General features: G+C 45.6%; 2 protein-coding genes across 10 annotated transcripts; both read left to right on the forward strand.

The window, feature by feature from the left end:
- The first annotated feature begins 11,702 nt into the window (after positions 1-11,702).
- On the forward strand, positions 11,703-74,138 carry UBR5 (ubiquitin protein ligase E3 component n-recognin 5). Of its 9 annotated transcripts, none has more exons than XM_075270165.1 (58): positions 11,703-12,067; positions 23,656-23,700; positions 25,134-25,215; positions 25,302-25,378; positions 28,165-28,284; positions 28,633-28,822; positions 28,912-29,071; positions 29,299-29,448; positions 30,956-31,167; positions 31,597-31,713; positions 31,863-31,973; positions 33,248-33,402; positions 33,867-33,984; positions 35,663-35,847; positions 36,697-36,806; positions 37,529-37,641; positions 37,728-37,871; positions 41,751-41,862; positions 43,188-43,342; positions 43,476-43,673; positions 45,223-45,439; positions 45,531-45,657; positions 46,830-46,978; positions 47,494-47,589; positions 48,072-48,195; positions 49,276-49,373; positions 49,455-49,603; positions 49,892-49,983; positions 50,087-50,233; positions 50,912-51,030; positions 51,349-51,475; positions 51,868-51,997; positions 52,145-52,305; positions 52,463-52,702; positions 53,319-53,442; positions 54,699-54,810; positions 54,895-55,026; positions 55,875-56,132; positions 56,248-56,510; positions 56,588-56,799; positions 57,499-57,726; positions 58,203-58,276; positions 58,846-59,018; positions 60,696-60,809; positions 61,420-61,637; positions 64,293-64,413; positions 65,815-65,913; positions 66,008-66,257; positions 68,684-68,789; positions 68,882-69,026; positions 69,118-69,248; positions 69,353-69,589; positions 69,671-69,755; positions 69,860-70,015; positions 70,187-70,300; positions 71,143-71,287; positions 72,836-72,921; positions 73,050-74,138. In XM_075270165.1, exons 1-58 carry the CDS (start codon positions 12,006-12,008, stop codon positions 73,260-73,262), a joined length of 8,388 nt encoding a protein of 2,795 aa, XP_075126266.1. In that variant the 5' UTR covers positions 11,703-12,005; the 3' UTR covers positions 73,263-74,138. The 9 variants fall into 9 exon arrangements, with proteins under 9 accessions (XP_075126266.1, XP_075126270.1, XP_075126269.1 ...); XM_075270169.1 differs by having other exon boundaries at positions 66,014-66,257; XM_075270168.1 differs by having other exon boundaries at positions 51,874-51,997.
- Positions 74,139-78,287: 4,149 nt separating this feature from the next.
- RRM2B (ribonucleotide reductase regulatory TP53 inducible subunit M2B) lies at positions 78,288-96,801 on the forward strand. The gene is made up of 9 exons (XM_075270149.1): positions 78,288-78,415; positions 80,263-80,412; positions 83,383-83,499; positions 84,671-84,804; positions 87,528-87,622; positions 88,339-88,472; positions 89,979-90,083; positions 90,421-90,534; positions 93,424-96,801. The coding sequence occupies exons 1-9, from the start codon at positions 78,359-78,361 to the stop codon at positions 93,574-93,576; spliced, it is 1,059 nt and encodes a 352-aa protein (XP_075126250.1). The 5' UTR covers positions 78,288-78,358; the 3' UTR covers positions 93,577-96,801.
- Positions 96,802-144,179: the final 47,378 nt, after the last annotated feature.

The following is a 144,179-nucleotide window of genomic DNA, read 5'->3' on the forward strand; positions in this document are numbered from 1 at the left end:
GCTATCTCCAGTGGTCCCACTAAAGTGTATAAGAGCAGGGGCACATCTCCATCCTCCAGGGGTCTATCTGCTTTTCCTGTAATTTTTGTATCCACAATCCTTCGTTTGTTTTGCATGGACTAGGCCTTTAGTTTTGATTTCTGGGTTTAGGTGTTTGCCTTCTCTATGTTCTCCTTATAGTGTTGTGTCCCTACAGCTGGGATTGTTTCTCCAGTCTCTTCTCGTAAGGGTTTCGTCTTCCCCTCTCTATAAAGGCTTTTCGGATAGGTATGTCATCACTTACTGTATGTGTCTAGTCTCTCATGTTTCTCTACATGTGTCCTCCCTGCCTCTCATGTTCCCAGTGGGTATGCCCAGACTGCATACATATCGTCCCTGTCTATTCTTGCTCTGTGTCCTCACAACTTATTTCTAGAATACAGATCCACTGGCTAGTTCTACCTTTCCCTCGCTCATCAGATATCTCTGGCCGACACTGTGGATATCTTTTTAAAAGAGTTTTCTGATATTGACCTGTACTTAGGACGCCCAGCACCCCACCGACCAGTGGTTTGAAGAGGCCACAAGGTTGTGGCCTTTTTACTGCCCATCGAGCACAATGCCATACATTGGATATCAGTCCTATACAACTGAATGGGATTGCGCTAGAAACAGATGAACGTGATGTCACCGGACTGTGAAGCAGCACTTGCCAATGTGATGGATGGCTGTGTAACCCCAGCTGATCTAACATTAGTCCCAAAAAGCTGATTTAAGAGCTCCACTGACTATATAAAGGACTGTATATGTTTCTTTTAATTTTACAGTTCATAAAAAAATGGAACATGAAAGTAAAAAGACGGACATGTAAATAAGGAGTTGCTTTAGATATTTGTAATGTGTCCTAAGAGCAGGGTTTTAATATCTTCAACCCAGAAAACCACTTTAGGTTAAGGCCCCATGGGCAGTATTCGCAGCCGTTCTTTCTGCAGCGCTTTTAAGAGAACGTTTACGGAGTTTTCCCCTGCGAACTTTCTCTTAACATTATATCTACGGGAAAGCCACTGGTGCTACGATTTTCAAAGCCGTTGCGTGTCCGCGCTGCGATTTCTTCCGCAAAGTGGGCATGGGATTAGCATGAATCCCATCCCCTTTGCTTGCACTGTAAAATGCTGCAGTTTTTCCCACAGCGAAATCGCGGCGTTTACGTCCTGTGGGGCCCCGGCCTTATGGAGTTCCTCTTCATTTTCCACCACAGTATATTTGTCCACGGTCTAGCGACGCTGGGACGCCAATGAAGGGTATCGGTAATCCATTGCAACTTTCTACTTCTGATTAGGCCCAGATGTATGGGATTTCAAGGATTTGCTGCTAGTGTCTTGGTGCTACAGGCCACCATCAGAGATCTTGAGGAATTTATTAAATATATTAAAGGGATTCAATCATTGAAATTATATTTTTTGTCCCTAACACATAGGAATAGCCTTAGGAAAGGCTATTCCTCTCCTACCTTTAGATGTCTTCTTTGCGCCACTGTTCGGTAGAAATCCTGTTTTTCTTCTGTATGCAAATGAACAGCAGTGCGGAGAAGACATCTAAAGATAGGAGACAAATAGCCTTTCTTAAGGCTATTCCTAAGTGTTAGGGACAAAAAATTGCTTTTTAATGATTGAATCCCTTTAAAGCTGTTTTGGCAATACAATGGGAACCTACACAGATCTATGTAGGTGGTATTAACATTATGGCTGACTGCAGCAGTATACTGAGCTTGCAGGGCTGTTCTTGTACCACGAGGTCTAATCTCCACTGATCGGTTAGTCACAGTCACAGGTTCCCTTTGGTCACAAACTTTCACCTACTTTTACTGTGCCAAGACACAGGTCACCCTGCTCCGATAGCTTCATATGAAGTGACCCTCTTAGGTTAGGTGAGGTGATGTTTTTTTCTAAATTGTATTTCACAGAAAATGACAAAAATCTTCATCAAATATTCACCAACTGGTTGAGGCTACGTTCACATCTGTGTTACAGTCTCCATTACAATTTTCTTCCAAAATTGACAGATGCAAAATTCCACTTTTTTGTCTTATGGTGTCAGTTTTAAAGAGCGGACACTCGGGAAATCCCATTATAGTTAATGGGGCCTGTAGGTGATCGCTGTTATAATTAGAGATGAGCAAACACTGTTCGGATCAGCCGATCTGAACAGCACGCTCCCATAGAAATGAATGGAAGCACCTGTGACGCTGACTTTGCCGGAGGCCGGCCGGCGTCACAGGTTCTTCCATTCATTTCTATGGGAGCGTGCTGTTCGGATCGGCTGATCCGAACAGTGTTCGCTCATCTCTAGTTATAATGGGTCGCCTGTCTGTTGTTCTGGTCCTGAACAAGGGAAAGGCCGATGCTAGTGCGAACCTAGCGTAATAAAATAAGCTCCACTCCTGAGCCCGGTTTTAGGAGGCTTAGCACTTATTTGTCCTGCCCTACATTCGAGTCCTTTGTTGGTCAATAAGAATTTTTGGACAAGTTCTCCCCTGCTAACATTATAGGTTTAGCCTATAATGTCATACATATAGTTACAGAGGCCTGTAGACTATGGTTGTCTTCACACTGTGTAGTATGTGTATGTTAACATAAATGTCAGGAAAGCTCCTGGCACATATGTTGGACCCTTACAGGATACTAGATTTCGAGTTTCTGATTTTTGGTTTCTCTCAATCCAACGACGAGCCCCCTCTCAATGTAAGTCAAGTGGGCAAAATATCTTTGAGTGCATTTTAGAGTCACGTCTAGTAGTCAAGGATCTCTCACCAAGAGGTACACTACCCAAAAGTAGCCCCTTTTGGGGAGCATTTTTATGACCTCTTGTGGCAAGACCCAGTGTCTAATGACACCACGCCTGTAATCATTTACATATCTCCTTAGGCCGGGGCCCCACGGGACGGAAACGCCCGTGGGGAAAATCGCAGCGTTTTACAGTACTTGCAAAGTGGATGGGATTCATGCGAATCCCATCCCCACTTTGCGGAAAAAAATCGCACTACGATTTCCAAAACCGTTGCGGTTTTGAAAATCGCAGCATGTCAATTATATCTACGTGAACACCGGCGGCTTCTCTGTATATATAAATGGAACAGAAAGTCTGCGGAGGAAAACTCTGTGAACTTTCTGTTCAAAGCGCTGCGGGAAGAACCGCGATATGTTCATGCAGCAGTTGTTCCTGCAGCGCTTTAGCACTCCGTTTCTGGCCCGTGGGGTCTTAGACATAACCGCGTGTTTAGTTTTGCAGCAATCCAATATTTTATCTGAGTGGGTTTTTGTAATTTTTGCTCCTCTTTAAAAAGAGCTAAACTGGGTTACAAGGCCAGAAATATCTCCTTTCACTTGAATCTCATATTGCTGTACACTTTGCACTTATCTTTCACTGTGTGTCTTCACCCCTCGGGAATTGTTCAGTAATTCAGGTGTAATTTGGGAAGCTCAGCCATTTGCCTACTTGGTGTAGGAGTGCTGTGAATTTCTCCGCTGCAGACGTGTGAATAGTAATTTAAGGTAGGTGGAAATGATTTAAAGGGAAAGAAAAAGTAATAGACTGAATAGTGTACAAGAAAGAGATAAGAATGTGATGAGATAGGACCAAGCAACTGCAGCGTCTGCACATAGAGCAATGGGACACTGACACCTAGTGGAGGCAAGAGAGATTGCTTTAAGATAATTATCTATGTACAGTACTTTATACTTGTGTATGGCCTGATTCATATCTGCATTCGGTATTCTGTTCGGGGAGTCCGCTTGGGGAACACATTAAAAAGCAGTGAGCAATGAACACACACGGGCTCCATAGGCTATAATGGGGTCTGTGTGTTTACCGCGCGCTGCCTGCATAAATCATTCGGAGAGAAAAGCACTTACTCTCTGCATATTTCATGTGGCTAGGTGAACAGAATAACCCAAACATAGATATGAACCGGGCCTAATAATGCATCATAGTAATGCAATAAATTATTAACCCCTTCACGGAAAATCACGTACATGTATGTGCTTATGGTGAGGGCTCAAGAGCTGAGTCCTGTCCATACAAGGTGGATGCCGGCTGTGTAATACAGCCAACACCTGCCACTAACAGTTAACACTTTAGATGCTGTGGATAAACCCGACCACTGTATCTAAAGTGCACAGGCGCCATCTTTATCCGGAAAATAATTAGAGGGCGTTGATTGGTTGCCGCAACAGTCGGAAGGCTTTCAGGCTTATCATTACTATAGTTCTATTACATGCTGCCATAGATTATAAGCAGCATGTAATAGAGGTCAATGTATTTTACAATATTGCAGTGTATAGTATTGCAGTGTATAGTATGATGGATCAGATCTCTAAGGCTGGTCTTACACGACAGTACGTTTAGTCTGCAAATGGTCCGCAATTGTGGGTTCTCACACATTGTATTCAGTGCGGCCTCTTACACCACTGGATATTTTGGCACGGACTGTCCCATAGAAATCTATGAGCACATGTGGCTGGACATGGACGTCTGCGGAATGACTTTTTGGAGTATAATAAAGTGTTGCTGATCAGCAAATTGCGGAAAACAAAAGTAAAAAAAATAAATACATTTAAAGTATAAAAATAACACAAAAAATCTAAATGTTCAAATCCCCCCCTTTCCCTAGGTCACATATAAAAATAAATGAACAAAAATAAACATAAACACATTAGGTATTGCAGCACTGAAAAATCTATTATAATATAAAAATATTTACCCCATACAGTGAAAAAACCAAAATAGCTAAATGGCAGTTTTTTTCAACACTTTTCCTCCTATGTAAAATGGAATAAAAAGAGATCAAACCAACAGAACTTTTGCAAATTGGTAACAATATAAACGTCATCTTGTCCCGCATAAAAAGACGTCACCCCCTGCTCCATACACATAAATCTAAAAAACTTACAGGTGTCACAACATGGCGATACAAAAAAAATCTATTTTGCAAAGTTTTTAATTTTTGAAAAGGTATCAAAACATTACAAATACTATATAAGGCTGAGGCCCCACGTTGTGGAAACGCAGCTTTTTTTGTTGCAGATTTTGTTGCCGTTTTTTGAGCCAAAGTCAAGAATGGCTACAAAAGGAATGAGAAATGTATAGCAAGTTCTTATACTTCTCCCTTTTGCTCATCCACTCCTGGGTTTTGCTCAAAAAACCGCAACAAAATCTGCAACAAAAAAAGCTTTGTTTCCGCAATGTGGGGCCCCAGCCTTAATCTGGTATCGGCGTGATCGTACTGACCCATAGAATACAGGTAACGTGTCATGTTATTACATAGTGAATGCCATAAAATTGAAACCGATGGGAAATTGGCGCAAATGCATTTTTTTTCCAATTCCACCTCATTCTGACTTTTTTTTTCCAGCTTCCGAGTACATTATACAAGATATTGTCCAGTTTAAAAAAAAACGGTTTCGCTGCGGAGAGCACAAAACGCTCACCGGTGCTCACGGCCGGACACGGTCTGACAGGTTTCCGTCTTCTGTCAGTAGAAGACGGAAACCTGGAAACGGAAATTATATGCTGGTGTAAACCCAGCGTAATAAAAAATCAATGCAAATAAGAGTAAATATATGCCAATAAAACATTCAATAGAAAAAAACATAAACACAAAAGGGAAAGGAAAATATAACAAATATCTAACCAGTCATAGATATAAGTGCCCACGACTACGCTGTGCAGCACCCCTACCCACTACTATGACATCACCCATGCTACCTGAGCAGTAAGTGCAGTGCTCCTGGAGCTGAAGGCCCGCCCCCAGTGCACCTACTGCCTCTTTTGCATAAGATTTGAAAGTAGTTTTTTTTTCAAACCTATAATAGTAACATATATATAACACAAAGTTATGATATTTATCACTGCAATGTGCTCTGTATCGCAGGGTGACAGTTAAATATGCGTATAGGAGGTGATAGTCTCCCTTCAAGGTATAAAATACACAGTATTTATGACATAAGCTGGGGTCTTATAGGCACCTAGGGACCTGCACAGTAACGGCTAGTTCACACGGCTAAAATGGTCAGGATTTTGACGTGGAATCCGCCTCAAAACAATAGAGTCCTATGTAATCCGCTAGCGATTTTTTTTTCCTGCTAGCGTTTTTTTTTTTTCCGTTAGCGGAAAAAAGAATCAACATGAGCTTTCTTCAGGCCAATTCCGCCAGAAAAAAAAGAATTGCGATCCCACTACCCCTATTATTATACTCAGGGGTCTTTTCAGACCCCGAGCATAATAATCGGAGCCCCAGGGGAGGTGAGCGAACATAATAAACAGCGTTACTCACCTCTACGGGATCCAATGTCAATCCTAGCAGGCTTCGGGCCTGTATGGTAATGTCTGAGACATCACGTGGTCTGGAACATTACCATATAGGCCTGAAGCCTGTGCTAATAGTAACAACCTGTTACTGCTAGCACAGGCTTCGGGCCTGTATAGTAACAAGCTGCTCCTGCTAGCAGAGACTTTGGGCCTGTATGATAATACCCCAGACGTCTGGGACATTATCATACAGGCCCAAAGCCTGTGCTAGCAGTACCATACAGGCCCAAAGCCTGTGCTAATAGTAACAACCTATTACTGCTAGAACAGGCTTCGGGCCTGTATAGTAACAAGCTGCTACTGCTAGCACAGTCTTTGGGCCTGTATGATAATGACCCAGACGTCTAAGTATTATACTTGGGGGTCTGAAAAGACCCCTGAGTATAATAATAGTTCATGGGTGGGCCACTGTGGGGCATAATAGTTGGGTGGGCAACTGTGAAGCACAATAGAGGTTGCAGGTCCACTGTGGCCCCTGTAACCTCTATTATGCCCCACAGCGACCCCCCTGCAACCTCTATTATGCCGCACAGTCTATTGTGTCACTATGAGGCATAATATAGGCTGCAGAGGCCGCTGTGGAGAAGTGAGGAGTCAAACATGTCTGTGTTGTAAACTTTACAGAGTCAAGTCACAGCTAGAAGAAGTGGTCATGGCGGTCCAAAGGGAAGACATTGGGTTTGCGAGTCATGCATAGTACAGATAGCACTCCATCTCTACTGTGCAGACCTCACAGGTACTTCTGGTCTGTGCGCAGTAACTCCAGCCTGCGCACAGTGAAGGAGAAAGAAGGAACCATATCCCAAAACCGGAAGATAGGTAAGTATAATGTGATGGAGCTGGAGTGGAGGTCGGTGATGGGGATGAGGGGATCTTAGTAATGGGTGGGATAGCTAGCTTAGCTAATGAGACAAGAAGGGGCGAACATTAGTAGTGGGTGGGATAGCTTAGCTAAGGAGACAGGGAGGGGGTGTAATGGAGTGAGAGAGAAGGGGGAGCAGTGACAGGGAGGTAGTGTGGAACATACACAGAAAGCTACATAGCAGGAAGCTGCAACCAGTAAATAAATGCAGAAAATACCAGGAGCTCCCAAAGACACCCAGAAATCACTCAAAACACTGCTAAAAATATATGGGTGTACTTTTAACCCACTAATTGCGCTAACAGACCTTTTGTTAAAAAAAATTAAAAAATTGCCAGGCGAACCCCTTTAACGATGTAATTCTATAGAAGATTACCATCAGGGGGTTCCTCACTACCCTGCGATCATGTTTGCTGGGTCCCTCTGACAGTACAGTGATATCAGTAGTCAAAATGAATGCGCCGATATCTCTTCAATATGGAGAGATACCGGCAAAGCTGAAAGTGTGTCGTATTCAGTGCACCATCAGCTTAGTTATGGTATATAATTCTCTCTACCTTAGAGGACATGGATGCCCGTCTTTAAAGAAGCACTCTAGTGATTTTTTCCCCCATTCATATGTCCCTAATATATGTAATTCTGCTAGTATTACCTTATTTAGTTATTCCCTTCTATCTGAAGATTACTGTGAACCATCTCTAATTTTCATATTACATAAGATCATCAATTTTATTTTAACGACCATTTCCTCTTCTGTTGTTTCTGTCACTCTTTCTCTGTAGGTGTCCCTCAATGCTCTGTCTTGGGATCCTTGCATTTTCCATCTATACCTTTGTCCTTAAAGGGGTATTCCCATGTCGCATACTCACCAATCTTCACTGCTGTAAAATCTTTCTTCCTGGTTTCTTGCATCATTTGGTGGGCGGGGTTTCACAGGCAACCTGCCGTTTAGCTCCGCCCCCAAATTAGCATGTAGCTCCGCCCACCCATATTGGACTATGAAGTACAGGCAGCAGCAACTCCATTCTGTGTTACATACAGAGACTGCCTGTCTCTGCCATAATGAACACAACTGAATTAGCTAGCCTGATAACTGGGAGAACAGAAGAAATGAAAGCAGCTCCTCTCCCCTATCTGAGAGCAGGGAGCTAGGTCACGTGGTGCAGACACAGGAATAGCTAGATACACAGGCTCGCTCCCTGCACTTAGTCCCTCCTCCCTCCCCCCTGAGAGCAGCAGATACATCACTTGACTTTTGAGCAGATAAGTCAGGGCTGTGGCCACAAAGAATTGAATAAAGTAAGATAGTAGACAAACAAAGAAGTTTTACTGAAGCAGTGTATTTAGGAAAAGTCTTACATCCACATTATCAAGCAGTATAGATAGGATCCTTGTGATGGGACAACCCCTTTAAAACACAATTTTTTCTGGGTACCACTTGGAATAGCCTTAAGAAAGACTATTCTTCTCCTATCTTTAGATGTCTTCTCCGTGCCGCCGTTCGGTAGAAATCCCGGTTTTCATCGGTGTGCAAATGAGCCCAAATAGCACTGGGGGCGGTCCTCAGTACTCAAACAGCACTCACTGGGGGCATCTCCAATACTGTGAGAGAACTCTCCAGTGCCACCTCCATGTTCTTCTGGAATGGGTCTTCTTTGCATCTTCTCTGGAATCGTACTGAAACATAGCATACAGGTGCCATTATAAAGAACAATTTCTCCTTCAAACATTAAGCTCTGATATGGCTCTGAGAATGGAAAAATAAAAAAGTTATGGGGCTTGGGAGGCAAGAAATCAAAAACGGAAATTGAAAAATGTCACCAGCGGGAAGGGGTTGTCCAGAATATACAATTTTGCGCAAGGATGCAAGGAAGGTGAATAAAAAACCAAACATTGTTACCTGTCTCCATGCTCTGGTGACCCCCGCTGCTGTCTGCTCCAGTGGCAACACAGTACTTCTTCTAGCGCATGTACTCGTCTCCAATCTGTGGCCTCAGCAGTCTAAGGGTAAGTGCACATGTAGTTTTTTGGATTGGAACCTGATGCGGCCTCCGATCCAAAAGCCGGGTCGCCACGACTGAAAGCCAGTGCACTGCAGTGACATCCAGCCTTGCGCTACGATGAGGATGGAGTTACTTCGGGCCAAATCGCTTTTTCTGGAAGAAACGGCTCCCGGAAAAAGCTCCTGCGCGGCTCCCATAAATTTCAATGGTAGCCGTCTTTTTGGTCAGGGTTTTGAGGTGATTATGGCCTCAAAACCCTGACCAAAAAAACCCATGTGAACTTACCCTAAGGAAAGGAATAAGGACATCACTTACATAAGTCACCTGTGATGTCTCGTGACTCAGGCCGCTGCTTGGCCTCAGTAGTCATGTGCAGAAAGGACTTCCACCGGCACAAGACCCTGGGGGCATCAGGAGTGGACAGCGGTGGGAGAGCACTGGGGACAGTTGAGAATGAGTTTTTTTTCACCTTCCCTGGCCTCCTTTTGAAAATCTGTATATCCTGGACAACCCCTTTAAGGACAGCTGAACTGTTACTTATTCAATATGATCTGTATATTGGCCATATTTCCTGGACGGCACACTGTCCTGAAATGCGGACAGACAGCTTCATAGTCATGTATGCTGCTGTGAGTCACTTCCACTCGGTGACTCACAGCTTCATTGATGACTAGAATAGCATCAGCCTTGGACTCCCAACACTGTTCAGACCAGAAATACACCCGATATATGGAATATATTTTCTTGAAGCAAAAGGTGTGCGTGCCGTTGGCCTAAGGGGGCAGTACTGCTTCTGAGCTAAGGAGAAGTGGCCTGTTAAAATGAGGTGCGAAAAACGGGAACAGACCTCTTAGAAAGCACAGAGTTCCTACAAAGTTCTCTCTAAAAGTTGTCAATCATTATCATAAAGCATCATCTCTGCTATGTGCTGCAAAGTAATGACTATGTTGTACAGATATGTGCCGCAAAATTCTCCCAATGTAAATGTCAAAGATGTGCAAAGTTTATAATAGGTCCCTTCTGGCATGTATTTGGGCCATATAGGCTGGTTTACTGATACATGTGATACTGAAAAGAAATGTGAGACCGGAACGTTTACCAAAAAAATAAATCAATAGGTGACTCCAGGGGTGAACCTACCTTTTTTGCCGCCTGAGGCCGATGAAACAAAGCTGCCCCTTCCCCTGGAGGAGGGGGCGGAACGGGAAGAGCAAAGGGGGCAGGGCGAAGGGGGTGTGGCGGAGCGGCGTTAGCAGGCAGGGAGAGGACCTGCTCTCTGCTTGAGCATGAGGGGAGGCCGCTGGAGCAGCGCTGCTCCAGCGGACTCCCCAATCCACCGCTCGGTGACGGTGACGCTAAGCCAGTCCAGGACAGCTTGTCGTGGACTGGCTTAGGTAAGCAAAAATGCCGCCCTCCCTGGGGCCCTGGCATAGCACCACCTGAAGCGGTCGCTTCAGGTTGCCTCATGGGAGGTGCGGCACTGCACTATGCCATTCCTCCTCAAGTCTGCCTCCTGGAGATAATGGCATGGTAGTGCATTACGTCCTGACACTGACGTGACATCTTGAAGTGGTTCAGTGTCCGGACGTACAGCAGTGTCTTTGGGGGCATTATACTATTTAGTTCTTTAGAATCCGTCTCCAAAGAACGCCTCCCGTGGCTGGCCGCGACTGGATGCTGATGCAGTGCAAATGAATAGGCCTAGTCGGGAGGGAGGGTTGTGCCGCGAACGCCACGGCAAGATAGTGGAATAAAGAAGTGAACAGCTCCCATTGAAGTCAATGGGAGGTGTTTTTTGGAGCCGGATTCTGAGTCAAAATCCGGACCAAAAAACTCGGCTTAAGGGAGCATTCCACTATGTGGGACAACTATGAGGACATTATATATATTGCATAGCGTTGGAGCCTTAGGCTACATTCACATCTGCACTGGAGTCTCCGTCGCAATGTCCGTTTTTTTTTGTTCGCTGCTTTCAGATTAAAAACAAGGACACCCGATGGACCCCATTATAGTCAATGGGGTTTGTCGTGTTCTGTAAGAATCCCTACTTTAGCAGTGCACCTGTTTCCTGTTATGGTCCTCCGACAGACCAGAATAACGGACAGTCTGGCGCAAATGTGAACATGGCCTTAGACTGATATATTCCTATAGACCTCAGTGGAGGAATCAGGCACAGGGGTGACCACTGATCTTCTTCACCTCACTACATGTCACAAACAGTGCGCACAATGTACCCTATAGTCCTAGTCTTACATGCAGTTGCCACTTCGTACTGCGCATGCGTCTACTTCCGTGCGATTTCACCTCTGCTACCCTCCTCCCACGGGTTAAAGGGTTAACGCAGAATCCGCGCTTGCGCATAACCAACCCAGAGCTCATTTTTAGTTCTGACCAATAGCAGAAGGCGTTACATGACCCTCCCAGCCGGCCGGGCTGTCTATAATTTTAACCAATCAGCATCGAGTTGACATCTAAGGCTGAGGCCCCCGGAGAGAGGAGGGAGACAAACTGCTGGGAGTCTGCAAGATGGCGGCGGAGTGTTAGAGGTGCCGCCGATTCTCTGCCGTTATCTCCTGTCAGCCCGCTGTGTTTGTCGCGGAGAGACTTTCGGGGACGTCGCGGGGGGACGCTGTGGAGGAGACGTCCTGGTTGTGTTTGTGGTGAAGGAGCAGAAGGCGCAGCTCCGCCTCGCACGGCAGTCAGCAGACATTTTCTTTTTTTTTTTTTTTTCCTACTCGTCTTAATTTCATCCAAGGAGCGGGATTCGTTGTCGGGGCTCCTGGGCTGTCAACGCCATGACGTCCATACACTTCGTGGTACACCCGCTGCCTGGCACCGAGGACCAGCTCAATGACCGGTAATGGCTCCATCACACGGCGGGGGAGGGGGGCGCTGTGCTAGGCCGAGGCTTGAGGCCCGAGCAGCCTCACATCCCGCCGTCATCTCCGCCAGGACCGGGGACAGATGTGACAGGGGGGAGGTCTGATCCCGGCACATGATGTAATAGTAGTGGCAGCATGTGGCCCTGCCTGCCTGTGATACTGAGGGGAAGTGTAACCAGGAGCCATTATAGTGTGTGTGCATAATATATATATATATATATATATATATATATATATATATATATATATAGTAGTGCTTCCTGCCATGTGTCTGGCGTCACATGCTCTGCCCCTTATATTATGCTCCTCTGATTATCCATAGAAGACAATGTACTTGTAACCTACATATGGCGGCCACATGTAACCTCCATTGACTTCTATGCATTGGCCTGTGTTTTTATGTAGTGGGATCACTCAGGTTACAGAGTTTTGGCGACTTCCACTTGGATATTATGAATTGTCTCGTCAGAATTTGGCCCACATGTTGGTCTGGCCTTAGACTCCTGATGGGGACCTGGCTGAATGTCTATGGGCCTTACACATGTGGCTCTAAAGAGGTTGTGCCAAGGTTTGCAGTTGATGATTGAAGAGGGTCTGATGCCTGGGACCCCCGCTCCTGAGTATAGGGGTCTAGGTTTAGTATCCTGAGCATGCACCCTGCCGAGCCATTCATTTACTGTGGGAGCACCAGAGATGGTAGAGTACAGCACTTGGCTGTCTCTGGATTTCCTATAGAGAATGAAAAGGGTGAGCCTGTCGCTTCATCTGGATGGAAGAGTCAGACCCCTGTTTTTGAAAGCAGTCAAATCTCCATCGATCGTGAAGATTTCATGTCTATAAGGGGAGAACGTAAAAACGTAAAACTTAGTATTTTATTTATCTTTTAACATAAAGGGTTTCTCTTCTCTTCTGGAATATGAACCCCAGATCATCTGTGGTCCTTCTTCTGGTGCCCCCAGCAGATCTCTAACTTTGCATGAGGAAATTGTGGCCAGCCATGAGTTTTTGCTGCATTGGCCAACTACATACTAGTGTCAGGTTGAGTTATATATTTAAGAAAAAAATCTCATATATATATATATATATATATATATATATTTATACATTATAAATAAATATAATGTATAATTAAAAAAAAATAAAAATAATATATATATATATATATATATATATATATAATAATTTTTTTTATATTATCAGTTACTATGTTTCTTTCTTTTCACTCCATCTGTATTGGTGACCTATCCACAGGACTCTTCACTGGTTATTAGAAGCTGCTAGAGGACGGTCAGCGGTTGCTGCGCTGCTATTATGCAGAGGCTACTGCAGCAGCTGATCTGTGTGGGCTCTGGATGTTGAACAGTCACAGATCATACTGCTGACCTATCCTGTGGCTAGGTCATCATTATGAAAAATCAATTTGAGGTTAGAAAATCTCTTTGCCCTTGGTTCTCGGACTACCCTTTTAATGGAAACAGATGACCGGTCGACAGGCGTCAATCACCTGGGCCCCACACAGATCAGTTGATTAGGCTGCTCGAAGCTATGTACAAGGTATGTTACTGGAAGCAGCATCCCTGCACCTATTCAAGTGAATGGGAGCTGAGCTGTAGTTCCCTGGTGTACGGAGCCAGAAGCTGTATACGGTGTATGGAGATGCATGTGTAGTGCGGCCCTGGGGACCTGGAGCTCTGTTCCCATGCACTTCAATAGAACCAGATGCTTCCTGCCATAAACTCCATGTATCGCTTCTGGCAGCCAAATCAGTGGATCGATGCTGAGTGTTGGTGTTGGACCCCCACTGATCACATACAGATGACCTATCGATTGGCTCTTAGAAAACTCCTATAAAGGGCTTTTCTGGGAGTTACATATTGATGACCTGTCCATAGGCTCACACACCCAGGATTCCTACAGATCCACTACTGCTCAGGTCAGCACCCCTCTGACTTCATAGCTGCAATACCAAGAACAACCACTATTCAATGGTGGTGCTAATCAGTGCTTGGTATTCAATGCATTTTTATATTTTTTTTTAGCGTTTAAGATGGATGTGTCATCGAATTCTGTAAATCTCAGGAGGTTTCCCTGACACCTACGTCAGATAGAGGCCATCACTGCGATGTGAACAGAGCCGTAACCGTACTGCAATGTCTTCAGAACCTGGAGACTACTTCATGCTGGCGGTTGTCCCTACCTGTTTATGACGAGGTGACAATGATGTCAGGTTGGAGGATTCTGACTTGCTAGCCTGTTTGTCAGGTTGATGCTTCATAGGTCACGTGCCTCAGGCACACGGATCGCATCCATTGTCATGTAAAATCTCACCCGCTTCCTGGGTAGTGACATATCTTTGGCCTAGTTGTAGCATCTTATGTTATGCTTTGACGTCTTCAGGTCTGGGTGTCAGATAACAGCAGTACTACTAGTTTGTCTTACTAGTAGTTTAGGCCGCTAGTTGGCGATGCTATGGGCACAGGCGAGGGTTTGGTTATTTGGTAGCCTATTATGTATTTGTGGCACATGGATTGTAGATGAGGCAGCAGTAGTCTATGGTACGGGATTTCTCCATACTTTCTGCTTTTAGGAAGTAAAGATGGTAATCTGACATCTAGGGTGTCCTCCTGCTAGGACCCCAGAAATCAGCCGCTTGGCCCTCTAGCGCCACCACAGGAGAGATGAAGCATTAGGCCGTTCTCCTTTATAACCCTGCAATCGGTTACCTACTAACCACTGGGACCAGGACTTTTGAGGACCTGCAAATACAGTTGATGAAATATGGGCATGATTTTTTTTGCACAATACAGATAATTTTTGCAGACTGTAATAACCACTACATTCGGGGACCCATGGTGGCTCCGTGGTTAGCACTGCAGCCTTGCAGCACTGGGGTCCTGGGTTCGAATCCTGCCAAGAACAACATCTACAAGGAGTTTTCATGGTCTCCCAGTGTTTGTGTGGATTTCCTCCCATACTACAAAGACATACTGATGGGGAAAAAAAAAATACATTGTGATCGCTATATGGGTCTCACAATCTGCATAAAAAACTGTATGTAGCCTAATATCTCAGTGCGATATCTACCTACTTCCTGGGATTTGTTCAGACAGACAACTGGTGACGCCCTGGGTTATAGTTGTGCGTTGTACTAATTCTTTATAGTACATTATACTGTCTGCAGGCTGTGCAGTGTCTGCATTAATATTTTATTCCCACTGTTAGTAAATGAATGGAGGTTGTATCAGTGGTTCGCTGCTAAACCTCAGGCCTTGAAATATTTTTTTTTTCTGTGCTCTGACCTGGTGACACATTTTCACGCTGCCTTGTCACGTGCTTGCTGGAAGCGGCTCAGCCTCATGGATGCAATTCTCCTCGGTGTCTGCAGGGTCCTAAGTCACTGCGGTTGCATCATACAAGGAACTAGAGCACAATATTTAGTATTTTTGGGTTGTCTTGGCACGATCACTGCAGATTTTTTTTTTTTTCTTCTCCCTTTTGGTTTTGAGCGTATATCACATTTACTTGGAGTGATGCAGATTTTTCTTTTATCTTTGGAAGATATTAGGTATGTGAATGTTTGTTACATATTATCAAGTCATAGTGATATGTTGCAATGTAACTCCTCAGAATTATGTCCCTCCCCCCGCCTTCCTTATACGTACATTATGCTCAGTTTGTATCTGCACCATTTTGTCTGGGGGACACAAATAATGGAAAAACGGGTTGTGGATTCGCAATGAGCCCCAGTGACCCCTTTGACTATTCTGGGGTCACCCGGTGTGTGTGGTGTCTTTTTTTTTTTTTTTTTTTTTTTTTTTTTTTTTTTTTTTAAATTTGTGAACCAATAGGTGAAAGTCAGGCTTGTGGCCTACCCTTGATCTATGAATCCTAAAGTTACATTTTGGAATTTGACATAGAGTAAGGCTTGGTTCACATCTGTGTTTTGGGGGGCACCTCAAACGGAAGCCTAATCCACATAAAAAAAAAAAAGTGGTTACCTTAGGAAACCCATGGACCCCATAGACTATAATGGGGTCTGTGTGGGTTCAGTTTGGTTTCCGCACGACAAGGGCGGAAAATGTGTAGCGAAAAGTGCTGCTTGCTGAGCTTTTCTTTCCGCGTTTTTCGTATGGAGAGGTGAACTGGTTTTAAGGCTAATGTCCATGAGGCTTGTTCTGATGCAGGTTTCGCACAGTCACTCTACATTTGTCTGAATTCATTATAATGTTAGGTCTACACTAGCATTCATTGACCATTCATGGACCCAGAAAACGGAAAGCCTATCTGATTATATGGGATCCACTGGTTACTCGTTGAAACTCATGGATTCCATATACTATAATGGGGTCTGCCCAGATTGCTCTGAATATGGTGGAGAAGATGGTCCCCCTTACAGGACGTTTCGCTCAGTCTATTTTAAGCAGAAGGTGGAACGGAATCTGTTTCTTCTGTCATGTTTTAGTTTTGTAACAGATGATAAAGCCCTGCTGGTACCACCATCTTATGCCAGGGCCATGGTAACATTGGCCTTCCCATTGTTATGCGTCGGAGGCCCATATGCTACGGTGCGCCTGCTTGTGGTATATTTGAGGAAGTCCTTCAGGCTTATACCTTCATTGGAAGATCCAGATGTGATGTGACCACAACATTAGATACTTATTAAGGGTTTGTGGTTTTAGCAATCCTTTTTTGTTAGCAGAAGCTTTACATGGACATGGCGGTATCGCTACTGGGACATGTAGTAGTCGCCTGTCGTTTTCTGGAAAGTTCTTTCTGCTTTGCATGCCAGCTTATAGAGGATGAACCACCTTCATTCGAGAACTCTTCAGGCTTATTCTCATGATAAGTCATCAGTTGTAGAACGTCAGGGGTCTGACACCAAGCTCAGCTGGTTTTTCAGAGATTCCAGTTACTGGGCTGGATTTTTAGGAAAGACAGGTAGGATTGGTAGTGGGACCTGTCATTCCACCCCCCTCCAGTCCACACTTTGGGGATGTTCTGGCAGCGACTCAGCTGCAGAGAGGAGTCTGCTCGTCAAGGAGGCTTAAGAAGCCAGCTCCAGCAGCAGACTGTGGGCAGAGCTTGGCTGGAGAGCTGACAGAGAGAGGTCATATTTTTGGAGCTGTGTCCTGAATGATTCTACTGGCTTTTGGATTTCTGTTATTCTATGTGAGGTAACCTATTCTATGTTTAGTTAGCGCTTAGCCGGGCAGGGATTTATTTTTGTATTCTTTCCTTTGTTGCTGCACTGCCTTTTTTTGAGTGAAAATACTCTACTTTTGTTTTGGACTAAAAAGAAACTGGACTTGTGTGTCTGTGCAACCCCAGACCCTGACAATACATAAATATAATAATTTATTTTTCTTTATCTCAAGCACAGAGCCATACATTGCATAACAGCTGTGGAGCTTGGTATTGCAGCTCAGCTCCTATCACTTGAATGGGACTGAAATGAAAACTGCCGACAAGATGTCAATGACCCATGAAGCGGGGGCAATGCTCATAGGACACCACTGCCGATCTGTGGGAGTCCTGAGTTGACCCTGCTGAGCTTCAGTTAATAAGCCTAGAAAACCAGTTTATACCGCGTAGTGGAAATGCAGCTTTTTTGTTATAGGTTTTATTGTGTTTTTTTTTTTTTTTTTTTTTTTTTCCCCTCTTCAGGAGTGGATCAAGCAGAAGGGAGAAGTGTAAGAACTTCCTTTATATTTCCCATTCCTTCTGTAGCCGTTCTTGGCTTTGGCTGAAAAAACTGCAGCAAAATCTGCAACATAAAAAGCTGTATTGTCCAGTGACTTTTTTTTTTTTTTTAAATTGGGGTGGGGGAGGTGAAAAAAACCCAAAACAGAAACCCCACACACTCCTGTCCCGTGTGGTCCTGCTGCTCTGATGTTGTCTTGCAGTGGAAGTCCTTGCTGACTGTGGTGTCCCAAGTTCCCTTCCCTTAGGCTTCTGTTTGGCCTTGACTGTCACATTCAGTGGGGACTTCCAAAATCGGAGCACCAGGGACAGGTAAGTGTGAGTGTAAATATGAGTAAGATCAGGAGGCAGGGCTTTATCTACACAAGCAGTTTTATGGTGGAGAGGACCCTAAAGAGTGTTTGCTTCAGCTAAACCCCTCCTCCAAAACTCGCCTGTTACTCTAAGCCTGTAAATCCCCCCCCCCCCCTGTTATGTTGTAATATTTGTCAGTATGTAGACCTCATGTAGATTAAAACTGACCAAACACTTCTAATAGCAGTCAGTCCTATATCCTGTAATTGTGGTGGCAGTCGGGAGGAGGGAGTGTCTTCAGGCCAAATCGTGAGGCGAAACATCCTGAAGAATGAGCACCTTGCTGCTTTTTCAGGGAGCCGGAACAAGCTGCTCCCGGGAAAAACACCTGAGCGGCTCCCACTGATTTCAATGGGAGCCTTCTTTTTGGTCAGGATTTTGAGGCGACTACGGCCTTAAAATCCTGACCAAAAAACTCTGTGTGCACTTACCCTAAGTGAGAATTGTCCTCGGGCACATGCGGTTTTATATACCGCTAGAAAGCTGACGGCCCTGAGTTCAGCACACAGTTGTCTTTGTAGCGGTATATAAAACCGCATGTTCCTGAGGACATGAAAGCTCCTCTTTAAAGGTGGACAAATGCTTTATACCCCTGAAAGTTACCCGCTTATGTGGCTATAATATTTTATTGCTCACCTTTGCCCTGGTATACTTTGTACAATACATAACGCCATTTACTTCCTATAGATTTGGATCTGCGGAGCCTGTGCAGTCTGTTGTGCTGGTCTGATCATTGCCGGGGTTTGTTTTGGCTGTCACAGTTTGTTCGCTGGCAGATGGGAGGTTGGAGCCGGCAGATATTTCTGTAACTGGCTTCTTCTAATATCTTAAAATGGCAAATGTAAAACAGTCTGCCTGGCGTTCTTCGTGTCCCATTCTTGTGATGCCGCCTGTATTGTTACGGATCACATGTTGTTGCATCTTTGACCAGGACAGGTTGAAATAACAGGTGATGTAGGAACAAAAGTACTTTGAAGGGATTCGCGTACATATATTCGGTGTTCTCGCATACTCCACACTATAATAGTAATGGCTGTATTATCAGGGGTCTGGGGTATAACTCGGCCTACAGGTATCATTTATGGGCCGTCCATGCCAATCTGGCACATGCATGTATCCTTGGGTTGCATTGCTCTGGGCACCTATTGCTGCAAAAGAGTATGGCCGCCTCCCAAGAAACATGACACACTAGCAATCTGAATTACAGAAGCCAGGTAGCCTTTACACCAAAATTTCCTGCAGGCAACAATGATTTTGGGTCCTTTCCATAGATCCTCCTAGCAGCTGCATAGCTGGAAACTGATGTGTGCCGCCAGAAGTCTGGAGCTTGGAGGCCGCCGCTTCCTGGGCTTGGCTGCTGTCCTCATAGGAACTCTGCTATGGGGGCTAATATGCATAAAGTCTGTATTCTCCAGATACAGAGGTGTAAGAGGCAGGGGTATCTCCTGCTGTATACCTCAGGCAGGGTTTAGTGCTTAACATGGTGGTAACACTCCAACATGAAAAGACTGGAAGTGACTGCTAGGGATCAACGTTGTAATCTTTGGTACAGCGGAGCGACTGCTTTCATTAAGAACTTCTATTGATCTTGTGCAGGATGTTTGTCAATGACTCAGACTGTTGTCCTAATAGTAATAAAGCAAAGAAATAAATCTGTGGTCCGACGGTCGTGTGAGCGAATGTTGTACAAACGCTTCTGCTGACCATTGCCCCGGGTAAATGGGGCATGTGCCTATTAATGAATTGGACACATCCTTCAGGAACCTGTGCCCACTATTGTGTATGTGACAAGAGAATGACTGCTCATTCGGGTGATTGTCTCCCATACATCCATTGAAGAGGACCTTTCATGGTTTTGGCACAGGCAGTTCTATATACTGCTGCACTGTCTGCTTTCTGGATCTGTGCCCCGGTTAAAGAGCTTTCGGTGCCGGTACCGTAGCTCTTTAGAGTCAGAAGGGCGTTCCTGACAGTCAGTCAGGTACGTCCTTCTCCACAGCAGCGCCTATCGCGCTGTACAGTGTGAGCGGAGAGGAACGCCCCCTCCCTCTGCTCTCAGTGCTCGTCCATAGACAAGTATTATTAGGAGTATTATCACACTGTACAGTGCGATAGGCGCTGCTCTGGAGAAGGAGGTAACTGACTGACTGTCAGGAACGCCCTTCTGACTGTAAAGAGCTATAGGAACCCTTGGGTATGTGCACTCGATGGACTTTTCAGCCGATTTGAGGGAGGGGATACCAGACTACATGGATGTTCTGGCCATACATACTGAATGGCAGAGGGGAGGGAGCTGCTGCCAGTGCTGACTGCTCTCATTGTCAGCCATATTTAGTCTCATGGGCTTTTTTCTGTATGGCAGCCATTGTCAAAACCCCCCTCCCCTCCATCTGTCTGTGTGCAGTGGTATGCTGTATATAGACTTTCTACACCGTGTGACACGTGATCACATATTTAGATAGCAGAGCCTCCATCCTTATGTATTTGCTGGGATGGGCGGTTTAGTTTCCCGGTTTTTGTCAGTGGTGAATTTTTGTAGATTGAACAGACTTGACTAGCTGTAGGCCTGGTTCACACAGTGCGTTTTGGGGATAATATCACTCCTTATGGAGACAGCACCTTTACAGGCGTATGGAGACTTACAAAGCCATTTTTTCTCCACTGGGGGATTATGGGAATATTTGCATATTATTTCCCACAGTGCGTTTTATAAACCAGAGGAGAAGTGATGTCTCATTGGGTGAGGCTGGATTCACATCCGCATAGGAGACTCTGTCGCAGTTGCAGCCTAAAATCCGTAAAGAAGTCCTGCAAGGAAACGGGCGGGTGTCCAGATGAAGGTTCTCCATCTTTTGTTTCCCCATGTAGACCCATGTGAACCTAGTGTTAACAAATAAAATACAGAACTGGACCTAATCCACATTACTTCAGCACGGCTTGGAGTAGGCTGGATGAGATTTGGTCATTTTAAAGGGGTCCTATCATTCAATCACCTTTTTTTTTTTTTTTTTTTCTTCTAACACGTCGGAATAGCTTTAAGAAAGGCTATTTGTCTTCTACCATTTGTTGTCTTCTCCGCGCCACCGTTCACCTAAAATCCTGTTTTTTTTTCTTGGTATGTAAATGAGTTCTTTTGCAGCACTGGGGGCGGGCCCCAGCGCTCAAACAGCACTGGGGGGGGGGGTGCATCCCCAATGCTGCGAGAGAACTGTCTCCAGCGCCGCCTCCTCTTCTTCTGCAGCGAGGTCTTCACCGTGTCTTCTTCCGGTGGCGGCTTGTAACTTCTAGGGCAAGCCGACTGTGCATGCTCGCTGGCCACGAGAAAATGGCCGCTTACAATACTATGTAAACAGCCATTTTTCTCGTGACCTGTGGGCATGCGCAGTCGGCTTGCCCGAGGCCTACAAGTTACAACCGGAAGAAGACACGGTGAAGACCTCGCTGCAGAAGAAGAGGCGGCGGCGCTGGAGAGAGTTCTCTGGCAGCATTGGGTCTGCCCTCAGTGCTGTGAAGGAACTCCTTTACATACTGAGAAAAAAAATGGGATTTTAGGCAAACGGCGGTGCGGAGAAGACGACGAAAGGTAGGAGATGAATAGCCTTTCTTAGGGCCATTGATAGGATCCCTTTAATAGGATGCCCTTGAAAATTCTGGTTTCTTTCAATAAACCCCTTTGCCATGGGCCGCAGGTTGTATGAGTGTTGTGGTGTCATAGCTTCACTAAGGAGCTGTTCAGACATTGAACAAAGCAGGTTACTTATTTTGTACTTTTGATGCTACATTCACACCTACGTCTGGCAGACCCAAAGAATAGAAACCTAATCCACTGAAAAAGTGGTTACCTGCCGACCCCGTAGATTATAATGGGGGTCTGCCCAGTTTCCACAGGCCTTTTCTCTCTGTATTTTTTTTTTTTTTAAGCTGATTTAGGGATAGAAACCCGGAACGTGAAACATGTGTGAACCTAGCCTTAGGCTTCATTCACATCTGTGGTGTTATGCCTGTTCTTCTGTTATAGTGAAAATAATAGTGCTGCGTCCTTACATGGAACCCAGTGGCTGTATTGTATAGAGTCTGGCATTTTACTGGATAAAATAATGCCGCATGCTGTGCTATTCTGTCTGGCATTTTAATGAAGTTTGATTGAGGCTTGTAAAACTTCCAGCATAGGTGAGACGGAAGCCAGAAACCTTAAGGGGAGTCTTGACTACTTATTCTGCTGTAGGGATGGTTGGTGTCTGTGTCAAAGTATAATTTTACTGCTAAGGAAATCTACTTTAAAGGGATCCTATCATTCAATCACTTTTTTTTTTTTCCTAACACAGTGGAATAGCCTTAAGAAAGGCTATTCTTCTCCTACCTTTAGATGTCTTCTCCATGTTGCCGTTCGGTAGAAATCCCGATTTTTGTCTGTATGCAAATGAGCTCTCTTGCAGCACTGGGGGCGGTCCTCAGCGCTCAAACAGCACTGGGGGCAATCACAATGCTGCAAGAAAAATCTCCAGCGACGCCTCAATCTTCTTCAGGAACGTCCTCCTTGCATCATCTTCTGGCAGTGACTTCAAACATCTAGGCCTCGGGCAGAGCCATCTGCGCATGCCCGCCTTTTGTACGCGGCCACAAGAAATTGGCCATATGCAGTCAGCTCTGCTCTAGACCTGATGGCAGATCTGACTGCGCATGCGTAAAAGTTTGACCCTGGCGCCGGAAGAAGATCGAAGCAGCACTGGAGAGTTCTCTCGCAGCATTGGAGACTCCCCAGTGCTGTTTGAGTGCTGCGGCCCACCCCAGTGCTGCGAGAGAACTTTCGCATACCGAAGAACTGGGATTTCTACCGAATGGCGGCGCAGAGAAGAAATCTAAAGGTAGGAGAAGAATAGCCTTTCTTAAGGCTATTTCTACGTATTAGTGAAAAAAAAAAAAACCATTTTAATGATGGGATACCTTTAAGTTCTTATGCATATGACTGTGTGCAGGCCAATGCTCCTCCCAAGGAGGTTCTGATGGACCGTGAGCAGGTTCTATCCTACTCCATGTCATTGTAACAGAATGGATTGGAAGATGAGTAATCATGGAATAAGCTTTATCACCCGAATGAATTACACTGCAAACTGCCCCACACTGGAAGCACACCGTGTCATGTTCATGGGGGACTCAACTTGTATGCAAACTAGCTCACCGCCAGATCATTACATTTGTTTGTGGTCCCCACATCCTGGTGTGTGCTTTCCACAGATGAAGGTGAGTGATCTACTAGACAAGGACTGGGTGCACTGAATAGCTCTCTTGTGTATGGGGTTAAAACTTGATTTTTCTCAGCACCGAGACAAGATTGTTCTGGTGCTTTGAAGGTGTCTTCACAGTCACTAACTGCCCCTGAAATTTTTGTGGCGGTAAACTCCCCTTTTCTAACCAGTTAAGAAAATAACTTGCTTTCTTAAATGTCTTCAAGATTATTACCAGAACTTCTTAGCAAAAATAACTTTTTTTTTTTTCCTTTCATTTTTAGGCTAAGAGAAGTTTCTGAAAAACTGAATAAATACAACTTAAGCAGGTAAGTGCCGGCTGCCTCTATATTCTGAGAAATATGAACTGTCATTTGATTATATTCTCACAGATTCCAGGTATTCCCAGAATGTTTGGTAGGGCGTCTCTGTGACCCTGGTTTGGGCGCCCCTTGCTCCTCCTGTACCTGACTTCTCACTCAGTCCCATATTGGGGCCACAGGACCTCTAGTAGTCGGTGTGTGATGGGTATTTTGTTACAATTCTCAAATAGGAGTCATGAGAATTATTGAATGTCATAGGGGCTGATTCTCATTCTGCTTTTAGAAGTGTGTATTGCTTTAGGCTGAGGTCCTACATTGCAGAATCGCAGCTTTTTTTTTTTTTTTTTTTTTTTTTTTTTTTTGTTTTGAGCCAAAGCCAGGAGTAGATTGAGCAGAAGGTAAAGAAGTATAAGAACTTACTATATATTTCCCATTCCTTTTGTGGCCATTCAAGGCTTTGGCTCAAAAAAAAAAAGCAACAAAAGCTGCATTTCCGCAACATGGGGCCTCAGCCTTAATGTATGTTCATGGCAGGCAGATTTGTTGCAGAGTTTACTGTAACCGAATGTCTTTGGTACACTTGAGTGTGTCATGAATTTCAAACCCTATTCAGATGAATGGGACAAGTCACAATTTTTTTGCAACACATCTGCATAACCAGACCTATCAAGGGACAGAGTTCTGCTTCCCCCATTTCAGCAGTTCAAATCCAAATTTTGTGAGGTTTAGTCAGTACTTCAATATTTCCTATTTTATTCTCTGGTAGAGTACCAAATGTGAGGACGGAGTTGGTTCCAAACCTCATCTGATGAAACTAGGCCTCCTCAATCTGGTCTGAGTATTCAATCCTTTGTTGCCTTAGAGGGGGGAAAAAATGGCTAATATCTGTGAGGTTGAGGCCACACATTGCGTGTGTGTGTGTTATTTTGCAATAGAATTGCTACAAAATCTGCAACAAATACAACTTTTCTACAGAGTTTTTTTTTTTTTTTTTTTTTGTGCCCTCACTGCTTTCTTGAATGGGGATGCGGTGAGGCTATTGACCCCGTCATATCTATAACTTACATCAATCTTTCAGTGTAAGTGATTCCTAAAATCATCGCCAGCAAGGATCTGGTCTAGATTTCAGTATGAGCACAGGTCCCAGTGTAGGATGTGCCTGATCTTCTATACTGAGACCTACGTCCTCTGCTGGAGGGAAGATGATCCAAACCAGCATGGAGACTGTTCTCAATAAATCCTTCCCCATCGTGAGGAAACTTTATTTATTATGCTTACTTGTAGCACCATCATATTCGGCAGCGCTTTACAGACCTTGATATGTAGGGAAAACAATTGTCATTATTGGTAGTTTCCAAATGTGGTGTTTCTAATCATTCTAAGTAAAGCAAAAATGACCATAAAGCAAAAGTCTAATATCGTTTCTGTTTTCTGCACAGTCACCCCCCTCTGAATGTACTGGAACAAACCACAATAAAACAGTGCGTGGTTGGACCGAACCATGCGGCTTTTCTCCTGGAGGTAACGCTGTATTCCCCCCTCTAGTAGGATTGGTTGCTGCGGTCATTGCTTGCGTATCAATTAATGATCTTTTTGTTTCTCATTAGGATGGCAGAATCTGCAGAATTGGATTTTTAGTCCAACCAGACAGATTAGAATTAAGTAAACCAGAAAACAATGATGGGTAAGACACACACATGCACACGTACACACGTACACACACCAGATTATCCAGGTCTTTAAAACTGGTGGTCTCTATTATATTGGTGGGGGTCTGACTCCTAATACTCACAGCGATCAGCTCTGAGACTGCTGTGGTTGTTCGTTGTTGACTGGGCTCAGATCCATACTTTTGGCGGTAGCTGTGCCTAATATTACAGTTTTGAGCTGAGCAGTCCCATTCAGCCAGAAAAAATGAAGGGTTTGGGCTCTCTTCAGACAGAACATATAGCTCGCAGCAAGAAATTGATCAGATGTGGATCAAAACACACAGCTGAAGACACTTGGCCCTCTTTTTTTTTTTTTTTTTTTTCCAGCAGCATGCGGGTGGGTTTAAGAGGGTTTGTCCCAGAGCCTACGACTTACTACAGGCAGCAGTGGAAGACTAAAATATGCACGAATACTGTCCTGCATCCGTCCCCTCCGTTTCTACACTGGGCTGGCTTTTTGTATACAAGGGTGACTTCACATTGCTGGGACCATTGCAGCCAGTGCAGTAATTGACTACAGCCGTCCTGTTGCCATAACCTCACTGGTCCAGCTCCTCAATATTCAAATAGGTGGAGGAAGGAAAACTAGTAATAAAAAGTAATATCCAATAACCCCCTGCTTCCTGTATTAAAATATGACCAGGAGCAATCCCTTTTATAGGGGTTGTCCAAATCCAAATTTTTTTGCCTCGTTGATGACTTAACATCAGCCCTGATCCACTGCATGGCTGTAATTCCGGGGAATTGAAGTGTTGCTTCTATCACTTCAATACTTGTCTACTGCAAGCTGCCAGGAAAGCTGATCTGTTTAGGTGTCCTGTGGATAGGTTGTCTACCATTAAAATCACATTCTTTGTCGATCACACGTAGGAATAGCCTTAAGAAAGGCTATGCTTCTCCCACCTTTAGATGCCTTCTCGGCGCCGCCGTTCGGTAGAAATCCCAGTTTTGTTTGTATGCAAATGAGGTCTCTTGCACACTGGGGGCGGTCCCCAGAGCTCAAACAGCACTGGGGGTGTCCCCAATGCTGCGAGAGAACTCTCCAACGCAACCTCCATCTTCTTCAGGAATGTCCTCTCTGCACGTTTTCTTACGGAGCTGGGTTCAAACTTCTAGGCATTGGGCCTCAGGCAGAGCCGACTGCGCATGCCCGCTGCCACAAGAAAAATGTCTGCTTGCACAGTAAGTAAGCAGCCATTTTCTTGTGACCTCTGGGCATGCGCAGTTGCTTCTGCCCGAGGCCTAGAAGTTTGAAGCCAGCTCTGTAGGGAGGCTGTTCCTGAAGATTATGGAGGTGGCACTGGAGAGTTCTCTCGCAGCATTGGACACCCCCCCCCCCCCAGTGCTGTTTGAGCTCTTGGGACCGCCCCTAGTGCTGCGAGAGACCTCATTTGCATACAGACAGAAAAATGGGATTTCTACCGAACGGCGGCCCAGAGAAGACCTCTAAAGGTAGGAGAAGAATAGCCTTTCTTAAGGTTATTCCTACGTGTGATCTCACAAAAAAAGTGTGATTTTAATGTTAGAATCCCTTTAAAAGTGTTGTCTGGCTAAAAATCCCATCAGTACTTTATATTGTAGCAGGTTGGCCAACAGCGATTTCTGCTGGGACCTAATCTGCTGCAACTAGGCCACTTGTAGCCTGACCTTAATCTGAGAAAGTGTCATCAACACTGGAAATTGGGATGAAACAAAAGTATCTGTAGATAGTTTAGGATGTTCCTCCATCTTGTTCTAGGTCTTCCTGAAAATTCCTTTTGTCTCCGAGGTTCTTCACTAATATGCGTTAGTCCTCTGAACCACAAGAGAAGTGTCTGCTCGCTGGTACAAGCTCCTGCATTACACATCGAGTCTCTAAAGCCCCTTGTAGACGATCCTGTGACAGGTCAGTTTGCTATTTGGTTTATTTCCCCAGATAGCATACTGACCCGTTCATTTCTATGGACTCGTACACATGACCATGAATTACTTGGTCAGGTGTGGGCCAACAGTCCAGACCACAAAATATGGAACAGGTCCTATTTTGCGGCTTCCATGGCTCCTACTCATTGACTGAATGGGGCAGCACAGGGATGACATCAGTGTGCTGGCCGTGCCATTCGTTCACCGTTGGCAATAAGCACACGGTCATGTGTAACCAGGCTCAGTGACTGGTCTGCAGTAGAGACCGCATGTACTTGTACAGTGGAGCAGCCTCAGTCCTTTAGTCAGTACACTTGTTTTCAGATGTCTTGAGATTTGCTCTGTTTTGTGTGTATTCCGTTCCATCTGCAACTATTTTACTACCAGCTTGATGATATTCTTATGTAGAATCTTTATGCTTGACTTTGCCTCTTGTGTAAAGCATGCCATGGTGATGTAAATGCTCATATAGTAGGACGGTAGGTGTATGGCAAAAGACCACACTCGTGCATCTAAAGCAGTCATGATTTCAGATAAGTGACGTTGTATAAACGCTGCTATAAATGCACAACACATTAATATTTGCAAACTTTACATTATAGGTAACAAAAGCATAGACAACCCACCTCTAAGTGGGGCTGCATGCATGTGTGGTTAGTGAATAGCAGTTCCTACTCCGTGCCACATGAGGGAGCCTCCTCCCGCCAAGATCCCAAGGGTGTTGCTTAGGCTTGTTTCTTGCCAGACCAAGTCCTCGAGCATTTATTTATACCTGGGGCTCCAGGCTCTTACAAGCCGGCTGGTGGTGGTTTTTACGTCTTCCTTCTTTTTTGACTGATTTGCCCTCTTTTGTTTTCAGTTCAAAGTTGAACAGTGGCTCAGGGGCAGGAAGGACCTCCAGGCCAGGCAGGACTAGTGACTCTCCCTGGTTTTTGTCTGGCTCTGAGACTCTGGGCAGACTGGCAGGCAACACCCTTGGGTAAGTTTTTTAATAGGGTTAAGGCTGAAAATATCAACTTTTTTTTTTTTTTTATTAATGTTTTTTTCCTAGAAACTAAACGCCCATTTCCAGTGTGTGGACGAAAACCTGTGACCCCTGTGGACAAGTATAGCTTTTACCAGCGTGGCTTGTTTCAATGTAGTCCAGTTTATAGATGCATTGCTATGTAAATGGATGGCGTATATAGTCTGTTTTAGCTTTGAGTATTGGAGGCCATAGGATAACATATTTGCTTGTCACCCTAGGATACTGGAACCTGCCGTTTAGGTTCCACCTATAGAAGGTAATCTTCATTTCTGATATTTTGCCTTGTTTTTATTGTTATAGCAGCCGCTGGAGCTCTGGTGTGGGAGGAAGTGGCGGAGGATCTTCAGGGCGGTCTTCTGCAGGCGCTCGAGACTCTCGTAGACAGACCAGAGTCATTCGCACTGGAAGGGACCGAGGCTCCGGACTTCTGGGAAGTCAGCCGCAACCAGTGATTCCAGCTTCTGTAATACCTGAAGAACTTATATCACAGGTCATCACCATTGTTTGTTCACACTGCTCGTGCACCACACATACGAGTATCTTGTAGTGTAACAACCTTGCTCTCCTATCCCTTTATAGGCACAGGTTGTCCTTCAAGGAAAGTCCCGAAGCGTCATCATAAGAGAACTACAAAGGACAAATCTTGACGTCAATTTGGCAGTGAACAATCTTTTAAGCAGGGATGATGAAGACGGTGACGATGGAGACGACACGGCCAGCGAATCCTATTTACCTGGAGGTTAGTGTTCCTTGACCTGTCAGTTAGTCACAGCTAGAGGCGGCCTTATTTCCTAAAAAACAGAATCTTAATAGGCGATGAAGTGCCACCGGAAATGTGGTCACAGTCCGTGTTTGTCCTGGGACGTGTGACCTTGTTTCTGGGTGTTAGTGACTGTAGTGAAATGTCTCATGGCATTCTGTTTTCATATTTTGCTTAATGACGGCTTGTGATCCTTGTGTTTATAGAGGATCTTATGTCACTGCTGGATGCTGACATTCATTCTGCTCACCCAAGTGTCATAATTGATGCTGATGCTATGTTTTCAGAAGATATTAGCTACTTTGGTTATCCATCCTTTCGGCGCTCTTCACTTTCCAGGATAGGCTCATCTAGAGGTAATTCTGTGCCTTTGTCTTCTTAGAAATTAGCAGTGTTATGTCCTAGTTTTTAGCTTTCCCTTGTAACTTTGGTTTTTAGCTATTTATCTAAGGAAAAACTAAAACAAACAAACAAAAAATCCTGTAGGCCAATGGTAGACCCTCAAAGTCATCATCAAGCACCCTTGGTGGCCCAGTTACACCAAAAACAGGAAAGATCACATGGCCATGCTTCAGCTTAGTTCCATTCAAATAAATGGGGCTGAACTGCAATGCCAGGCTTGGCCACTGTACCATGTGCTGCGCTGTACTTGGTAAGTAGTGGGGACCATTATAGTCAATGATATCCCCTTTAAAGAGGACCTTTCATTGATTCGGGCACAGGCAGTTCTATATACTGCTGGAAACCCGACAGTGCGCTGAATTCAGCGCACTGTCGGCTTTCCCGATCTGTGCCCCGGGTAAAGAGCTGTCAGTCCCGGTACCATAGCGGTTTACAGTCAGAAGGGCGTTCCTGACAGTCAGTCAGGTACATCCTTCTCCACAGCAGCGCCTATCGCGCTGTACAGTGTGAGCGGGGAGGAACGTCCCCTCCCTCTGCTTACAGTGCTCGTCCATAGACGAATATTATCAGGCCTTCTGACTGTAAAGAGCTACCGTTAGCTCTTTACCTGGGGCACAGTTCGGGAAAGCCGTCAGTGCGCTAAATTTAGGGCACTGTCTGCTTTCCAGCAGTATATAGAACTGCCTGTGCCCAAACCCATGAAAGGTCCTCTTTAACCCTATGGAACTTGCTGTCCGTGGCTGTCTGATAGTAAGAATTGAATTCACTCTGGCTTCACCGCTGCTTTATTTAAATATTACCCACAAGACCTTGTTCATATGATCGTGGGGGTTCGTGTTTGGAGACCGCACCAAATGGATTCTTACTACCCATTCAAAGGCAGAGCTTATATGTTGAAATTTTGGGATCCCCCCCCCCCCCCCCCGAAAAAAATAAAAAATTAAATTAAATAAAAATAAAAAACAAAAAAATGGCCACGTATGAAAACAAACATGGAAGGTTTATTCCTGGCGGTGCTATCCTAATTTTCTTTTTGGCATGGCTGGTCCATTAAGGTGCTTCACTGACAAGATCCCAGCCCCATGAGCCTGTGCTATGGTTTCTATGCCCAATGACCCTCTTAGTGAGTAGTCCTGCATTAAACATCCCATTTAGGCCTAAACCATGCTTCTTGTCCAAGCTCTTTTATCATTGTTTTTTTTTTGTTTTTTTTTTTCCTCCTCCAATTTACCAAGTTTAATGTTGTTCCTCCTGAGCAGAGAAGCATGTCGAGCTCACACAGACCACCTTATTTTGTGTCGGAAGTAGAACTAGTCCTATGACCCTAAATGCCAAGAAATGGTAGTAATGGAGATCATTTCTTTGAAGCCTACATAAGCTTAAGTTGCTGCTAGATAAGAAGGGTCTTAAATAGAGATTGGCTTACTTTTATCCCACTGGTGTGACCCAATTGCATACCAGTTCTCCTTCTTCCCTTAGAAAGAGACTCTGAGCTGTTGCGCGAACGTGAGTCAGTTTTACGCTTGCGTGAGAGGCGGTGGCTTGATGGGGCCTCATTCGATAATGAAAGAGGCTCCACAAGTAAAGAAGGGGAGCCCAGTTTGGACAAGAAGAACACTCCTATACTGAGTCCAGTCTCGCTAGGAGAAGATCTGCAGTGGTGGCCAGAAAAGGTATCATTATTATATATAATTTTTTTATATAATTGCTTTCCTTGTTTTTTTTTTTTTTTCAGCAACCATTTTACATACTGATTTATAAATGGGTTTTCCTGTGCTTAAGTACTAAAGTATCTATCTAGCTATCTAAGGTGCCATACTAGGTTGATCAAATTACAAGTATTCCCACCAATTATCTGAGTGCTGGGTGAGCACTGTGGCCTCTTCTCTACCTGATCTGTTTTGTAGTGACGTTCTGGTACTACACTTAACTCTGTCCTTTCCTTTGAATGGGTCGGCTGTAGTACCATGCACAGCTTTTACAAAATGGATGGCATTGGTAGACCATGAAGAGGCTGCAGTGCATTACATATTTCACACTGCTGGTTGTATTTGATACATTTGTCAAGACTGCTTTAATAGTAGGTTTTGTTTTGTACACAGGATGGAACGAAATTCATTGCCATTGGAGCTCTATATTCAGAACTAGTGGCAGTGAGCAGTAAAGGGGAGCTGTATCAGTGGAAATGGCTGGAATCTGAGCCATATAGAAACCCACAGGTATGTCACTGGCTTGGCTCCTAGGGACAAGTTTGTGTTGGATGAGTGAATGGCATGAATGCCCCGAGGGGTAAGGAGTTGGTTTACACTGTGCAATGTCATTTGTTGCCATCTTATCACGTTATTTATTTTTTTAAAACTTCTTCCAGAATCCATTGCTTCATCATCCAAGAACCGCTTTCTTGGGGCTGACAAACGAGAAAATTGTCCTTCTTTCTGCTAATAGTATTCGAGCAACGGTTGCTACAGAAAGCAATAAGGTTTGGACTTAATTCAGGTTTTTCTTCCTTTCCTTCCTCATGGTCTCAAAACAACCTAAAATTGTGTGTGTGTTTTTCCTCTCCTCCCCCTATCAGTATGTCTTTGCAGAATGGGAGGAAATCCACGCAAACATGGGGAGAACATACAAACTCCTTGCAGATGTCGTACCTGGTGGGATTCGAACCCAGGACTTTAGCGCTGCAGTGCTAACCACTGAGCCACCGTGTTGCCCCATAATCCAAGTGTTTTGTCTCAAATTTTAAAATTTTTTGATGGATCTCTGCAAGGACACGTAAATTATTTAGAATGGAAAACCCTTTTAAAGGGATCCTATCATTGGATACCCTTTTTCTGACTAACACGTAGGAATAGCCTTAAAGGCTATTCTTCTCCTACCCTTAGGTGTCTCTCTGTGCTGCTGTTCGGTAGATATCCCTGTTTTCTTTGGTATGCAAATGAGTTCTCTTGCAGCACTGGGGGCGGGCCTCAGTGCTCAAACAGCACTAGGGGTGTCCCCAATGCTGCAAGAGAACTCTCCAGCGCCGCCTCAATCTTCTTCTGGAATGCCCTCCCCTGCAATGTCTTCTCCTGTCCTGGGTTTTAATCATTTAGGCATGTGCAGTCAGCTCTGCCCAAGGCCTAGAAGATTGAAACCCAGGATGGAAGAAGACACAGGGAGAGGGCGTTCCAGAAGAAGATGGAGGCGACGCTGGAGATTTCTCTCGCAGCATTTGGGACGCCCCCAGTGCTGTGAGAGTACTCATTTGCATACCGACGAAAACCGGGATTTCTATGGAATGGCAGCACGGAGAAGACATCTAAAGGTAGAAGAATAGCCCTTCAAAAAGGGTATGCAATGATGGGATCCCTTTTTAAGTCTGTGATCTTGACTGGCAGACTCGCTGTTCGTTTTAGGGTTACCGTAGCTGGATGTATTATACCAATCTCAACCCGTTGTTTTCTACAGATAACCTACAGCTTATCCCACATTTACCTCCGAAATAAGATCCTGGTCATCCCCAGTAATAGACATGTTTATGGTGGCACCAAGTAATATAGCTGTTCACAAAATGATCGTCTCACTTGCTTACCATTCCAATTTAGCAAGAAGTTGACGGAGCTAGCCCAAAAGGGTCCAGGGTCTCAGACCTAACAGTTCTTTTATTGATGACCTATCCTTAAGTCCCCAAAATCCCTTTAAAATCAATACAATAAGTGGCATTTCTGTGGCTGTTAATGTATAACCTAGTTCTTATTCTCTCCCTTGTATTAGGTGGCTACATGGGTAGATGAGACACTAAGTTCGGTTGCTTCAAAGCTAGAACACACGGCCCAAGTGTTTCCAGAGCTGCAGGGAGAGAAGATCGTGTCACTACACTGCTGTGCACTTTACACTTGTGCCCAACTGGAAAACAATCTTTACTGGTGGTGAGTAGATCTCTATTGGATTGTATTGTTTGGCAATTTTGTATGGGAATCCAGACGCGCCCTAATATTCTCACAATGTATTTGCATAGTTACAGGAATGTCAATATCCATTTAGAAGTTAGAATATCATGGCTGTATCTACAGTCTGTAGTCTTGCCCCAATGTATATGGGTTAACTGGGGGGGAGGGGGGGGGGGTCAAAAGGAGTTGTCTCGGTATGGACGACAGGTTGCCACTAATGTCTGATCAGCGCAGGTCTGCCAACTGTGACCCCTGCCGGTCATTACAATGAAGTGACAGCATTTCTTGTGTAATGTGCTTCAAATTTGTAAGACCATACAATAATATGGGATATATATATATATATATATATATATATATATATATATATATATATATATATATATATATATATAGTAGTAAACTTCAGTCATGTGTAAGACCTTCCTTTATCTATCTCCTAGGGGCGTTGTTCCTTTTAGCCAGCGGAAGAAAATGCTTGAGAAAGCCAGAGCGAAAAACAAAAAACCCAAATCCAGTGCCGGAATTTCTTCAATACCAAATATTACGGTCGGTACACAGGTGAGAGTTCTCGTTTCTTTGCTTAATCATTGTGATTGATTCAGTCATTGAGACATTTAAAGTGATATACCCGTGCCATAAAATGATGGCATGTTGCAAAGATATGCGATCTCTCTGATTGGTGGGAGTCTATCCTATGGGGGTTCCCACTGCTACTGAAGTGGTGTCCTTGACAGTGATTGGCACAGCACCCACTTTTTTTTTTTTTTTTTTTTAATGCACAGCGTTGCCCTGGCTATCGCTTGTATAGGGAAAAGCAGCGCAGCTCTGTTCAAGTGATTGGTGCTGTTTACAGGACGCTGCACAGCCAGGAGTATCACAGGGAGAAAGTGATCCTACGAGTCCTGCAGACTCCAATCCTAAAGTGATGGCATATCTAAGCAATATTCCCTCACTTTACATGATAGGGCAGCACCTTAAAGAGGACCTTTCATATCTTCAGGCACATGCAGCTTTATGCACTGCTAGAAAGCCAACCTTGGCTTTCCCATTATGTTCGCTGGGGAAAGGGAGATCGGTGCAGTTACTGGTATCTCTTCACTGTCAGAAGCGTGTTTCTGACAGTCTAGCTGGGCTGTGAGAAACGCTCCCCCCTGACAGTGCTGTCCATAGCTGTATACTGTCAGATGGGGTGTTCATTATTGTCCAGCCACGATGTTGAGTGGTGAAGAAAATGCGCCCCCCCCCCCCCCCCTTCAGTACTAGTCTATGGACAAGTACTGTCAGGAGGGAGGAAGGGTTTGGGCCTTCCTCATAGCTGAACGTTAAGGAACGCCCCTTCTGACAGCATGGGGCTATTGACCGTACTGTCAGAAGGGGCTCGGTTAGACTGTCAGAAACGCCCTTCTGACAGTGAAGAGACACCGGGGACTGCACAGATCTCTTGCCCCGGGGCACATATTGGGAAAGCTGATACTGCGCTGAATTCTGTTCACTGTTGGCTTTCTAGCAGTATAGAAAACCGCATGTTCCTGAGGACATGAAAAGTCTTCTAAGTCTCAACCCTGGTATATCTTCCTGTTACCGCCATACAAATCCATTATCTAGACATGCATATAATTATCGCATGACTGACTGCCAGCCATACACATTATTTCTCCAATTGTCTGTCGGTTGACAAAGACTTTGCAAATGTTGGACCACCCTGAATAGTGAAAGTGAAGAATGCGATTAACTGTTTAATGGCCGGTGATACTTGACTCTAGTCCAGGTTCTAGCAATGCTGTGGCTACACTGATGCCACTAGTTCTGTTACAAGGGATACGTTCATAGGAACCTATCACGTAAAACATGCAGTCCAGCCTGTGGGCAAATGTGGGCATCATATTGTAATGCAGGAGCTGAGCTGATGGATTTAAGAAAGTTTTGAGCATAACTTCATACTTAGTAATTTATCGAGTCACTTTGGGGCTCCTACTTGGCGACAGCCTTCCCTCAGTGAGCATGTACGATAGTGGTCACTTGCTTGGTGGGACACCACTGGACTCCTACGCCCAGAATGGGCAGAGTTACTAATGGCAAAAAATGGTCAGTATTGCCTAATAAAGCAGCTTATAAAACTGAGGTTGATCTTTACAGTTGTGCGCACATGTTGTAGTTTGGATTAGGTGCAAAATGTCTCTAGACATCACTTCTCTGTTCAGTTTTGACCACCAGTTAATATCTGTTTTTCTGACAGGTTTGCTTAAGGAATAACCCTCTTTATCACGCGGGGGCAGTGGCCTTTTCTGTTAGTGCTGGAATCCCAAAAGTGGGGGTTTTGATGGAGTCTGTCTGGAATATGAATGACAGCTGCAGGTTCCAACTGCGTTCACCTGAGAGCCTGAAAAACCTGGAGAAAACCAGCAAGACAACAGAGACAAAGTGCGTGCAAACTCCTACTATTGTGTTCTTTTGGGGTAAAATATCCTGTCTGTGCATGAAGCGAACCTGTCTCGTGTATTCGTAGATATGACATGACTGCCAGGCCATTCAGATTAGACAGCTGTCGGCTGAATTTTTGTTCAGCTGACAGCTGTTATACTTCACCTCCCTCACTGTGAAAGTGAATTCTTTGCCAAGTGTTCATATGTTCTGTATGGGTAATGGGGTGGTAAAGGATGGCTGGACTTCTGAAAAATGGCTCCACAAGTCTTGAAATGCAAGTGCCCAACTCACTCCCCTGAAACTTTTTTTTTAGACAGTGCCCTGATACACAATAGATGGTCAAACCTTATTCTGTATGGCCAAGTTAATGGGGTGATCAAATTAACACCCCAACCCCCCTGCCCCAAGTATCCCATATAAAGGATGAACCTTTGGTCACGCATTCCTGTTCTCATGGATGTCTGGTCAGTAAGCTCCCCCATCTCCCCCCCCCCCCCCCAAATCAAATATTGCTTTTCCTCTAGTTTAGTCTGGTAACTCCTTTTAAGGTTCTGTTCACATATTTGGGCTTTCTGTCAAGGTTTAGGGCATGTTTCTATCAGTCTGCAGCATACTGCTTGTATCATATATGCTGAAGCCCTGACTGGCCCCATGTGTCAATGGGTTCTGTCACAAGTCTTCAGTGTCCGAGAACAGATGTGTCTTAAGGTTATAAACTGGGCAATGACACTATAGGGAACAGAACCGGTGTCTGGTTAGCTTGGTGTATGCTTATTGTGGGGCTCAGGTTAATATTTGTTGTCTTTTTAGAAGTATATGTAATCCTTGTCTATTATATATTACCAGACCTGAAAGTAAGCAGGAACCTGTGAAAACAGAGATGGGACCTCCTCCTTCTCCTGCATCCACCTGTAGTGACGCATCTTCAATTGCCAGCAGTGCTTCTATGCCATATAGTAAGTCAATGATGGTTTTTATAATCTATTTTTAGGGAGGGTTGAGCTAAAAGTCAACTTAAAGGTCCATTAACCCCTTCCTGACATCCGCCGTGCTAGTTTCATACAGCAGACACCATGCGCTAATGCCCACGGTCAGTGCCTGCACTGATCACTGGCATTAACCCAAAGCTGAACAAGTTGCCGTTTTGCTAGCGCCACCATTTTGCTGGTGATCACCGGCCTCTGGAATTAGCTCCAGAGCCAATGTCAGGTTGGCATGATAGCTGGGAGCTATGTAAAGGCTCCCTGGCCTGTCTGCAATTCTTTTCTTTTGCAGGCTACTCTGTCAAAAAAAAAAATGAAAATCGGAAAAATGCACATGGCGGGAAGGGATTAAACCTTAAGGGGGAAAAAAACTAAAGTTGGCCATACACTAGATGGCTGTAGGCCAAGAGCGTTCTCAATGATTCTTTCCCTCCCAACCCTTCCAATACATATGCATGCTCGCTCAGCTTATAGCAAATGAAGCTCTACAAGGTGTTGTAGGGGTATTTCTTTCCATTAATGGGCTTTACGATCTGTTGCTGCTCAGCTCTGCCCCCACTAGTTGACTGACTTCAGTCAGCAGATGGTAAGATCGTTGTGCCAATGGCTCGCTTCATGCTGTATGTTGTCAATGTTAAATTAAAAAAAAAAACAACAAACTCTAAAATGAGTAATTGCTTTATTTTCTTTCCAAGAACGGAGAAGATCCACTCCAGCTCCAAAAGAGGAAGAGAAGGTGAATGAGGAGCAATGGTCACTAAGAGAAGTTGTGTTTGTGGAAGATGTCAAGAATGTCCCTGTGGGCAAGGTTAATAACATTACTGACACGTCTGCTATGATGTCTTCATGTGCATTTAGACATTATTATGAATTTTTATTTTTTGGCCTGTTTAGGTACTCAAAGTTGATGGAGCTTATGTTGCTGTGAAGTTCCCTGGCACATCGAATAATTCAAATAACCAGTGTACTCCCGGCTGCGATCCTGACCCATCATCTCTTCTCCAAGACTGCAGACTTCTAAGAATTGATGAGCTACAGGTACAACATACGGTTCCTATCGATTGTCCCATTTCTCTTGTTTCTTTACAATGTCATTCTGCCAGGAGTAACTGTAAAATAGTAAAACGTATGGATGAGGAAATCCCAAGGGAACATAATAGATTCAGGAACAATGGACTGCAAAAACAGGTTATGATGCAGTTTAAAAGATTTCTGACTCCTAGCACAATAAGGAAAACTACTTGGTGTCTGAGTCTAGCTCCTCATTTCTGCATAGAGGTCATCTATGAAACATAACCCCTGCCCCATGTATGCCACGTTACTGGCAATGCTCTCATGAACGACCTGTTACAGGGGGTAAGCCAAGTTTACGAATCAAGTTGCTGTTGCAAAATGAGATGATCTTGGTAAATGAAAGTTGTTGTTAAAGGGAGTCTGTCACCAGGATGAACATATGAAATCAGCCACACAGGTCACCCTCACCTGATTGTAACGCTTTTTTTCCCCCCATGAAAATTCGTGCCTCCGTTGCAGGGACTCATTTATTTCTCAATATGCAAATGAGCAGTCTGGCGCACTGAGAGCAGGTGTGGAGAGATGCCGATGTATACTGGAGCGAGACAAGGTAACTGTCTGGCCAGGCAGTGGCCTTTCACCCAGCCGGTAAAATTTGTAGGGACACAAGCCTTTCAATTTTCGGAAAACTTGGATACTTCTATTAACTTTGTGTTTTGTCGCTGAAGTACTGTGATTTAAAGGGGTTCTCCATATAAACTTTTATTTATTTTGGTCTTCGTCAAAAGACACTCATGTCACTTTCTGCCCTATGCTACTTCCATTTTGACTCCACTGGGGTCCATGCTAGTTCCTAATAACTGGTTTTCGTCGCATTGGTGGCGCAGGCGTTTCCAGTCACTAGCAGAGCTTGGCTACCACTGTGGCCATCTGTTGGCTCAGTGGGCATTTCCTGTATGCTAAGCTGTGACCAGACGTTAGAAACCAGCGAGAAACTGGATGGTGTCAAAATGAAACGTGGGAACAGTGACGTGAGTACCGGTTATTTTTCGCTTATTTTATTGGAGGACACTGCACCATGGGTACAGATCTGGCCATTAGGAGACACACTAGGGAACAGAAAACTGCTCTGTTTCCTAGCCCCGATACCTTTCCAGGCCTCCATCGGGCCTTCCGGTGTTTCCGACAGGGCTTCACTGCTGCAGGTGCATTGATGCCGGTCACGCTTGTGTCTGAGGCCTGGCTGGGTACTAGGCCACAACTAGATCCGCCCCTTTCCCGGGCTTTCCTGGTCTCCAGACTCCGACTGGGGCCATCCGTTGGCCAAGGGGTTGTTCTAGCAAGCCATCCAGCCTACCCAATAGCCACTGAGCCCTATATTTCTAGGGGGAAGGGCTTTTGCTCTCCTTGTAACTTTGTATTTATTTCTTGCCTTGTTTTTGCTTACGGGGATGCCTCTGACTCTCTTTGGGGACGTTGCACCCGTGGAGCCCTCTATGGAGCCCTTTCTGCAGCAGTTGGCAAGTGGCCATCTCCTGCGGTCTAGTAGGCAACCCCCCCACCCTGTCTGGCCCCTCTACTGTTCATTCCCCGTATTGGATGGCCTCCCTCACTGTTGCTATGTTGTCCTTACCAGACTTAACCAGTCAGTGCTGGACACTTGGAATGGCTGCTTTCTCAGATTGCCACTGTTGGCAGATTCTCGGGATTTCCTTAGACATCCCTCATAGTTCCCCTCCCTACTACAGGACCAAGAAGTGCTCCTACAGTTCTCGATCCTCCGCTCCTTCCTCTGGGCACTCCCCAGATAGGCTCTCTTCTCGCGGCTCTACTCCGATAGGTGGCTCTCTGCCTCCCCCTGCTCGGGCTGCTTCTCTGGGGATGCCTCTTGACTCTGACCTGGATCATCAGCTAGGCTCCTCTGTATCTGCTGCTATGCGGGAACTCATTCATGCTGTAGAGAGAACCTACAGATTTCTGAGGTCCCAGACTCGTCCTCTTAGGTGGACATCTCCTTCTGCTATTGGGTTTTTGATAACATCTTGAGGGCACAGTGGCTCCTCCCTGGACCATCCTTTCTTCTGGAAGTCTGTTGTATCTTCCTTTCACTGACTGGTGTGTCTCCAAGCAGAAGGTGAGCTCAGGGGCAGTTCTGCCAGGCTATGCTGTGACACGGCTGTAGCTCCCCTTGGCTGACACTGAGGAACCTCCAAGGTAAAGAAGCAAATTGCTCCAGTGGCGCAGTTGGTGAGCGCCCGGTACTTGTATATCAGTATCTAGTGGGCGCTAGCCAGGCTGTCCCGAGATAGGAAGGGAAACATGGAGCGCCTGGGTGACTATCACTTAGAGACCCCTGCGGTGAATCCTGTATCCAGTGGACGCCGCCTCCCTCAATGATCCCTCTGTGTGAGAACGGATTGCTTCCCCCCTCCAGAGCAGTGGGATCTTACCTTGTCTTTTAGGTGCTTCAGGCTCCCTCTTCCAGCCTTTGATTAAATCCATCTTTGCCTTTTGTACTGGAAGATCAAGTTCCTGGTGGCCATTACTCCCATCCGCAGGGGTCCCGAGCTGGCTGCCCTTTTTCAGCAATCTATCCTCTCCCAAACTTCTAGGCCTGTAAGGCTCCCCCTGACCCGCAATCTACTTTCTCTAAGGTTCACCAGATCCATTGTTGTCTCTGCTGCTGCCAGTTTGTGCTGTAAGTTTTTGCAGCGGCTGAGCGCTAAGGGTTCGTTCACACGGGCACAGAGGGAGCGGATTATGGCGCGGCATCCACGTCATAATCCCCCCCCCCCCCCCTCCCCCTCACAATTGTGGTCTATGGAGACCGCTAACGTTCTTTATTTTCTGCTAGCGGTGCCATGTGGCAAAAGAAGCGACATGACCTTTCTTGAGGCGGATTCCGCTTCAGGAAGGCAATAGAAGTGAATGGGAAGCAGAAACTGCGTGGCAGTTTTTTTTTTTTTTTTTGCCAAAAAAACGTGTCCTTTGTTTTTGGTGTGGCTCTTTAAAAAAAAAAGCCCAAAAACCATGACTCGTTTTTACTGTCCATTCACTGGCCGACAGGGAGAAACCACCTGGCGTTTTCTGAAGCGCATATATATATATATATATATATATATTTTTTATATTTTTTTTTTTACTAAAAAAAACGCTCCAGAAAGTGCCTCACGGTCAAAAAATAAAACACAAGCTTCCTAATTAGGAAGTGTGTGGTTTTTTTTTTTTTTTTTTTTCCGGATCAAAATTCGACACAGTTTTCACCTAAGGGCTCATTCACATGGGGCCAGTGGGGCGGAATCCGCCTTCATACAATAGTGGTCTATGTAGACCATTAGCGTTCGTTTTTCCACTAGCATTTTTTTGCCGCTTGTTAGTGGTTGTTGGTTCCTACAGCTACGGTACAAACTGAATTCATGCACAGTGCTGTGGCCAGGTATAGCCTGGAGTTGGAACCAACAGCTTTTCTATTCCCTGGTGTCTCTCCTAGTGGCCAGGTCTTTACCTATGGCTCCGTGTCCCCCAGTGAATACAACAAGAAAAGGCTTTTACGGTGAGTACAAAAAAATCCCATTTTTAGAAGACCATCGAACAGAAGCGGCATTTGTGAGCCAGCTATAAAAAATTGACTGCTGCAGGAAAACGCCATTTGTAATGTAATTCTAAAAGTGCTCTGCGGTGTGTAACAGATGCAATGTTACGTCCACAGTCCTGCAGCTGATCAGACCACTGGTGATCGTATAGTGGCTTCAGGCAAAGGTTGTCGTTTTGATGACATGGAAAAGAGTAAGGCAGAATGCAGCACTACATTTCGGAACCCTCCTCTGATGCTCTTAGCACAAAGATGACCAAAGTTCTCCATGTATTTTAACGTTGCATCTTTTTCTGATTGGTAACTTGTAGGTGGTGAAGACTGGTGGAACGCCGAAAGTCCCTGACTGTTTCCAAAGGACTCCTAAAAAGTTGTGCATTCCTGAAAAAACTGAAATACTTGCAGTCAACGTAGACTCCAAAGGTAATGCCTTTTCATATGTAATCTTCGTTAAAGGGATCTTATCATTAAAACTCAATTTTTTTTATTGTCCCTAACATGTAGGAATAGCCTACATCTAGATGTCTTCTCCGTGCTGCCGTTCGGTTGAAATCCCGGTTTTCGTTGGTATGAAAATGATTTCTCTCGCAGCACTGGGGGTGGACACCAGCTCTCAGACAGCACTGGGGGCTTTCCTAATGCTGCAAGAGAACTCTCTAGCACTGCCTCAATCTTCAGGAATGGGCTCTCTTCGTGTCTTCTTCCGGTGGTGGCTTCAAACTTCTAGGCCTCGGGCAGAATTGTGTAAGCGGCCATTTTCTTGTGGTCGGTGGGTATGTGCAGTCGGCTTTGCCGTAGGCCCGAGGTATAAAAGTTTAAATCCACCGCCGGAAGAAGATGCGAAGAGAGCCCATTCCTGAAGAAGATGGAGGCGGTGCTGAAGAGCTCTCTCGCAGCATTGAGGACACCCCCAGTGCGGTTTGAACGCTGGCACCCGCCCCCAGTGCTGCGAGAGAACTCATGTGCATACTGATGAAAACTGGGATTTCTACCGAACGGTGGAGAAGACATCTAAAGGTAAGAGAAGAATAGCCTTTCTTAAGGCTATTCCTACGTGTTGGGAACAAAAAATTGAGTATTAATGATAGGATCCCTTTTTAATTCTGCCATTTTAAGGGCTGACTTATGGAATTCGGGAAGATTAGTTGGCTTGACAGTCAAATGGCTTGGAGATTCTCATTAATAGGGCAGGTTACTGTGGCTGACTTGCGAAAACCCCATTAGGACTAAAGTCTTACTGTCTCTACCTATGGCCACATCACCCTGAACACGTCTGATCTAGAACTATAGTCCTAGAGTTGAATCACTCGACTTGGGTCCTGTCCCTCCATGAGTCTGAACAGAACAGTTCCTGTTTGCGCAAACTTAACTGCATTTGTATTACATGAATAACTATTGAGCTGAAGGAAAACTTCAGAGGAAGCTGTAAAGGAAATCCCTGGCAAAGTTAGCTGGTGGTGGGAACTGGGATCAGGGGGTTTCATGCTAACTCTTATGTAAGCCGTAAGTGTCTGGTCTCTTGTGGTCCTAGTGTCCCCTGTGTGAATAGAGCTATGGTCACACACATGCATTGAAGCTCCATTTATAAAGGGGGCTCGGGGACGTTTAGTTCAGCAGTGCAATCCCAATTGATCAGACAGTGTATCCTGTGAATTTGGGATACTTTTAATGGCCTGTAAATTTGCCCCATAAACTCTGTAGACTGTTTTGTGGAGGTCTGTGCATAATCAGATTTCTTCCGTTTCTAGGAGTTCATGCCGTATTAAAGACCGGCACATGGGTGCGCTATTGCATTTTTGATCTTGCTACTGGGAAAGCCGAACAGGAAAATAACTTCCCTACCAGCAGCATTGCTTTCCTAGGTCAGAATGAGAGAAACGTGGCCATCTTCACAGCCGGACAGGTCTGTACAATTCTTCTTGCTTTTGTAATTCAGGGGTTGCTTCTGCTTATTGAGATCTCTGCCTCTGTACTAAAGAGCTTTCAGTATGAAGTATTAGGAATATGTTAGTGTGGATGTTCTTTTGTTGTTGCAGGAATCTCCTATTATTCTTAGAGATGGGAATGGTACGATTTATCCCATGGCTAAAGACTGCATGGGTGGCATCAGAGATCCCGACTGGTTGGATCTTCCTCCGATCAGCAGTTTGGGAATGGGGGTCCACTCCTTGGCTAATTTACCTGCTAACTCGACCATCAAGAAGAAGGCTGCCATCATTATAATGGCTGTTGAGGTATGGATGGCTCTTACAACTACCTGAATGGCATACATTGTGTATTTGTGGTGCAAACTCTGTACTCTTAGGCAAGGATGACGTGTGGACAGGTTAAAGCAGTTGTGCCGTTGAGTGCAATCTGCTCTAAGTATATCTGTAATGAAGTCCAAATTGGTACCATTGGTGTATGAGCCGGCTCAGAGAATCACAGTTAGATGGTGTGAACAATGGATTGTGCTTTAATGAAGGAAAGGGTGAAGTTTATATACATTGCTGGTGTGGTTATCCCCTCCATAGCCAAGGCATAGGTGTCATTAGTATAATATTGTTCACAACTCCTTATAGCTAACAGTTTTCTTCTAGGAGGATTAATCTCTGGGCAGCTCACTAAAAAAAAAAAAAAAAATTAAGATGGCTACAGGCACAAGGTGGCATCCTTCACACTGTTATGGACATTTATATCTATCCACAGGACAAGGGATAAGTGTCCAATTTCTGTGGACCCGGTCCTCCTAAAGCCTCTTTACATGACTGCGCTCCATTCACTTCTGTCAGTCTGTGATCACTGGGACCTCCTGCAGCCCCATAAAAGTGAATCGGGCAGAAGTCTCACAAGCACACTGGTGCTCCATTCACAAGGAGTCTAAGGGCTATTTCACACGGGGCACGGAATGGCGGATTTTGGTCCTGATTGTGATGCAGGAAGCTGTGTCAGAATAGGACTAAAATGCGCCTGTCGCGGCTTCCCTCTCCAAGTAGGCCCAAATGAATGGGTCTAGTCTGGAGGGTGCGAATCAGCCACGGAATCCGCCTGAAGAAACAACAGCTAGCTTTTTTTTTTTTTTTTTTTTTTTTTTTTTCATGAGCAGGATCATACAGTTCATGGAAAAAAGTAAGCTAGTGGTTTACATAGACCTGTATTCTGAGGGGGCGGATTCTGATATGGAGTCAGTGTCAAAATCCGCCCCCTCTTACCCCGCGTGAACAAGCCCTAAGGGGCCCTTTTGGTCCTCCATCGTCCTGATCACTGCAGTTCCACGCAACCAGGCTCCAAAGATTGGACACTACTCCTCTCTCCACAGGGCAGGGCCTGAGTGTCTATAACTGGACGACCTCTTTAAAGTGTGTGCAGCAATATGATGATCAGATTTGTTTCCGGTCGAAAGGGTTATTCCGATCTAGTACATTTTGACATACTCTAATATAGATATAGATAATGCGAGTGCCAGAGGGGAAGCCGATTCTTGCTCCAGATCCAGGGGTCCATACTCCTGACTGGTGAGGGCACTGGATCCAGACACCGTGAAGAGGTGGCATGATTGTTTAGTTTCTGTAATTCTGCATGTGATTAAGTGATACAAGAATCAGCAAGTAGAATAAAGCCAAGCAAAGGGTGCACAAGGGAACATGGAGTATTTATTGGAGATTATTTTTGCAACACAGCATTGTGTAATCTGGACGCATGGACTTCATCTACACAGGAAAAGATTTAGAACTGGCTGCCATGATGCATTACAGCTTTGTGTTTCTAGCCCCCGTTTTGATTATAAATTTTGCTTCATTCTAGAAACAAACACTGATGCAGCACATCCTGCGCTGTGACTACGAGGCCTGCCGACAGTATCTGATGAACCTGGAGCAAGGCGTCGTCCTGGATCAGAACACCCAGATGCTGCAGACGTTTCTCAGCCACCGATGTGACGGCAATCGCAACATCTTACATGCCTGCGTGTCCGTGTGCTTTCCGACCACCAACAAGGAGACTAAAGAGGAGGAGGGTAAGGGTAATGTCATAACCTTTTACTTTTTCAATTATTATGCCTCCATCACATGTTTTATACCACACCCCTGACATCATTGTTGTCAATGTTTCAGAAGCGGAGCGCTCTGAGAGGAATACCTTTGCTGAGAGACTTTCTGCAGTTGAAGCCATCGCCAATGCTATCTCTGTGGTGTCTAGTAATGGGTCTGGAAACCGGGCTGGATCCTCCAGCAGCCGAAGGTAAAACATATACTTGATTTCTCTTGAAGAGTAAAACTGACTAATACTTAGACTTTCACAGGAATGTTCTTGACCATTTATTTAGAAAGTTGCCAAAAAATTCAGCTCAGCAGTGTCCGTTTATCTTGCTTGTAAAGCATCAATATATTCTTCAGTGCATTACAAACTCTGTGACTGTCCCCAATATAGCTTACAATCTCAGTTCCCTGGGCAGTCTGTTCTGACTGTATAAGCTGTCATATATAATGTCCTATCAGTGTTTCTGCTGCTGATCTCCCTATTATGTCTGCAGCAGACTTTACACTTGTCTCAGGTAAGAAGCATGCACAATGAGAAATCTGTCTCTCCTATCCATTATTGATTCATTTCTGCCAGGAATAACTGTATAATAGCAAAGACTGAGTTGAGAAAAGCTAAAATGAACAAGGATATTGGAGATCCAGGAGCACTTATCTTCAAATACATAAAACACAATAAAAGAGAAGGCATACTCATGAAAGCTGCTTGCTGTCTGTGAATAGTATACCATCTGTTAATCTTTCAAGCTGTCAGAAATACATACAAGAACATCAAGATTTTTCTTATGTTGTAGGGTGTGAGATATGCAGAATGTACACACACTTGCTCAGGGCAACAATTTGCAGGTGTGGGGAGGCTGTGAAGGAGAATCCACCTCTCATATACTGTCTGAAGACACAGAACCTCCTCCTCCAGTGACTTATTACCTGTGATATTATTGCAGGGGAGGGTTACACGGTGAGAGCAGGCAGGTAAATCATGGGAAATGTAGTTTGTCCACAGATTTTCATGTACTTAACTGATACAAGGATCAGCAAGTAGAATAAAGCCAAGCAAAGGCCGGGTTCACATGGGGGTTTTTTGGTCTGCCTCAGGTTCTGGACCAAAAAAAAAAACCAGGTAGCTGTGACTGAATGCTGGTGCAATGCATCCGCATCCAGTCGCACACTTCTCTCCGGATTAGGCCCAATGAATGGGCCTAGTTGGGAGTGTCTTCAGGCCGAATCGCGAGGCGAATCGGCCTGAAGAATGAGCATGTCCGTTCTTTTTTCCGGGAGCCAGAACAAACTGCTCCCAGAAAAAACATCTGACACTCCCATTGATTTCATGCCTTTTACTTGTATTTCTTGTAATGTAATTGTGGATTTTGTTAGCTTAAGGCTTAGGGAGATGATGAGGAGATCCCTTCGAGCAGCAGGATTGGGGAGACATGAAGCTGGAGCCTCGGGTGATCATCAGGATCCGGTTTCTCCTCCCATTGCTCCCCCTAGCTGGGTGCCAGATCCACCAGCTATGGATCCGGGTGAGTGAAGCAAAGTGTGGCTATAGAGGGCTGCTTATATTAAACCTGTAGGTAAAGGGGAATCAGTCACGAGGTTTGTGGCCCCTAAACCACATGTACTTAAGCTTGGTTTTTGAGTTTCGGGACTTGTAATATGTCAGAGATGAGCTGTGGTTTAATCTGCATTGTGTAAGACAGGGTGCACTCCTGTTCACATGCAGTCTGGGACTTCTCTCTGGCAAATTATAACTTCCTAAAACTCAAAAACCAGGTGGTTTGTTGACTGTTTTGTGACCATAAACCCCCCAGCTTCTGCTGGTGTGGAGGCTGCAACCTTGTGACTGGTTTCTATTTTTGTATAAAGTAAATCAGATGTTACTTAACCTCTTTATTTCACTGACTGGATAAAGTTATGCAGTCATTGAGCATCAGTAGGTTCAGATTCTCTCTCCAAGCATGGCGACTCCCAGGACTCTAAACTGCTGGAACTTCTTATTGCGTGTTGGTAAACATCATGCTGTTCTTCTTTCTGAAAGATGGTGACATAGATTTTATCCTGGCCCCTGCAGTCGGATCCCTTACTACAACATCCACTGGCACTGGTCAAGGGCCTAGTACGTCAACCATTCCAGGTGAAACTGCTTTTACTTTTGATCTCTGCTTTTACTTCAAATCCCATAGAACAGTCTTAAAGGGGTTGTGCCATTAGACACCTACTCCCTATGTACGAGACAGGAAATGTAATGGCGCTGGTGGTCAGATCACTGTTACCCCCAGCAGTCAGTAGAATGGGGGACAAACTCTCCCTGTATCCTCTCTGAATGGTGCACCGGTATGTGACCAGTGCTCCATTCACCGATATGTATATTCACATGGGGGATGCAGGGCGACTTCCGTTCCTCAGCTCTCCTCAGTGCTGTGGGTCCCAGTGGTTGGACTTTTGGCAGTCTGACTCTTAATCTATATCCTATGGATACGGGAAGAAGTGGAATGACACAACCCATTAAGCTAGTCTAAGTCTAGATTTAAAGATTTAGTTCTCTTACTTTTTTTTTTTTTTTTTTTTTTTTTTTTTTTTTAAAAAGCCATTTTTAACAACTTCTTTCCCTTTTAGGTCCCTCTTCAGAACCTTCAGTGGTGGAGTCTAAAGATCGGAAAGCAAATGCTCATTTTATCCTGAAGTTACTATGTGACAGCATCGTTTTGCAGCCGTACCTCCGAGACCTCCTTTCTGCCAAGTATGTCTGCTGCTCTCAAAGGGGTTTTTGTAATGCTTAAAAACAGCCTATCTGGAGTTAGGTAGCTGAAACGCCTCTGTAAGCTGGTCAGACATGCAGTCACATGACTATATACCTGATTATCTTTTGCCTGTGTGACATCACATACATTAAAGGGGTTCTATCATTAAAATCACTTTTTTTTTCCCTCTCGATCACATGTAGGAATAGCCTTAAGAAAGGCTATTCTTCTCCCTTTTAGATGTCTCCTCCGTGCCACGATTCGGTAGAAATCCCGGTTTTTGTGTATGCAAATGAGTTTTCTTGCAGCACTGGGGGTGTCCCCGATGCTGTGAGAGAACTCTCCAGCACTGCCTCCATCTTCAGGAACAGCCTCTGTGCGCGTCTTCTTGTGGAGCTGGGTTCAAACTTCTACGCATTCGTAGTCGGCTCTGCATCAGGACTTGGGCAAAGCAGACTGAACTTGCACGCGGCCATTTTTTTTTTTGCGGCCGCTTACCCCAGCCACAAGAAAATGGCAGCTTACACCGGCGTACATGCGCAGTTGGATTTGCATGAGGCCCGACGGCAGAGCTGACTGCACATGCGTAGAACTTTGAACCCAGCTCTGGAAGAAGACGAGCAGAGAGGCTGTTCCTGAAGAAGATGGAGGCGGCGCTGGAGAGTTCTCTTGCAGCATTGGGGACTTGATTGAGTGTTGGGGACTTCCGTCAGTGCTGTGAGTGAACTTGTTTGTATACTGACGAAAACCGGGATTTCTACTGAATGGTGGTGCGGAGAAGACATCTAAAGGTAGGAGAAGAATAGCCTTTCTTAAGGCTATTCCTACGTGTGATCGAGGGAAAAAATGTTTTTTGGTTTTTTTTTTTTGTTTTTTTTATGATGGAATCCATTTTAACAATTTGGATTTCTCCCTTTGCACTAATGTACACAGTTCCCCATACTGCCCCTTTACACTAACATGGTCATATGGTCAGGTCCTTTTTAAAAAGAGCGAAATAAGTCACTACCAGAAATTTCTAGGACCACTTGTTTTCCTGGTAAATACAGAATTGATGCCACGTTTTATGTTCTTCTCAGGGATGCGAGAGGAATGACTCCTTTCATGTCTGCTGTTAGTGGAAGAGCTTATCCAGCTGCTATAACTATTCTGGAAACTGCACAGAAAATCGCCAAAGGTTAGTGAAGGTGTCTGCTGGATCTATCCGGCTTTGATGTATTTAACATTGACTTTCTCACCTAATACCTGCTTCTTTTAGCCGAAGCAAACGCAAATGAAAAGGAGGAGGATGTCTTCAAGGCAATGATTTGCCCACCTGGAACCAATGCAGATGATTCACCCCTGTATGTTCTTTGTTGTAATGATACATGCAGCTTTACGTGGACTGGAGCGGAGCACATCAACCAGGTACAAAAACGTGTTTATGTAGGGCTTTCGTAGTATATAGTGCTCTTTTATTGTTGTTCCATTTAGACTGGGCTAACAAACTTGACAGTTGTAAGCCAAATGAGAGACTCTTTCCCATAACGCCATTCCTATGCATCCTTAGCTTGACAACATCTTCTCTCCTGTGAGAACAAAGCATAATATTGGAAAGACTCTTAATTCTCCCCACTGTTCCTTCTGACTCAGGAGCCATATTGTCATTGTGACTCTACACCTCAATACACCTTGTGACATGGTCTCTATTTTTAGGACATCTTTGAATGCCGAACATGTGGCCTATTGGAATCTCTCTGCTGTTGCACGGAGTGTGCTAGGGTCTGCCACAAAGGACACGACTGCAAGTTAGTATTTCCAGGTTTTCTCCCCCCTAAATGATTGCCCTAGTGAATAGGAATGTACAGTCACATATGTGAATGTTTAAAAATACATCTGCTTGATTCATAGATTAAAGCGAACCTCACCTACAGCCTATTGTGACTGCTGGGAGAAGTGCAAGTGTAAGACTTTAATCGCAGGCCAGAAGTCGGCTCGTCTTGACCTGCTCTACAGACTGCTGACCATCACTAATCTAGTCACCATGCCAAATAGCAGGTAATCTTTATATCCTTATTTCAGAACGTGTCTCTATGTATCTACTAGTGTTGAGCGAGTAGTATTCGATCGAATACCTCGCCGACATAAGAACACCAAGGGGTTAAACGCTTCGACTATTTGCGTTTAATCTCTTGGTGTTTGGCCGATTACACGCATTCCTATGCCAGTGAGGTATTCGTTCGAGTACTACTCGCTCAACACTAATATCTACCTGTTATCAACTTCATTTACAGTATAATTTTAAAGGGGTGTTGTGTGTGTGTGTGGTTTTTTTTTTTTTTTTTTTTTTTTTTGCTTTAATTGATTAATAACTGCACCTATTTACCTTTTCTACCATGCCTTGAGTGATTTCTGGGTGTCTCTGCGAGCTCTCGGTATCTCCTGCATTAGTTTACATAGCAGGAAGCTGAAACATGTAACTTCCTCACTCCTCTTCCTCGCTACCCCCCCCCCCCTTCTATCTTCATCACATACATAAGCTGCAGTCAGACTCCCCTAGTGTTGGCATATCTGATGTGTATAGAGAAATCAGGTGGCCAACTAGCCCTACGCACAATATCAACTTCAGACAACCTTAGTCCATGTATATGTCCAGCTTCTGCAATTTGTCTACCTTTCCTTGTGAATTGTGTGGAACCATTTTGTTCACCTGTTGATATCCTTTTATTGTTCCAGAGGGGAGCACCTACTTCTGTTCTTGGTACAGACAGTGGCCAGACAAACCGTTGAGCACTGCCAATACAGACCACCACGTATCCGTGAGGACAGAAATCGCAAAGCAGCCAATCCAGAAGGTGCGACTTCAATTTCTTTTCTTTGTTGGAAGGCTAGGTCCACATCTAGGCATGGAGAGCTGTCATTTGGGAATCCTCCAGAGTAGCCAGACCGCTAAAATAGGGTTTCCACCCTTTTTATTCTAAAACCGGCCAGGAGACAAGTCCTCTGTGCAGGAATTAACTCTCTGACGATTGGCACTTTCTACAGCGGAGTCTCCAACAGATGTGAACTTAGCCTAAGAATATATTCATACGGACCAGTCTTGTACTGTGAAATCTATGTTGGCGTACAGATGTTTTGAAAATTGATCCTTCTAGTTAATATTTCTGTCGTAGATTCTGACATGCCAGACCATGATTTGGAGCCCCCAAGATTTGCACAACTTGCACTGGAACGCGTCTTACAAGACTGGAATGCACTTAAATCCATGATCATGTTTGGCTCGCAAGAAAACAAAGATCCGTGAGTTATTTCCTTTAATGTTAAGTAGTCAACTGAGGAGTCTGCATTCAATTTGCCGCTGACTCTGTATTCAATTTAGCTTTGACCCACTTTGTCCCTAGCGGTCACGTGACCAGGTTAGCGCAGTAGTTGTGGCAAGACTGGTCTATACTGATCATGTGATCTCCCCTGCGGATTGTCTGGCTGAACACAATTACTACAGCTTACCTCCCATTGCTTTTATAGGATGCACTCCTCCAATATTTTGATAATTGAGCATGAGGGGCTCAAAGCCAACCCCCAACTCTTCCCTGCTCATGAAATCCATATGCTCTAAATGGGAACATGTTCCATGCAAATAATCTTTTCATCGTCAAAACACTTTAATTAATATACAATCTCTTTTTTTCAAGTCTTAGTGCAAGCAGTCGAATCGGTCATCTTCTTCCAGAGGAACAAGTTTATCTAAACCAACAGAGCGGCACCATCCGCCTGGACTGTTTCACTCACTGTCTTATTGTCAAATGCACAGCGGACATCTTGGTAAGTGTCAGCGCTCGCAGTATTGCTGGCTTGCAGCAGTGTTTTACGTTGCGGCTTCTGCTTTGATAAATACGGGGAGTGTGGTATTCCAGCGAGGATCGCACAATTGATGTTGCTGACTCTTATTAGACTCTCTCTCCTTTTAAGCTTTTGGACACATTGCTCGGAACGCTGGTGAAAGAACTTCAGAACAAATACACTCCAGGGCGCAGAGAGGAGGCCGTGGCCGTCACCATGCGATTTCTGCGTTCCGTGGCTCGCGTCTTTGTTATTCTCAGTGTTGAAATGGCTTCCTCCAAAAAGAAAAAGTAAGCTGCTATGACTTTGTACACTTTGTGCAGATAGTTGACGTTTCCTGGATATTCATTCTGGGAATCTATGTACAGTAATGTTCAGACTAGCTGGTTATTTTCATATTAGGTTTTTCATATCGCCTTCCTAAGCCAATTCTGTTTTGCTTTACAGTAATTTTATTCCACAACCTATTGGCAAATGTAAAAGGGTTTTCCAGGCCTTGCTTCCTTATGCAGTAGAGGAGCTGTGTAATGTTGCAGAGTCACTTATTGTTCCTGTGAGAATGGGAATTGCACGTCCGACCGCCCCATTCACACTGGCCAGCACAAGTATTGATGCCATGCAAGGAAGTGAAGAACTCTTCTCAGTGGAACCTCTTCCTCCAAGACCATCTTCTGATCAGTCCAGCAAGTAAGGAGATAACACGGGGGGGCAGATTTATCAATCCTGTCTATTAGTAAGCGCAGCCCTAGATTAGACAGTGTCATATTCTTACGGTCTAGTCTCACTTTGCATGTCCTATTAGGGCTAGTTCACACGGGGCATGGGATGGCGTATTTTGGTCCTGACTTTGACTCTGGAAGTCACGTCAGAATAGGACCAAAATGTGACTGTCGCGGCTTCCTGCTCCAGAGTAGGCCCAAATGAATGAGCCTAGTCCAGAGGGTGCTGTCGCGAGGCAGACGCCGAGGCTGACTTAGCCGCGGAATCTTCCTGAAGAAAGGACAGCTCGCTTTTTTCTGTGAGTGGGAACATACCACTCATGGGGGGGAAAAAAGGAAGCTTGTGGTCTACATGGACTTCTATTGTGAGAGGGCGGATTCAGCGTCAAAATCCGCCCCGTGTGAACGAGCCCTTAGTTGACTTAATTTATGGCAGAAAAATGCACCAAAATTTTGTTCCACGGTGTCTCATTAGGCCGTGCCCATTTTGTCTTGCATGTTGTAGGGGTCATGATAGATGTGGTTCACAGCACTTTGGACAAATGTCTTCATTTCCTACATTGAACTACTTTTTCCCTATTCAGCTCCAATCAGTCCCAGTCATCTTACATCATTAGAAATCCACAGCAACGGAGGATCAGTCAGTCCCAACCTGTGCGGAGCAGAGATGAAGAACAGGATGACATAGTGTCTGCTGATGTAGAAGAGGTAATATTTTTCGGACTATAAGACGCACCCAGGTTTTAGAGGAGGAAAATAGGGGAAAAAAATTTAGAAGCAAAAACTGGCAAAATATTTAATATATGGGAGTTGTAGTTTTGCAACAGCTGCAAGGCCACATTGACAGGTGACCCTGCAGCTGTACGGGGACGCATAGAGTTTTTTTTTTTTTGGGGGGGGGGGGGGGCCAGAAGTACTTTTTAGTTTACCATTTTGGGGAATGTCTATTGCTTAGATCACCTTTTATTGAAAAAAAAAACCGGTGGTTTATGACATATGATCTTCTACTTTTATATATATAGATATAGATATAGATATAGAGAGAGAGAGAGAGAGAGAGAGATTCTAGGGACAGGAGGTGATTTAGAACTTTTATTTATTTCATATTTTTATTATATATTTTTAAAGCTTTTTTTTTTTTTTTTTTTTTTTTTTACTATTTTATTCCCCCCCGGGGGCTTGAACCTGCGGACGCTTGATTGCAAGTCCCATAGACGGCAATACAACTGTATTGCCGTCTATGGGACATTCTGTCTATTAGTATTACGGCTGGTCATAGAGACCAGCCGCAATACTAATACAGCAGTGACAGGCCTGGGAGCCTCATTAGGCTCCCGGCTCTCACCCGAACAGGTCGGCTCCTGCGATATCGCCGCGCAGGAGCCGGCCTGCATCTTTACAGGTACGGGGGAGGCACAGGTTCGGGGGAGAAGGGGCCGCTGATACTGACCCGGCATCTGCTGTACTAGAGAGGCGGATGCCGGTGAGGGATAGACGCCGGGGCCTGAGACATCGCTGCCCTGCCCTGCATGAAGCCAGCTCCCGCTCCCGATGTCGCAGGCCCCGGCACCTGTAATGGTGTCTATCACTTGCCGGCTTCCGCCTCTCTATTACAGCGGATGCCAGGCGCCACATTCGGCCTATAAGACGCACCCTTCTTTTCCCCCCAAATTTGGGGGAAAAAAAGTGCGTCTTATAGTCCGAAAAATACGGTATATTGTGTGGATGTTTTATGTAAAACTTTGGCCTAAATGCACCGTCACAAGGGTGGATTTCTGTCACCCACATGTTGTCTGGTTGCCTTGTGCAGTAGACCTAGTGAATGGATGTAATTCTCCTATGTGATTACCCTTTATTAGCCTCTTTATTGTGGGGTGACAGCAGATTGTATGGGCGGAAAGTGTGAGTTGAATGGTCAGCCAATACCGCCTATCGTTTTAACCAATGCTATGGCTTGTTTTCAGGTGGAGGTGGTGGAGGGAGTAGCTGGCGAGGAAGACCACCATGATGAGCAGGAGGAACATGGGGAGGAAAATGCAGAGGCTGAAGGACAACATGACGAACACGATGAAGATGGTAACTTTGTGCTGCTTAAATTGTCAAAACGTATTCCATAGACAGTCCAAGTGCTTTGAGAGTAATCTGTGAGGTCTGTCTTAGGGAGTGACATGGAGTTAGATCTCCTGGCTGCTGCAGAGACCGAAAGTGACAGCGAAAGCAATCACAGTAACCAGGACAACGCCAGCGGCCGCCGAAGTGTGGTGACGGCAGCAACTGCGGGCTCAGAAGCAGGTATGTTTGAGGCTAGGTTCATACCTGCGCTTGTTTACATTCCTCTGGTCCACCAGAACAGAAAAACAATCTGATCAGACACAAATAGAGGCCGAGGGACCCCTATTGGTACACTGTTACCAATAAGTGTTTGGACACCCATGCAAATGAAGAGATCTGCAATCGTGATGTACATCACACCGTCCTCCGTTACATACGAAACCACATTGGCATTAGTGCATTGGCATTAATCACATGCAAGATGCCACAAGGTGCAGAGTTGTCCTATTTCGAGAGAGGGGTAATTGTCGGGCACCACAGGAATGGTTGATCCTTAAGGGACATAGCAAGCGAACTGAATTACCCAAATTCGACAGTGTCCTATGTGATTACGAAGTGGAAGGTGAACGGTGCCCTGCGTCGGCAGACCCCCGAAACTGGGAGATGGAGACCGACGAGTGCTGGCTAGAGAAACCGCACCCAACCAATGGCTCACATACACCAGGAGTGTCACCAGGCATCCGGGAGTATTGTCACTCAAACCCATCCATAAGGAAGCATCTGCTGGGCTCTACCTACTATTGGATAGGAAGAAATGTTGTGTTTCTATTCTACCGCAGGTGTCCAAATACTTATTGGTAGACCGTGCATTATGGAGTGTAATGGCGCGCCTGTTTTTACAACTGAGATTGTCAGTCTAGGTGTGCCTCCCCCCCCCCCCCCCCCCCCTCTTTCCCAACGTCCCCACCTTTCTCCTGTCTGGTGCTTTCCAACGGATACTCTGGAGTTCCAGCACAGATGTGTTTCCAGCCTTAACGCTTTAGTTTCTCTAAAATCAGTGTGGTAAATATTGTATGCTTCCTATGCAGGTGCAAGCAGTGTCCCAGCTTTCTTCTCTGAAGATGACTCTCAGTCCAATGACTCCAGTGATTCTGACAGCAGTAGTAGTCAAAGCGATGATCTGGATCAGGAGACTTTCATGATCGATGAGCCATTGGAGAGATCGACGAACAGCACACATGCAAATGGTGCTGCACAGGCTCCTCGATCCATGCAATGGGCTGTAAGGAACACACAAAATCAAAGGGCTCCCAATGCAACCCCGTCTAGCACCTCCACCCCAGCAGGTAAGTCTAAACAATATTGTATGTGATTCCTTGTGGTTTGTAACCTTTACATTTATAACCCCGCACTCCCATGGTGAGATCTATGCAAGGTAATAAGTCTCACTTTATTCTACAGCCAGCTCAGGAGCACTGATTTACATCGAACCATCCAGCTTGCGCAGAAGTGGGAATATGAGCTCCAGTGCAGCAGCCGCCGCCCTAGAAGCGAGCAACTCCAGCAGCTACCTGACATCTGCAAGCAGCCTAGCAAGGGCATACAGCATAGTCATTCGGCAGATCTCAGACCTAATGGGTTTAATCCCCAAGTATAACCATCTGGTGTATTCCCAGATTCCTGCCGCTGTGAAGCTGACTTACCAAGATGCGGTTAACTTGCAGGTACGTCTCTAAACCTTGTGTACCAGAGGTGATCACTATTCATGTATGGCTAATAACGTTAACTATTTCAATTTCAGAACTATGTAGAAGAAAAACTCATTCCAACCTGGAACTGGATGGTCAGCATTATGGACTCTACTGAAGCGCAGCTCCGTTATGGGTCTGCATTGTCATCTGCTGGAGATCCTGGTCATCCAAACCACCCTCTCCACGCATCCCAGAATCCTACCCGGAGGGAGAGGATGACTGCTCGGGAAGAAGCTAGTTTAAGGACACTAGAGGGTAGAAGGTAATGTAGACTTTAGTCACAAGATACTATTAGAGGATTCTTCATGTTAATGTTTCTTGCTCATATCCTTACACGGGAAAAACCTTGCAGGTAGACACTAAGCCAGTAGTGCTAGCTCCTCATACATACACTATACACTTCCTTTAGTCACTGACTGAATCAGTTTAGGGACCATGTATAGGATCATATCGGTGTGCTGGTCAGTGGAAAACAATATGGTCTTTATTGATGGAATAAATTAGTCTGTGCTGCAGGAACAGACAGGAATAGGACCTGCACCATATTATGCAGCGGAGTTATACGACCACACATGCGTAAGTAATATCTACCCATTGTCACCACTAATCCATGGGAGTTCTGTCAGTCATATGCTATTGCCCTCTTCTCAGAGACAAGTACTAGAGCTTGTCTGTCAGCAAAATTCCAGCCGCCTCCTCATCTGTGGTCCGTTTAGTAGCCAGTCGCCAATGATTCTATAGTCTTACATTGCCCAGTCTTTGCCACTGGAAAAATCAGGTAATTCCCTACCTCCCTCCTGATATTAGCAGGGTTCTTAGTACTTTCCTGGTCAGTTGTTAGTGAGACCCACAATGTGAAGAGATGTCCAATAACAGAACTTCATTATTGATGACAGATCAGTCATCATTAAGACTTGTAAGACTGTCCTAATCTTCGTATTTCAATGTTATCTCTTTGTAGAAGAGCCACCCTACTGAGTGCCCGCCAAGGGATGTCTGCACGAGGGGACTTCCTAAATTACGCACTTTCTCTCATGCGCTCCCACAACGATGAACACTCAGATGTTCTCCCAGTGCTGGACGTTTGCTCTCTAAAACACGTGGCTTATGTTTTCCAAGCTCTTATTTATTGGATTAAAGCGATGAATCAGCAGACGACATTGGACACCCCACAGATGGAGCGAAAAAGGTACAAGGCTTACTCCTCTGCTTACGCTGGGTTCACACCTGCGTTTGGGGTCTCCGTTCTATGGTTTCAGTCTTCTGCATGCCAGAAGACGGAAACCATAGACCGGGTCCAGCCGTGCGCGGCGGTGAGCGTTTTAGGCTCTCCGCCGCGAAACCGGATTTTTTTTTATCCGGACACAGAGTACTGCATGTCCGACTCTGTGTCCGGATTATAAAACCCGGTTTCGCGGCGGAGAGCCTAAAACGCTCACCGCCGCGCACGGCCGGACATCTCTCTCACCCATTCAAATGAATGGGTGAGAGAGACTCCTGCAGGTTTCCGTATCCTGCCTGTGTTTTAGGCAGGAAACGGAAACCTAAGTACGGACACCTGGGCGCAGATGTGAACGAGCCCTTACCGATTACGATGGGTGCATTATATTGAATGGCTTTAAACTTTGTACGCCTCTCTGACCTACTCCCCCTCTCTCTCCTTAGGACAAGAGAACTATTGGATCTGGGTCTTGATAATGAAGACTCTGAGCATGAAAATGACGACGACACCAATCAGAGTTAGTATAGCTGACTCTCCATAGCTTCATATCTGTCAATTTTTAGTTATATCTGAGATCATTTAGGAGAAGTAGCCTTGTGTGATGTAAAGTGCCGCACCTCCCTGCAGGTAGTGTATGGTATTGCAGTGCGGCTTCTTTCACTTTGTTGGGGTTGCACCAAATACAACCTGTAGACGTGCGAGGATTCTGGAACAGAGCAGCCATGACTTTCTAATCCTGTACAGCTTATTAAGTATGAATGTTATAATGTGCCCTGCATCATCCTGATATTTGGAACAAATGTTTTTTTTGCACTGGGTGTGTAAAAGTTAAATGCAACTCGGTGAATCTGAGAGATTATTATTCACTTGCTCCAGATATCTGGTTTTAGTTGCAAACTTTGGTTTGTGTTTTTTTTTTTTTTTTTTTTTTTTTTTGGGGTCTTAATGGGGAAAACCATGTTATTATAGGTCCTCAATCATTGTAACAGTAACTCGCTACACTGTAGGTCATCCAGCTTCTGTCTTGCTGTGTTTTCCATCCATTCCAGCAGTGTTTCATTGCCTATAATGGATTGTATGTTTTAGGTTCGACATTAAATGACAAGGACGATGACGCTCTGCCTGCAGAAACCGGCCAGAATCACCCATTTTTCCGTCGGTCTGATTCCATGACGTTCCTCGGTTGCATTCCACCAAATCCCTTTGAGGTTCCTCTTGCAGAAGCGATTCCTCTGGCTGACCAGCCCCATCTCTTACAGGTAAGATATAGTATATCAGAACTCGTCATGTTAATGTATTTAGCTATAAGATTGTGTAAGGTAACATCAGACTCCAAAAGCCACTTACTGTAAATCGACCAGCGCCTTTCTGGTTTAATGTCTGGTGTTTCGTTTACCCTGCAGGAAAGCCACAAATACACAACCTATGTAAATCACATAGTAACTGTATCCGGTGTCACATCTGTCTGGTCACAGTCCAGTGGAGATGTATTTTCCTCTGCAGTTACATATTGCATTTGTGCACTTGATTTAGTGAATTTAGGTCTTGCTCCTTTAATTCATGCTTCAGGTTTCCATTTTTAGAAGGGAATGTGTCAGTCAGCCTGTGTGAGCTGCCTTTGGGCATGCAGAGTTTTCGGCCATGTTACTTCTGTGAATATGCTGTGCTTCTTTTATGAATTGCAGCATGGTGTCTCCCCCTAGTGCTGATTTGATAGCTTTATCTCTATCCACAGCAATAGGCCATCTGCAAGGGATACCCTTAAAGGAATTCTACCATTAAAATCAAGTGTTTTTTTTTTTTTCCTCCATGACACGTAGGAATAGCCTTAAAGGCTATTCTTCTCCTACCTTTAGATGTCTTCTCTGCGCCGCCATTTGGTATAAATCCCGGGTTTTTGTCAGTATGCAAATGAGTTCTCTTGCAGCACTTGGGGCGGGCCCCAGCACTCAAACAACACTGGGGGTGTCTCCAATGCTGCAAGAGAACTCTCCAGTGCCGCCTCCATCTTCTTCAGGATCAGCCTCTTCACGCGTCTTCTGGTGCGGGCGGTCAAACTTCTAGGCATCAGGCCTAGGGCAGAGCTTCTAGGCCTGATGCACATGCCCACAGGCCACAAGAAAATGTTGCTTACTTACTGTGTAAGCGGCCATATTTCTTGTGGCCGCAGGCATGCATAGTCTGCTCTGCCTGAGGCCTAGAAGTTTGACCGCCAGCGAAGGAAGATGTGTCAAGAGGCCGTTCCTGAAGAAGATGGTGGCGGTGCTGGAGAGTTTTGTATACCAATGAAAACCAGGATTTCTACCAAATGGTGGCGCGGAAAAGACATCTAAAGGTAGGAGAAGAATAGCCTTTCTTAAGGCTATTCTGTCGTGTCAACAAGAAAAAAAAATTCGATTTTAATGGTAGAATTCCTTTAAATGTATTAGACACCTGCCTTATTGTGGAAGAACCTGCACGTTCTGCAAAATTACAACATACTGTGCAAGTGACACACTGCTGCCATTGGAGAACAATTTGTTGGCTCAAAGGTTTCCTTAACCAGTTCTGGACCACTCTTAACCCTGCAAGGGCTAATCTGTACGTCCTTGCAATGTTAAACAGCTGCACAAAATTGTGCAGCTGCAGAACTGGAGAGCCAGCTGCAACTACAGCTGGACCTCCTGTAGGCAAGGCAGGAATGGTTTACAATGTAATCTGTGTCACTGACAAGATGCAAAAACGATCTGAATAACCCAAATGAAAATAAAAACAACTATAGCTCTCAAAGCCGCATGTATGAAAACACCAAAAATAGCTGATCCTGGCCCAGGGAAATTGGAAGTAGTTAATCCATACACACAGGGCAGATATGTCTTGGTAAATCCATTGTAAATGATAAGTTGACACGTTCTGCTGAATGTCCCTGGTTTAATGGTAAGTGTTTTTATTTGTAGCCTAATGCTCGGAAAGAAGACTTGTTTGGCCGCCCAAGTCAGGGTCTCTATTCCTCTACAGCTAATAGTGGCAAATGTTTAATAGAAGTGACAGTAGACAGAAACTGCCTGGAGGTAAGAGAACAGGCGCCAGACATCACCGCACATCAGCCATCTAAGCAGGCATGTTCTTCATTATGCACATAATATATATCTCATGATTTTTGTATGTCTTCTGTCCTTCTTCACCTCTATGCTGAACTTTTTACACTCTGGAGATGGTTTTAGAATGGGGAAAATGTAACGTTCTCCAAAATGAAAGCGGCGGTTTTTATATATATTGGAATGGGGTTTATCACCCTCTGTTATATATATGCCTGTCTAAGGAATGCCAGGGATGCCCGGGCCTAGTCAGCTTTTTCACTAACATGACTCCATGTCTTAGCATTGTGGCGGATTTGCAGCAGAGCGTGACTCACTTGCATGCGATTACGGTATATTGCTATTGCACAACAGAGGGTGGCATTTAAGAGACCTTTAGCAAATCTAAGTAATGTGCACGTTACGGGGAACCGTTTTTTTTTGCCTACCAGACGGTTCAAGTAAATACTGCAGTCTCCTGTTATCGGGAACACGTTTTTGTTTTTTTTTCCCCCCCATATACATTATCCATAATTTGTTGTAGAGCTCATGTTAAGGCACTTGTCATGTTTATATACCTATATGTATCTTGTGTGCTCTGCAGGTTCTGCCAACTAAAATGTCCTATGCTGCAAACTTGAAAAATGTAATGAGTATGCAGAATCGGCAGAAGGAAACCATGGAAGAAAATGTACCTACGGAGGAAGCGGAAAGCTCCAAACCCGGACCTTCCGCTCATGATCTAGCAGCGCAGTTGAAGAGCAGCTTGTTGGCAGAAATTGGTCTGACGGAGAGTGAGGGTCCTCCTCTGACATCGTTCAGGTAATCTTAAATTTGTCATCTTATTGACTTGCACATCATTTAGTTAAAGGGGGTTAAGCCACGAAAAGTGTTTATCCTATGGCAATAGGATAGAGGATAAAAATACTGCTGGGAATCTGACTTAGGCTGGGGCCCCACTTGCCGGAAATGCCGCTGTAAAAATCACGGTGTTTTCACAGTACTGGCAAAGTGGATGGAATTCATGCGAATCCCATGCCAGCTTTGTGGAAAAAAAATTGTAGCGCGGACACGTTGTGATTTCCAAAACCTTCACGGTTTTGAAAATTGCAGCATGTCAATTATATCTACGGAAACGCCGGCGGCTTCCTCGTAGATATAATTGTAACAAAGTCCGCAGAGGAAAAAAATAAAAAATAAAAATCTGTGAACGTTCTGTTGAAAGCGCTGCGAGAAGAACCGCAATGCGTTCACACTGCGGTTCTTCCTGCAGCGCTTTAGTGCTGTGTTTCTGCCCAGTGGGGCCTTCGCCTCAAGACTCATTTCTCCTGAGAACGTTTCTCCCCCCTTGATGGCACACCGCCTGATCTCAGCCAGACTGTGCTGCTATTCAATTCAATGGGAGAGCCAGACATAGCAGCGCTCTGTACTTTGGCTGTCTCCAGAGCTCCCATTTATCCCACATCACATATATATGTCTAGTATGTATTGCCACCCTTCCTCACACTTTTTTTTTTTTTTTTTTTTTTTAATGCAAACTTCAGAATTCCTTAACTTTGCAACAAGTGGCTTAACCCCTTTAAGAAATACTTATAAATGCACTCATTGATTGAAAAAAAAAGAAAAAAAAAATCTCACCCAGATAGAAACATTGGATTCCTTCAAAACTGGGCATGCATTTTTATGACATTTGACATTATGATTTGACACTGGGTTTTGCCACAAGAGGGGATTGCATGTGTTTCCCTTGCTGCCTCATTGAAAGTATTGGAGTCTACTATTTGGGTAATGAAGCTCAGAGGATCAATGACTGCTAGACTTACCTCTACGATGCCCTGGAAGGCATTATATGCCCATTTGACAAATGGAGAAGTGGCCCTAGAATTAGATGAAGTAGGACAAATTGCCCATTGTCTAGACCCGTGATGGCGAACCTATAGCATGTGAGCCGGAGAAGGCATGTAGAGCCCTGTCTGTCTGCTGGCAAGCGCACAATCTCCCAGATGGCTCACTAACAGGGAATCCGGTCCAGGATTCTGTTAGTAAGTGCACATAATGCTGTTGGTGTAGGCTGCTTGTGTAGGCCTACACGGACTGCAGACTGTGACCTCTGCCCTGATGCTTGGTGGGTGTGGTGGGGTGCGCGCTACTGTGGAGCATATAATACTGTATGAGGGAGGCCTACTGTGGTGAATATAATACTGCGGGGCAGATTGTACTATGTGGAGTCCCCTCACTATTTGTCACACAGTATCGGTTTTATAGCAGACGTGATAATCGTATAGGCTGTAATATTTCCACGGTCACTATAAAACAGATCCTGTGCGAAAATAGTGAACATTAATTGTTAAAAAGTACAAAATGCAGAGACCTTCACCTGTCAGTATAAAGTTCTTTACATTGTAAGTTCTGTAAAGCCCCATTCACATGACTGTAATTTGTGGAGCCACACAGTTTTAAGGTTAATTTGCTGTGTTGGCACTTTGCCCAAACTGTAACCCAAAACCCACCGATTCACTCCATCTCTAAAAGGTTCGCCATCACTGGTCTAGACCATCTTGACCAAGCTGTTAGGATGTTGACAGTCCAACGATGGTGGTTGACAGATCAAATGACAATGAGCAGATACAGCAGTTTCCTTGATCAGCATCCAGATCCGGGCAGCGCTTTCATTACACACCCCTGGCTGTCTAGACCACTCCCAGGTGTTTGGCAGAAGCACATTTGATGTCTGTTCTGTGCTTGACAACCACCCACCGCTGCATTTGCTTTGTCGAGCTGTCATGTTTGAGAAACCTGGACTGCTGTGTACATTAACCATATTGTCTTCAGCAATGAATCCAGGTTCTGTTTGGGATCTGATTGATTCATGGCCTCATAGAGTGTTTTAGTCCTGCCTTTACTTTGGAGCTGCTCAATCTGCTGGTGTAATGTTCTGGGAAGTCATCGCATATGACAGTCAGTCACCCTTAGTGACACGAGGTGCACTAACAGCTCCACAGGACGTCCTGCACCCCATGTGTTACCTCTCATGGCAGGGCAGACAACTGGCATAATGCCCCCCTTCACAGCAAGAGTTTCTTAGGAGTCTCTATTGGATTACCACACTTCCTTGGCCTGCTTGGCTGTCAGACTTATCACTAATGGAGCATTTAAGACCAGTTGTGGTTTTAGTGCAAAATCAACAGGCCCAGTTACAACATCCAGGGGCGAATGTGATGCAGGATACCATAGAGAACCAGTATGCCTGCATTTCATCTTGTATCTAGGCTACATTTGGCCCAACAACGTCCTAGAGCCTCTTTTCATTTGTACGGTTTTCCCAATTAATGTTCTTTTTCAAGTCTAATATTGTAATTGCTTATAAATATCATCATTTGCAGTCGGTTCCATTCCAGTACAACAACTTCTTGGCACATGTGGTGGTTTTTTTCGTCTCCTTGATTGACACCCATTTTTCACCCTAATACATTTCAGGCCGCAGTGCAGTTTTATGGGCATGGTAATATCTCATGATATGCTGTTGGGGAGATGGAGATTATCCCTTGAACTTTTTGGCAGAGTGTTTATGGAAGATGTGGGAGCAGAGCCTGGATCTGTAAGTAACCGAAATAAAAACCTCCGATTTTTATTTTTTATTACATTACATTTCTGTGTAATGTCCTATTGAGTCGGTGTCATATGATCTACATCAGTTTTGTGACCTGAACAGGAATTGGAAATAACACCGTTCATACATTTGAAGGGAATTCAATTTCATCAGTGTTGTGGTAGAATTTGCTCATCTCAAACTAGAGATTTTGTTGACTGCGATCTTCCAATTCTTAATTTCCTTGCTTGGGTTGGAAAGAAATAGGTTAAAAGTCCTGTGTGTATTCTTGTCTTGTTGGCTGATATTTCTGTGAGGGCTTTACAGCAATCTGTTTTAGGGCTAGTTCACACGGGGGCAATGAGGCAGTTTCGGCTCAAAATCTGGTCTGAGACTGCTAGCTTTTTTTTTTTTTTTTTTTTTTCTCTCTCTCTAATAGTATCAGGTCTTATGATTCAGCTAGGTTCCATTTAGTGGGAATGAGGCTGTTAAAGGGATCCTAACACTTAGGAATAGGAATAGCCTTAAGGCTATTCTTCTCCTACCTTTAGATGTCTTCTCTGTGCCGCCGTTCGATAGAAATCCCATTTTCTTCGATATACAAATGAGTTCTCTCGCAGCACTGGGGGCGTCCCCAATGCTGCGAGAGAAATCTTCAGTGCCGCCTCCATCTTCGTCTGGAATGGCCTCTTCCAGCGCTGGGGTCAAACTTCTACGCATGCGCAGTCTGGTCTGCCATCGGGTCTCGGGCAGAACCGACTGTACATGCCTGCAGCCATTTTTTTTTTTTTTTTTTTTAATTTTTTTTTTTTGTGGCTGCTTACGCTCTGTACTCCATTGAACTCCAGGAGCGTATTGCGCATGCGCAGTATGCTCACCTAAGCGGCCACAAAAAAATGGCCGCGGGCATGTGCAGTTGGCTCTGCCCGATGCCAGAGCCGACTGCGCATGCGTAGAAGTTTGAACCCAGCGCCGGAAGAAGATGCGCAGAGAGGCCGTTCCAGATGAAGATGGAGGCAGCGCTCGAGACTTATCTCGCAGCATTGGGGATGCCTCCAGTGCTGCGAGAGAACTCATTTGCATACTAAAGAAAACTGGATTTCTACCGAACAGTGGCGCAGAGAAGAATAGCCTTTCTTTAAAGCTATGCCTACACATTAGTCAGAAGAAAATTGCATTTTACTGATGGAATCCCTTTAAATTTTGCGTTTAATGCGTATTACCATACGAGATATGCATACATTTTATTAAAAAAAAGTAGAACCCAGAGCTCACAAAGACTATCAGCAAACCTCTATAAACGCTTAGTTCTACCATTTTTCTATAAGTAGTAGAAGCATCAGAGTCCCACTGCTGTGTTGGGGGAGATTTGTGTGTATTTAACTTTTATACAATAATTTTCTTCACTAGATTTTGACCGAGTTGGGTGGCTTTGAAGTAAAAGAATCCAAGTTCAGAAGAGAGATGGAGAAGCTCAGGAACCAACAGTCTAGAGACCTTACGCTAGAGGTAGATATCTAGTTTATGAACGGATCTGTTGGTATAGGTGATGTGTGTCTGCGACAATAAGGAGTTAACGTTCTTTTGTGGTTTGCACTTTGAGCTGCAGGTAGACCGTGAGAGAGAGCTCCTCATTCAGCAAACCATGAGACAGCTGAACAATCATTTTGGTAGAAGATGTGCCACCACACCAATGGCCGTCCACCGAGTCAAGGTGACCTTCAAGGATGAGCCTGGTGAAGGCAGCGGAGTGGCCCGAAGCTTCTATACAGCTATTGCACAAGCCTTTCTATCCAATGAAAAACTGCCTAGTCTGGACTGCATTCAGAATGCCAACAAAGGGACTCACACAAGTAAGAGTATTGGGTTGGCTTTAACCTTGTGGTTTTCGGCATTGTTCAGACTTTCTATTATTCTGTTTTACAGATCCTGTACAGACCTGTGTATCTCTGACTACAAACTGCCATGAGTAGTCAAATTCTGCAGTCGTACGGCCACATATCTCGCCCTTGCTATTTGCTAACCTACCAAATGTTAGGGTATGTTCACACGGTGGAAAATAAAGAGGAATTCCTCTTTATTTTCCACCGCTGGAATTTTTGCTGCGGCCGAGACGGGATGCCGATGAAGTGAATCTGCGTTCCGTTGCAACATCCTGCTGCTGGTTAGGCCTAATCTGCAGGGAGTCTCAAGATGGATCGAGCAGGACGCTTATTTTTTCCACGTTCTGTTGCAATCTCTGTTTTCAGGAGGAATCCACCCACAAATCCACAGCAGATTCCTCCGTGTGAACACGGCCTAAGTGAGAATTGGGGGACTCTTAGACAAGGGAGTCTGGTTGTAGAATGGGCCTACGTGTTAGACTGGGAGACACACAGGTCTGCAGATCAAAATTATTTTTAATAGACTACTTGAAAAGATGATTGTAAGGTGTACATGAATATGTGAACATATGTGATCCATGATAACCTTTCCTGAGACCACAAACTTCCCAAGTTAAATGGATATTGTCCTCTTAAAGGGATTCTAATGATAGAACTAAGACCACATCGGAATAGCCTTTAAGAAACTCCTACCTTTATTATTCTGATCTGTGCCGCCGTTCTGGTGTTTTTTCTGGAGTTCCCTGAGCTGTCCGAAGACTCTCCAGCGACACCTCCATCTTCTCCTGACCACGACTTCAGCCGAAAGCGCTGACTGCACACATCCGTTGGCCATTTTCCTGTGGACTTTTCCACTAGTGTCCATTTGGCCACAGGAAAATGTCTGACGGACATGCACAGTCAGCTCTTTGGGCTGACAAGAAGATGGAGGCGTTGCTGGAGAGCCTTTGGACCGCACCAAGGAATGCCCACTGTGCTAAGGCTCATTTGCATATGGCGAAAAACACCAGAACGGCGGCGCGGATCAGAATAATAAAGGTAGAGGAATAGCCTTTAAGGTTATTCCATCATGGTCTTATTTCAAAAAAAGGGATTCTATCGAAGACATTTATGAGCAATTTCCAGAATTGAGGCTCTCTGACCTCCAAGGCAGATATTGGCTGGAGAGGTGCTCTTATGGAAGGTGCCGTAAGAGAGAACTGGTTACAAAACACACATGGTACCTCCAATAATCACAAACTGACTATACATTGCATCAAAATGCAATAAATCTAACAGGTGCTGGCACAGATGGTAGCAATATTACTCAGTAACCAAAAGGTATGTGATATCATATATCAATTGTGAACCAGAATGGGTTAATACAAAGGTAAGTGGATATGAATGGATATAAATTCCAACTAGTCCAAAGAACCAGACAATGGGGGAGAAATTATCAAAGTATAATACTTATCTATCTATGCACAGATAAACAAACCCCCCATATATCTCCTCATGGACTATTCACCTAAATAGCTTCCACCCTCCAGTTAATAACTAGTCACATATTTCTGGTCCAAACAAAATCAACAAGAGTTTAGATAGGGTTACCTGAAGTCATATTGAGCAGCACAGCAGACCTGAATGGATCCAAGGAATATATAAAACGCACTCCAACGCGTTTCGCCGTAGAAGGATTCCTGACGAAGCCTTCTTGGTTACTGAGTAATATTGCTACCATCTGTGCCAGCACCTGTTAGATTTATCTGTTTTTTTCTCCTAAGTGTCTTATTGTGTCTCTGGCATATATTCCATCTATTTGCCCTGCTAATTTATTGGATTGTGATTTTATATTTATGACAAATCTTATTGTTTTATATATTGGTGACTTTTTGTGGTTTTCTGACAGTTGCTTTTTCCTATATTTTGTAAGAGAGAACTGGGCCTCCCTCCCCTACTGATGGTCCTCGTCCATAGACGAGGGGGGAGGGGAGCTTCTACACCGCTCTCACAGTACAGCGCTATAGGTGCTACTGTGAGGAAGGGTGTTCCTGACTGTCAGAAACACCCTTCTGACGTTGAGGAGCTACTGTACCGGCACCAATAGCTCTTCACCGGGGGCACAGAACGTGGTAGCTGAATTCAGCGCACTGTCTGCTTTCTAGCGGTATATAAAACCGCATGTGCCCCAAGTGGTGAAAAGGTCATCTTTAAGTGCCATAGAAGGGAATGAAGACCCTGCAGTCACCCCTCCATTCATCCAGTGGTGACCTCCAGAATTTGGACTCCCATCTGTTAGACATGCATAACAAGATTTTTATTTTATTTATTTTTTATACCAATTGGAGCTACCATTAATAGTTTCCAAGGCATTTTTTTTTTCTGTTTTAACATTAATTTTATGTCTAATCTTAAAGGTTTAATGCAGAGACTGCGGAACAGAGGGGAGCGAGATCGGGAAAGGGAAAGGGACATGAGGCGCAGCAGTGGTTTGCGAGCTGGATCTCGTCGGGATAGAGACAGGTTTGTTCTTCTAGTATTTTAATTTGCAAAGAATTCTGACTGTCATATTTTGGGGAATTATTTATTAATTTTTATTTTAATTTTTTTATTAGGGACTTCAGAAGACAGCTGTCTATTGACACCAGGCCATTCAGGCCAGCATCTGAAGGGAATCCAAGTGATGACCCTGACCCATTACCTGCTCACAGGCAGGCCCTTGGCGAGAGGCTGTATCCAAGAGTACAAGCCATGCAGCCGGTAAGATTTCATTTATTTTTTTAATTGTATTTTTAAATAAAATACAAATGAACATTTGATATGTAAAACTGATGGTATCTATCCTCTGTAGGCATTTGCAAGTAAAATTACTGGTATGCTGCTAGAATTGTCTCCTGCACAGCTCCTACTGCTGCTGGCCAGCGAGGACTCTCTAAGAGCCAGGGTAGATGAGGCTATGGAGCTAATAATAGCTCACGGAAGGTACAGTGCACCCGCCATGTGCTCTGCTAAATCCGTACAGGATTAAATAACCCATACACTGAACTTTATCATTAAATTAAACTTGTGCGTATTTATTTATGTAGGGAAAACGGAGCAGACAGTATTCTAGACCTTGGCTTGTTAGATTCATCTGAAAAGGTGCAGGAAAACCGGAAGCGTCACGGCTCCAGCCGCAGTGTGGTCGATATGGAATTGACGGACACAGATGATGGAGACGATAACGCGCCCCTATTTTATCAGCCTGGTAAAAGAGGGTTCTATAGCCCCCGGCCTGGCAAAAACACGGAGGCACGGCTCAACTGCTTCCGGAATATTGGCAGGTAATGGCGGATCCATGTTTTCTGTCCGGATGACGCTACAATGTGGACTTGTCGCTCATCCTGCTGTGTCTTGTTTTTCAGGATTCTCGGCCTGTGTCTATTGCAGAATGAATTGTGTCCCATCACCTTAAGCAGACAGGTCATCAAAGTTCTTCTGGGAAGAAAAGTAAGTCTGATGGTAACAACATTTCTGTCCATCTGCAGCCACCACTATGGCACTTCACTGTTCCCGTTTAGTCTTTCACTACAATAGTCTTCATTATTCTCTAGGTGAACTGGCACGATTTTGCCTTTTTTGATCACGTGATGTACGAGAGCTTGCGACAGCTTATCCTCGCCTCTCAGAGTCCTGACGCAGATGCCGTCTTTGCATCGATGGATCTAGCCTTTGCAATAGACCTGTGCAAAGAAGAAAGTGGTGGACAGGTACAAGGCTTTAAGAATTTCTTTTCATACTGACACTTCAGACTGTTCTTTGGAGCATGTAACCTTTTTAATGCTTAATACCTATAACTTTTGGGCATTGCTCTCTTATATTGAGACAAAAACTTTGAGCTTTTTCCAGTGCACTTTTTCTAATTTTTTGCTTCTCTTCAGGTTGAACTTATCCCCAATGGTGTAAATATCCCTGTAACTCCGCAGAATGTCTACGAATATGTAAGGAAATATGCCGAGCACAGGATGCTGGTGGTAGCGGAGCAGCCTCTTCATGTAAGCTGCCATTATTTATTTTATTTTTTTTCTTGCTATAGTGTATCGGTTAGGCACGCTCTTGCACAGATTTAGCGGCTTGTCATAACTAGTTCTGTACATATCCAAAGTCTGTAACTGTTGCAGTGGCTTTAGGAAACTGCAATGTTTTATAGGGAATGTATGACTGGATAGCGACAGCGCACAGCTTGTCTTCTGAGCTTCATTGACTTAAACTAGGGAATTATGAATTAGAGGATCTTTCATGAGTTGGGGCACAGGCGGTTTTATATACCGCTGGAAAGCCGACAGTGTGCTGAATTCAGCGCACTGTCAGCTTTCCCGATCTGTGTCCCGGGTGAAGAGCTATCTGTGCCGGTACCATAGCTCTTCACAGTCAGAAGGATGTTCCTGACAGTCAGTCAGGTACGTCCTTCTCCACAGCAATGCCTATAGCGCTGTACTGTGTGAGTGGGGAGGAACACCCCCTCCCCTCCTGATAGCGCTCTCCTATGGACGAGTACTGGAGGGAGGCAGAATCAGGGGGGGGGGGTGGAGAAGGACGTACCTGACTGACTGTCAGGAACGCCCTTCTGACTGTGAAGAGCTACAGTACCAGCACCGATAGCTCTTCACCCGGGGCACAGATCGGGAAAGCTGACAGTGCGCTGAATTCAGTGCACGTTCTGATTTCCAGCGGTATATAAAACCACATGTGCCCCAAACCATGAAAGGTCCTCTAAGCTTTGGATGTGACTAGAGAAGAAAACTGTAAATGATAAATCTTGCAGCTAAAGTTAGATATTGAACAGAAATGTTTGGCCTGTTGCTTTTGCCTATAGCAGCTACTGTATGTCTTGCAGGCAATGAGGAAAGGCATGCTGGATGTGCTTCCAAAGTCTGCCTTGGAGGATCTTACAGCCGAGGACTTCAGGCTCCTTGTTAATGGCTGCGGTGAAGTGAACGTTCAGATGCTGATCAGCTTCACATCATTCAACGATGAATCAGGTAACAGGAACATGTAAAACTGCTTCATAGTAGAAAGAAGGAGCCATACAGTAAGTTTTTATATTGCAAAATCTTAGAGAATTCTACTGTGTACCAGGTTCTCCAAGACTAGATATAGTTGACCTGTCCGTCTGACCAAATCTGTGGGGATCAGACACCCAGCACCATATCGATCAGCTGTTTGATGAGACCATGGCGTTCAGACGAGCTCTGCAACATCCTCAGTACTCTACAAACGCAGCATCATACGTGTTCAGTAGCTGTGCTTGGTATAGCCACTTGCCACCATCCATTTGATTGGGACTGAGCTGCAAAAAGGCCATATGACCAATTAACTTGGCATCACTTGGCCTGTAAAGTGGCATTTACTGGAGTGCTGCTGATCTGTGTGGGTCCTGGTTGTCAGACCGTCACCAATTTAATATTGATGACCTAGCTTAAGAATTGTTTTCAGTGGGAAGCAGAAAGTGCAGCTGAACATGGGGGGGGGGGGGGAGTCTCCTGCTCATCTTACCACAGATTTTGCCACGGCTCGAGACGTTGCTGATTTAGACCAATTCATCTGGTTCTAATCAGTGGCAAAATGCCAATGCAATCCGAGGCCAATGCAATTTGAGGTAGAGGTCTGCCTCAAATTCTTTATTTTCTGCCATGTGAACATACCCATGCATGTCAGCCAGCTATCTAATGTTTATAGGGCTCTTCTGTTCCCTGTTAGGAGGCTTGGGCATGCTGGAGCTCAACATACTCCTGCTTTTTGTCCTTAGGGTGATGGACATCTCTGGGTGAGGTGCCTGTCAGCAGCTTTCTGCTCTTCCCATTTGAGGACATACGCACCCGAGCTGAGTGTGCACGGGAGTCTTAAGAAATATAGCTGTTGGCTAATAAAGGCTTGGCCGACGGCTATCCACTTGGTACAGCCCTTGTACACGACACCAGTCCCATCCATTGAAAGCAGTCCGTGTGTGTGCTGTATTTCCCAGACTGAATGTGACCCTGTGCATAGGAGTCCCTGCACAGTCTATGATGCCGTGAGCTCCCGATTGTTACAGTACCGAGATGACGTAACGTTATCAGTTTATTACTTAGTGATTGGGCCGTACAGGAGCTCACTGAATGATAACCAAGTAATAAACTGATAACATTGTGACATTTCACTTCCGTAACCATCGGGTCTTTCGGCATTGTAATAGACTATCATGCAATGACTCCTCTGCACACAGTACGGTGGCCCACACTGGACAGTCTTCTACGGACTGCACTTGGTTGTGTGCCAGGGTCCTTACACTCCTTTCTATTACAAACCTATATCCTCAGCTGGGCATAGTGAACATGTATATGGGAGGGGGGATTCAGCCATTTTAAGGATTCTCAGACGTTAGATCTGACAAAGGACATCCCCCTATTACTGGTTTGCTTTAGTCCATATGGATGGGAGTGTTCATAAACTACCATTACATCGGAGGGGGTAGGATGCAACCTTTCAAGTGTTTGCTATGAGATAACAGGATTTGTTTTTTTCTACTATTAAAGGGGTTTCTTTTATAGGAGAAAACGCAGAAAAGCTCTTGCAGTTCAAGCGTTGGTTCTGGTCCATAGTCGAAAAGATGAGTATGACAGAGCGACAAGATTTAGTAAGTAACTCCTTGTATCCCACATGCCCTCCATTTTCTGTGGCTTTTTAGAAACTTGGCATGTCATAAAAGAAAGCAGAACGGTGACGTTCAGAGAACCGCGTTGTAATCATCGTTCCTTTCTGTAGGTCTATTTCTGGACGTCAAGCCCATCTTTACCCGCAAGCGAAGAGGGATTTCAGCCCATGCCATCCATCACCATCCGCCCGCCAGACGACCAACATCTCCCAACCGCTAACACCTGCATCTCCCGCCTCTACGTTCCCCTATACTCCTCCAAACAGATCCTCAAGCAGAAGTTACTACTTGCTATTAAAACCAAGAACTTTGGTTTTGTGTAGATGAAATTTAAAGTGTGCTCCTCTGTAATATACCTAGTAAAAAAAAAATAATGGGTTTTGTAGATCTTTTTCCATTTGTCAATTTAAAACCAGATATGAAGGCTAATGCTGTCATGCCCCCTGGTGGTCTGTGAAGGGCTTTGCTACGTTTGGGGCTTATATCCTGGGTACAGCTAACTCCTATTGGGTTAAGACATTCCTGAGTTAGCTGAAGGTACAGACCTAGCCCTAGCACAGTCTGTATAACGGTTTAGCAGCCGTGCCCGATCCCCAGGAATAGGACGGCAGAAAATGACACACTGTGACGACTTAGCGAGAAGACCAGGTTAATATGTTTGACTCTTCACCTACTGCCTTTGTGGAAACCGATTCATGGCTGTCTCTTGGAAAGGAGGGAGTTGGTAATTGCAATGTAAAAAAAACCACAAAACTGTTCCCCTAACTTTTTTATGTGTGGGAATGTTTGGGTACATTTTTTTTTTTTTTTTCTTTTCCCCTCTCCCATGCTATTTAATTTGTAGTTTGGCTACTGTGATGTACATGATGTATATTAAACTTGTAAAAGTGATATCCAGATATGAAATATCGAGCTTATGTTGCACTATTTTGTTTTGACGTGTCACTTGCCTAGATCTTGGTCTGACCAAGGCTTTATCCATAGACTGGAACGATTGTTAACGATGGGTTCGATCACTTGCATGTATGAATACATCTGTCATTTTATGTTTTATATGCGCTCAAAATCACTTTTTTTTTCTTTTTTTTTTTTGTCATCCTTCACTTTATTATGCTCTGTCAATTCCTAAGCAAACGGGAAAATACAACTCTCAGCCGATCTCTACTGTTTTTACTTTCAATGGAAGCTTTTAGTAAAAATTGACAACTACAAACTGAAAGAAGCCTATAGTAAGTCTCTGCGTTATTTCTGAATTTAGCATGTAAGGTTTGGGGTTATGGGTTCTTTACATTACATCTGCTATGGTAGAGGTCAGCAACCTGTAGCATTGCAGCTGCTGTGAAACTACAACTCCCAGCATGCTCTATTCACGTCTATTGGAGTAAAAGATCAAACATCGACCTATTAAGGGAGCGATCTGTACAAGATGACACTAGTGAGAGAGTTCGCCATAACTGTAAGGGTCGACTACTGGGTGCTCGTGCACGGATTAGATAGTCCTGCTGGCATCATGCCATTCCCAAATGTTATGGTTGCTTCTAGTCACCAGGGTGGGCGAAAAACAAGAGCCAAGGGTCCATGGTAGGGGGAAGATCCGTGCTCGCTGTTGTGGAAGATCAGTATGTGTGGACTACTGTGTGATCTTCCACAACAGCAAGCGCAGATCTTCCTCCTACCACGGACCTTTGGTTCTTGTTTTTCGCCTATTCCTCCGCCGGTCACCTGGTACGCCACCAGATCTGCTGCCAGTCACTTGGATTCCACACACAAGCCATCAAAGGGTTTGTGACTAATCTCACAACCCCATCAGGTGAGAGGCCAACTAGTTATTTCATTGTTTTTCAGAATTTTTTTTCCCCCACTTATCCTAATACTGCACTTTAACGCGTGTGGTGTCCCTCCTTGTTTCTTGCTTGAGTCACCAGGGGGCGCCAACCAATACACTTGGCTGCAGTGGAACGCTGCTGCAATGGCAAAGGACCTGGCAGTGACATGTTTTTGACAGGAGTGGCGCAGATCTGCGTGTAAGCCCGTCCACCATTGGCACTTGCCAACTCTAATTGTTTTGGGTGAGAGGGGATCTGATGAGTGGATTGTTCATGAGGGAGGGGAAATAAAACTTAACCTTTAATCCATCTTTCAGAGCCAAAAGTAAAGCAAGACCCTGTCTTATTGTCAGGGAAATATGGCGGCTCTAGGGTTGCCTCATTGTCACGGTTCTAATCCTAGAGGTGCAGAAATTTGTAAGATCTTAATGCTATATGTTCACATTTGCACATGGCTAAGGGGGCAATCCAATTACTACCCCCCCCCCCCCCCCCTCACTTGAACAACCCCATATTTAATAACCTGTCTTAGTACTGCAGTCCACCCAGGACCCTGGTTCCTCTCACCGCACCCTCTCTGCTATATGTACCTTCTATATATACAGGTGTTTAAATGGTGAACCGTATGCTATGTGGGGATTGTCCATCATACTGGACAGGGATATTTCATACAGATTGAACAAGTAGATAAAATACTAATTTACAGTGCACTGGTACATTGTGACAAATCAATGGCTGACAGTTCCCAACATTCAAGATAATATTTCAGCAGCCTGAAACCTCCCGGCTTCTATCGTATGTATATGGGCAGCTTTATCTGACAGATGTGATACCTGTACAGCCCACAGCCAGTGATGGTTAGTTATCAGTCTATATGGTGATACAAGATGAATTCTAAAATGTGATAGAAAAGGCGAATAAAATATCACATGGAAACTACCTGACCTGTGCGGTCACCTTGGCCATGTTTGGGCTGGCGAATCTACAGGGTCGGTATTTCTGCGTCAATTTTTGGCCATGTGACAACTGCCTTACATACAGACCCCTCATTCTGCAGTGTGATGTAATTTACCTATATAGGGCTATTTCTCTGGTAAACGACATGTAAATTATCAGGGTCAGGTGACTTCCTAGTATGAGATCTGTGTGACTACAAATATCACGTATGGGGTTCTCCCATCACTCCCAGGACATGCTAATGTTGGGGGAAGAAAGGAATGGCTATGGGGATTTGTATTCCCAAACTTCTGCTTCCCTGTAGATGACCCTGTTTAACGTGTCTGAATAAATAGGTTTATTGCATTAAAGACTCTTCTCCCCATCCACAGATGAAGCTCTGTCGTATGAATCAGGGCTCGTTCACATCTGCGCCCGGTCTCCGTTGTGCAGGTTTCCGTTTCCTGCATAAAACAGAGGCAGGATACGGAAACCTGCAGGACTCTCTCACCCATTCAAATGAATGGGTGAGAAAGCTGTGCGGCGGTGAGCGTTTTGTGCTCTCCGCCGCGAAACCGGGTTTTATAATCCGGACACAGTCGGACATGCAGTACTCTGTGTCTGGATTAAAAAAAATCCGGTTTCGCGACGGAGAGCCTAAAACGCTCACGGCTGGACCAGGTTTGTGCTTTGTGTCTTCTGGCATGCAGAAGACGGAAAGCACAGAACGGAAGGCTGAACGCAGGTGTGAACCCAGCGTCAGCTGTAAATGTCACATTACTAGGGATCTGACCACCGGGTGCCCCTCCTCTCCATGTCACTGATGTGACCGCTGCCTCATTAATTTCTATGGGGCAGATTAACACTGCATATTAATAACTTGCATACCATGATACATGTTTTCTTACTGAATGCCTCTATGGACTAGTGTAATCCTATCCTATTAATATTATAAATGTGAAAGTTTGGATGTTTGTTCCTCAATCATGCAAAAACGGCTGCACGGATTTGCAAAGAAATTTTCCACAGATAGGAACCCTGATGAAAACATAGGCTACTTTTTATCCAGGTAAATGACGTCACTACACGACCGCAGTGAAAGAATGTAGGTTCACACAACACTAAAGGACCTGTGATGACATCATCACAGGTCCTTGAGCCATTCTTAGATAGGATCATCCTAGGCAGTGGGTGGAGCGATATAGGATGAAGCTTGACAGTGTTAAAGCTGATGAAAATGGAGTCTCATGGAAGATCAGGAGATTACAGAACATGCAGGATGTGTGTGGGCAAGAGGAGTATATCGGGTGTAGAGTTTGTGAGTATGATGGGGAATGTGTTGTTCTGCCTCTGATGGGGGAGGGGAGAGAACTTTGGCACATTTCAGCAACATCCGTTCAGCCCTTTGTAACACAGAAGCTGCTCAGACAGTCGCATAACAAAACCCCTGTAATCACAATTGCCCGATGTAGCAGAGCTTACACAGCGCTGTAGCACACCTCTATAGGCTCTCCATATGCAGAGATGTACATACAACTAAGTATGCTGTGCATATACTGCGATGTAGCAGAGCCGAGACACGGGAGCAGGCGGATCATCCACAACAGCAATTGGCTAAATATAAGTTGCTGAGTGCCAACACCAATCCGCAGATGAAGCCGCGGGCAGATACTAGTAATTTGATATTCCATACAGTAAAGATAAAAACAAAACCAGATTGGCTGATGTATACCACCATAGAGGTGTGAAAAGAATCCTGGCCACTGGTATTATAATGGGGCCCAATATGTACATGTAACCAGTGTGCTGGGAGTCTTCCTGCCACGTATGCAGGGAAACAATATAAGGACTTACATGACAGTAAAAAAAAGAAAAAGTTCATATGATGTCCATTTTTAAAACAAGAGTGAGTGTATTCACATGTCAGCTTTTTGGATGGACAGAAAGATAAGTTCTGTGTTTCGATAGCCACAGTTGATCGACATCAGAAACAAGTTGGTGGATTGGGTTAAAAAAAAAAAAAAAAGGCATAGCCCATTGTGTTAAAGGCCTGTCACTCAGCCCATCAAAAACAGAAATGGATACGGTTGTGTGAATAAGGCCTAAAAGAGTGGATTTCTGCTTCCACAACACAAAAAAACAAAACATAATTCACTGCACAGATGTGATCTGGGCCTTGCTGACGGCAGAGATGATGTGCTGACCCTGCTGACTTTGGCGCTACTCGCCGCGGTTATCATGGCGTGTCATCACGGTAGACCATAAAATAAAGTAAGGAGGACAGCAGAGGATTTGCAAGGTGTGTATTGTGACTAGTTATTTCAGCCATAGCCATGTCATACTGCAGGGTGCAGTTTTAGTACAGTTAGTTTTTGTTCACACTGTGCAGAGTGCATGCCATACAGAGGCGTTATTCCATAACTATATAGGGCTGCAGAGGAGATCTGAGCCCAGCAGAGGGCGCACTGCCCTGTGTACAGCCCCATCCTCTGTGTGTACAGCTCGCCTGCTTTTGTTTGGGTGCAGCCCCCTCCCCTGTATGAGGAGGAGTCAGGCAGCACAGCCGCCTCCAGAGCCGCCACTCACAGTCTGTGCCCTCCTCCTCCTCCTCACAGCCGGGGACACAGGCCCCTGCCCGGATCTGAGCCTGCGCTGCAATGGGGGACTGCAGGCTTCCTCCACCGGGAGATGACAGCAGCCATACCGGAGAACAGGTAAGGGATAGGACACAGGGGGACCCGGGGACAGGAAGACATGGAACGGCGCAACCTCTGTGTGACCTGCAGCTACTGGGAGGGTCTACCCCAGACACTGCTATATATAAGATACAGTCACGTGACATGGTGCTGCTGTAACTAATACATGTCAGTATTGTCCATAACAACCAATCGGATCGCTGCTCTCATTGTTAGATGTGCTCTTTATAAATGAAAGCTGGAATCTGATTGGTTGCTATGGGTAACACTGACACTTTGTCCTTACACAGCTAGAGCCCACTGAAAAGGGACAGTATGGCCTAAACATACAGCTTGGCAGCGGTGTCACCATCAGGACTGTCACACACTGCAGCTCAGTCCTAGCCATGGCTTTAATGATTAATGGTGGTCCTACCAGTCACACATTACAAGGAGCTCCTTGGCATATGCACCCGTAAAAAATAAAAATAAAAAAAAATTTAAGTGTATTTTCTACAGATCCATACGATGACGTAGGTCTGAGCTAAAAAATATAGAGTCGGTCTTATTCCCGTCCGTTTTTGTAGCTCAGTCCATCTATTGAGTGGATGAGGTCCGTGGTAAACACAGACTGGACACAGGTGCCACGTATATGCCACAGTCCTGTATATGAATACCATTGTGTGCGTGAGGCGATCTTAGTCTATTTCCCAGCAGATTCTTATCTGTGACTGCAACAAAAATCTGCCCTGTATTTTTTCTATTGTACGCGAATGAAAAAGCAAAAATGTGTGGGATGTGACTTATCTGAATTGACATGGACCCGAATAGTACCAGCGGCAGTGTCGGCTACGTTGTCCTTGGGCACCACAGCTCTTATCTCCTCTATAGATGCTCAATTGTCCTTTTAATATATGTTCCTGTGTCAGTCTGTGCCTAAAAATACTTGACCAAGGTGATCTGTAGGACACGGTGATCTCCTGATAACTGTAACTGAGCTACAACTTTATGCCGCACATGGGAACTCCAGGTTTTGCTTTTGGGAACCAGTCGGGCTTTCATCAGTATAACTATAATGCCAAATCTTACCAATCCTCCATTATTATACAGTTGGTGCCCTTACAAATAGGCAATAAAGTGATCATTACATACCTTACATAGTCCGTCTGCTGCACTACAAGACACTAGACAGTGCACAGATAGTAGAGAGACCCCAGGAGCCACAGGGTTTGCTACAGAGTCCCATATAGGTCTCCACGTTGCCTGTGGCCATCCATATATAATTGTATATGGGTCCTATTGACCAGAACTGGACTAGAGTGGTGCTGGTTCTGGTGACGAAAAATGAAAAAGCAGACTTTTCTAATCTCAAGGTTTCCATCTGGGAGATCTGGAATTGTCTAAATTTTTAGCATTTTCCATCAAGAGTTTTAAACGTCCGGTGACCCAGAAGGGAGACTTGTATTACAGGTCTATCCTGTCATACATGGAGGCCATGAGACAGTGCCGGACTGGATGTGGCAAGAGTCAAAGACCCCTCGCTTCCCCTCTAGCTTCGTTCACTGAATGGGAACCCTTGGGACAGGACTCATGAGCTAAGTGATCTGGGGTGGGCGAGTACAAATTCAGATTCTTAGTTTTTCCAGTAGTGTTTAATGAGGGTTTTATGTGTGTGCAAAAATAGAAATTTGCAAAAAGATTATTACAAAGTAGTGGGAGTTGCACTAAATGTATCTTTTTGTTCTCCATTTTTACAAATTTGGCTCAATTTGCACTGGTGAATCACCTCTTGTTCAGTTTTACTAAGAAATGTTAGCATTTACCACGACCATAAAAATCATATAATGGCGGCAAGTTTACAATTGTTTTTTTTCCGCTTTCTGCAGAATGGAAGCAGCGACAGTAATGCAGCCAGTGATGAGGATGAGCCTCTTCTCAGGACGAACCCCCGTCGCTTTGTCATTTTCCCAATCCAGTATCCTGACATTTGGAAGATGTATAAGAAGGCGCAGGCCTCATTTTGGACGGTGGAGGAAGTAAGTGATTATGCGATGAGATTCGCCATGTATTCTATATGTTATATAATCCAGACTGGACAAAAATGGATCAAAGTGCTGGTTATATTTCTTCTTATAGGGGGCATGCACATGGAGGAAGTTGGCGCTGATTCTGGCGCAATAAAGCTGGCCATGATTTATTATGGCCATTGTGCCAGAAAAATGGGATTTAAGCCATGAATTAAAGGTCAAAATTTTTATCATAAGTCAAAATTTTTGCACAAAAATTGTGACTTTTTAGGTTTACACCCTGCATGCCACTTTCCTCAGGGGGCTACTGGTGTCGGTGGGCCATCAGCACATCAGATTTTTCATCATTTATACCAGTTTGATGATCTAAATGATGTTTAGGTGCATGGACCCTGAAAGATGTGCCTATTTTATGACAAGGTATACACTAAAGCAGCTGCAAACTCTACTTATGGTATGTACTGATCAATATTTTGTTGAGATATACAGGGGCCTTGGATGTTGTGTGGCTCAGTAGGAGCTGTGCAGGATAACCATGTCACCTTCTGTCACTTGGATGTGGTCTCTGCTTGGTAAGTAATAATGTTGAAGCCTTAACCATAACTTTAGATTTCACCAAACGCACCTGCTGGGATTTTCCGTTATGGGGCCTGGGAACCTTAAAGATCGGTTGATTTCTGTTATGTGGCTACAATAAGATCTACACAGGTGTAAACAGACAGGAAACTGGTATTGTAGAATACATGAACATAATGACATATTCTGTCTGGTGACCTATCCTCTATCTGCTTGTATAGATTGTGCCGTATCGCCTAAAATGCTTAGTTATTTGTATATCTGTAGCCCACTTGAAAGACTGGGCTACAGATGTCCCTATTATACCTGGATGTGCCTATTATACCTATATGGAAAACACCAGGTATAATTCACATGATGCGGTTTTCAAAAATGTTTTTGAAAACGCAGCTTTTCCGCTGCTGCTTTTTCTTCTGCAATGTGTGGATGGGATTAGCCAGAATCCCATTCAGTTTGCAGGTTCGATAAAACGCAGCGTTCTTTGCCACAACATGTATGCAGTGGCAGAAATGCAGTTTTTTTGCAACGTATGTGCACATAGTTGGGTAACCTCTTTATTACACACCCTTGTCTCTGCCAGAATCATTTCCAGGCGCTTTAGCAGAAGGAAACTTGGTATCACAGTACACATCACATGCCCTGCCATTGACAGTCAGCTACTGTCACTTTTGTTTGCTGTGGCGTCATGAATGAGAAATCTGGACTTTACAGACTGGAACTGTATAATCTTTAGCGACCAATCCAGGTTCTGTTTGTGATCCAATGGTGGTCAGGTTTGAGTATGGTGAGCGATTTAGTTCTGCCTTTGCTATGGGTGGCACACTGCCCCAACCGCTGGTGGGATGATGTGGGGAACCATTGCATATAACAGTCAGTCACCTCTAGTAGTGATACGAGGGACACGAACAGCTCAGCAGTAGGTGCGGGACATCCTTCAGCCACATGTGTTACCTGTCATGGCATTTTCATCCACGCATAGCAAAAGTTTCCCAGGAATATCTCATATTACCAGATTTATTACCAATCATTCCGTATGGGACAAACTGGGGCGTCAGATCTGACAACCTACAAGTGTGCAGGATCTACAGGCCCAGCTGTAACATCTGTGGGCAAATGTACTGCAGGATACCATGCTGAACCCGTATACCTCCATGTCCAACCGCATCTCATCTTATATCCAGGCCAGAGGCGGCCTAACAGGGTCCTAGAGCCTCCGCCCATTTGTACAGTTTTCCCCAATAACCTTTCGCTGTACTATTGTAATCTCTTCTATATATCATCATTACATTCACAAGTAGAAAGTTTCATTCCAGTACAACCCCTTCTTGGTGCGGTATTATGATTGTGCATTAGCTATGTATAAACTACCGTATAATATTATAATGTTAATATAATAAAGTATGTTGTGCGCATCTATTGTGTATTATAATTCTGGAATATTATTCAGCCTATTCATTCTCCTGTATAGTACCTGCACATTATCCATTATCCATTATATAGTACTGGCATAGTATCTAGTGTACTGTATATAATCTCCTGTATATTATCTGTCTCTGTTTTTCTAACCAAGTATCTCCTACTCATTTTAATTACATCCAAGTACCCCTGAGGCTACACACTAAAAGCACAGCGGAGATCAGCCTGAGAACCCCTATGAGACATGGCGTATGCTCCCCGGAGTACTTATACTGAAGGTTACTAACCTAGGGTGCACTGTATATTGCAGTAGCTACATATTACCTATTATATAATACAGCAATCCCCAACTTTTTAGTAAGGACCACTTATACAAGCCAATTTTTCCTATTGCCCGGAGGGAAAGGGGAGGGGGGGGGGTCATTGGCGCGGCAGGGTTGGGACGATTAGGCGGATCGTAAGGAAACAAATGCACATTTTATTATTACATTTTTACTTTTTTAAGGGAGATCTCTCCATATCATGCATAACTTATTGGTGAGATGGATAGAGCTCCAATATTAAAGTATAGGGAGGGCAGGGGACCTATTATTGACAGACTGGTACTGGTCCACGGAGCGGTCATTCAAGACCTCTGCTATATTACAATACTGTATATAATCTGTTACAAATCTCAATAGCTTCCTATTATAATAAATGTGTAATGTCGACTGTAAATTAACATTGCTGTATATATTATATGATTATCCACTGTATTATAATACTGCCATAGCATGTACTGTATGTAATCTTCACTATATTATACTACCTACATATTATTTACTGTGTATTCTAATACTAACATATTATCGATTGTATGATCTGCTATGATAGCAACATTAATTCTAATACTATGTATTGTACACAGTGTGCTGTATATTATAATACTACCAAATTATCTACTGTATAATCTGCTATAACCATCATATATTCTAATCTTTCTATTAGGTGGATTTATACAAAGACCTCGGTCACTGGGAGAAGCTGACATCGGATGAGAAGTATTTTATATCCCATGTATTGGCTTTCTTTGCTGCCAGCGATGGCATTGTAAATGAGAACCTGGTAGGTTTGTATGCGTTGTTGGTTGTGTGAGCGCTCTTATGTTCAGACCATAGTTAGAGTACAATGAACATGTCGCTGATAGGAGACCCTCATACTAGCATGTCTGGGATTTGAGACCCTTTGGGACATGCACACATTGCCCTTTGTCTTTCTATATTAGACAAAACGGACTTGGCATGGGGGCAACACGGTGGCTCAGTAGTTAGCACTGCAGCCTTGCAGCGCTGGAGTCCTGGGTTCGAATCCCGCCAGGAACAACATCTGCAAGGAGTTTGTATGTTCTCCCTGTGTTAGTGTGGATTTCCCCCCACTCTACAAAGACATACTGATAGGAAAAAAAAATGTACATTGTGATACTTATATGGGGCTAACAATCTACATAAAAAAAACCAAAAAAAAAAACGGATTTGGTACAACCGCGTATAACATGATCACCCATTTAATTGATTGGACACAGTGGATGGGTAAAAAGTATTGGCCGCTACTGATTGCAATAATACAATAAGTAGCGGCCAGATAGAAAAAACAGCCGCCCCCATTTATATACTTGGCAGGCATAAAAAATGGGGTGCCATATACTCTGGCGGGGGCAAAAAAAGAAAGTCTCTTTTTTTTGGGGGGGGTGCAAAAACAAGGGAGTCATATACTGTGCGGGGGCCAAGAAAAGGGGGTCATATACTGTGTGGGAGCAAACAAAAGGGGTGATATATTGAGCAGGGGGCAAAAAGGTACCATATACTGGGGGGGGGGGGGGAGAGATAAAGGGAGGCCATTTCCGGTGGGGGTCCTAAAAATTGGGGTCATATTTTGTGTGTGTGTGTGGGGGGAGCGCATAAAATGTGGTCATATACTGGGGAGAGTCCAACAAAGGGAGTCATATACTGTGTGGGGGCTAAAAAAAAAGGGTGGTCATGTACCGTGTGGGGCCAAATATGGGGATTTTTAAATCTGCAAATAGGGGTCCGTGTCCTACCATTTTAATTAGAGGGGCCCCATTACGCCACAAAGATAGCTGGGTCTTTTAGTGGGGAGACGTGAAGCGCCTCAGGCAGCAGACAGGCTCGGTTCACCCCTGGTTCATTAAGCTCACCTTCCTCTCCAGTATTGAAGTAGTAGTAGTGCTGAATCCTCTAATTCATTGTCTAAGATATGACATTTTTCGTTATCTCAGGTGGCGCGATTCAGTCAGGAGGTCCAGATACCAGAAGCCCGGTGTTTTTATGGCTTTCAGATTCTCATTGAGAATATTCACTCTGAAATGTACAGTCTGCTCATAGAGACCTACATCAAGGATCCTCAGAGACGGTACGGAAGGATTAGTCAGGAATTACTTTCACTTTTCTAGAAATCATCATTCTTAAAACATTCTTTAAAGGGAAACTCGGCATAATTTATATTAAAGGGGTTATCCAGGAACTCTCTCCTCACTTATGTCCTCCGGGTCTTTGTATGTGATGAATTCAGGGGTTGGTTCAGACACATGGTCACATGATCAGGGCCAGAACCCGGCCCCATGAATTGTCCCGCCTCCCACTTCCTTGTTTGCCGCTAGTAAACCAGTAGTGAACATGGGAGATGAGGGAGGAGACAGAGAGATTTAGGGGATGGGTGCTGGTCCTGCTGATCATGTGACCCGGTTTTGTAACCATCCTGAAACCCCTGTTTTTTTTGCATTGTCATTGATGGTAGACTACCTGGAGAGCTCCTTAGAGTTCAGTATATATTTCGAGCAACTTTGTAACATTTCACTTTGTGCGGTATTTTATAAAATGTTCCAACCCTAATAGATTCTTCACAGACCCCATAATAAATCCTTACGACCTACCCATAATTGAGTCATGGCTTCCTTGTGGTCACAGTGTAATTGGCGCTTCTTTGCGTTGTAATAATTATAAGGTGTTTCTCCTCCATATTAGGTTTCCTTTAAAGGGTTCTCTACTTTAGACAATCCCTACTTTTCAATCCATAGTCAATGAACTGATCACAAATTATCCGCCTGCTGGGATCCCTATCAATCAGCTTTAACCCTTTCCTGACATCCGCCATGCTAGTACGGCGCATGTTGGGTGTTTAAAAATGGCGACCGCCCGGGAGTCGGGTGGCCGCCATAGCCACCGGGTGACTACTATTTTACATAGTAGACACCCAGCGCTAATGCCTCCAATCGGTCCCCGGACCAATCGGAGGCATTAACCCCTTTGACAGAGGCGCCATTTTGCCGGTGATCGCCGGCGCCTGGAGCATGCTCTAGGGCCGAGGTCATGTTTCCAGACAGCCGGGAGCCTTTACAAGGCTCCTGGCCGGTCTGCATTCACTTTCTTTTGCAGGTTGGTCTATGCAGCCTGCAAAAGAAATGATGATTTTTTGCAATGCATTAGCATTGTAATGCATTGCATTAGTGATCAGACCCCCTGGGGTTCAAAACCCCTAGGGGGCCTAATAAATGCAAAAAAAAAAAAAAAAAGTAGAAAAAGATCTAAATTTTTTTAAAAAGTATTAAAAATTCAAATCACCCCCCTTTCCCTAGAACACATATAAAAGTAGTTAAATACTGTGAAACACATACATGTTAGGTATTAGAGATGAGCGAGTAGTATTCGATCGAGTAGGTATTCAATCGAATACTACGGTATTCGAAATACTCGTACTCGATCGAGTACCACTCGCTATTCGAATGGAAAAGTTTGATGCAGAACCAGCATTGATTGGCCGAATGCTATACAGTCGGCCAATCAACGCTGGTTCTTCTCCTACCTTTAGAAGTCTTCTCCGTGCAGCTTCCCCGCTTGTAGTGCGGGCATGCGCAGTCGGCTCTGCCCAGGCCCGATGCCTGGCAGAGTGAATTCAGAGCCGGAAGATGCCCTGGGGACGCTGCACAGAGAAGACTTCTCGGAGGATCCAGCCCGACCCTCACTCGTGGACTTGGTAAGTGTAATTTGATCGAACGTTGCCTACCCCTGAAACAAGCATCTTCCCCCCCATAGATTATAATAGGGTTCGATAATCGATTCGAGTAGTCGAATATTGAGCGAATATCGAACATTTTCCTGTTCGCTCATCTCTATTAAGCATCTCCGTGTCCGAAATCACCCGCTCTACAAATCTATAAAAATATTTTTCCTGTACGGTAAACGCTGTAGCGGGAAAAATAGTCAAAATTGCCAAACCGCCGTTTTTTCACTGTTTTGTTTTTGATAAAAATTTGAACAAAAAGTGATCAAAGCAATAGCATTTCCCGAAAATGGTGGAACTAAAAAGTACACTCTGCCCCGCAAAAAAAGACGCCCTATGCATCCCCGTACACGGACGTATTAAAACGGCTATCGGAATATGGCGACTTTTAGAGAAAAAAATGTTTTAACGCAGTTTTGGATTTTTTTAAGGGGTTAAAATGTAAATAAAACCATATAAATTTGGTATCCCTGGAATTGTACCGAAACACAGAATACAGGGGACATGTCATTTTGGCTGCACAGTGAACACCGTAAAACCGAAGCCCGTAAGAAAGTCGCAGAAATGCATTTTTTCTTCAAATTCACCCCATTCTGAATTTTTTTCCAGCTTCCCAGTACATTATACAGAATAATTAATGGTGGCATCATGAAGAAAAATTTGTCCTGCAAAGATTAAGACCTCATATGACTCTGAGAGCGGAGAAATAAAAAAGTTATGGGGTTTAGAAGGAGGGGAGTGAAAAACGAAAATCAAAAATTGCCATCGGCAGGAAGGGGTTAATCTACAGGTATATGGCATCTGGCAGTCAGTGTTCACTATCTCTGCAGCGCCACCACAGGAGAAACTAAGTATTACAAAGTGTCCACCTGTGTAATATAGGACAGGTCCTCCAGAGAGAGAGACACTCTTTGTATAACTCTAGTCAAGAAATGAAACTAAGTACATATTCCCTCTGTTACTTCTGATATCCCTAATACAGTATGGAAAAATGAGTTTTTCATGAATCTCTATAGATGTTTTAATCATGTTATACATTTTTAATGCTGACCCTTTTTACTTATTTTTTTTTTTAGTAATTTTTTATTTAATGCTATTGAGACAATGCCATGCGTTAGAAAAAAAGCGGAGTGGGCCTTGCAATGGATCTCAAACAGGAAAGCATCCTTTGGTATGTATTACTATGCTGGAGCATACTCTGTTTGTTACATTCGTTCCTTACGCTTCCTTTTCCCCCCTGCAAAAAAAATCACATTTAGGCTAAGGCCTCACTGCAAAACACAGCATAAGAACGCTGCAGAAAAAACATGGCCGAAATGCAGATTTTTTCCATTTTTTTTTTTTTTTTTCCAGTTTGTTTTTGTAGCTTTTCCACTGCAGATGGTTTTTCTGCAATGCGCGGATGGGACTCGCTAGAATCCCATCCACTTTCCGGGGACTGTAAAATGCTGTGGTTTGTATCGCATTGGGCCCTTGGCCTAAAACTAGAGTAAAGAGTCGACTCTTCAGAACATCCTATTATCACTGGGGTCAGCTGAGCACTGCATGGCTTGTAGCTAAAACTTTGAGCAACCAGCTGGGAAAAGCTGCAGGGGGCGACATATTTTTGCACTTCACTGCACCCGTTCAACAGGCCCTGCTTTTACACAGCCTTGTGCCAACAAATGGAGATTAGATGTGCATTAGACCACATTTAGGGCCCCAAAGATAGGCGTTGCTATGCGTGGCTGGCAGCCACTTATCCCACTATCTTCTAGTAGCTTATAGACTGATATAGGGGTATACAGTTCTGCTTACTTTCATCTCTACATTGCTTTGTCTTATAGCTGTCCTATGTCTATGGCCACCTGAGGGTTTAGAGTTGTCTCCATGTTGTGTTCCCTGTAGGAGAGAGAATTGTGGCGTTCGCTGCTGTAGAAGGGATCTTCTTCTCTGGGTCTTTCGCTGCTATTTTCTGGTTGAAAAAGAGAGGTTTGATGCCCGGACTCACCTTCTCCAATGAACTGATCAGTCGGGACGAGGTAGGAAAACCCTCCTGTAAATGATCAGAATATTAGATCTCTATTGACCGCCCAGGGTTGCATGCTTGGTGCAACTATCAGAAAGTTACCCCATGTTGTTTGGATAGGGGGTTACTTGTTGCAACTGGAATACCCCTATAGCGATTTATACTAAGGGGCACATTATTGCGTATCCACAGAACTGAACTGATCTCCGAAGGGTTCCAGGTGATATACGGTAGGTTTGGTTCAGTGTAGTCTACAAATTGAAAATGTAAGTTTGCCTTAAAATCGCACGACAAACTGTCCCACTATTTTAATACAAAACAATGTCGCACAATACGATTTTGCTTGGACATGAATGTGTCTGTGATTGTCTGTTGTTTTTTTTTTTTTTTTTTTTGTATTGGAGCTTCAGAGATTGAAATTAAAGGGGTGATCCAGTTTCTAAAAATATATGGGCCAAATAATGCATCAATACAAACCACTTCCTAATATATATCTTGTTTAAATTCAGCACCGTTTATCTGATTTATTTTCAGGTCATTGACCACAGCTGTGATGTTTCATTTGCAAGCTCACTACTCCTCCCTGTGAGCAGTTCAGCCAGCAAATAGAACATCACAGCAGCACGTGACCTTGGATGTGGAGTGATTTATTACCTGTGATTTCATTGCAGGGGAGAGTGGAGAAGGCAGGGATACACAGAGAGTGAGCGCAGACAAAGGAATCATGGGAAATGTAGTTTGTCCACAGATTTACTACATGTAAATAATAGTGATACAACAAGCAGCAAGTAAAATAAAGCCAAGCAAAGCGCGCTCAAGTGAACAGTGGGAATTTAATACTTTATGGGTGTATTTACAGTTAACTGGGTTGTCCAGGAAATTCAGGTTTCTGCAAGGAGGCCGAGGAAGGGGTAAAATAAAAAAAAAAATAAAACATACTCAGCTCTGGTCTCCTACTGCTGCCCTTGCCGCACAATACTGCTGATACTGGGTTCACACCAGCGTTCGGGTCTCCGTTCTGAGGTTTCCATCTTCTCTGTCCGGTTAAAAAAAAACGTTTCGCCACGGAGAGCATAAAACTCTCACCGGTGCTCACGGCCGGACATTTTTCAAGCCCATTCAAATTAATGGGTTTGAAAGATGCCTGCAGGTTTCCGTCTCCTGCCCAGTTTCGTGCAGGAAACCTGCAGAATTGAGGCTGGGACGCAGATGTGAACCCGGCCTGAGGCTAATTAACAACCAAAAGGAAGGAATCAGGACTTCACAGGTAACGTATGTGAGTAACGTCCTGTGTCTTGCCATTGGTGCCACGTCATATTGGTCTCCAAGTCAGTCTCCCAACCAGTCATAAAGGTGAGCTTGGTAGTCCGTGTTGGGGTGTCTGTTAGGCTGTATATAAAAGAGAGTCTAAAGCCTTTGCAGATAGTCTCTTGAAACTCATCAGTGTAATGATGGGCTTTGCGTTTTTGCATTCTTCGGTTATTGCTGTACACGTAATATCTGACATTTTCATTGGCAGGGTCTCCATTGTGATTTTGCATGTTTAATGTTTCACTACCTGGTGAATAAGCCCACACAACAGCGAGTCACCGAGATCATACTCAGCGCCGTGAGAATTGAGCAGGTAATAAATACATTGTCTAATACTGCGTATTATACTAGTGTAAGGGTGTCCATTCTCTTGTGTGCTAAGAATACAAGTCCAGTAGAGAAGAATTGGACCCACTGACACTCCACATGTAGGAGGTACTAGAGTATACGGCTGTATGCATTATTATATTGTGGCGGTTTAGAAGCTTCATTTTCAGGACTTTTTAGAATATATCCGTCCATTAATAGTATACCAGGGAGCCTTGTGGTTGGCAGTCGCTTTACAATTGAAGAATTGCCCCTGCTGCTGGGTAAAGGTTAATATCCTCTGTGTATTATTATTGGCATTTTATTCCTCTTTTTCTCCACAGGAGTTTTTAACAGAGGCTTTACCTGTGAATCTCATTGGCATAAACTGCAGGTTGATGAAGACGTATATAGAATTTGTGGCAGATCGACTACTGGGGGAACTTGGCTTTTCAAAGGTAAATGTCTATTGTTTTATGGTGTATTTTTCCACATTTTCCAGTGTATTATCCATAGAAGTCACCCAACTTTTCCAGACTGCAGAGCCACAATTCTGTGTGGATTTACCCTGGATTTACAAAGGTGAAAAATGCTATCTATCTATCTATCTATCTATCTATCTATCTATCTATCTATCTATCTATCTTTATATTTATTCATCTCAAATCTGAAATCTCCCAGTGTTCCTTGCTGGCTCGGCTATGTGTTCTGGAGAGTGTATCTTTTTCAATAGTAGAGAATAGGTCACCAAATAATACGTCACTGAAAACCCTTTTAACTGAAAAGAAAATACTATACTATTTTTATAACAATAAGGCCTATACTGCAGTAAGAGACATACAAAGGCCTGGTTTATGTCTTGCAAAGCCACACAGCATAACATCCCCTTTCCTGGCAACCACTCGGTATAACACACCATTTACACTCTATAATATCCTACATGGGTCCCTTCACCAAGTATAATGTCCCATAGTGGCCCCTTCACCCAGTATAATGTCCCATAGTGGCCCCTTCAGGCAGTATAATGTCCCATAGCGGCCCCTTCACCTAGTATAATGTCCCATAGCGGCCCCTTCACCTAGTATAATGTCCCATAGCGGCCCCTTCACTTAGTATAATGTCCCATAGTGACCCCTTCAGGCAGTATAATGTCCCATAGCGGCGTCTCCACACAATATAATGTCCCATAGTGGCACTTTCGCATAGTATAATGTCCCATCACAGAACCCAAAATTTTTGAAGTTCACTACCCACAAGCTATTATACTCTGGGGTCTCTTGATGCCATATATTCTTGTGAGGTTTGCCACAATAAATACTCTTTCTTGATCAACACTCCTGCCCATGGCTGCGTCTGCTTCCCCTTCATCCCTTCAGGGTGCCCCGTGCGTCCCATCGCATACAGACTTATTGTGAGGAATATCCTGCATTGGAAGCCTCATTGAAAGACTGGTTTCTAGGCATACAATAGGATAATTCTGCTAATAGAAATGTATTAGGGAATTATTATTATAACCGTTCCTAAATATGACACTTAAAGAGGGGTTTTCACCAACTCCACCTCTTTGTATTCTTTAATAGTCTCCGCTCCACTAATTCTGGGGTATTTGTATTTTTTTTCACTAGCCCCCACTGTTCCCGAGCAATCATTTTCCATTTCAACACTAAATATGCTTATTGGACTCTCTACTGTCATGTGGGTGCAGGGCCGGCGTCAGCGCACGGCATAGTCGGGCAAGTGCCGCGGCCCCCAGAGCCTCTGGGGGCCCCCCGGCACTTGCCCGCCCCAGCACTTGCCTGTCCCAATTTCAGCTCATCGGCGTCCAACAGACGCCGATGAGCTGAATACATAGGCGATTAAAGTAGGAGCTATGAGCTCAGCTCCTGCTTTAAAGCTGCGGCCCGGCTTGCGTGTGTAGGCGCGATGACGTCATCACATCGCGTCTACACACGCAAGCCGGGCCGCAGCTTTAAAGCAGGAGCTGAGCTCACAGCTCCTGCTTTAATCGCCTATGTGAATGGAGTGAGAGAGCGGAGAGAGGAGCGTCGGGGGAACGATGGAAGGTGAGTGTAAGTGTTTGTTTTGTATTAAATATTAATGTGGAACATAATGAAGGGGGCCCATGAAACTGGGGGGCAAATGAAGGGGAAGGGGTGAACAGCATGACACTGGGGAAGATGAAGGGGGTGGGGAGAGAACGGCATGACACTGGGGACAGAGATGGAGGGGGCCCAATGAAACGGGGGGGGGGGGGGGCAAATGAAGGGGAGGGGGGTAGGGCATGACACTGGGGCAGATGGGGGGGTGGAACAGCATGACACTGGGGCAGAGATGGGGGACATGAAACTGGGCAGATGAAGGGGGAGAACGTGATGAAACTGGGGACAGAGATGGAGGGGGGGACATGAAACTGGGGGCAGTGGAAGGGTGTATATGAAACTGGGGGAGAGATGGAGGGGGGCATATAATTTACGGGTGACTGTAGGAGGATTATACTGAGTGGGAGCACATGATAAATGAATGAGAATGGGCGGAGTCAACATAAAAGTGGGTGGAGCCAAATTTGCCAAGGCGCGCAGAGCACATTTTGCCCCTCTTTCTACTCTTTAAAAATTGGGAGGTATGGCGTGGGTGACGCCACATTCCTGTGTGATGTCACTCGCTTCATCTGCGACTCCCCCGCCTCCTTTACAAGGGGGCCCACTGAGGCTCTGTCGCCCAAGGGCTCATAAAAACCTGGAGACGTCCCTGGGTGGGTGGTCCTAGGCTGTCTGTTTGCGCCAGTCTAGGGCCGCCCACCAGACAGTAGAGAGCATAATTAGCATATTTGGTGCAGAAACTAACACAACTGATTGCTCAGGAATGGTGGGGGCTAGAGAAAAAATTCCAACAGAATAAGTAGAGCTGCACCTATTACAGTACGTAGAGAGTTGGAGCTGGTTGAGGTGGTTAAAGGTCACCTTTAAGGGGTATCTATTAAATGTCTAGCCATCATTGTACAATTGGTAGTGGGGTTGACCTCTGGGACCTGCACCCATCCAGAGAATAAAAGGAACACGTGCTGGGGCATCACTTCAAGGAACTGTCTATTCAGATAAATGGGTCAGCCTGTAGTTCCCCGCATAGCCAGGTGGTGGAGATGCCCGTCATTCAGAGTATCAGCGACCCTAAATTGATACCATATCCTAGTGATATACTATGGCTTTACAAGATAGAAGTACCCCTTTAAGGTGGCTCCAATACAAAGACGTTATCCTCGTTCTTACGAGGGTTCTCAGCTGAAAATAAATATCTCACTCGTTTTCATTATGTCTTCTGATATTTTTCTTTCTGTTTTTTTTTTTCAGGTATTTAATGCAGAAAATCCATTTGACTTCATGGAGAATATTTCTCTGGAGGGAAAAACCAATTTCTTTGAGAAGCGAGTGTCTGAATATCAGCGCTTTGCAGTTATGTCTCAAACAGTGGATAACGTCTTCACTTTAGATGCAGATTTCTGATAGTCTGGGGTGATGTCTGGCATACATAAGATGCCTATGACATATCATATAGGTACAGCACTGTGTACGTGTAGGAGTGAGGCCCTTATGTACCATCCCCAGTATATGAATGCTGCTGTATAATATGCCAAAGAAACACCTAATATATGAAGAACACTCGCATAGTAGTGCATGTACTACGCCTGGACTTAAAGGATACGGCCAACTATTTTTTATTGTTCCAATTAGTTGCGCATTTGCAACTTATTCTCATTAAAATAGCTTACCGTTTCATGTACGCAGCTCCTATGCAGACGTATGTGTATGATTGGCTACGGGCTACAATCAAAAACCCTGATGCTTTAGCTTCGTGTTCCTCTTTTCCACAGGTTCGTTTTTGTTCACATAACCCTGCCTGTGAGCTGTATACAGAAAACGTCAAGTTTCTCCATTTTTTTATTGCATTGGAACAAAAAAAATTAGCCCTCCAGGCAATAGTGGCCCTACCCTTAAAGGGTTAGTCCGGGACTATGATAATGGTGGCCACGTCCTCTTCACTACTTACCAAGTGCAGTGCCGTACATTGTATAGTGGCTGAGCTGGGTATGGTTAAGAAATGTATACATTTTTTCATAAGAGATCTCATTTTTATTCCTTAGGCCTAGTTTTTATCCACGGAAAAAATCCTGCAGTGCAAAGTGTCTTGCATTTTGGGTTTTGAGCCCTCAGCATGGTTACTATTGCTGCAGGTTCAGCTGCCCGGGAATTGCAGCTCAATGCCATAGCAAAAAACAACTAATTCAGCCACAGGGTCCGCTTTAGGGTGTCCACTATAGACATCATGCACCATCCTCGCCCTGTATGCCCTTCGCCTTTAACTGGATTTAAACATAGAACGTCACTTTAAAGGGTTCATCCATTTTTGTAATATTGATGGCCTACTTTTAGGATAAGCCATCAAGCCCCATGAATTTTAGTGGGACGGCGCTACAGTACCTAAACCCACTGCTACACTTTGTATGTCGAGTGAGCAGTACTGGAACAGCTGATCTTCGGGGAAAAGGGGGGTCCCGAAAGTCAGACCCTCAAAGATGTCATGTCGTTAGCCTATGCTGAGGATAGGCCATTAATATTACAAAGGTGGATCACGTTTTATGTCAAGTTGTTTTTAAAGCATTTTTGGTGAGGTTTTTATAAATTTTCCAGGTTATCTATATTTTTTCAAATAATCCTAAAAATTCTGCAGTCCTGATTCTGACCACTAGGCCAGTTAATATGCTGAGGCTTCCTGTTTGCTGTAGGAGATTTTTTTGCAGCAGTACCTCACTTTTCGGCACACTGGTCATAGCTATCATGAATATGTAGATAAGACATGGAATCCACCAGTCACAATAGATGATATAATGTCTTATCTACCCCCTCTGTACATAATGACCTCTGCCCAGGTCACAGAGCATGCCTAGAAAACTCTACCATAGAAGTCAATGGGGTCGGCTCCAGACCATTGTGTCTATGGCCCATGGTCCTTCTATAGGAGACAGGAGGCCGCAAACTGTTTTAGACTCAGTAACAAGATTGTAGGATTTTTTTTTTTAAATATATAGATAACTAGGGATGGGCAATTGGGATTCGACCACAAATTTCCAAAAGTTCAGGGTTCATCCAAACACAACACTTTTGGGGTTTGCCATCCACAAAACACTATTAGGGAGCCTTCACACAGAGTAAAATACACGTGTAAAAATAAGACTTCCATTGACTTCAACGATATTTTTTACACGTGTAAAAATACGCCTGTAAAAATGTCATTGAAGTCAATGGGAGTCTTATTTTTACACGTGTATTTTGCAAAAATACACGCGCGTTTACTCCGTGTGAAGGCTCCCTTATACTCTGGGGTCTCCCTAAACCCCAGAGTATATTAAGTGGAGGTCCAAGGGGGTAAGGGACCATCTCGCCCCTTTTCTATTCATTCTTAAAATACATGTTTAATATAAAACCATAATTTAACACTTTCCCTTTAAGAGTGCTATATGTTGTGTGCCTGTTTTGATGTTCTAATTTGCACTGTCATCGCCTTCGTTCCTCAGAGACTTAGGGCGAAGTTTCTGAGAATTTCCTGGGAGCGCTAAATGTTGGTCTTTTTATACATGATAAGGCCTCGCTGCTGATAGAGTGATAGTATAAGCTCATGGCTGTGACTATCGCTTAGTTTACATTTCTCTACATGAGATTGCGGCATTAGTTTTTGTTATATTTTTGTCTTTTTTGCTTTTATATAGAATTTTGGAGATTGCAGAACCCCATGGCTACCATATGCAGTTCATGGTCATATGAATACTGTCTAGTAATTCCACCAAGAAATTTCGATTTAACTTCTGGCTTAGTGATCTAATGAGACATACAATGTACAGTCAGGGAAGTAAATGTCACAAGAGAAGCCGATGTCCTGCTATCAGCTGATCATTGGGGTGCGGAGATGAGGCACCAGGTCTCCAATACAAAATATATGAGGGCCCCCTGCCGAACATGTGCCTTTCATAGTACAGGTGGCTTCCTGCATGGCAGAGGGACCTTTGGGCTCTCTTACCAAGGCCTCTGCTACCTATGCCCCCCATTGCTGGGTTTAGAGGTTTGTGAAGTCAGAAAAATGGCTGCCCAATACCAAATCCTTTCATCAAACTTTGCATAATTCAGTAGTGCAGGATGTGTACATGAGGAATAACACTATTTCCATTATATGACTGCAGTTTTAGCAGTTTTACCCCTGCAGGCTCTATCTATAAATTTCAGTTCTCCCTAAGCTGGTAGGTGGAGACTAGCTGATATGATGTCTCCCATACACTGCATACAGAAAGAAGAGGAGAATCTGCTCCATAACAGCAGCCTCAGTCAGTATATTTCTCTCCCCTCTGTCTTTGTTCACGCCTCCTCTCTGCTCCTCCATAGACTTCTATTCTCCGCTATAATAAGACAGATTTCAGAGTGAATCAGTTTAGCAGAGAGGGGAAGCAGGAGACAAGTCAGATAAGTGGAGAAAGAAGCATTTTTTTTTATCTGGTTGATGTGAAAATTTCAAGCAATGGGTGGACTTTATTGTCCTAAAATAGATTTTCTAAGTGCTAAACATTAAGTAAGGTGAAGCCCAGTTCAGTGATTTCACATGAGTAACCCTATGATACATGTATAGAAGAATATAAATTATTGGATTTTGATGTTACATGAAATAAAATTTTGCAATAAAAACTAATCCCTGTCCGTTCAGTCCTTAACAAGTATATACTGAGGTCTTTGTTAAACTCCTCTCCTTTTTTAAAGAAAATTTAAGTGAAATATTTTCCTTGGATTATACGATTGTGTCGCCTTGTGTTGAGCGATGGCGAGGGGGAACGACATCAGTGACAATGAGAGTAAGGGCAGGTTCACATCTGCGCCCGGCCTCCACTTTCAGATTTCCATCTTTTGCCCAAGAAACTGGACAGAAGACGGAAACCGGCAGTCACTTTTCAAACCCATTCAAATGTCCCCGTGTGCCGCCTGGTTCACGGTTCCTTTTATTAAATGAATGGGAGCCACAGAAGTACGGGCCGCAAAATAGGACTGGAATAGAACCTGTTCTATAGTTTGTGGCCTGGAGTGTCGGCCCACACATGATACCATGAAATTCATGGTTGTGTATATGGGCCCGTAGAGAAGAATGGGTCAGTGTGCTATACGGGAAGTACAATGACCTACACCACGCTCGTCTGCAAGGGGCCTGAGCCTGAAGCCCCACGTTGTGATACACTACGTTTTACATTACCTGCAAAGTGGATGGGATTCAGGCTCATCCCCTCCACATATTCCGGAAAGAATCCCGCAACAGAAATTGTTACGTTTTTGTAAATTGCAGCATGTCACTTATACCTACAGAAGCGCCGTTGTTTTCCACATAGATATAATAGGGACAAAAGTCTGAGATCGCAATGACAAATACTGTAATACTGTAAATCGAGGCATGTCAACTATACCTGCGGAAACTCAGTGTGCAAGGATTAGTAAGAGGTTCCATAAGAAAACACCTGAAAAACTCCCCATACCCAGAGTATGAGACAAGGGCCAAAGAAGCAAAATAATGCCATACATGTTTAAAATAAACCCACCAAATATAAAACCACCATCATCTCATTGAATAACCTGTCACATCTGGCTGCTATGTTTGTTTAACAGCCTTTTTAGCTCCCTTTAATATTCACACCTCTTCCTCCACCATATGGCAGATAAGATAATCCTTTAATAGTCCCACATTGGGGAAACCTCACAGATACAGTATCATGTTAAAGGGTTAAGGCTTTTATGGTCTATCCAGAGGATAAGTCGTAAATATCTGATCAGAGGCGGGCCGACAGCTGGTCCCCAGAACGCTCGCCCATACAGAGCCACTTCTGGCGCCCATCGTATACACAATGCAGGCCAGAACCAAAATAATTTCATCCGCCATATAGTGGCCGGGCGCCGTCATGGCAGCTCATTTCCCAATGAAGTCAGTGAGAGCTGAGTTGCAATAAAGGTGTGAAGGAGCTTTCTGCTTCCTCCCATGTTTTGTGTATAGGACTGGGGGCCAAAACTGACTCCACACAGCTGAATGGTGCGGGGACCATCTGTCAGATCCTCATATATTAAGTATTTATACCCTAAATGGCTTAAAACTGGACAACTCCTTTATGTCCATACAATAATTTTTCTCTGATCTGTCTTTCCTATCCCTGACATCACAAATCCAGAGTCCACTGCACTTATACTGGACTTCTGCAGGCATACAACCCAGTAGAGGGTCCGTCTATTTTATGAAGAGGTATACATCTCCCCATAAAGGAGGCAAACCCTCTGCCAGCTCAGACTGGCAAAAAAACAGCTTTCTGCCACCCACAATGATGGTTCACTTTAAAGTAAAAATTTATATGGGATGAGCAATACCTTTTTTTCACCAGGAGGGGGCAGCGACGTTGTTTCTATTGAACAGACTTCTGTATAATTTGAAATCAAGGTTTGGTGAATGTCTGCGATACAATAGATCAGGGAAAGGAAGGAATATCATTGCATTGCATTTATATAATATTGTTGTATTGTCTCTTTTTGTGCGCAGGAGCAGACATGACTGTGCATGTACCACTCTGGGGTTGAATGGCATGGGTGACGCATAGATGATATGTCCCCCCATGGTTCATATCCTTCAGTGAGCTGCAAAATGAACAGGTATAGTCTTGCCTTGGGTGCATACATAGACCTATGATGGTACACGGGTGTGTATAGGCTGAGTTTTCCCTTGTAGATTTCCACGCAATTTTTTTTTTTATTTGTGCAATCATTAATGATGATGATAGCTTTGTGCAATTGGAATAATCAGGATCCAAATGCTGCATTAACATCATACCTCCCAACCGTCCCGATTTCCGCGGGACAGTCACGATTTGGGTGACATGTCCCGCGGTCCCGGTTGGAGGGAGGTATGTCCAGAGGACGCAGATCTGAGTTGAACACATATGCGGCTGAAGCAAGGAGCTGACACAGGTCAGCTCCTCGCTTCGCCGCTGCCCGCCTCTCTCCCTGACACATGCGACTGAAGCGGCTTGCGTGCTCGCTTCGCCGCTGCGTCTCTCTCTCGCTGACACATGCGGCTGAAGCGAGGAGCTGACACAGGTCAGCTCCTCGCTTCGCTGCTGCCGCCGGCTCCTGGCTTGTAGACACGATGTACAAGCCAGGAGCCGGCGGCAGCGGCGAAGCGAGGAGCTGACACAGGTCAGCTCCTCGCTTCAGCCGCATGTGTCAGCGAGAGAGGCGGGCAGAGAGCAGCGAGGGAGCGGAGGAGAAGGTAAGTTTAATGTGGAGGTGGAACGTGAATCTGGGGGTAGATGAAGGAGAGGACGGCATGACACTGGGGGCAGAGATGGAGAGGACATGAATCTGGAGGTAGAGATGGAGGGACATGAATCTGGGGGTAGAGATGGAGTGGACATGAAACTGGGGGCAGAGATGGGGGACATGAATCTGGGGGCAGAGATGGAGAGGACATGAATCTGAGGGCAGAGATGTGGGGACATGAATCTGGGGGTAGAGATGGAGAGGACATGAAACTGGGGGCAGATGAAGGGTGTATATGAAACTGGGGGAGAGATAGAGGGGGGACATATAATTTACGGGTGACTGTAGGAGGATTATACTGTGTGCGGGCACATGAAAAATTAACGAGTGGGTGGAGTCAACACAAAAGTGGGCGGGGCTAAATTTGCCGTGGCGCGCTACGCGCGCCGCACATTTTGTCTCTCTTTCGGTTCTTCAAAAGTTGGGAGGTATGTTAACATGGTTGTCCATCAGGAGCTGAAATCATAGCATGGTGGTCACAGCTGACCTTTAGCGACTGTTTAGTGTTCGCTGATCCCCATAAGATCAGTCTGGCATCGTATTTGCTATCCTGAAGCTCCATAGAGGAGTCACAATAGTCAATGAACCCTAAAGTGTGTTCAGTGCATTGCCATAGGGTGTACCAGGGATGCTGAGCATGGCACCGGGGTGTTTGCAGACTTTGCTCCTACACCTTGGTGTGATGTCCTATCTTCTACGTGCCGTATTCTAGTGGTCCTATCTGTCAGATCCCCACTGATTTATTTGGTAGATGAGTGTAACTTGTGGCAAACCCCTTTAAGTAAAAAGAAACTTTATTATGTATTGCATACCGGCCCTTAAAGGGGTTGTCCCACGTTGCATACTCACCAGTCTTCGTTTCTTTGAAATCTTCAGTCTTCCGGCTTTGTTTCGTCATTGGTGGGCGGGGTCACATATGCAAAGCCAAGCGGCGAGATGCCGCCGGCCCTGCGTGCGCGCTCATACACCAGTCTAGCCTTCACAATACAGACCCGACAGGGTGCCGGGTCTGTATTCGCATTGTGAAGGGTAGACTGGTGTATGAGCGTGCACGCAGGGCCGGCGGCATCTCGCCGCTTGGCTTTGTATATGTGACCCCGGAGCGGAATAACAGCATCGCTTCTGCCGCTGCTGGCTTCATGCAGGGCAGAAGCATAGCGATGATGCTGGCTTCACCTGTGCCAGCGGACAGTCCCCAGCATCCGCCTCTCTATTACAGCGGATGCCGGGGACAGTTAGACGCCGGCACAGGTGAAGCCAGCAACATCGCTATGCTTCTGCCCTGCATGAAGCCAGCAGCGGCAGAAGCGATGCTGTTATTCTGCTCCTCCGCCCCCCCCCCCCCCCAGCCGTGATGTTGCTGGCTTCACCTGTGCCGGCGTCTAACCCTGCATTGGCGGCCCCTTCCCCCAAAGGGTAAACTACCCCCCCCCCCCTCCAGGCTCGCTCCCTGCACTTAGCCCCTCCTCCCTCCCCCCTGAGAGCAGCAGATACATCACTTGACTCAGGAGCAGCTAGGTCAGGGCTGTGGCCACAAAAAAATGAATAAAGTAATATAGTGGACAAACAAAGCAGTTTTGCTGAAGCAGTGTATTTAGGAAAAGTCTTACATCCACATTAACAAGCATTATAGATAGGATCCTTGTGACGGGACAACCCCTTTAAAGGGAGCCTATCATTAGAATCCCTTTTTTTCTAACTAACACGTAGGAATAGCCTTAAGAAAGGCTATTCTTCTCCTAACCTTAGATGTCTTCTCTGCGCCACCGTTCGGTAGATATTCCGTTTTTTGTTTTTATCCAAGTGATTTCTCTCGCAGGACTGGGGGCGTCCCCAATGCTGTGAGAGGACTCTCCAGTGCCGCCTTCATCTTCTTCAGGAACCGGTGTCTACGCGTTGTCTTCCGGCGCAGGCTTTCAATCTTCTACGCATGCGCAGTCGACTCTGTCAGCGGGCATCGGGCAGAGCAGACTGCACCTGCGCGCGGCCATTTTTTTGTGAACGCTTACTAACAAGAGCTCGAGTAATCGGCCACAAAAAAATGGCTGTGCGCAGGTGCAGTCAGCTTTGCCCGAGGCCCGCTGCCAGAGCCGATTGCGCATGCATAGAAGATTGAAAGCCAGGCCAGAAGATGTCATGTAGAGGCCGGTTCCTGAAGATGGAGGCGGCGCTGGAGAGTTCTCTCGCAGCATTGGGGACGCCCCCAGTGCTATTTGAGCGCTGAGGACCTTCCCCAGTGCTGCGAGAGAACTAATTTACGGAAAACAGAATATCTACCAAGCCGCGGCGTGGAGAAGACATCTAAAGGTATGAGAAGAGTAGACTTTCTTAAGGCTATTCCTACATGTTAGTTAGAAAAAAGGGGATTCTAATGATAGGATCCCTTTAAGAGACAGATTACGCCCACTACTGGTATACTTATGTAATGTTCATGGTTAGGAGTCCACACCAGGGTCTTTTTGGACCTCCAATGACTATAACTCTGCAGGGCAGCTGAAGGCAGAGACTGATTTTCCTTTAGTAAGTGCCTCACCCATTACTGTGTATAGATAAGCACAAGAAGATACAAGTCTCCTCTGGGGTAGATGTATTGGCCTGAGCAATGTTTCTGTGCTCACAGCGGACATAACAGCAGCCGTCCAGGCTCTAATGATCTCTACAATGCCCGGCAATCGTCTTCTCGGGGTTAATGAACCTTTCCATTTGCTTTGTTTTCCTTCCTGCAAAAAAAGTCAAATTTTGCGTGACCATAATAAAGGCGCTGACGTGCGGGCACACCGGGGAATTGGCGGTATTACATGGGAAGCTCTACTAATTTATTAGGATAATAAAGAATAAAGGTTGATTACTTGGGACTAGACAACATTGCGTGCTTGTTTCCATGGTGATGGCGTGCACGCACTCCGCTTCCGTCTAGGGTTTGCTGCTACATTTTACAATGTTCATTAATCTGTTTCGTGGAGACGGCAGCAGTTTACATCTGGAATGTTACGAGAACAAAGACATTTTAGAACATAAATTATTCAATGTATCCAGATATAAGAACATACAAGACACATACGGGGTGACTGCGATACCAACGCCCCTGATTCCAGTTCACATAGATACAGTACGACGGCTTCTTAGCAGAACAGGTTGGCGGGTTGCGAGAACGTACATGAAGATATTTTCATGTGATAGCAGTTTCCTGGGATACCAAGTCATTGTCTCAAGTGATTTCAACCAAGGAGAGTAAGGAATGGAGGTTGGTGTTTTGACAAGAAAAAAAATCATGATTTCTTTTTGCTTGAGCAAACAGAACAGAATACACACCAGAAGATTCTCTCCCGGGCGGTAGAAATGAGGCGTATGTGTCCAAAGCTTAGCGATAGCGATGGGCAAAACGTGCAGACCCCGGAGTATAATAATCGGAGACCCGGCAAGATGGGGAAAATAATATAAAAGCTCATCCTCACCTTTCCTCATCATGCCAGGGCTCCCTTTCTCAGCATCTTCCAACCTCTGATATCACCCAGGAGGACCCAGGGCGTTGGATAATGGTGGGAAAGAAGACCAGATGCCTCAAGTGAGCCCTGAAGACGTGAGGAAACGTATGAGTATCATATACTCTGGCATCCAAAGACAACAGTGATCTGTGGTGGGCAATATTTTTGAAAAAATTGTAATAAATCCGACATGCTAAAAATCAGTTTCTTCATCCTTGGATGACTCTTTATATCACTTTTAGGTCCAAAATTCTGTATGGACATTGCAAAAACCTTCCATAGGTTCCTGTTTTGAGGACGTTTCACTGTGGTGATGGTACACCCCTCATGGTGGACCTCATAGAGCTTGGTCAAGCCCATCCAATAGATGGTTGGGGTAAGGGATGGAGACTCTGAGTCCGCAGTTCTGTTGGGGTTTTGTCAGAGCCTTAGCCCAGTGACAACATTGCTGCAGCTGTGAGACATGGAAAAAATCTCTTGACAACCTACAGAGAGGAAAGAAAGTACCAATTTGGAGAAGTTAAAGTTTTTCCTTGACCCTGTAAACCACCATTCAGCTCCTGTAGCTGTTACTGGTGGCAGACTAACACGATTTACTGACATCATTGCACCTTCTATTGCAAGCCATTGGTGGGCCAAGACCAAAGCAGATGCACAGAAAGCTCCAGGGGAACAGAGCAAGCAGGGCAGGGGTAGGATTCAAATTTTTAACAACAAGCACCATTTTTTTGTAGGGTAGGAAGGATGGCGCACCCAGAGTTCTGTGAAAATGTTCAAGCCATACCTCTTTCCATAAAAGCATACTCGTTTTTTTGGATCTGACCTATGTCAGTTACAGCCCTCTTTTGTGTATCAAAGACTGGAAATAACATCAGATTCCATAATTTATGGAGGCTGCTAGTCACTAGAAGCTGAATGCCTGGTAGCCATTTCAAGCATAGTATTAATGACTTTAATGCAACCCCTCTTAGGGACCGACATGTATAATGGGGTTGGGGGGTGTAGCAGAATGGTGCTCGGAGCACTGGGGGGAAGGGAATGGTGCTCGGTGCACTGGGGGGTAGGGAATGGTGCTCGGAGCGCTGGGAGGTAAGGAATGGTGCTCGGAGCACTGGGGGGTAGGGAATGGTGCTCGGAGCGCTGGGAGGTAAGGAATGGTGCTTGCAGCACTGGGGAGACACTTCCAGTGCTTCGTGGTGATCATTCCTATAGGAGAAGAAACCGAATTAATGAAGAAATGGTGGAATGAATCAGAACAGTAAAGGTAGGACTAGAATTGCTTTTTAACGTCTATTCCAACGTGCCTTTACTTAAAAATGACTTTTTCTAATCATAAATTCCCTTTACGTGTATAAGGCAACACAACTACAGTAGTTACATCCTGATGCAGATGGGTGTAATGACATCACTGCGCCGGGGTGTAGATGCATTATGATCATGGGGTCTTATTTTTTATTTTATTTTTTTTTATACCTCCTCTGCTACTTGCATACAATTTTTATAATCCCGGACAAAACCATTGAATATAAGGGGGGCATGCGAGAGCAGTATATATGTATGGGAGCATCAGGGGCATAGTATAAGGGAAGAGGATTAGGGGTTACTAAGCACTGCGGAATTGGGGGGGAATTCATTTAAGATGGTGCAAGTACTATTAATTATAGGGTATTATTAATTTAGGGGCCTATGTAGTTTTTATTAATTGAGGGGGCACACAGGGACTGAACTAATTTAAGGGGGGAACAAGAGGTATTATAAATTAAGGGGGCACCCAGGAATGATTACTAATTTAAAGATGCACACAAGCGGTATTATTCATTACCAGGGGGTTTTATATTACATATCTTATATTGGGGGGGGGGGGGGGGGCAGCAGGATGGAGGCTTTATGTAGGTGAGAACAATCAGAGAGTCCAATGGAGATGGAGGACATTGGAGTTCACAGGCCACAGGTTTGTGTCACTGGGAATGTTTAAGTCTCCCAGGATGATAGAGGGATATCGATAGAAAGGAAGTGCATGGGTCAGGTAGCAAAACGGCCAATAAAGTGTGAGCAGGTCCAGGAGGACGGTAGATGACGACAAGTTAGAGGTTAAAGGGTGAGTAGACAAAATAAGGTTGTAGCTAAGGTGGCCCAAGGTTAGGAGACAGGTCTCCAATGATAAGGAGAAGCAGACAGAGAGATAGCAGGTGAGTAGGAGAGGATGAGGGTGGCCATGTACATCGGGAGAGGAAGGCTTTCATGTTAAAAGCAGCTCTGCCCCAACACAGTGGGGTTATAGGTTGGGCTTGATGTGTCTTCTTCCAACCTCATCTACGATGTTACTATGTTTGTCTCAATAACTTATTCTGCAACTCATGGTGAGAAAGGTTATAGATGTATATTAGATAATACTGCACTATTTATCCAATGTTCCATATTCCCAGGTCATATTCCATGGACATACACTCATAGATTACATCCAGTAATAAATAATAAGGTAACTCCCATACGTCACCTTTACATAAACTTCCTACCAGACTATTTTAGTAAATGAGAATATTTTAATAGAGACCATAAAAGTTATATATTATATACCCCAAGCCATACTCTACTCCCTACTTTGCCTTTAACTTGTTGAGTATAATTTGGGTGGTGCACACCTAGGGTGGGTGAAGAAGACCCCAGTGGTGAACTCCATTCACAAAAGATATGTGAGATAAAACTGTGAACCTTGGAGCAAAGATGTTTATGAACTTGGCACTAGTCATCTCAATGAAGCATGCTACAGTCACCTGCTCAACAGATTGACATGGCTGATACCAGAGTACAATAGCTCACATTACCCTGCATGGTTCATGGAGTTATGGTAGATACCGTATATGGTAGATACCGTATGGACTATAAGACGCACCTAGGTTTTAGAGGAGGAAAATAGGGAAAAAAAAAATTGAAGCAAAAACTGGTAAAATATTTAATATATGGGAGTTGTAGTTTTGCAACAGCTGCAAGGCCACATTGACAGGTGACCCTGCAGCTGTACGGGGACGCATAGAGTGTTTTTTTTTTGCGGGGCCAGAAGTACTTTTTAGTTTACCATTTTGGGGAATATCTATTGCTTAGATCACCTTGTATTGAAAAAAAACCGGTGGTTTATGACATATGATCTTCTACTTTTATATATATATATTCTAGGGACAGGAGGTGATTTAGAACTTTTATTTATTTCATATTTTTATTATATATTTTTAAAGCTTTTTTTTTTTTTTTTACTATTTTATTCCCCCCCGGGGGCTTGAACCTGCGGACACTTGATTGCAAGTCCCATAGACGGCAATACAACTGTATTGCCGTCTATGGGACATTCTGTCTATTAGTATTACGGCTGGTCATAGAGACCAGCCGCAATACTAATACAGCAGTGACAGGCCTGGGAGCCTCATTAGGCTCCCGGCTGTCACCCGAACAGGTCGGCTCCTGCGATATCGCCGCGCAGGAGCCGGCCTGCAACTTTACAGGTACGGGGGAGGCACAGGTTCGGGGGAGAAGGGGCCGCTGATACTGACCCGGCATCCGCTGTACTAGAGAGGCGGATGCCGGTGAGGGATAGACGCCGGGGCCTGAGACATCGCTGCCCTGCCCTGCATGAAGCCAGCTCCCGCTGCTGGCTTCATGTAGGGCAGAGGAGCGCAGCGATGTCTCAGGCCCCGGCACCTGTAATGGCGTCTATCACTTGCCGGCTTCCGCCTCTCTATTACAGCGGATGCCAGGCGCAACATTCGGCCTATAAGACGCACCCTTCTTTTCCCCCCAAATTTGGGGGGAAAAAAGTGCGTCTTATAGTCCGAAAAATACGGTAATAGATTGGCATATTCTTTGAAATACAACTTTGACAATAGGTTTGTATGCTTATCTGGACCTCATATTAATCATATGTGGTCCTGGATATGGAATGTTGATGACATCATAGCCAGGAGTAGGTTTATGCAAATTAAGGTCAACGTGATGACATCACAATGCATTCTCAACATTCTAGCCAATGTCTGGCCTGTAAGAGATCAGTTTTCACGGACCTTTGAAGAGGAAAGTGACTTTCTGTAGACACTGCTGTTGATATTGCTAGAACTCTTCTGTTGGGCTCAACATGGATTCTAGTAGAAAACAAAAAGATGAAATAACACCACCCAAGGAAGAAAGGAGTGTTGAGAAGAAAGATGTAGTCACTCCAAAAAGCAGGATAATAGAAAAGGAAGAAGATCCTGGAGAAGGATGTAGCCACCAGGTGAAGGAGACCTCACCACCTGAGAAGGAGCCAGGTACCAAACCTTCTTTTATGATGGGGCTAAAAAAGTGCTGGACAAGAATTGCTGGGTATCTGAAAAATGCCAAAGATACCATAATGAGGAGAGGCAGAAATGTTGGGGTTATTGCTGGCCAAGGCAATACCCAAGTGGAGAAAACCAATAAAAGAAAAGCTTCTAATGAGACATCTGGAGAGACTGGACAAGAGAGCCTGCAGGACCAGTCCAGAAAAAGAACAAGGACTGAACATCAAGAATCACTTATGAGATCAAGTGAAAGCAGCGGCTCTTGTGAGAAGTCACCAGAGGGTCCTACTGCCTCAAAGGAAAGATCCAAGACAGAGACCACAACATCAAAGAGGAGAAGCACAAAAGGACAAGAGGAAAGGAAACGAAAGAGATCCAAGACAGAGAACAGCTCTGGAGGTATAAAAGATGAAGAACAATCTAGACCCAGTAAGAAGGTGAAAGCAGAAACTGAAGCTCATGGACCATCTGGGCAGATGACTTGTGAGACCACAGCGGACCCTGATACATCCACAGTGCCCTTAACCATGGATGCAAGAAACATCTCAAGAACACAAGACCTTCCTCTGTCTTCTCCTATATAATGCGCCCTCATTTCAGCCTTTCGATGTCACCGCATATGACTTTATTTATCGGACTTGACTTAACTACTGGATATGACCTCATCACTGGATATGACATTATTATCGGATATGACCTAATTACCTGATGTGACTATTACCGGATATGACTTCAACCACTGGACGTGACATTAACCTTCTACGTATCGGACATGACTTTACCATCATATGCCAAAGCCTTCTGATGCCGCCCTGTATGCTGTCCCTGCCGCTGAAGAAGATCCAAGCCGCCATATGTTCCACCATTTTGCTAACTTTAGCTGTCAATAAAGATCGGCCTGCCGCCAGTCACATGTGTTTCTTTATAATGATGTTTGGAAAGTTTACAAAACTATTTTACATTCAGGGTATTCTGCTATTCACCCATCTGTCTTATAACGTGTAAGATGTCCACCATTCTGTGTGATATTGTACGGTGGCTGGGATTTTTACTGTTTGGGCGGGGAAGGTATTTTATTGTTTACTGGTCTCATTGGAGGCCATTATTTTTATGTGGGCTGGATGAAGAGGGGGGAAACTTGCAGTGCATATCCCACCCCTGGGGCCTCCACCAGGGTTAGCCTATTTGAGCCCTATGGCAGAGCAGGGAGCTATAGATTTCTTGCCCTGCCATATGCTTAGATGCACTAGAAGTCGGGGTCCCGAGCAGGCAGAACAATGGCAGCACCTGCACCGTTTGAGTTTTCCTCCGCGGGCTTTCTGTTACAATTATATCTATGGGGAAACCACCGGCATTTCCATAGATATAATCATACCTCCCAACCGTCCCGATTTCCGCGGGACAGTCACGATTTGGGTGACATGTCCCGCGGTCCCGGTTGGAGGGAGATATGTCCCGATTTCAACTCAGATCTGCGTCCAGAGGACGCAGATCTGAGTTGAACACACATGCGGCTGAAGCAAGGAGCTGACACAGGTCAGCTCCTCGCTTCACCGCTGCGCGCCTCTCTCGCTGACACATGCGGCTGAAGGAATGAGCTGACACTTGTTAGCTCCTTGCTTCGCCGCTGCGTGTCTCTCTCGCTGACACATATGCGGCTGAAGCGAGGAGCTGACATGTGTCAGCTCCTCGCTTCGCCGCTGCCGTCGGCTCCTGGCTTGCGATGTGTCACGTCGCGCCTGCAAGCCAGGAGCCGGCGAGGGAGCGGAGGAGAAGGTAAGTTTAATGTGGAGGTGGAACGTGAATCTGGGGGCAGATGAAGGAGAGGACGGCATGGCACTGGGGGCAGAGATGGAGAGGACATGAATCTGGGGGCAGAGATGTGGAGACATGAATCTGGGGGCAGAGATGTGGGACATGAATCTAGGGGCAGAGATGGAGGGGACATGAATCTGGGGGCAGAGATAGAGGGACATGAATCTAGGGGCAGAGATGGAGGGGGACATGAATCTGGGGGCAGAAATGAGGGACATGAATCTGGGGGCAGAGATGTGGGGATATGAATCTGGGGGCAGAGATAGAAGGGGGACATGAAACTGGGGGAGAGATAGAGGGGGGACATATAATTTACGGGTGACTGTAGGAGGATTATACTGTGTGCAGGCACATGAAAAATTAACGAGTGGGCGGAGTCAACACAAAAGTGGGCATGGCTAAATTTGCCGCGGCGCGCTCAGCGCGCCGCACATATTATCCCTCTTTCGGTTCTTCAAAAGTTGGGAGGTATGGATATAATTGACACACTGTCATTTCTAAAACCGCGCTGATTTTGGAAATCGCCGCATGTCCACACTGCTGTTTTTACCACAAAGTGGGCATGGGATTTGCTTGAATCCCATCCAGTTTTCCTGTACTGTAAAACGCCGTGATTTTTTTCCGTTTCCGGCCTTAGGTTGAGGCCCCACTTTGTACAAATGCAACTTTTTTTTGTTGCAGATTTTGCAGCGTTTTTTGAGCCAAAGCCAGGAGTGGATTGAACAGAGGGGAGAAGTATAACAACTTCCCATATATTTCCCATTCCTTTTGTAACATTTTTGGCTTTGGCTCAAAAATTCACAAGAAAATCTGAAATAAAAAGAGCTGCGTTTCTGCAGCGTATACAGATGTAGTTATCCGGAACGTCTGCAACAGGTTAAATGAATATCCCTTTAAGGCAAAAAGTTTACAGGAAAATGTCTGCAAGGCTGAAGCCAACTGATATAAAATGTCACATCTCAAAGATGTCAGACACATCAAGTGCGCAGGAAAGTTGTAATGACAATATGTAATAGCCGCCCATCACAAGGCTTGTAGCCAGAATAGTCTGGATGACATGGAGCGCCAAACGCTATTTCACCTGTCCTGACGTCATCAGGCCAAAAGCTAAAAAAAGAACAGGAGCCTTTTTTGAGTCATATCATGAGAGACGCCGCAGCAGAGACCCCGGACACGTCTGTAATGTCAGCTTAGATAGAAACAGAGGATGTTTTTGCTACTTTTTAACTCTTCAAGGACACAGGATAGTTATTACGTTAATATGTGACTTTTTTCATATTTTACATAGTTACATAGTAGATGAAGTTGGATATAACCCTACAATTCCCCCCCCTTCCCCATAATTCTATCACAATTTTTTGCATTTTGCTTTTATGGTGTTGACTCTACATTGTCCACCGGGTCGTTACGATTATGAAAATACCATATTTATATTTTTTTATTACGTTTTACCAATTTAACAAATAAAACATCACTTTTTCAAAATGAGCGATTTTCCTGGGGTCGCCGTATTTTGATGCCTATAACTTTTTTGCTGTTTGCTTGACAGATATGTCAGGGATCTTTATTTGCGGGACAAGTTGTAGTTTTTATTGGTCCAATGTTTGGTAGGTTTATGGGACTTTTTGCTCACTTTTTGGAATCTTGGAGGTTTTAACCACAAGCGTGATGTTACATAAAGCGGCACCAGACCCCTTTACGTAACCTCACGTGACCCAAATAGCACCTGTACTACCTAATACTAAGACATGTAGCAATGGAGAAGATACAGGGGGGGCGAAGGACCTACACTATGTCACCATCATGTGACCAGTGCAAGAGGGAGTGGATCTCGGTAGTAGGAAGGAGTGGCTGGAGGACTTGTCAGATCATGTGACACGAGGGGTGGAGTCTCATGGCTATATACTATGTATGGAGGAGAAAAGAGATGAGAAGTGATGGATTTCCTTCTTCTCTAACATGAGAGCTGGTAGTAGAGGAAATTGTTGGAGTTTTAGTGATCCTCCTTCAGAGGTATAAAAACTGGGTCCCATGACAAAATTTTCACTACCTTTCCCCCTGCAGTTTAGTGCCCCCTTTTCTGGCACCCTTTGCTGGCCACTTCCATGCTAAAGCGCTCTATTTACTTGTCCCCCCATGGTAAAATGGCCCTCACATGATAAAACATCCCCTTTACTGGCTCCACTTGGTATAACGCTCCTCCAAACTGTATACTCCCTCCTTATTGGCCCCATAAACCGTATACTGCCTTCTTTACTGGACCCATACACAGTATACTGCCCCTTTATTGCCCCTCATATAGTAAGTGCTAGTGACTTTAGGCTGCCATGTGCCCCAGGCACCTCCAGAGTTTGTCCAATTCCCGGGTAACCCCTTTAACTCTTTCCCAAGATCCGCTGTAATAGTATGGCGGATGCTAAGTCTTTAAAGATGGTGACCGATCTCCTGCAGCGCAACAAAAAAAAGCATATTTTCCACCAAGGCCCGACGTTGCGAAAACACAGCTTTTTTTCTTGCAGATCCTGCTGCAGTTTTTTTGAACCAAAGTCAAGAATGGTAACAAAGGGAATGGGAAATCTATAGGGAGTTCTTACACTTCTCCCTTCTGCTCAATCAACTCCTGACTTTGGCTCAAAAAACCGCAGCAATTTCTGCACCAAATAAAGCTGCGTTTCCACAATGTGGGGCCTAATCCTAAGTCCGGGGCCCCACAGGATAGAAACGCTGAAATTTGCCTGTGAGTAAAGTGGATGGGATTCTAGCGATTCTCATGCCCACTTTGCAATAAATACTGCCGTGCGGACCAGCCACGATTTCCAAAAACCAGCGCGGCTTTGGAAATCGCAGCATGTCAATTATACCTATGGAAATGCCGGCAGTTTCCCCATAGGTATAATTGTAAAAGGAAGTCCGTGGGGGAAACCTCCGAGAACTTTCTGTTTAAAGCACTGCAGGAAGAATCACGATGTGTTGCCGCTGCGGTTTTTCCCATAGTGCTTTTTTGCTGCGGGACGTCCCGTGGGGCCTCAAGTAGATTTTTTTCCTTTAAGATGAACATTAGATTACCGTATTCCCTATAAATCTCCTGCTCATTGAGTTCTGTAACCACTAATATCCACTTCATCCATCAACCTCCTCGTTACCTCGATGTAAACAACAGATTTCTAATTGCTTTAGTTTCTTCCTCTGATGATTGCGTGGCATTAGACAATTACAGGGATCCGCATTGTGTTACCTTTTGTTGGCGGTTACCTCATTATATAGAGAATGGCAGTCGAGCGCTCGGAGAGAATCTATTATTACAGCCCGCAGCCAAGTGATTGCACAGCCTAGGAAGAGAAGACGCGGCGCGTTTAGAGAAGGACTATTATGTGTAAGGGGCTTCTCACATACTGTATTGTGTTCATTTTTCATTTCCATCTATGTGTCCTCTGTTTAGTGTCCAATATGATCTGTGGATTGTTCAGATATTCACAGCAGTCGGTCATAATAGGTAAATTGAAGGCACAAGTCTCCAGCCGCACAGAGAAATGACACTATTCCAAGGGAAAGCCAAGTGCCGGATTAAATGGCTGTCACTTCTGCTGTGCTAACCAGTCATGGAGTAAATCTCAAGTGCTAAATTGTAGCTAACATTTAGACGGGGGACTCACACTGTATGGAGTTTTTGCTGCAGATTTTTGTTGTGTTTTGACCCAAACCCAGGAGTGGATTCAGCAGGGAAAAGTGTCAGTGCTTCCTTAATATATCCCATTCCCATTTAATCTATTCTTGGCTTTGTCTAAAAAAAACTGCAGAATAATTTGCAAAGATAAATTGCAACAAACTTCGATTCCGTAGGTATAATTGACCTGCTGCGATTTGCAGAAATGTGATAGTTATGGAAATTAAAGTATTTCCGCTGTAGGTATGGGATGGGACGCTAAACAGTGGCGTAACTACTGGGGTAGCAGGGTTAGCGGCTGCCACAGGGCCCGGGACATTAGGGGCCCAGTGACAGCTGCTACCGCTGCAGTTTTTTTTTTCTTAAAAGGCCGTTACCGTTTGGAGTTATTCCAGCTGGTAACGGGTCCTATTTACTTACCGATCCTGGCAGGGGCCGGCATCGGTAAGTTACACCATGGGCCCCACAAATGCTCTTATTATACTATAATGATCGGAGGTCCGGGAGAGGTAAGGGAACATAAAAAACATTGTTACTTACCTCTCCGCACTCCATACAGGCTTCGGGCCTAGTTGTGTGACATCCCTGATGTCACTTGACCGGAACGTCATTGAAGATGGCCGACACCAACGAGGACTGCAGCAGAGGTGGGGATAGGTAAGTGACAGTGGTTTTTATGTTTTTAACCCCCTTTGACTCCAATTATTATATTCTGGGGTCTGAAAATTGTTCATGCGTGTCTACAGTGGGGCTTAATACTGTGTGCAGGGGCCACTATGGGGCATAATACTGTGTGCAAGGGCCACTATGGGGCATAATACTGTGTGCAGGGGCCACTATGGGACATAATACTGTGTGCAAGGGCCACTATGGGTCATAATACTGTGTGCAGGGGCCACTATGGGTGATAATACTGTGTGCAGGGGCCACTATGGGGCATAATACTGTGTGCAGGGGCCACTATGGGGCATAATACTGTGTGCAGGGGCCACTATGGGGGATAATACTGTGTACAGGGGCCACTATGGGGCATAATACTCTGTGCAGGGGCCACTATGGGGCATAATACTGTGTGCAGGGGCCACTATGGGGGATAATACTGTGTGCAGGGGCCACTATGGGACATAATACTGTGTGCAGGGGCCACTATGGGACATACTACTGTGTATAGGGGCCACTATGGGGCATAATACTGTGTGCAGGAGCCACTATGGGACATAATACTGTGTGCAGGGGACACTATGGGTTATAATACTGTGTGCAGGGGCCACTACGGGGCATAATACTGTGTGTTGGGGCCACTATGGGACATAATACTGTGTGCAGGGGCCACTATGGGGGATAATACTGTGTGCAGGGACCACTATGGGACATAATACTGTGTGCTGGGGCCACTATGGGGCATAATACTGTTTGTAGGGGCCACAATGGGCCCTAATTCTGTGTGCTGGGGCCACTGTGGGGCATAATACTGTGTGCAGGGGCCACTATGGGGCATAATTCTGTGTGCTGTGGCCACTATGGGGCATAATACTGTGTGCTGGGGCCACTATGGGGCATAATACTGTGTCCTGGGGCCACTATGGGACATAATACTGTGTGCAGGGGTCACTATGGGGCATCATAATGTGTGCAGGGGCCACTAGGGGTCATAATACTGTGTGCTGGGGCCACTATGGGGCATAATACTGTGTGCAGGGGCCACTATGGGGGATAATACTGTGTGCTGGGGCCACTATGGGGCATAATACTGTGTGCAGGGGCCACTAGGGGGCATAACAGAGTGCGCAGGAATGCGGGGAGAGGGGGGGGAGTCGGTTGAGGTCTTCGGTGTCGGTCGGGGTGGGGGGCATGTCAAAAGTTCACCACGGGGCCCCACCATTCCTAGTTACACCACTGACGCGAAACTAATACAAGCTACACACCAGACTTCCCTTCCAAACACAAAGCTCCTAGGGCCTCACCTCCTAAATACAGACCACAGACTTGAGTACTCAAAAAATACAAATTATGCACTAGACCTCTAAATAAAAAACACCCAATCTCGAAAAACAGCCATCTGTATAAACACAGATCCTAGACCTCCTAAATACAGATCCTAGATCAGACCCCCTTACAATATTCAGATCCCAGACCTCCTAAACTGTTATAGAGCCAAACCAGATCTAAAACCTCTCTGCACTAGGCGTCCACCATAGATAACATCCTGGCATGAGACCACTATGTAATGAAAAGTCATGCTGCTTTATGATAATATAATACCTCTTACAGAGGGCCTGTCACCAGGACTGAACACCTCGGTAATATACATTATCTGATAAGCAGTTTATCTAAATCTGTTCAGCTATTCCATAGATATAAGCCCTATAAGTATTGATGCAGATTAGGGCCTACTAGCCAAGTGGGCGGTAACACTGTGTAACATGCAGAACTCACAGACCCCTTTACCAGAGATATCACAGTGTTACCACCCACTTGACTAATGTCCTCTAATTTGCATAAACACTAGAAGGGCTTATAACTTTGGAATGGCTGAATGGATTTGGATAAACAATACACCAAAATGCTCAGAGTTAAAGCACCCATCAGGCTAAGGCACCACATAGCAGGCTGCAGCGAAAAACAATGCGGGAAAAACTGCAGCAGAAACACATTGCTGTTTTTCTCACAGCGTTTTTCAGAAAAAAGTCAATTATACCTATAGGAAAACCGCTGGCAGGTATAATTGACATGCCACAATTTCCGAGATCGCTACGTATCGTATTTTTCTGCAATGCGTGGATGGGATTCGCTAGATTCTACATTTGCTAAATTCTGTAAAAGTGTCAAGACTGGGAACATTCTTCTATACATTACAGTCTATGATACATTCTCACAGTCCATGGGTTTGTTTCCATGTACCAGTATAGCACTATTATGTAATGTAGACTTAACAGCACACATGCCTTCAGATGGGGGTCTCCTTTAAGAGAACCTCTCCTTTATCAGTCATGCCTATAAGCTTATATACCCAACCTGTTAACATATAATATTCAGTATGTGCCATGGTGCCCTATCTTCACACCGAGTATTTGGCATCTTGTATCTTATACATACAGTGATGGCCAAAAGTATTGGCACCCCTGCAATTCTGTCAGATAATACTCATTTTGTTCATGTCCAAGTGGCCATTTTGTGGTGGTCTAACTGACCATACGAGCGTACTTTTTATCCAAAAACTCTTGTGTATAGCTATAAATCTAGATCACAGCTGTAGACAACCATTCAGGATCTGACCTATGTCATTTACAGCCCTCTTATGTGTATTAAAGACCGGGAATAACATCAGATTCCATAATTTATGGAGGCTGCTAGTCACTAGAAGCTGAATGCCTGGTAGCCATTTCAAGCATAGTATTAATGACTTTAATGCAACCCCTCTCAGGGACCGACATGTATAATGGGGTTGGGAGGTGTAGCAGAATGGTGCTGGGAGCGCTGGGGGGTAGGGAATGGTGCTCAGAGCACTGGGGTGGTAGGGAATGGTGCTCGGAGCACTGGGGAGGTAGGGAATGGTGCTTGGAGCACTGGGAGGTAGGGAATGGTGCTTGGAGCACTGGGGGGTAGGGAATGGTGCTTGGAGCACTGGGAGGTAGGGAATGGTGCTCGCAGCACTCGGGTGGTAGGGAATGGTGCTCGGAGCACTGGGGGGTAGGGAATGGTGCTTGGAGCACTGGGAGGTAGGGAATGGTGCTTGGAGCACTGGGGAGGTAGGGAATGGTGCTCGGAGCACTGTGGGGTAGGGAATGGTGCTTGGAGCACTAGGAGGTAGGGAATGGTGCTCGGAGAACTGGGGGGTAGGGAATGGTGCTTGCAGCTCTGGGGAGACACTTCCAGTGCTTCGTGATGCTCATTACTATAGGAAAACAAAACAAATTAATGAAGAAACGGTGGAATGAATCAAAACGTAAAGGTAGGACTAGAATAGCTTTTTAATGTTTATTCCAAAATCATGCTGCTAGAGCCCCACATATGCGTGCAGGCTATTCAGGCACCATAAAAGTTATATTAAACTCCCCCTCCCCCCCCGTTTTAAAATAATAACCTAAAAAAGAATGTGCTCTACTTACCGAACGTGCACGCTGGCGGGCATTCAGGGTGTGTCTTCATCTTCTTCCACGCCTCTTCTTCCTCCAATGTCCTCCGGTCCCGTCTTCCTCCAGCGCTCGCGAACGGACAGTGATAGCCTGAGTGCATGTGCAGTAGCTGTAGTAGAGGCCGCATGCTACTGCGCATGCGCCCAGGCCGTTTTTTTTATATCAGTGTCCGCGAGCGAGCGCCGGAGGAGGATGGGATCGGAGGACATCGGAGGAAGAAGAGGCGGGGAAGAAGATGAAGACACACCCTGAATGCCCACCCACAGTGCAAGATCCATAAGTAGATCACATTCTTTTTTAGGTTATTATTTTAAAACGGGGGGGGTAGTTTAATATAACTTTTACGGTGCCTGAATAGCCTTTTTAAAGGCTATGCATGCATATGTGGGGCTCTAGCAGCATGATTTTGCTGATAGAGCCCCTTTAAGTGTACAGCACAGTTACATCCTGATGCAGATGGGTGTAATGACATCACTGCGCCGGGGTGTAGATGCATTGTGATCATGGGGTCTTATTTTTATTTATTTTTTTAAATTATACCTCCTCTGCTACTTGCATACATTTTTTATAATCCCGGACAAAACCATTGAATATAAGGGGGGCATGCGAGAGCAGTATATATGTATGGGAGCATCCAGGGACATAGTATAAGGGAAGAGGATTAGGGGGTACTAAGCACTGGGGAACTGGGGAGAATTCATTTAAGATGGTGCAAGTACTATTAATTATAGGGCATTATTAATTTAGGGGCATATGTAGTTTTTATTAATTGAGGGGGCACACAGGGACTGAACTAATTTAAGGGGGGAACAGGAGGTATTATAAATTAAGGGGGCACCCAGGAATTATTACTAATTTAAAGTACATCGGGAGAGGAAGGCTTTCATGTTAAAAGTAGCTCTGCCCCAACACAGTGGGGTTATAGGTTGGGCTTGATGGACTTGTGTCTTCTTCCAACCTCATCTACGATGTTACTATGTTTGTCTCAATAACTTATTCTGCATGGTGAGAAAGGTTATAGATGTATATTAGATAATACTGCACTATTTATCCAATGTTCCATATTCCCAGGTCATATCCCATGGACATACACTCATAGATTACATCCAGTAATAAATAATAAGGTAACTCCCATACGTCACCTTTACTGCATGATCTCTTCCCAAATTTGGCGACTTACATAAACTTCCTGCCAGACTATTTTAGTAAATGAGAATATTTTAATACAGACCATAAAAGTTATATATTATATACCCTAACCCATACTCTACTCCCTACTTTGCCTTTAACTTGTTGAGTATAATTTGGGTGGTGCACACCAGGGTGGGTGAAGAAGACCCCAGTGGTGAACTCCATTCACAAAAGATATGTGAGATAAAACTGTGAACCTTGGAGCAAAGATGTTTATGAACTTGGCACTAGTCATCTCAATGAAGCATGCTACAGTCACCTGAACAACAGATTGACATGGCTGATACCAGAGTACAATAGCTCACATTACCCTGCATGGTTCATAGAGTTATGGTAGATAATACATTGGCATATTCTTTGAAATACAACTTTGACAATAGGTTTGTATGCTTGTCTGGACTTCATATGAATCATATGTGGTCCTGGATATGGAATGTTGATGACATCATAGCCAGGAGTAGGTTTATGCAAATTAAGGTCAACGTGATGACATCACAATGCATTCTCAACATTCTAGCCAATGTCTGGCCTGTAAGAGATCAGTTTTCACGGACCTTTGAAGAGGAAAGTGACTTTCTGTAGACACTGCTGTTGATATTGCTAGAACTCCTCTGTTGGGCTCAACATGGATTCTAGTAGAAAACAAAAATCTGAAATAACGCCACCCAAGGAAGAAAGGAGTGCTGAGAAGAAAGATGTAGTCACTCCAAAAAGCAGGATAATAGAAAAGGAAGAAGATCCTGGAGAAGGATGTAGCCACCAAGTGAAGGAGACCTCACCACCTGAGAAGGAGCCAGGTACCAAACCTTCTTTTATGATGGGGCTACAAAAGTGCTGGACAAGAATTGCTGGGTATCTGAAACATGCCAAAGATACCATAATGAGGAGAGGCAGAAATGTTGGGGTTATTGCTGGCCAAGGCAATACCCAAGTGGAGAAAACCAATAAAAGAAAAGCTTCTAATGAGACATCTGGAGAGACTGGACAAGAGAGCCTGCAGGACCAGTCCAGAAAAAGAACAAGGACCGAACATCAAGAATCACTTATGAGATCAAGTGAAAGCAGCGGCTCTTGTGAGAAGTCACCAGAGGGTCCTACTGCCTCAAAGGAAAGATCCAAGACAGAGACCACAACATCAAAGAGGAGAAGCACAAAAGGACAAGAGGAAAGGAAACGAAAGAGATCCAAGACAGAGAACAGCTCTGGAGGTATAAAAGATGAAGAACAAGCAGGACCCACTAAGAAGGTGAAAGCAGAAACTGAAGCTCATGGACCATCTGGGCAGGTGACTTGTGAGACAACATCGGATCCTGATACATCCACAGTGCCCTTAACCATGGATGCAAGAAACATCTCAAGAACACAAGACCTTCCTCTGTCTTCTCCTATATAATGCGCCCTCATTTCAGCCTTTCGATGTCACCGCACAAGACTTTATTTACCGGATTTGACTTAACTACTGGATATGACTTCATCACTGGATATGACATTATTATCGGATATGACCTAATTACCTGATGTGACTATTACCGGATATGACTTTAACCACTGGACGTGACATTAACCTTCTACGTATCGGACATGACTCTACCATCATATGCCAAAGCCTTCTGATGCCGCCCTGTGTGCTGTCCCTGCCGCTGAAGAAGATCCAAGCCGCCATATGTTCCACCATTTTGCTAACTTTAGCTGTCAATAAAGATCGGCCTGCCGCCAGTCACATGTGTTTCTTTATAATGATGTTTGGAAAGTTTACAAAACTATTTTACATTCAGGGTATTCTGATATTCACCCATCTGTCTTATAATGTGTAAGATGTCCACCATTCTGTGTGATATTGTACGGTGGCTGGGATTTTTACTGTCTGGGCGGGGAAGGTATTTTATTGTTTACTGGTCTCATTGGAGGCCATTATTTTTATGTGGGCTGGATGAAGAGGGGGGGGGGAACTTTTAGTGCATATCCCACCTTTTGGGTCTCCACCAGGATTAGCCTATTTGAGCCCTATGGCAGAGCAGGGAGCTATAGATTTCTTGCCCTGCCATATGCTTAGAAATCGGGGTCCTGAGCAGGCAGAACAATGGCAGCACCTGCACCGTTCAAGTTTTCCTCTGCGGACTTTCTGTTACAGTTACGGTATATCTATGGGGAAACCACCGGCATTTCCATAGATATAATTGACACACTGTCATTTCTAAAATCGCGGCGTGTCCACACTGCTGTTTTTACCACAAAGTGGGCATGGGATTTGCTTGAATCCCATCCAGTTTGCCTGTACTGTAAAACGCCACGATTTTTTCCCCGCTGCGTTTCAGTGGCAGGAAAATCGGCGGCATTTCCGCCCTTAGGTTGAGGCCCCACTTTGTAGAAATGCAGTTTTTTTTGTTGCAGATTTTGCAGCATTTTTTGAGCCAAAGCCAGGAGTGGATTGAACAGAGGGGAGAAGTATAACAACTTCCCATATATTTCCTATTCCTGCGTTTCTGCAGCGTATACAGATGTAGTTATCTGGAACGTCTGCAACAGGTTAAATGAATATCCCTTTAAGGCAAAAAGTTTACAGGAAAATGTCTGCAAGGCTGAAGCCGACTGATATAAAATGTCACATCTTAAAGATGTCAGACACATCAAGTGCGCAGGAAAGTTGTAATGACAATATGTAATAGCCGCGCATCACAAGGCTTGTACCCAGAATAGTCTGGATGACATGGAGCGCCAAACGCTATTTCACCTGTCCTGACGTCATCAGGTTCGGCCAAAAGCTAAAAAAAGAACAGGAGCCTTTTTTGAGTCATATCATGAGAGACGCCGCAGCAGAGACCCCGGACACGTCTGTAATGTCAGCTTAGATAGATACAGAGGATGTTTTTGCTACTTTTTAACTCTTCAAGGATGCAGGGTAGTTATTACGTTAATATGTGACTTTTTTCATATTTTACATAGTTACATAGTAGATGAGGTTGGATGAAGACATCAGTGCATCAAGTCCAACCTATAACCCTACAGTCCCCTACAGTGTTCATCCAGAGGAAGGCAAAAAACCCCATAAGGCTCGTGCCAATTGCCCTATTTCAGGGGAAAAATAACCTGTGTACTTCTCCACTTTCCAAAATTCTTATTTTTTTTTCTGTGGCATTATTTTGGGGTACATATCGTGTTTTGATTTGCTTTTATTAATTTTTTTTAGGGGTCCGAGTGAAACCCCCCTATAATTCTATCACAATTTTTTGCATTTTGCTATTACGGTGTTGACTCTACATTGTCCGCCGGGTCATTACAATTACCACAATCCCATATTCATATTTTTTTAATTACGTTTTACCAATTTAACAAATAAAACGTCACTTTTTCAAAATGAGCGATTTTCCTGGGGTCGCCGTATTCTGATGCCTATAACTTTTTTGCTGTTTGGTTGACAGATATGTCAGGGCTCTTTATTTGCGGGACAAGTTGTAGTTTTTATTGGTACCAATGTTTGGTAGGTTTGTGGGACTTTTTGCTCACTTTTTGGAATCTTGGAGGTTTTAACCACAAGCGTGATGTTACATAAAGCGGCACCAGACCCCTTTACGTAACAAAACGTGACCCAAATAGCACTTGTACTACCAAATACTAAGACGTGTAGCAATGGAGAAGATACAGGGATGATGAAGGACCTACACTATGTCACCATCATGTGACCAGTGCAAGAGGGAGTGGATCTCGGTAGTAGGACGGAGGAATAATGGCTGGAGGACTTCTTAGATCATGTGACACGAGGGGTGGAATCACATGGCTATATACTGTGTATGGAGGAGAAGAGAGATGAGAAGTGATGGATTTCCTTCTTCTCTAACATGAGAGCTGGTAGTTGAGGAAATTGTTGGAATTTTAGTGATCTTCCTTCAGGGGTATAAAAACCGGGTCCCGTCGGAAAATTTTCACTACCTTTCCCCCTGCAGTATAGTGCCCCCTTCTCTGGCCCCCACACAGTATAATGCCACCCTTTGCTGGCCACCTCCATGCTAAAGCGCTCTATTTACTTGTCTCCCCATGGTAAAATGGCCCCCACATGATAAAACATCCCCTTTACTGGCTCCACTTGTATACTGCCTCCTTATTGGCCCCATAAACAGTATACTGCCTTCTTTACTGGACCCATACACAGTATACTGCCCCTTTATTGCCCCTCATATAGTAAGTGCTAGTGACTTTAGGCTGCCATGTGCCCCAGGCACCTCCAGAGTTTGTCCAATTCCCGGGTAACCCCTTTAACTCTTTCCCAAGATCCGCTGTAATAGTATGGCGGATGCTAAGTCTTTAAAGATGGTGACCGATCTCCTGCAGCGCAACAAAAAAAGCATATTTTCCACCAAGGCCCGACGTTGCGATAACACAGCTTTTTTTGTTGCAGATCTTACTGCAGTTTTTTTTGAGCCAAAGTCAAGAATGGTAACAAAGGGAATGGGAAATCTATAGGAAGTTCTTATACTTCTCCCTTCTTCTCAATCATCTCCTGACTTTGGCTCAAAAAAAGCAGCAAATTCTGCACCAAAAAAAGCTGTGTTTCCACAATGTGGGGCCTAATCCTAAGTCCGGGGCCCCACAGGATAGAAACGCTGAAATTTGCCTGTGAGTAAAGTGGATGGGATTCTAGCGATTCCCATGCCCACTTTGCAATAAATACTGCCGTGCGGACCAGCCACGATTTCCAAAAACCAGCGCGGCTTTGGAAATCGCAGCATGTCAATTATACCTATGGAAATGCCGGCAGTTTCCCCATAGGTATAATTGTAAAAGGAAGTCCGTGGGGGAAACCTCCGAGAACTTTCTGTTTAAAGCACTGCAGGAAGAATCACGATGTGTTGCCGCTGCGGTTTTTCCCATAGTGCTTTTTTGCTGCTGGACGTCCTGTGGGGCCTCAAGTAGATTTTTTTCCTTTAAGATGAACATTAGATTACCGTATTCCCTATAAATCTCCTGCTCATTGAGTTGTGTAACCACTAATATCCACTTCATCCATCAACTTCCTCGTTACCTCGATGTAAACAACAGATTTCTAATTGCTTTAGTTTCTTCCTCTGATGATTGCGTGGCATTAGACAATTACAGGGATCCGCATTGTGTTACCTTTTGTTGGCGGTTACCTCATTATATAGAGAATGGCAGTCGAGCGCCCGGAGAGAATCTATTATTACAGCCCGCAGCCAAGTGATTGCACAGCCTAGGAAGAGAAGACGCGGCGCGTTTAGAGAAGGACTATTATGTGTAAGGGGCTTCTCACATACTGTATTGTGTTCATTTTTCATTTCCTTTCCATCTATGTGTCCTCTGTTTAGTGTCCAATATGATCTGTGGATTGTTCAGATATTCACAGCAGTCGGTCATAATAGGTAAATTGAAGGCACAAGTCTCCAGCCGCACAGAGAAATGACACTATTCCAAGGGAAAGCCAAGTGCCGGATTAAATGGCTGTCACTTCTGCTGTGCTAACCAGTCATGGAGTAAATCTCAAGTGCTAAATTGTAGCTAACATTTAGACGGGGGACTCACACTGTATGGAGTTTTTGCTGCAGAATTTTGTTGTGTTTTGACCCAAACCCAGGAGTGGATTCAGCAGGGAAAAGTGTCAGTGCTTCCTTAATATATCCCATTCCCATTTAATCTATTCTTGGCTTTGTCTAAAAAAAAAACTGCAGAATAATTTGCAAAGGTAAATTGCAACAAACTTCGATTCCGTAGGTATAATTGACCTGCTGCGATTTGCAGAAATGTGACAGTTTTGGAAATTAAAGCATTTCCGCTGTAGGTATGGGATGGGACGCTAAACAGTGGCGTAACTACTGGGGTAGCAGGGGTAGCGGCTGCCACAGGGCCCGGGACATTAGGGGCCCAGTGACTGCTGCTACCGATGCAGTTTTTTTTTCTTAATAGGCCGTAATATTGTTACTTACCTCTCCGCACTCCATACAGGCTTCGGGCCTAGTTGTGTGACATCCCTGACGTCACTTGACCGGAACCTGTGTTCTGGGTCATGTGACTTCCTGACATCATTGAAGACAAGGACTGCAGCAGAGGCGGGGATCGGTAAGTGACAGTGGTTTTTATGTTTGTAACCCCCTTCGGTCTCCAATTATTATATTCTGGGTTCTGAAAAGACCCCAGAGTATAATAATTGTTCATGCGTGTCTACAGTATGTCCACTATGGGACATAATACTGTGTGCAGGGGCCACTATGGGGCATAATACTGTGTGCAGGGGCCACTAAGGGACATAATACCATGTGCAGGGGCCACTATGGGGCATAATACTGTGTGTAGGGGCCAGTATGTGACATAATACCGTGTGCAGGGGCCACTAAGGGACATAATACTGTGTGCAGGGGCCACTATGGGGCATAATACTGTGTGTAGGGGCCACTATGGGACATAATACTGTGTGCAGGGGCCACTATGGGAAATAATACTGTGTGCAGGGGCCACTATGGGACATAATACTGTGTGCAGGGGCCACTATGGGGCATAATACTGTGTGTAGGGGCCACTATGGGACATAATACTGTGTGCAGGGGCCACTATGGGTCATAATACTGTGTGCAGGGGCCACTAAGAGACATAATACTGTGTGCAGGGGCCACTATGGGGCATAATACTGTGTGCAGGGGCCACTATGGGGGATAATACTGTGTGCAAGGGCGACTAAGGGAGATAATAGTGTGTGGTGCAGGGGCCACTATGGGGCATAATACTGTGTGCAGGGGCCACTATGGGGCATAATACTGTGTGCAGGGGCCACTATGGGGCATAATACTATGTACTGGGGCCACTATGGGGCATAATACTGTGTGCAGGGGCCACTATGAGGCATAATACTGTGTACTGGGGCCACTATGAGGCATAATAATGTGTACTGGGGCCACTATGAGGCATAATACTGTGTGCAGAGATCACTATGGGGCATAATACTGTGTGCAGGGGTCACTGTGGGGCATCATAATGTGTGCAGGGGCCACTAGGGGTCATAATACTGTGTGCTGGGGCCACTATGGGGCATAATACTGTGTGCAGGGGCCACTATGGGGCATAATACTGTGTACTGGGGCCACTATGAGGCATAATACTGTGTACTGGGGCCACTATGAGGCATAATACTGTGTGCAGAGATCACTATGGGGCATAATACTGTGTGCAGGGGTCACTGTGGGGCATCATAATGTGTGCAGGGGCCACTAGGGGTCATAATACTGTGTGCTGGGGCCACTATGGGGCATAATACTGTGTGCAGGGGCCACTATGGGGCATAATACTTTGTACTGGGGCCGCTATGGGGCATAACACTGTTTGCAGGGGCCACTATGGGGCATAATACTGTGTGTAGGGGCCACTATGAGGCATAATACTTTGTACTGGGGCCGCTATGGGGCATAACACTGTTTGCAGGGGCCACTATGGGGCATAATACTGTGTGCAGGGGCCACTATGGGGCATAACAGAGTGCGCAGGAATGCGGGGGGAGGGGGGTGTCGGTCGGGGGGGGGGGGCATATCAAAAGTTCACCACGGGGTCCCACCATTCCTAGTTACACCACTGACGCTAAACTAATACAAGCTACACACCAGACCTCCCTTCCAAACACAAACCTCCTAGGGCCTCACCTCCTAAATACAGACCACAGATTCGAGTATTCCAAAAAATACAAATTATGCACTAGACCTCTAAATAAAAGACACCCAATCTCGAAATACAGCCATCTGTATAAACACAGATCCTAGACCTCCTAAATACAGATCCTAGATCAGACCCCCTTACAATATTCAGATCCCAGACCTCCTAAACTGTTATAGAGCCAAACCAGATCTAAAACCTCTCTGCACTAGGCGTCCACCATAGATAACATCCTGGCATGAGACCACTATGTAATGAAAAGTCATGCTGCTTTATGATAATATAATACCTCTTACAGAGGGCCTGTCACCAGGACTGAACACCTCGGTAATATACATTATCTGATAAGCAGTTTATCTAAATCTGTTCAGCTATTCCATAGATATAAGCCCTATAAGTATTGATGCAGATTAGGGCCTACTAGCCAAGTGGGCGGTAACACTGTGTAACATGCAGAACTCACAGACCCCTATACCAGAGATATCACAGTGTTACCACCCACTTGACTAATGTCCTCTAATTTGCATAAACACTAGAAGGGCTTATAACTTTGGAATGGCTGAATGGATTTGGATAAACAATACACCAAAATGCTCAGAGTTAATGCACCCATCAGGCTAAGGCACCACATAGCAGGCTGCAGCGAAAAACGATGCAGGAAAAACTGCAGCAGAAACACATTGCTGTTTTTCTCACAGCGTTTTTCAGAAAAAAGTCAATTATACCTATAGGAAAACCGCTGGCAGGTATAATTGACATGCCACAATTTCCGAGATCGCTACGTATCGTATTTTTCTGCAATGCGTGGATGGGATTCGCTAGATTCTACATTTGCTAAATTCTGTAAAAGTGTCAAGACTGGGAACATTCTTCTATACATTACAGTCTATGATACATTCTCACAGTCCATGGGTTTGTTTCCATGTACCAGTATAGCACTATTATGTAATGTAGACTTAACAGCACACATGCCTTCAGATGGGGGTCTCCTTTAAGAGAACCTCTCCTTTATCAGTCATGCCTATAAGCTTATATACCCAACCTGTTAACATATAATATTCAGTATGTGCCATGGTGCCCTATCTTCACACCGAGTATTTGGCATCTTGTATCTTATACATACAGTGATGGCCAAAAGTATTGGCACCCCTGCAATTCTGTCAGATAATACTCAGGTTCTTCCAGAAAATGATTACAAGCACAAACTCTTTGGTAATATCTTCATTTATTTTGGTTGCAATAAAAAAACACAAAAGAGAATGAAAAAAAAGTCAAATCATTGATCACTTTACACAAAACTCCAAAAATGGGCCGGACAAAAGTATTGGCCCCCTCAGCCTAATACTTGGTAGCACAACCTTTAGACACAATAACTGCGCACAACCGCTTCCGCTAATCATCAATGAGTTTCTTACAAGGCTCTGCTGGAATTTTAGACCATTCTTCGTTGGCAAACTGCTCCAGGTCCCTGAGATGTGAAAGGGGCCTTCTCCAAACTGCCATCAAGAGATCTCCCCTCCCCCACAGGTGTTCTATGGGATTCAGGGCTGGACTCATTGCTGCCACTTTACAAGTCTCCAGGGCTTTTTTCTCAAACCATTTTCTAGTGCTGACCTGAAGTGTGTTTTGGGTCATTGTCCTGCTGGAAGAGCCCTGACCTCTGAGGGAGACCCAGCTTTCTCACACTGGGCCCTACATTATGCTGCACAATGTGTTGGTAGTCTTCAGACTCCATAATGCCATGCACACGGTCAAGCAGTCCAGCGCCAGAGGCAGCAAAGCAACCCCAAAACATCAGGGACCCTCCGCCATGTCTGACTGTAGGGACCGTGTTCTTTTCTTTGAAGGCCTCTTTTTTCCCTGTAAACTCTATGTTGAGGCCTTTTCCTACTTTTGTCTCATCTGACCAGAGAACATTCTTCCAAAACATTTTTGGCTTTCTCTGGTAAGTTTTGGCAAACTCCAGCCTGGCTTTTTTTTTTTTTTTATAAATTCTTTATTTATGAAAACAAGGTCACAGAGGAGAGAAAATAAAAGATATATGAATCAAAAACAATCACATAACAAAACACGGGGGACCCAACCATAACGAGGGTCGCCCGACAAATTCAAAGGCCGAACCTCACCACAACCAACAATACGGGGGAGGAGCGGCCGACACTGTGTCACTACATAAAATGAAAGAGGACGAAGGGGGAACAGAATGAAACAGGAGAAAACCATCTGGGGGGGGGGGACAAGAGGTAAGCTAGGGAGGGGGGGGGAGGGGAAAGAGAAACGGGGGGAAGCCAACAGGGAGGAGAAAGGAATAGGGAAAAAGGAGAAAAGGGGGGAGGGGGGGGAGTCCCGGGACACACCCACTCCAAGACCTCACCCACAGCCCACAATGGACCTGTATTGGTCAGAGCCCTGGAAGAGGATCCAAGGGGTCCAGGCCCCAAGGAAGACATCATAGGCATCTTGTAAGGACGCCGTGAGATCCTCCATAGCTTGGAGGTCCTCCACCTTGCGAACCCAGTGGCAAAGAGACGGGGGATTAGGGGATTTCCACAAGGCCGGGACACAGGCCCTAGCTGCGTTAATCAGGTGTTGAACTGCAGACTTCCGGTAGGCCTTGCGGGAGACCCCAGACAGATGAAGGAGGAAGCAGGCCGGGGAATTCGGCAGATCAGTCTGAAAAATTTGGGACGTTAAACGATGGACACCATCCCAGAACTCTCTCAGAACTGGGCAGCTCCAAAAAACATGGAGAAGTGTCCCCTCCTCCGAACCACATCGCCAGCAAAGAGGAGAGGCAGACGAGAAAAATTTATGTAGAAGGGAAGGGACATGGTACCACCTAGTAAGGATCTTGTAGCCCGCCTCTTGGTATTTACAGGCCAATGAGCTCTTGTGAGCAAGCTCCAAAATTCTAGAGCAGTCCGCGTCCGAAAAGGAGAGGTTAAGGTCAGCCTCCCACTTGGAGAGGAAAGAGGGTCTGTGGTCCGGAGGAGGGGAGACCAAAAGGGCATAAAACTCTGACAGGGAGTGGCGTTGAAGGCCAGTGCCAACACAGGCTTTCTCAAAGCTCGTAAGAGATCTATCAAAGGAGGTCGGGTCAGCGAAGGAGGAGAGAAAATGAGTGAGCTGCAGCCCTCTCCAGGGCCCCAAAGCAGGGAGAGCCATGTCTAATTGAATGTCGCTAAGGGGGCGCCACTGACCATTGGCTCGGAAATGGAAGACCCTCTGCACACCAGCCCTCAACCACGAGCGGAAAGGGCCTGGAGAAAACCCCGGAGGGAAGGATGGAGAGCCCAAAACAGGAAGAAGGGGGGAAGGGGAGGGAGAAAGGCCGTCCTTGCGAAAGAGCAGTCGACACACCCGGAGGGTAGGCCCAATCGTGGGGTGAGAGGAGAGGGCAGGGGTGGGGACCGGGTCCAGCCAGGGGAGCAGGTGCAACGGGACATGTGAAAAGGAACCCTCCAAGGAGATCCACTGCTTGAAGGGAGAGTGACGGCACCAATCCAGAACCCGGTGCAAAAGAGCAGCCTCATAGTAGCGGCGAGGATCAGGAAGACCCAGGCCGCCCCGTTTTTTCGGGAGGGTCAGGGTGGTACGCGCCAGCCTGGCGCGCTTACCCTGCCAAACAAATCGGATCAGATCCGAGTAGAGCGATTTGAAGAAACTAGGAGGAATATGGATGGGCAAGGTTTGTAGCAAATACAGAAATCTGGGCATGACATTCATTTTATAAATGGCACAACGGCCGAACCATGTATAAGTGCCTCTGGACCACTTTTTCAGATCAAGGCGGACTGTCCTAAGTAGCGGCAGGTAATTAAGGGAGAAGAGTTCGTCAAGAGAACTAGGGATCCAAACGCCGAGATATTTTATGGCAGTTTGAGACCAACGGAAGGAGAAAGCAAGGGTAAGAGCTGCCCTAAGGCCCGGGGGGAGCGAGACGTCAAGCGCCTCCGACTTTTGATAATTAATTTTAAAGTTAGCCAAACGGGAAAACACCTCCAATTCTGACATCAGGACCGGGAGCGGAGTCGACGGGTCGCGCAGAAAAAACAAGAGATCGTCCGCGTAAGCCGCTATTTTCACGTGTCTGCCCCCCATCTCAACACCTAATAGGGCAGAATTAGCTCTGAGTGTCCGGAGAAGGGGCTCCAAAGTGAGGACAAAAATCAAGGGGGAGAGCGGGCAACCCTGGCGAGTGCCATTTCTGATCAGAAAGGGGGAGGACAAGAACCCATTGACTCTCGTGGATGCGGAGGGGTCAGTATACAGTGAGGAAATCCAGGACTTCATAGAGGGGCCAAGGCCAATATGGTCCAAAACCGCAAAGAGGAAGGGCCAACCCACCCGGTCAAACGCCTTCTCCGCATCAGTGGAGAGAAGACATAGCGGGCGATTGCGGGAGCGGGCGAAATGAACAACATTAAGGACCTTAACAGTATTGTCCCTGGCCTCTCTGGAGGGGATAAAACCGACCTGGTCAGAATCCACCAGGTCAAGCAGGAGGGGGGCTAAGCGTGTAGCCAGGACCTTGGAGAAAACCTTTAGATCAACATTAAGGAGAGAAATGGGTCTGTAACTGGAGCACAGGGCGGGGTCCTTACCCTCCTTGTGTATGACCGTGATGTGGGCCCTGGTCATATCTGGGGGCAACGGCGCACTGTCAGAAACCGCATTAATGGCACCCGTCAGGGGACCCAAGAGCAAAGGCGCAAACTTTTTATAGTAAGAGGTGGGAAGGCCATCCGGGCCGGGGGCCTTACTAGGCTGCATAGATCCAAGGGCCTGCGCAACCTCCTCACCGGTAATAGGGGCTTCCAGGGAAGCCAGAGCTTCCTCCGAAAGACGAGGTAAACCCGATTCGCAGATGTACCGATCAATCAACGGAGGGACCGGGGGACTCGAAGGAACCGCAGAGTGGGGAGATAAGTTATAGAGGCGCCGGTAAAAGTTAGCAAATTCCTCCGCGATGCGATTCGGATCCGTGAGACGCGTACCCGAGGGCCCGGCGACGAGGGGGACAAAGTTACGAGAGCGTTGTTCCCGGAGGGAACGGGCTAAAGTTCTACTACATTTGTTCCCGTACTCATAAAAATGTCGGCGCCCCCTAGCTAAGAGGCGACGGGTTCTAACGTCAAGTCTCTCACGCAATTTCCTGCGAGCCAGAAGAAGAGCCGTGCGAACATCAGGCGCGTGCGAGCGTTTGTGTGACTGCTCCAGAGAGACCACGTCGGCTATCAGTGCAGCAAGTTCCCTAGACCTCTCCTTTTTCAAGCGAGAGCCATGTTGGATCAGCACCCCCCTGATAACACACTTATGAGCCGCCCAAAGCATAACAGGGGAGGTGTCAGGCGTGTTATTCTCCTTGAAGTAGAGTTCAAGTGCGGAAGTGACTGCCAGGGAAGTCGGCACATCCTGGAGAAGCGACTCATTAAGGCGCCACTGCCAGGATCTAGGCCTCTTCGAGGGGGATGACAGATCAACATGGACCATCGCGTGGTCAGAGAAAGTTATAGGGTCAATCGTGGAACCCCGCAGCAATGGGACATCCGAATGACGGACGAAAAAATAGTCCAATCTTGAGTAGACATCTCGGGGGTGTGAGTAAAACGAGTAGTCCCTACCATCTGGGTGGATCGTGCGCCAAGCATCAATCAGTTGGTGGGAATGAAGAAGTTTACGGACCCGGCATAAAGCACGAGTAGACATGTGCGAGATACCTCGAGAGACATCCAAGGAGGGGTCTAAAGCCAGATTGAAATCCCCTCCAACCAAAAGGGTCCCTTCAGCAAAATCGGATAATTTATCTAAGATGCGCTCTAGGGAACCAATCTGATCCGAATTGGGAAGGTAAAGATTAGCGAAGGTGAATAAGGTGCCCGCCAATTCCCCCTTAACAAACAGGAACCTACCCGAGTTGTCCGAAAGAGCTGCTCGATACTTCCAAGCCACCGAACGCCCAATTAAAATGCTAACTCCCCTAGACTTGGATTCAGAAAAACAGCTATGATATACGTCAGGGTATCTTAGAGAGGAAAGAGAGGGGACAGAGCCCTCCCTAAAGTGTGTCTCCTGCACGAAAGCCACAGCCGTTCTCTTACTCCAGAGCAATCGCAAGAGGGAGGACCTCTTTTCAGGAGTATTAAGCCCATTCACATTAATGGAGGAAAAGGTCAAAGAATCCATGGCAGGGGGCCCGGGACCACCCCCAGGGGGAAGGGAGAGGAGGGAAGGCGAGGGGGGAAACAGATGAGGGAGGGGGAGGGAGGGGATCAGGGAAGAGAAGTGGAAGGAATGGGCGGGGGGAGGGGGAAAAGGGAGGGGCAGCGAGAAGAGACGAGAGGGAAAAAAGTAGACAAACAAACAAAAACAAGAGGACAAAAAGCAAACACCTGCTAGAACCGAGCTTAGCTAGCCCAAGCTCGGGCAAACACCAATCAGTGGGAGAAAACCCACTAGAGCAGGTCTCAGGGGCACGCCGCAGAATGCGCCCAGAGAGCCGCTAGAACTAACTAAGTGGGGGAGCGGTAGTTCAGAACTCAGAGCTACCCATTCCCACACCGGCAACACAGCAATAATTAAAAAAGAAAAGGGGGTCGCAATTGAAAGCCAGCTGAGGGGGCCAGCCACAATTATAGAGAAGCAAACAGCCCACACCCCGGCCAACCCGGGCGCCCCGTGGAAGAGGCAAACAAAAGGAGCACTCCCAAGCAGGCCACCGTACGGCGAAGCCTCAAAATGTAGAGACAACGACGCAGGGAGAGCATACACGGAGCAACCCTGGCAGGCCGGGGGGCAGGAAAGAGGGCGGGCAATGCCGCGAACACACAGGGGGGAGGGGGGGGGACAAGAATCCACCCCATGCACCCCCAGGGCACAAAACTTAGCATGAGGAACAAATCGCGGGGGAGACAAAGATACAATAACGATGAAATACAAAAGAGCATAAAACAACGAAAGTCAAGTGGCCTCGGAGGGCCCAGCACAGTCTAGACTATCGGCCCAGATGAAACGTTCTCCAGAGGGGCCCCCAAGGGGTCCATCCCACGGCGTCCCTGTCGAGGCAGTGGGGGTGAGGAAGGGCCAGCAGCAGATAGAGGGGACGGGAGTGGGAACTCCAGCCAGTCCGGCAAAGTTAAGTCAGAGATGTCAAGAAAATGGGCGAGATCCTCCACCTGGTCAGGGGAATGTAAAGCGAAGTTGGCGCCATTTCGGCGGATCAGGAGATGAAAGGGGTGACCCCAGCGATAAGTAGCTCCAGAGTCCAGGATTTTGCGGAGAGTAGGCTTCAGAAGACGCCGCATCGCCAGAGTGCGGCGGGAAACATCAGGGAGAAGGGTAATAGAGCCATCTAGGAATGGAACCGGTCCATGGCGCCAGGCCACCTGAAGAATGTCCTCTTTCTCTTTGTAAAAATGCACCCGGCATAGGACATCCCTAGGATCGGAGGAGGAGGTTCTTTTAGGTCCGAGCACACGGTGGATCCTATCGATATTGATCTCTGTATCCATCGGTCGGGACAGAACGGTGTTGAAAACCGAAACTGCAATAGAGCGGAGCTCTTTGGTGGCAACAGCATCAGGGATGCCCCTCAGTTTAATATTGTTCCGGCGACCCCGATTCTCCTGATCGTCTACTTGTAGGATGAGATGGCGATTAAACGTGCGTTGAGTAGATAAAGAGTCCTCCACTGCAAGGAGTCGTTGATCGATAGAATCCGTGCGTTGCTGTTGAGACGTAACAGAAGACGAAAGGGAGTGAAGGTCCGCCTTGAACCCTGTCAGAATCTTGTCTTGTTTCTCCTCCACTCTGCGCACCATAGCCTCTATGTCTTGTTTAGTGGGCATAGCACGGAGCAATTCCAAGATATCCGATAACTTAGGGCGTTTAGGTCTCCCCTGAGACAGGGAGGCATGTGAGGAAGAACCAGAGGAATCAGAGTCCACGGGGGCCCGAGGGGCCGCCGGAGTAGAAGAAAAATCCAAATCACAATCCGGGGGTCGCTGAGGCCTTTGGGGGTCATCCCAGGTGGATAGGGAGGAATGCAGAGTTAGAGAAACTGACCCAGGGGGGGTCCCAGGGGGGAGAACCGCAGGCAGAGTGGAGGAGGCCTGGAGGGTCAGGACCTGGGCCACCGGAGCCAGGGGATCATCAGGGCCAGGGACCAGAGCTGTGGAGGGGGCCAGGAGAGGAGGCAGACCAACAGTGTCCAGGGGGAGAGGGGAGCCATGTTCCTGGGGCATTCCACCACACTGGGGCACAGGGGCAGCAGGGAGCGTCCAGGGACAGCCAGGGCCAGGCACAGTGGAGAGTGAGTGGGGGAGGGGGGCCGCCATGCGGTCAGAGGAGACAGTCCCAGATGCAAGGCATACCTTGTCAGTAGCAGCCCCAGGAGTCCCCATGCCAGGGGAGAGCAGAGCGGAGGCAGGAGAGGAGCCGGACAGGTCCGTAGCTGGAGCCGACCCAGACGGACGGAGCGAGGAGGGAGCCGGAGCTTCAGGCTGCAGGCAGGGGGCGCGCGCCGGCGCCATTTTGGAAGTCCCCGCCGGAGAGCTGGAAGAGGCTGCAGCGAGGAGAAACCTCGCTATCGGGGGATCCATGCGGGCCGGAGTGGAGGATTTTCGGCCCACCCGTCGGACCATCGCGTGGCTGGAGACAGGAGAACGTTGGGACCGGAGAGAAGAGGTGAGTTGCCGACGGGGTCCGGGAGCTCAGAGAGACCGCGTCTTCACAGCGCCATGTCCTAGGCCACGCCCCTCCAGCCTGGCTTTTTTATGTCTCTGGGTAAGAAGTGGGGTCTTCCTGGGTCTCCTACCATACAGTCCCTTTTCATTCAGACGCGACGGATAGTACGGGGTGACACTGTTGTACCCTCGGACTGCAGGGCAGCTTGGACTTGTTTGGAAGTTAGTCAAGGTTCTTTATCCACCATCCGCACAATCTTGCATTGAAATCTCTCGTCAATTTTTCTTTTCCATCCACATCTAGAGAGGTTAGCCACAGTGCCATGGGCTTTACATTTCTTGATGACACTGCGCACAGTAGACACAGGAACATTCAGGTCTTTGGAGATGGACTTGTAGCCTTGAGATTGCTCATGCTTCCTCACAATTTTGCTTCTCAAGTCCTCAGACAGTTCTTTGGTCTTCTTTCTTTTCTCCATACTCAATATGGTACACACAAGGACACAGGACAAAGGATGAGTCAACTTTAATCCATTTCAACTGGCTGCAAGTATGATTTAGTTATTGCCACCACCTGTTAGGTGCCTCAGGTAAGTAACAGGTGCTGTTAATTACACAAATTAGAGAAGCATCACATGATTTTTCAAACAGTGCCAATACTTTTGTCCACCCACTTTTTATGTTTGGTGTGGAATTATATCCAATTTGGCTTTTTGACAATTCTTTTTGTGGTTTTCCATTGAAGACAAATTAAATGGAGATAAAATAAAATGAGTATTATCTGACAGAATTGCAGGGGTGCCAATACTTTTGGACAACACTGTAAGTGTGAGGTGTGTTACGCTCATGTATGAGGATATTACAGACTTCATTGCAATTTAGAGACATTTCCTATACAAGGCGGCTCGGCGATGAATCGCACATTCTTTCCTTAAGAGAAGTGACATTGTGACTTTCTAAACCACAGGTGGCTTATTAGAGATATATTAAGGTGCGCTGGCGCAGGACCCGGAGCACGCCATGCCTGAGGTCGTGGTAATCCAACCAGAGGTGTATCTTGACTAGATGAGAGCAGATTTCAGGAGACAAAGAGAGAAAAGTCTGCAAGTTCATAGAGACCTTCACTTACAGCACGTGGGAGGATAATAACACTGCCAACTTTATGGATCACGATGTAGGATGAATGGCAGCTAGTGGGAATCTGAACCTGTATTTCAACCGCGGAAAATATCAGATTAAACATTTGCTTAAATATACAGTGTGTGAAAAAGAGAAATTAGACATAAGCAGAAGAATTCAGCCGATCCTGATGTGCAAATCTCTAAAGGGATTCCCAGTATCCAGCTTTCTGCATGATAAGGGGCTAAATGCATAAAATCTGATGGTTTAGAATTTGCTTTTACAGCAATTTTATGAATAATTGCAAGAAAAATGTTATATATAAACTGGAATATTATCAGATAAATGAGGATGAGAGACGGGCGAACCTACCAAGGTTCTATTTTAGGAATCAGTGGTGCAGAACCTATTGAAAGATGAAGGTAGAGGTAAGGAAAGATCCTCTTTAAGGGGTTGAACCCCTCTTCCACAAATATTGATTTCATATATGGGGAAGGACAATCTGATCTGGACCCTCCTTTATGACTCTGGATGAGGTTGCATTTGCATGTTCAGGTTTTTACTATTACCCTAAATCTGCTCATGCTCAGGCTTATGCTTCTCCATTCTCTTGGATAGGGACTATGTAATATTACTTTTGCCCTCCAGTAGGCGCTACAGTCTCAGATTACCATTCCCCATGTCACCATCTATATTCAATCATTGGAGATTGGTGGAGATCTGACAGCTATTGTCAGCCTATAGTGCCAGAAGCAGATGGCTCTGTATACTCTGCTGTATTGTGTCAGATCTCCGCTAATCCAATATTGGTGACGCATCCATCAATATCAAATCTTGTAGCTCCCTATAGACCAATGCCTTGATTTCCTAAAACCTAATAGCATAATCTGGGAATATAGCCAAGACAGAATAACTCCTCCAAAAGGAAAAGGGACCCATCTGTAGACAGCTGTTTTGGGGATTTTGACTCTTATCAGTGCAATACATGGTACTGGCTGGTTAGGTGAGAGGTTCTTGTTGTGGGTCAGAAGGGGTGCCATGTTTCGTTAAGGAGAAGAGGCCACCATGAGGTGTACAGGGAGGTGTACAGAACTTATTGTACCATTATGTTCCCCGAATTCTTAGCAGGACATGCCTGGTCTAATAAGTCCCTATACACATCTCCTTAATAAGACATAGTAACTAGAGATGAGCGAACACTAAAATGTTCGAGGTCCGAAATTCGATTCGAACAGCCGCTCAATGTTCGTGTGTTCGAACGGGTTTCGAACCCCATTATAGTCTATGGGGAACAGATACTCGTTAAGGGGGAAACCCAAATCTGTGTCTGGAGGGTCACCAAGTCCACTATGACACCCCAGGAAATGATGCCAACACCTCTGGAATGACACTGGGACAGCAGGGGAAGCATGTCTGGGGGCATCTAACACACCAAAGACCCTCTATTACCCCAACATCACAGCCTAACAACTACACACTTTACACACTCAATACCACCTCTCTGACAGTAGGAAAACACCTTGAAACATGTGTATTTGGCACTTGCAGTGAGGAGAGCTTGTCACCAGCAGTGAATTTGGCCCTTGTAGTAAGTTGAGGTTGGCACCAACATTTGTTTTGAAAATCAGGGTGGATTGAGCCTCTAACCAGCAGAGTTTGGGCAAATTCATGGTGGAGGGAGCCTCTAAAAACCCCAGTTTGGACCAATTCATGGTGGAGGGAGCCTCTAAAAACCCCAGTTTGGACCAATTCATGGTGGAGGGAGCCTCTAAACAGCCCAGTTTGGACCAATTCATGGTGGAGGGAGCCTCTAACCAGCAGAGTTGTGGGAAAGCAGGGTGGAGGGAGCCTCTAACCAGCCCAGTTTGGACCAATTCATGGTGGAGGGAGCCTCTAAAAACCCCAGTTTGGACCAATTCATGGTGGAGGGAGCCTCTAACCAGCCCAGTTTGGACCAATTCATGGTGGAGGGAGCCTCTAACCAGCCCAGTTTGGGCAAATTCATGGTGGAGGGAGCCTCTAAAAACCCCAATTTGGACCAATTCATGGTGGAGGGAGCCTCTAAACAGCCCAGTTTGGGCAAATTCATGGTGGAGGGAGCCTCTAAAAACCCCAGTTTGGACCAATTCATGGTGGAGGGAGCCTCTAAAAACCCCAGTTTGGACCAATTCATGGTGGAGGGAGCCTCTAAAAAACCCAGTTTGGACCAATTCATGGTGGAGGGAGCCTCTAAACAGCCCAGTTTGGGCAAATTCATGGTGGAGGGAGCCTCTAAAAACCCCAGTTTGGACCAATTCACGGTGGAGGGAGCCTCTCAAAAACCCAGTTTGGACCAATTCATGGTGGAGGGAGCCTCTAAACAGCCCAGTTTGGGCAAATTCATGGTGGAGGGAGCCTCTAAAAACCCCAGTTTGGACCAATTCATGGTGGAGGGAGCCTCTAAAAACCCCAGTTTGGACCAATTCATGGTGGAGGGAGCCTCTAAAAACCCCAGTTTGGACCAATTCATGGTGGAGGGAGCCTCTAAACAGCCCAGTTTGGGCAAATTCATGGTGGAGGGAGCCTCTAAAAACCCCAGTTTGGACCAATTCATGGTGGAGGGAGCCTCTAAAAACCCCAGTTTGGACCAATTCACGGTGGAGGGAGCCTCTAAAAAACCCAGTTTGGACCAATTCATGGTGGAGGGAGCCTCTAAACAGCCCAGTTTGGGCAAATTCATGGTGGAGGGAGCCTCTAAAAACCCCAGTTTGGACCAATTCATGGTGGAGGGAGCCTCTAAAAACCCCAGTTTGGACCAATTCATGGTGGAGGGAGCCTCTAAAAACCCCAGTTTGGACCAATTCATGGTGGAGGGAGCCTCTAAAAAACCCAGTTTGGACCAATTCATGGTGGAGGGAGCCTCTAACCAGCCCAGTTTGGACCAATTCATGGTGGAGGGAGCCTCTAAACAGCCCAGTTTGGGCAAATTCATGGTGGAGGGAGCCTCTAACCAGCCCAGTTTGGACCAATTCATGGTGGAGGGAGCCTCTAAAAACCCCAGTTTGGACCAATTCATGGTGGAGGGAGCCTCTAAAAACCCCAGTTTGGACCAATTCATGGTGGAGGGAGCCTCTAAAAACCCCAGTTTGGACCAATTCATGCTGGAGGGAGCCTCTAAACAGCCCAGTTTGGGCAAATTCATGGTGGAGGGAGCCTCTAAAAACCCCAGTTTGGACCAATTCATGGTGGAGGGAGCCTCTAAAAACCCCAATTTGGACCAATTCATGGTGGAGGGAGCCTCTAAACAGCCCAGTTTGGGCAAATTCATGGTGGAGGGAGCCTCTAAAAACCCCAGTTTGGACCAATTCATGGTGGAGGGAGCCTCTAAAAACCCCAGTTTGGACCAATTCATGGTGGAGGGAGCCTCTAAAAAACCCAGTTTGGACCAATTCATGGTGGAGGGAGCCTCTAAACAGCCCAGTTTGGGCAAATTCATGGTGGAGGGAGCCTCTAAACAGCCCAGTTTGGGCAAATTCATGGTGGAGGGAGCCTCTAAAAACCCCAGTTTGGACCAATTCATGGTGGAGGGAGCCTCTAAAAACCCCAGTTTGGACCAATTCATGGTGGAGAGAGCCTCTAAAAACCCCAGTTTGGACCAATTCATGGTGGAGGGAGCCTCTAAAAAACCCAGTTTGGACCAATTCATGGTGGAGGGAGCCTCTAACCAGCCCAGTTTGGACCAATTCATGGTGGAGGGAGCCTCTAAAAACCCCAGTTTGGACCAATTCATGGTGGAGGGAGCCTCTAAACAGCCCAGTTTGGACCAATTCATGGTGGAGGGAGCCTCTAAAAACCCCAATTTGGACCAATTCATGGTGGAGGGAGCCTCTAACCAGCCCAGTTTGGACCAATTCATGGTGGAGGAAGCCTCTAACCAGCCCAGTTTGGACCAATTCATGGTGGAGGGAGCCTCTAAAAACCCCAGTTTGGACCAATTCATGGTGGAGGGAGCCTGTAAACAGCCCAGTTTGGACCAATTCATGGTGGAGGGAGCCTCTAAAAACCCCAATTTGGACCAATTCATGGTGGAGGGAGCCTCTAACCAGCCCAGTTTGGACCAATTCATGGTGGAGGGAGCCTCTAACCAGCCCAGTTTGGGCAAATTCATGGTGGAGGGAGCCTCTAAAAACCCCAATTTGGACCAATTCATGGTGGAGGGAGCCTCTAAACAGCCCAGTTTTGGCAAATTCATGGTGGAGGGAGCCTCTAAAAACCCCAGTTTGGACCAATTCATGGTGGAGGGAGCCTCTAACCAGCCCAGTTTGGGCAAATTCATGGTGGAGGGAGCCTCTAACCAGCAGAGTTGTGGGAAAGCAGGGTGGAGGGAGCCTCTAACCAGCAGAGTTGGTGGAAATCAGGGTGGAGGGAGCCTCTAACCAGCAGAGTTGGGGGAAATCATGTTGGAGGGAGCCTAGTATTAGCAGAATTGTGCAACGCTTATGGTGGATGAGTATGAGGATGCGGAGGAATTGGAGAGGTTGAGTACAGACATGGAGTTTCATGTTGGGGTGCTTTACACAGGTGGGCACAAAAATGAAGGCTCTATCCAGTGGTGGTTCATTTTTATCAAAGTGAGCCGGTCGGCACTCTCAGCTGACAGACGGGTGCGCTTGTCAGTGATGATGCCACCGGCTGCACTGAACACCCTCTCAGATAGGACGCTGGTGGCAGGACAGGACAGCACCTCCAAGGCATATAGGGCAAGTTCAAGCCACAGGTCCAACTTCGACACCCAATACGTGTAGGGCGCAGAGGGGTCGGAGAGGACAGGGTTGTGGTCGGAAAGGTATTCCCGCAACATGCGCCTATACTTCTCACGCCTGGTGACACTAGGACCCTCTGTGGCGGCACTTTGGCGAGGGGGTGCCATCAAGGTGTCCCAGACCTTAGACAGTGTGCCCCTCGTTTGTGTGGACCGGTGAGAACTTGGTCGCCTACTGGAGGAACTGTCCTCCCTGCCGCCAACGTCACATGCTGGAAACATCTCCATCATATTCTGCACCAATTGCCTGTGGCAAGCATTGATGCGATTGGCCCTCCCCTCTACCGGAATAAAAGACGAGATGTTGTTTTTATACCGGGGGTCAAGGATAGCAAAGATCCAGTACTGGTTGTCCTCCATGATTTTGACAATACGCTTGTCGGTTGTAAAGCACCCCAACATGAACTCAGCCATGTCTGCCACAGTGTTAGTTGGCATGACTCCTCTGGCCCCACCGGAAAGTTCAATCTCCATTTCCTCCTCATCCTCCATGTCTACCCATCCGCGCTGCAACAACGGGACGATTCGAAGTTGCCCGGAAGCCTCCTGTATCACCATCACATCATCGGACAACTCTTCTTCCTCCTCCTCCTCCTCCTCCTCCTCCTCCATTAAACGCGATGAAGCGGACAGATGTGTGGACCTACTCTCCAGCTGTGACGGATCGGATGCTATCCCTGACTCCTCTGTGTGATCTGAGTTATCCCTGATGTCAATCAGGGATTCTCTCAGAACACACAAGAGCGGGATTGTAAGGCTCACCATCGCATCCTCAGAGCTCACCCTCCTTGTGGACTCCTCAAACACAAGTAGGATGTCACAAAGGTCTCTCATCCATGGCCACTCATGGATGAGAAACTGAGGCAGCTGACTTTGTGGCACCCTAGGGTTTTGTAGCTGGTATTCCATCAAAGGTCTCTGCTGCTCAACCACTCTATTCAACATCTGAAACGTTGAGTTCCAGCGTGTGGGGACGTCGCACAAAAGCCGGTGTTGTGGCACATGCAGGCGTTGCTGGAGAGATTTTAAGCTAGCAGCGGCTACTGTCGACTTGCGAAAGTGGGCGCACATGCGCCGCACTTTCACCAGTAGCTCTGGAACATTGGGGTAGCTCTTTAGGAAACGTTGCACCACTAGGTTGAAGACGTGGGCCAGGCATGGAACATGTTGGAGTCCGGCAAGCTCCAGAGCTGCTACCAGGTTCCGGCCGTTATCACAAACGACCATGCCTGGGCCCAGGTGCAGCGGCTCAAACCATATTGCCGTCTCATCGAGGAGGGCATCCCTCACCTCGGAGGCAGTGTGCTGTCTGTCCCCCAAGCTGATCAGCTTCAGCACAGCCTGCTGACGTCTACCAAAGCCAGTGCTGCAACGTTTCCAACTCGTAGCTGGGGTCAATCTAACAGCGGAGGAGGAGGCGGTGGCGGAGGAGGAGGCGGTGGCGGAGGAGGAGGCGGTAGAGGAGGAGGAGGAGGGGGGTGTTCTTCTCGTGTCCCTGCCAGGAATGTTAGGCGGGGAGACGAGGTACACCGGGCCAGTTTGGGAAGCAGTCCCAGCCTCAACTACATTCACCCAGTGTGCCGTCAGTGAAATGTAGCGTCCCTGTCCGCATGCACTTGTCCACGCGTCGGTGGTCAAGTGGACCTTTGTGCAAAGCGCGGAACTAAGGGCCCGCCTGATGTTGAGTGACACGTGCTGGTGCAAGGCGGGGACGGCACACCGGGAGAAGTAGTGACGGCTAGGGACGGCATAGCGAGGTGCCGCAGTTGCCATCAGGTCCAGGAAGGCGGGAGTTTCAACAAGCCGGAACGCCAACATCTCCTGGGCCAGCAGTTTAGCGATGTTGGCGTTCAAGGCTTGCGCGTGTGGGTGGTTAGCAGTGTATTTCTGCCGCCGCTCCAATGTCTGAGAGATGGTGGGTTGTTGTAAAGAAGCGCCTGATGGTGCCTTTGATGGTGCAGGAGAAGGAGATAAGACAGGAACAGGGGAGGATGAGGGAGAAGTCAACAAAGTGGCAGAGGCAGATGAAGTGGTGTCCTGGTTCGTCCTCTGGAGTGCATCGCCAGCACAGTCAGCAGTGGCAGTGGCAGAGGCAGAGGCAGTGGCAGAGGCAGTGGCAGTGGCGTGAACGGCAGGCGGCCTTTGTCCTGCCGTTGCTGCCTGCCACTGATTCCAGTGCTTGGATTCCAAATGACGGCGCATTGAAGTGGTGGACAGGTTGCTCTTCTCAGAGCCCCTAATCAATTTCGAGAGGCAAATTGTGCAGACAACACTATATCTGTCCTCGGCGCATTCCTTGAAAAAACTCCACACCTTCGAGAAACGTGCCCTCGAGGTGGGAGTTTTTCGGGGCTGGGTACGAACTGGAACATCTTGGGAGATTCCGGGTGTGGCCTGGCTTCGCCTAAGCTGCTGACCTCTGCCTCTGCCTCTAGCTACCCTTTTTGGTGCTGCACTTGCCTCAACATCCACACTACTTTCCCCGCTTGACATCCCCCCTGTCCAGGTCGGGTCAGTGTCCTCATCATCCACCACTTCCTCTTCCAACTCCTGTCTCATCTCCTCCTCCCGCACAATGTGCCGGTCAACTGGATGCCCTGACGGCAACTGCGTCACATCATCGTCGATGAGGGTGGGTTGCTGGTCATCCACCACCAAATCGAACGGAGATGGAGGAGACTCTAGTGTTTGAGCATCTGGACACAGATGCTCCTCTGTTAGGTTCGTGGAATCGTGACGTGGAGAGGCAGGTTGAGGGACAATGAAAGGAGCGGAGAACAGCTCTGGGGAGCAGGAACAGTTGGGGTTATTGTTCTGTGAAGCTTGGGAATTTTGGGAGGAAGGAGGACAAGACTGTTGGGTAATAGGAGGAGAGGAGGCAGAGTCTGACTGGCTGCTGGACAATGTGCTGTAAGCGTTCTCTGACAGCCATTGCAAGACCTGTTCCTGGTTCTCGGGCCTACTAAGGTTTGTACCCTGCAGTTTAGTTAATGTGGCAAGCAACCCTGGCACTGTGGAGTGGCGCAATGCTTGCTGCCCCACAGGAGTAGGCACGGGACGCCCTGTGGCTTCACTGCTACCTTGCTCCCCAGAACCATTCCCCCGACCTCGCCCATGGCCTCGTCCACGTCCCTTTCCGGGAGCCTTGCGCATTTTGAATTCCCAGTTAGAAATTGGCACTATATACCAGTAGCAAAAATTGTGGGTGCACGTAACCCCAATATATTCTTTGAATTCCCAGTCAGACAATGGCACTATATACCAGTAGCAAGAAATGAGGGTATTTATAACCCCAATATATTCTTTGAATTCCCAGTCAGAAACTGGCACTATATGGCAGTAGCAAGAAATGAGGGTATTTATAACCCCAATATATTCTTTGAATTCCCAGTCAGACAATGGCACTGTATACCAGTAGTAAAAATTGTGGGTGCACGTAACCCCAATATATTCTTTGAATTACCAGTCAGAAACTGGCACTATATGGCAGTAGCAAGAAATGAGGGTATTTGTAACCCCAATATATTCTTTGAATTCCCAGTCAGAAACTGGCACTGTATACCAGTAGTAAAAATTGTGGGTGCACGTAACCCCAATATATTCTTTGAATTACCAGTCAGAAACTGGCACTATATGGCAGTAGCAAGAAATGAGGGTATTTGTAACCCCAATATATTCTTTGAATTCCCAGTCAGAAACTGGCACTGTATACCAGTAGTAAAAATTGTGGGTGCACGTAACCCCAATATATTCTTTGAATTACCAGTCAGAAACTGGCACTATATGGCAGTAGCAAGAAATGAGGGTATTTGTAACCCCAATATATTCTTTGAATTCCCAGTCAGAAACTGGCACTGTATACCAGTAGTAAAAATTG

This window comes from Leptodactylus fuscus, chromosome 4 (genome assembly GCF_031893055.1).
Source record: "Leptodactylus fuscus isolate aLepFus1 chromosome 4, aLepFus1.hap2, whole genome shotgun sequence".
Classification (NCBI taxonomy): Eukaryota; Metazoa; Chordata; class Amphibia; order Anura; family Leptodactylidae; genus Leptodactylus; species Leptodactylus fuscus.

Bases quoted from the DNA above. Each gene is read 5' to 3' on its own strand.
- UBR5 (XM_075270165.1), top strand. From the start codon at position 12,006: ATGACGTCCATACACTTCGTGGTACACCCGCTGCCTGGCACCGAGGAC. The intron at 41,863-43,187 runs GTAATGCCTTTT...TTCCGTTTCTAG, and splicing joins AGTCAACGTAGACTCCAAAG to GAGTTCATGCCGTATTAAAG. The intron at 58,277-58,845 runs GTTAGTATAGCT...TGTATGTTTTAG, and splicing joins TGACGACGACACCAATCAGA to GTTCGACATTAAATGACAAG.
- RRM2B (XM_075270149.1), top strand. From the start codon at position 78,359: ATGGGGGACTGCAGGCTTCCTCCACCGGGAGATGACAGCAGCCATACC. The intron at 88,473-89,978 runs GTAGGAAAACCC...TTTCATTGGCAG, and splicing joins AACTGATCAGTCGGGACGAG to GGTCTCCATTGTGATTTTGC. The intron at 90,535-93,423 runs GTAAATGTCTAT...TTTTTTTTTCAG, and splicing joins GGGAACTTGGCTTTTCAAAG to GTATTTAATGCAGAAAATCC.